The sequence below is a fragment of the Sus scrofa genome, chromosome 8, assembly GCF_054392235.1.
Source record: "Sus scrofa isolate SSC_HxYL_T2T_F1_AM1 chromosome 8, Sscrofa_HxYL_maternal_Yorkshire_Landrace_v2.0, whole genome shotgun sequence".
Classification (NCBI taxonomy): Eukaryota; Metazoa; Chordata; class Mammalia; order Artiodactyla; family Suidae; genus Sus; species Sus scrofa.
The window spans coordinates 96624736-96768914 of NC_139390.1; the positions used below are offsets into that span (position 1 = coordinate 96624736).

Sequence of the window (144179 nt, forward strand, 5' to 3'; positions counted from 1 at the left end):
CTTATGCAAACTTTTTTAAATCTAAATGAATTAAACAAACATTAGCCAAAACTTGACAGTAGGTTATTTATTTGAGAAATTGGTGATTTATTTAAACAAATAGATTAAATGGAAATTGAACTTTCATTGTGCAAAACATGGAAGGGATAGGGAGTTAATGGTTTCACTTGATTCCTAAGCTCTCTAAACACTATGGACAGCCACCTTCCTCTCTCCCCTTGACTCAACAAGGCTTCCAGCTCAGAAAGCCTTGGCTTTTTCCCTGCAACATTCTAATCCATTCATGGAATCTCATAAGGCTGACCTCTGACCATCAGATTATAAATGTCCTTCTGCTATTCCTAATCTCTTTTTTGTGTTCCATGTTAGACACGAGGTTCAGAGCTCTGAGCTACCACCTGGGAAAAAGGCAACTCTCCCTTTGCCTTTATCACCCATCCTTCCAACCCACACCCAAATATTTGTTCTTATATTGACTTTATATGTACAGGTTTGGCCTCCTCTCCTCACACACAGTGGTAGCATCTAAATTTTCATTATGTCACGTCTGTTCTATATTTGCCTTCTTCTTGTAATATTTTCTTTTGTTGTGATATTAAGATTACTCATGGTTTCAGGTGATGTCACTCTGATTCATTTTTATCAAGTCCATCATCAAATTTTTGCCTAATGATTTATTAGTTTGAAGGTATTATCTGGATCCATTATTTCATTATATTTTAAGAGTTTTAATCATGGTAACAAAATATTATATTTCTGTTTTACTGGGGGGTTTGCATTCCTTCTATTTACCTCTTTTTATGTTTGATTTCCCTGTGATACCATATTTGATCACTGAGTCAATAGAAATTGCTTTACTTTTCTATTCTGGGGACATTCTGCCTATTATAAAACTTTGAATTTGTATATTACCATGATTTCCTGGTCCCCTAAACCATATCTGCAGGGATATAGACATTATCATCTTGTATTTAGAAAATTTATTTAATGAGCATGTACTACTTACAGACTAAGGGAAAAGAGTATTTTTAGAAACTGGGTAACAGAACCAGAATACATCTAGTGCAAACTACTAGTGGTAAATAATTAAATATGCCTCCCCTATAAAATCCAAGAAGATCCTTTACTTATAATGATAGTTTGGGGACACACTGATGTATTTTATATGTTAGCCTACTTACTAGTACCCTTATGATGAAGGATTTTTATTCTGTCTTAAAACAAATAAAAGAGATGGCCCTCAAGAGAACACTATAATTCCTATAGCTCAAAATATGGCATCATGAACTATTATTATCCCTGTTTCAATTATGATAAAGGTTTTTAATAAACTTTTGACATTTTTGAAGGCCTGATTCTCAATAACATCATTATAGAGCAATTGGAATTATGAATCCTCTGTGAGAACTTTGTCTCTCATATGTATAGTCTCAATCTCCAAACACAAATTGCCATTTTGCAGATTATTTTTAGAGGGCACATCTTACTTCACAGGAATAACCACACTGCAGACCTCTAAAAGCACTGCTAGGGAAACACACCTAATATTTACCAAGGACCCATGGAAGGGTAACACTTCGTTGTGTGCTACAGAAAGTAAAGGGTGCTTTCTAAAAAAATGCTACTTTGACACGTGGGCATTTTTTTTTCTTTTTAGGGCCACACCTGAAGCACATGGAAGTTCCCAGCCTACACGTCAAATTGGAGCTGCAGCTGCTGGCCTACACCACAATCACAGCAACTTGTGTGCAACCTACACCACAGCCCACAGCAACACTGGATCTCTGACCTACCGAGTGAGGCCAAAGATAGAGCCCTCATCCTCTTGGATACTAGGTGGGTATTTAACCCACTGAGTCACAATGGGAACTCCACAAATGAGCATTCTTGGCAACAGTTTTCAGAAAAGGGGTATCTCCATGCTGGATTATCTTCTGATAAATGCAGAATAATAAACTATCTACTTCAGAGAGTTAATTTTGTAGTTTGCAATTTTTAAGTACAGGTGGTATTTATTCTGCAGTAGGACAAATGTTTTAGGCTCCCTTAGAATTAAATATAAGAATTGCCTCAGCAGTACAAATTGCCTGAAATCAAATGATCCTAAATATTCTCTTGATAGAATATGGACCTATATCATCTTTAAAAATTTCAAAGCTAGATGCCCCAGGATGGAGCAGTATTTGAAATATTGCTGTCATGTTGTTGTGATGAAAGTTCAAAGCAGTTCTGCAAATATCTACTTATAACTTCTATGCGTAAAAAAATGGGAAAGCATGAATGGTACAGATTATGATTTTATTAATAAACAATTTTGTGCTGTGTTACAAGTGAAAAAATTCAAACATACACTAAAGATAAACAAGTGGAGTAAAACCACAAAGCTCTCTGAAGATAAGGGGTAGCATTGTTTAAAAGGGGGATTAACCTAAGAAGACATTGACCATATGCCTCAACACGAGTTGAGGGAAAAGAACAATTGCTTCTCCACACTGATGACTTGCTGTGTACAACCAAGTTGGGCCTGCAGCCCCCGTGTTGCAAGAACTGATTGTTCAATGGTACTTAAATACCTATTTTTAGATAAATTGTTGGCTCTTTTAAAAAACCGTCTATGCTAGCCAAACACAACACTTCTTTAGAACCTCTGCACTAAACTCTTAGACACATGTAGCTACTGCGTATTTGTTAATACACCAGTTTCCCCAATGACATTAGTGGAAAAAGGAAGCCAATGCCTATTATTAATTATCCCTTAATTTAAACAAGTGTATTTAATGTAAATTCCTTGTCTGGAAAAAATAAAATGATTATTATACCTGACTACCCCCTGCGCCCTCGTACAATGGGCACAATGAGATCTCTAGAACACTTTTACATCCATTCTTCCTCAACCCACTTTAGCTTTTCCATAACGTAAAATATGGAATTTAACTTTCTGACTTTTATTTTTATTGCTATGAGTACTCTCTCTTTGTATTTCAAAATGTATTTTAACAATAGCATTAAATATCCGAAAACAACCTCAAAATCTTATTACAATTACATTGTGTCTTATTTGTCACCATTCTTTTCCCAAATAGCACAACTTTCCCTTTCTAAGAAATACAATTTTTTCCTGCCCTTTAAAAAAAAAAATACAATTCTTTCCTTTTCCTAAAGGAGAAAAATATTAATAATTTGAATTATTCAAAATCCTATTAACTCCAGCGATCCTGGACTTTCATTAGAATGACTAGTTGAAAGGGCAATACAAATCCACAGCTCAAATAGCAGCACTGCATTAATAACCTAACTTTTAGTTTCAGTTCTGTGTTTAGATCTGATGTTCTTGAGTCTTTTTCTTACCCTTTGTCTAATTTGAGCCAACAATGGAAGGTACTGAGAAATAGTTCCACTTGCTAGAAGATTCTAACTCACTTTTAAATTTTGAGTTTGAATTTCCTCTCTGCATAGTGAGAGCTTTCCACATGAAAAACAAACCCATCAAAAGACTGGATGATTGAACATCATTTCTTTTTCTGCTTTGCAATGAATATAAACTGACTATGTTTCAGTTTATGCACCTACTCATTTTCTACTTTAGAGCAGCTTTTATGCTAAGAAAATGTCTGAAGAACTTCTATCTCCTGGGAAGAAAAATGTGTTATATGTCAAAGCTGCAATTGTTAAAAGACTGTAATATTTTCAAAGGCTGAGAATCAAGGTCAAATCAAAAGGCTAAGTCCCTTTACTTTCTTGCATATATTGTTTCTATTTCTCTTTTCTCTATTATAATCATGTCTGTTTGCTGAAAGGTTATGCAAAATAAATTAGGCTTTTAGAGCACTGACAGCTCAGCCATAGAGAAATTCTTTCCTCTAATTTTTTTTTTTTTTGCACTTTATACGTGAACACCTGCTACACTTTTAATGAGCTTTAAATTATACTTTACACCCATGTAACAAGAATGGATATTGCTCTTTAGTTATAATCAAAGAAAATATCAGGATGACTTGTTGCTAAGAGCAACAGCTTGTCAAAAAAATGATACTTCCTCCAGTAACAATATAGATAGATAGGTCCAGGTTGATAGATGGAAAATATGATTTATACTACATTGAAAGTTATCAATCTTTTAAATTTTCTTGTCTTCTATAATTTAGGAGGAATTTGTCATTGCTCTGTGGCTATGCCTAGATTATTTTCTTTTGTTCTTATCTTTGTTCTTTCACTCTCCTTGCTTCTTATAGGCCAAAAGGTAACACTGAAAAATCTTCCTTTAAGCTTTATTTTCTCTGACACATTAAAATGGATAAACTTTAAATAAGATTCCAAGAGCCTCTCGAAATACCAAAATATAATGACATATTTATTTTTTGAGTTCTGCTTTCCCCTATAATTTGACTCACTTTTAAATACTTTATTAACCCCATTTAAGTAACCTTTAGTCATTGTCAGATTTTCTTTTAGAGGAGTTTAATATATGACAGAAAAGCAAGCATTAAAAATGAATTTGGGGAGTTCCCGTCGTGGCGTAGTGGTTAACGAATCCGACTAGGAACCATGAGGTTGCGGGTTCGGTCCCTGCCCTTGCTCAGTGGGTTAACGATCCGGCGTTGCCGTGAGCTGTGGTGTAGGTTGCAGACGCGGCTCGGATCCGGTGTTGCTGTGACTCTGGCGTAGGTTGGTGGCTACAACTCCGATTATACCCCTAGCCTGGGAACCTCCATATGCCGCAGGAGCAGCCCAAAGAAATAGCAAAAAGACAAAAAAAAAAAAAAAAAAAAAAAAAAAAAAAAAAAAAAAAACGAATTTGGTTCTATACCATCCTCACATGAGTGATCTCAGACTTTATGTCCGACCAGAATTAATTTCTTTTCCACAATGGTATCAATTTAATGCTACTTCCAGAGAAGTGAGCTAGTTAAGTGTAAGAGAAAACTATTGTGGTTGTAAATAAGGTATAACATAAGGGAGGAGAAAATGGGGCCATGGCAGAGAGATCCTAGCCATGAAGATTTTGTCCAATATCCCAGTCAGGCACTGAAAAAGGTAGGATAATACAGTGTAAGAATTGTAGCCATGGAGGGTCATCACCAGAGTCTGCAAAGGACGAGGTGGTTCTTTCCTGTTGGGGTGAATACCTACCTGTTTCTTGACTTTAGGTTGAGTCATGGGGTGAAGATATGTCCATAACATAGGCTGCTTCCTTGATAGGTAGATTTAGATTCTTTCCAAGTTTTTCCCTCTAAACCAAGCAATAGTGCTGACCTCCATGTGACTCTTCTGTTAAAGTATCTTTTTCATATGGGGTTCAAATGTTAACACAAAAAAGGAAAGATAAGGAGAAAACAATAGAATGGAACAGGAAAGAGACTGAAATTTAGTGAAGAAAAATGAAGAGAAGAAAAGAAATAAGCTAGGGATATTTTAGCATATTTTCCCATGCCATTTTATAATCCTCATAAGATTTGGAAAACAATGCACTGCTCAATTGGAAAAATAGTCAACATAATAAATTCCATAACTTTAACTTTCAGAGTTTTTTTTTTTTTTTTTTTTTTTTTGCTTTTTAGGGCCATGCCTATGGTATATGGAAGTTCCCAGGCTAGGGACTGCATAGGAGCTACAGCTGCCAGCCTACGCCACAGCAATGCCAGATCTGAGCCACGTCTCTGACCTACACCACAGCTCACAGCAATGTCAGATTCTTAACCCACCAAGTGGGGCCAGAAATCAAACCTTCATCTTCATGGATACTAGTCTGGTTCATTTCTGCTGAGCCACAATGGGACCTCCCAGATTTTTCATTTTTATAAACATTCTTTTTATGTTTTTGAATAAAAAATGAATAAAAATGCAAAAAAATAACCTTCTTTTCTTCATGTATATCTTTGCCTGCATGAGCACACATTACTGTATTCTCCTTTTCAAAACAAGAAATTTAAATGTCTCATTAAAAAGTGGAAAAAGAAATGTACTTTTTCCTCTTATCACCAGTAACAAAAAACTTCAAAAAATGTTTGGTTCCAAAGCTCTTCAATATGCAAGCTATCTATTTATACTAATTATTCAAGCCTTGAGAGACTGAAAACTAGAGATAGAATTCTCGTGAGAAAAAACAAACTCTGTATATTACATATGATATTTCCTAAAATTCACTGCTTCCATTCAGAGTGGCTTCAGAACAAATATTATGTCCAGTATTTTCATTTAGCTAATAACAATGATAACTATTTATAATACAACAATAGCAATAATAGTATATTTACAGAGATATTTCTTTATTTAAACAGGCTATAATTATATCATTTAGTATGCAAAAATGTCCTTCAAGCATCCATGGTCATTTTCTCTGAAACTAACAGAATAGAGTACAAAATTCTGGAATTAGTATTTGATTTTTCATGTCTCTTTGAAAAACCACAGAGATAAAATGCACTAAATCCACTGAACATGTTCTGCTATATTCTATAAGATATTTTCCAATTTAGGGACAGTTTTATGATATCTTACCTTGCCTCTTTCCATTTTATCTGTCTCCATGTTTACTAAATGGTACTCAATTTTCCCAAAGTGCCAAAGCAGAAATTCAAATACAACTCTTTATAAAAAGTCTCCAATTATGTTTAATTGCATCTATATAAAACAAAATTCCATATAATTTGACAACCTTAGGTCTTGTCTTAATTAAAATATAATAATATTAGACTTGACTTAGTTATTTAATCAAATCCTTACTATATGCCAACTAAAAAAAACCTTTAAAAATGTAAGCTTTGGTAGTCATCAAACAATTAAATTTAGAAAACAACCATTTTTTAAGTAGAATTATCTCCTTTCAGGTCATGAATGAGGTCTTCATTTGCTTAAAAGTTTTTAAACATTGGGTATGACTATGTGTTTCTCTGTGTTAGGAGAGGGCATTTTAAGTGGAGGTAAAATATATAGCAACTAGAAAGTAAAGGGGCCCTCATTTGATATTATCAGAACTTATTAAATAAATGGCAGAATTACAGGACTAAGGAGACCTAGTGGACGTGAAAGATTGAAAATGAGAGAAGAGAATGCCTGTTTTGATTACCATTGAACCCTCAGTTCCAAAAGACTGTCTAAACATTGGGTATGACTGACATGTTTGTTGAAGGAATAAATGGAGGTAAGTGATTAGAAAGAGCAGTATCCGTTATTCTACCAAATTTCTCTGCTAATTCTAAACTGTACAGGTCTGTTTGAGTTATACTGCATTAAAATGTTCATGTTCTAAGCTATTTTTGCAAGTGATGACAATGTTCTAATCCTAGTCTTTCTTATTCCTTTCAACACAAATTAATCTCAGTCTCAGTATTGGACAAGCCAACTTCTAACAATAGCTTCTCTCTCTCCTTTCCCACCATCCCAGCCAAGTCACTCACCTCCGTAATTGCACCTTGATTGGTAGACCCATGATACTTTTGAAGCTTAGGTCCAGTATCCCTGTAGTTTTCTGAGCAATACTCATTAATTAACAATACATGAAACTCTCCTAGGTATTGAGGCCTAGATGATGTTGCAGAAAAAGAGGGACAAAAACTACCCCAGGCTGATTTATGATAGATCACCTTAAAACCTTCTGCACTTAACAGTATTCTGAACTAACTAATCCAGATTTGTGATGGTTTTTAGTTAACAAATAGGCCTTAGCAGAAATACCTGTATAGGTAGGTTTAGGGACCCCAAAATGCATATAATGATTTTTAAGAAAAAAGTAACAAAGTGAAAAGGCATTGAAAGAGACCCTTCATTGAAGTTCTTAACTTTTTAGATGCTTTGCCTTAATAGGAGAATGTCATATTAGATACACAATTTTATTTACCCTTTAATTTCTTTCAACCTTTTAATACAATAGGGTAAACTTGTATATGTCTGTATGATTTTGAAAATCAGAGAGACAGGGTCAACACATGCAATTGTTATGCCTCATTCATTCCCTCCGTTTGTCCCCACGCTACATGATGATATTTTTGCATGCAGATTCACATTATCATATTTTCTTTTGCCTATGATTGTCATCTTGCTCCCACATTCCCCTCTCATTTCTTAACACATTTCAATCAGTAGACAGAGACTTCCATGCTCTTTGTTTCAAAGGTAGAGCATCCCAGAAAAATGGAGGGGGGAACAAGAAATCTTTTCTTGGCTTTGAGTTTTTAATAGTATAGAGCTTCTGAGAGAAACATAAAGGTTTTATCTCCACAGAAAACAAAGACACAGGAGAATTCAAGAGAGGTGTGAGCAAATCTTCTCATTTCTAACCCCTCCCCATGTGGGGGATTAGAGGTCCAAGAAAAAGAAGGAGAAAGAGCTAAGATGCTGGTGGCACCCCTGGCTGGAGCCCTAAACCCTGACCTCACATGCATCGTTCATAGGAAAGAGAGGATAACAGAAATCTCACTTACATTTGGGAGAATCAGAATTCAGAGAGAACTTAAACTCCTTTTCCCCCTTTCAAGGAAGCCCAGAAGAGATTTCAAACAGAAATTGTTGCAAGAAATGTTTAGCCAACAGGCTATAGGACCCTTGGAGAGTTACCCTGTGCCTGCAAGACAGAGGGCAGCAGACCAATTCTCATGGCAGCCAGAACAGCTTGGAAATGGTGAAGCACCATAGATGTTGCCATGAATTTCTCATAACTCCATCATCATGGAAAAAATGGTGGAATTATCATATGCACTGAAGAGGGCTATGCAATTTGTCTTAATGAGAATCAAACACTAAGGCCAAAATGATGACCAGCGGCTTCTTTAGAAGTCTGCAGATTGCCACTAGAAGCAAAAACATCTCATCAGACACCAAGGTATATTGTTAATGACTTAGATCAGATGGAAACCCCTAATCCCTTCAGGGGAACACTGGTTCTATAGGAATATAGGTAACATTAAACTGTCTCAGATTAATTTTCCTTCACTCTGTGGAATAGATGTACATACTAGAAAGCAGGTTGGGTTATAGAAAATACAAAATTACTTTCCTTGCACTCCTGAGTTTTGTGATTAAATTCAGACTTAAAGTCTGCAGTTCTACAGAATCAGCCACATGTTCCCCAAGATGGCACAGAGAAGAGGTGAGTGCTTGGAGGAGGGGATATAACTGGGGGGAATATGGGATGTTACCAGACTGGCAACTCAGAGAGACCTCAGAATAGATTCCAACTTTCAATCTCTTCAGTAGGAAGGAGAAATTCTGAAGATCTGCTTTTAAACCTTTAAGACGGGTGGGGGATGGGAGGGTAAATTATTTATGTTACAAATAACTGTTTACCTTAAAAAAGGCATATTTATAATGTATTAATAGGTAAAAGCATATATGTAAATTACTTAGATTAGTTCCCTGCTATGATGGCTAATTTTAGGTGTAAACTTGATGGGGCTAAGGGATGCCCAGAGAGGTGGTAAAATATCTCTGGATATGTCTTTCAGAGCGTTTCTGGAAGAAATTAGCATGTTTCAGTAGACTGAGTAAAGAGATCAGCCCTCACCAGTGTGGATGAACCTTATGCAATCCTTCTAGGGCCTGCATACCAAAAGGTGAGGAAGGATGAATTCTCTCTATTCTTGAGCAAGAATGCCTGTCTTTTCTCTCCCTTGGACATCAGAACTCCTGATATACTTGCAGGCCTTTGGACTTAGAATGAATTACACCAGCAGCTTTCCTGGTTCCACAGCTTGCAGAAAGCTGACTATGGGACTTCTTGTCCTCCAGAGTCATGCAAGCCATTTCATATAATAAATGTATATGTTTTATAGGAGAGACAGTAAGAGGATATTGGTTCTGTTTCTCAGGGGAAACCTGACTAATCCTTCCGCATAGAAGCAGGTGTACATGTGCTCTTTGTTTCCCTTGTAATTTCCTTCAGAGATGGTTCTAAAGTCAAGCAAAAAAAAGTTGTATTTTTGTTTTCTTTTGGTAGTGGAAAGGAAAATGAGAAAAGGCAACTGAGGGATCAGTAAGTCAACCTTAGAATTTTAATTTTAAAGTACTAACTTTAAAAAATAGCTAAAAAAGCCAGAATCTATTAAAGAAAATCAACCAAATGTGTATAAAATGCACATACACTTTATTTTACATATTTCTATTTTTATGTAAGAGAATGTGTTTTTCTAATCATTCTCATTTGCCTGCTCATTGAGCTGTTCATTCATTTTAAACTGTTCTGCAGTTCCTTCTCCAAGAAATTCTGAGTGGGTGATTTTGATTAGTAGCTCTTTCTGCATACACATCTTTTTATTCTTATTTTCAACTGTTACACTTTTACTCTTTATTTTAATATGGCTTTTCATTTTACGACTTGTGATTTAGACTAACGTCTTTGATGTGAGTCATTAATGTAGAAATTTGATCATTTTACATTGACAAAGGTATGAAAATACATTCATTTATTCCTTTAATAAGAAATATCATACCATAGGGATTTAGTAAGTAACTGCTCAAGAGAAAATGAAGGTATGTCACTGTCTTTGTTAAATAAAAGCAACAAGTCATGTAATTTTTATCTTTGTGGAGAAATAGGTGTTCTTGGTGATAATGGTATACGAGACATTTAGAAGAGAAGATTTTAAAGGAAATGATGGGTAAAATGAATAGTCTCTTGCACACAGTATGGCTTCAGCACAGCACCTGGCAATCTTTCTTGACTTCACAGCAGCTATGTAGGGAAGACTCAATCATGGTCTGAATCAAGTTTTGGTGGAAGGCACTGTGACCCTCCCTGGAACATGGTGAGCTAGGAGCTGTACCAAGGCCACGTCTTGGCTGCCTCCCATTGCAGGAGTTTGTTAGGAGACAGTATCTCATCTGCCTCCTTAGATCCATCATGACTGAGATGTTCTCTCTTGCCCTCATTTGGGTACCATAGCAGATGGTAAACCTGTTCCACTGTGGTTTAGAGTTGGCTCCCTAAAGATGGAGCCCCCACACTCATGTTATCTGTCATCTGACCCCTTCCAATTTGCTGTGGGCTGCAGAAGTAGGGACATGAAGAGCTAACACCACTGACCATGGTTTTGCTGTCTGTGAAACGAATAAGTCTTGCCAACTCTTTGTGAGCTCTATGTTGACATTTCAGATGAATCTCTGTAAGCCAGCCTGGCAGCCACCAAGTGGCTGCTGCTTAGGAACTGATTGACTCCTTTGACCTGCACAAAGACTGTAACTAATAATCTGCTATCCTGTGTAGGTCATATGACCCCTCTCTGTTGCTTCATTAATAATAATCTTTAGTTACCTTCATATGCTTCCCTCTGTGTATTTCTTTTTCTTTTCTTTTTGTCTTTTTAGGGCTGTGGTGCGGCATATGGAGGTTCCCAGACTAGGGGTTGAATCCAAGCTATATCTGCTGGCCTACGCCACAGCAACACAGGATCCGAGCCACATCTACACCACAGCTCATAGCATTGCCAGATCTTGAACCTACTGAGCAAGGCCAGAGATCGAACCCATGTCCTCATGGATCCTAGTCGGGTTCATTAACCACAGAGCCACGATGGAAACTCTTCACTCTGTGTATTTCTTTCTTTCTTTAAGCACATGAGTTTTGCTATTGTTGTTTTTCTAGACGGACTGAGGTTTCTTCATTTATCTCCTTTCCACATATGAGCATGTACACACTTATGGATGTTTACCTAAATGGTAAACACAGTATCACTGCAAATGTTAAAAATAATTCCATGCAATAAAAAGAGGAACTATAATATATTCTTTTTTCTCAGGGAGATGGTGGTAGTGGATATTCTCTACTTATTTCTCTATATTCTACTAATATAAGTTAAAAGGGAAAACATAATTTATATTAGAAAATGATCAACTATTATTTGCTTTCTCTTTCTAATCAGTAAACCCATTTCCTTCTGAAGCTTATCATAGTACTTTTACTCTTGACCTCATTTTTTTCTCTGCTTCTGAGAACAATTAAGACATTTAAAGTCTTGCATTATCTTTTATTTTTAATACTTCCTCATCTCCTAGGTGTTTTGAACACCATATAATGATATTCTTTATTATTATAAAAATAATAAACAAGAATAAAACATCATTTATCAAACTGGAAAAATCACTTAGCTTAAACTCAATGACTGTCTTTTCTTTCACTACCAAACTTCTTGGAGAATAAAAATTTGCCTAACTCATTGGTCATTTCTCAACCCAGTATAGGGTACTCCATGCACTCTACTGAAGTAGTTAATAGGTTACAAATGACTAATCACAAATTTCTCAGCCTTCCTATTGCACAGACTCACTTATTTTAGATTTTTATCTAATTGTACATATACTGTTTCTAAATATGTTCTTTGAGCTTCTTCTCATTTGACACTCCATATATACAAAGCTTTTTCAATTTATTTACTTTTTTTATCATTTCCCTTTCTTGAAGATTTCTAGTTTCCTAGCTTTAATAATTACATTTATGTGTTTGATTATCAAATTTGTATTTACAGCCCATATATTCTTCTAGGTATAAATAGGAAATGTTTATTTGGTACCTCATCTAACATATATATATATATATATATATATATATATATATATAAAACCTGAACATTGCTCAACAATCTTCATTGCCCATCTGCCTCTCTTATGCTTTCATTACCTCTATAGTAAATATGTCTTTTTTTCAATTCTTCTAGAACCATCATTCAAGCCATTTCTACTCTCAGTTACCAACTATTCCCCCATCCACTTGATAAATTCTCTTTTACTTTCCTAATGTTCCTCGAAGCAATCTCATCTCTTTATTCCTCACTGTTATTCTCCTAATGTAGGCTTTCATGACAACTCTTAGAATAGACACTTTATTGACCAGCTTACTGCCAAAATTCCTTTCTTCTTTAAGTCTTATGCATGTCTCTATGTCAGATATGCTTGTCTGTATACACACAACCATCACCTTCTTCTCTACTGGGAAAGTCCTAATGCTGCTTTGGTGTTTACTACCCCTTGTCCCTGGAAAGAGTAACTTCCTGTCATCCCTTTGGGTTCATCATAATTGGTCAAGGTTCAATTCCTTGACATGATTGTTTTTGTCATTACCTGTGACTCATTCTTAGCAAATTGTACCTGATGGGAAATCTGTAGGCTTCTGGGAAAGGTTTTACTTACTGATTAAAAGAGAGTCAGGATTGAAAATGCCCCTGTTTTTAATGGGACATCAGCTTTATACGAGTAAAACTTAAAACAGATACAGCTATTTTTCAACCATGAAGGGAAACATCATCAGCACATGACAAGGCCAACTGAGAGAAAGCTTCTGATCTTTTCTACAGTGACTGAGCCAGGAGTTTGGTTAGCTATGGAGTTTGCTAACCCTCTCACTACACTGTCTTTAGTAACTCTTTTTTGCCTCATGTGTATCATCTGTTCTTCTCTAACCTGGTAAATTGCACATCAATAGGCTTATTTATTTATTTATTCTAAATGAAGGTAATTTTAATTTATAACATTATGTTAAGTTTTATGTGTAAATTGTATTTTGACATGTCTACCATGCAGCATGCCCACCACCAAATGTCTGGTTGCCATCCTTCACCATACAATTGACTCCCTTTACCCATTTCAACCTCCCCACACCTCTTTCACTTTGGTAACCACAACAACTCTATTCTTCATATCTATATGTTTGTTTGTGTTATGTTTGCTTTGTTCATTAATTTTATTTTCTACCTATGATTGAAATCACATATATAGTAACATACAACAAATCATTTACATGTTTAAAGCCTTTTTAAATTAGTTAAGTTGGTTGAGGTGGGGCTCTTATTTAGAACTAAAAGCATATTTGTTACAACTCAAGTCACTTAATGCTTTGCTTGTTCTCTGTTCCCTCCAGAATAATTATATACCTTTAGCATTGTATCTACAAACCTGTATGAACTGAACATAGCATATCTTTTCAGTTTTATCTTCCAAAACTACGCCTCCTGAGTTTTATGCTCCATCTGAAATAATCTGTTAATTCACTGTTCTTGAACATACTTTAGAATTTTTCTCTCATTTGCTTGAAGCATTTTTTTTTTTTTTTTTTGTCCATAAGTTTCTCCCACCTTCAAAACTTATTTTCCTGGGAGTTCCCATTGTGGCCCAGAGGTTAGCAAACCCAACTAACATCCATGAGGATGTGGGTTCAATCCCTGTCCTTGCTCATTGGGTTAATTATCCAGCATTGCTGTGGCTGTGGTGTAGGCCGGCAGCTATAGCTCCAATTCAGCCCCTAGCCTGGGAACCTCCATATGGTGTGGGTGTGGCCCTAAAAAGACAAAAAGACCAAAAAAAAAAAAAAAAAACCACACTTATTTTTCTATTGAAATCATTATGATCTTCTAAGTTTAAGTTCTAAGACCATAATACTCATAAAGTCACTCTATTCCTCTGGTGTGAATTTAAAAATCTTTCCATCTGTTGGTTATCTATGTCAGGTGGTAATTTTATTCTAGCACCTGTCATAGTCTCTCTTGTAACATGAAACTTTGTGTATTGTGCCCTTTTTCTCATTGTAGTTTCAGTTATGCTTAGCAATGCACTTACCTTTAGGAAGTTGTCAGTCATAGGTATGCTCTGTACCTGAAATGGCAAATTAAAAAAGAAAAAAGAAAACTTCAAAATCTTAGCCCAAGGAAAAAGAAAGGATACTTGCTAAAACTTAATCCCACTTTATGGTATAGAGATTGTGACTTTTGGTTTTATCTCAGGGAAATTTTATTCAGTGTGTACCAGCACACACTTAATTTAGTGTTATTTGTAATATGAAAAAATTAAAATGACCTGTGTCCATCTATAGAAGAATGATACAGTTTTTTTTTTTTTTTTTGGTTTTTTTGTTTGTTTGTTTGTTTATTTGTTGTCTTTTTAGGGCCATGCCCGTGGCATATGGAGGTTCCCAGGCTACGGGTTGAATCGGAGTTGTAGCCGGTGGCCTGCAGCACAGCCCTAGCAATGCCAGATCTGAGCCATGTTTGCAATCTACACCACAGCTCATAGCAGCACTGGATCCTTAACCCACCGAGTGAGTCCAGGGATTGAACCTGCATCTTCATGGATACTAGTCAGATTCATTTCTGCTAAGTCACCACAGGTACTCCAATTCCCCCTATTATTAATATATTAAATTAGTACGGTATATTTGTCACAATTGGTGAAACAGTATTGACATATTATTAATTAAAGGCCATTCTCTACCGGGAACGCATCCAGTGTATGACATCACATTTAGCTGACATAGCTCTTTAGGCATCTTGTGGCTGTGTCAGCTCTCAGATTGTCCTTTTTTTCCAGACCTTAATAGTTCTGACGAGTACTGTTTTGGTATTTTGTAAAATATCCTCAATTAGGATTGATCTATGTTTTTCTTATGACTAGATTAAGGTTATAGATTTTTGAGGAAGTACACAGAGGTAAAGTGCCGTTCTCATCACATCCTATCAAGGTTGCATACTAGCAATATAATTTATCACTGGTGATATTAATGCTGATTAACATCACTGTGAAGTCATCCTACCTACACCCGCTTCCCCCTAGTCTCTGGGAGGAAGCCACTATGCACAGCCTACACTCAGAGTGGGAAGTTATGTTCTGACTCCTGAGGATAGAGTATCTACATAAATTATTTGTAATTCTTCTGCACAGGAAAGTTGTCTACTTTCCCTTATTATCTATTTATCTATTTAACATTTATCTATCTCAGTATGGACTCATGGATATTTATTTTATACTTTGAATTATATTAGAATCCAATTTTCTTTATTTGGTTGCTTAAATTGTTCCAACTTTGGTTCTTCAGAGTTCAGTTGACTCCTGTGCCCCTTCTGCATATCCCCATCATTGTGTAATTTTTTTCTTCCTCTTTTTTGAGCACTTCCTCACTTTACGGCTCTGCAAAAATGCTCCAAATTCATCTTATATCTTTCCTACCCCAAGCCTAGGACTGACCCCAGTTGAAGAGGCTAGGGTTCCTGATATTGGAAATGGCATTATAAACCAAATCTGGGTGCTGGGTGTTGCCTCCTTTACTTTTTTTGTTGATGCTTTTTCTTCCCTTTTTTGTCATTTCCTCCTCTCATTTTATATGCCTCTTTCCCTTTAGCTCCGATCTTCCCCTCAACCCTACTTTTTTTTTTTCCTTTTTTCTAGATATTTGTCCTTATTCCCCTTCTCCTTCATTCATTCCTTCTGCTGAGTGACCTCACCAATAAGGGAAACCAATTATCCTCTTACATTCATGGTTCAGTAAATGTGGAGTATGGTCTACTCTCTCCATCAAGAAGTCTTATCAAGATTTCTCCTATTCTTTCCCTATTCAGGCAATTTCTGAGGAGGGTGCTTAACTCCCCTCTATTCTATTCTAATTCGCTTGCAAACAGAGTGTATTTGGAGATTAGTGGGAGCCTGATATTTATTAGATTATGTTTTCCACTGGGCAAAGCTAAAATATTGAGGTCATACGTGGCTCATTCCTGGCATGTTCTCTATTACTCTTTTGACCCCTTGTGCTGAGGTGGAATGGCTTGTATTGCAATTCTCATCTCCATGCTAAAAGTCATCAGATGCCTCTGGATGTTCCAACAAGCTTTCCTTTTGCTATGTCCTAGATTTTCAGCCTATGATTCAATAAGGTAAGCTCTAATCAGTGGACAAATCCTTTGAAGTTTCTACTGTCCTTCAGGCCCATTTGTATTCTTGGTTCTATCCTTGCTAAGTAATCCTACTTCTGAAGTTCCTGCTGTGGTGCAGAGGGTTAAGAATCCAACTGAAGTGGCTTAGGTTGCTTCAGAGGTGCAGTGGGTGGAAGGATCCAGCATTGATGTAGCTGGTCACAGCTGCAACTTGGATTCAATACCTAACCTGGGAGGGGGAAATTTCATGTGCTGAGGGTATGGCCATAAAAATAACAATGACTAAGTAACCCTAGTTCTTGGATTTTGAATCATTTACAAAGTGAGTAATTAATTTCAAGTTGGGTCCTTCAATTAACTCTTAGTTATAACACTGGTAATAAGAAAGAATAACTCTTAAACGCTTGAATTTTAGCACTCATCTAGTCTAACCCGTGATTTAAATATTCACCTAGACCATGATGGAAAAGAATATATGGAAAAAAAATGTATGTATATGCATAACTGGGTCACTTCATTGGACAGCAGAAATTGGCACATTAAATCAACTATACCTTAATAAAACTAAATAATTACACACATATGTTCACTATTAATAAATATGTATTTCCAATTTAGACCACCTCCACAAAACTTAAAATTTAGATTTTTATATAAGGTATAGAGTTATTAAAATGTTCCATAGGCATTTAAAAATGATAAGATCCTGGGAGTTCCTGTTGTGGCTCAGCACGTTAAGAACCCAACTAGTATCTACGATGATGTGGGTTTGATCCCTGGCCTCACTCAGTGGGTTAAGCATCCTGCATTGCACCAAGCTGTGGCATAGGTTGTGAATAGGGCTTGGATCTGGTATCGCTGTGGCCCAGGCTGGCAGCTGCAGCTTCAGTCTGACCCCTAACTCCAGGAACTTCCTTATGCCCCAGGTGTAGCTCTAAAAAAAAAAAGATCAAGTCCAAGTTTGCTCACACTCTCTCTTTCTCTCTCACTTTTGTCTCTCCTTGTGTCCTGTACCATTGTGATTCACTATTCACCTACCCACTCAAGCAGGAAACATGAGGTTCAGGCTTAACAACTTCTTGTTTTTTTCTGCCTCCTAATCCAGTGACTAAGAAGGTCTGGTGAATTCTGCTTCTCTAATGTCCCTTCCAGTCTGTGCTTTTCTTTCACCACCACTGTTAGGGAAGCTTGCTTAGATTAGCACACATACTCTTATCTCCCTTTCTTGCCTTCAATTATGACTTCTCTAATTTATTTTTCACACTATTACCAGTTTGATCTTTCCCAAATATAAAGCTAACCATAGTACTCTATTGTATTGTTCAGGAGATAGTTGACTTTTCTTTTTTTTCTTCCTTCCCTCCTTCCTTTTGTTTTTTTAAATCATAGTGTTACAGACTCAGGTTCTTAGACTCTCTTTAATCCATAGAAATTGATAAGAGGCCAGAGGAGAAATTCAGGCAAGGCTCTCTCAGACTGGTGCTGCAGCAAAACAAATAACATTTTCCCTCACTCACTCAACAAGGTGGGGGAGGCAAAGCTGGTCCCTGAAATGGGGTGAGGGTAGGGATGTACCCAGGGATTGAACCTGAGAGGTGGGTTAAGAGGTCTGTCCACCCCCTTGGTGGTACTGTGTGCAGGGATCATGCATAGTACCCTGCTTTTGCTCTGGACACCTCAGAAGTGGCATTTGAGTTTTGGTCGTTTTGTCTCTTTTTGCTCAAAATTTACTCCAACTACGGCAGGCACGCAGTTATTTTTAGTCCTTTATAATTTCTTTGTATTTTGTTGCTCTAGGAGATATTTGTCCAGGTGCAATCACTGCAGCAAAAGATCCCAGTTGCAGGTCCAGCCTGTTTCAATGCCAAATAAGACACTCGGCAAGCTCCAATTTCTCTTATACTCTGATATATATATATGCTATGTTTCTGTTATCTGGAAACCTGAACATTTCATTAAAGGAATTATGCTTCTCTTGCTTCAGTGCTTTTTGATGTAGTATTTCCTTGCCTGGAATGCTCTTCCTCCTCAATGTCTTTGTAAATTTTCCCTATACATCTGGTTCACTCTCATATGTTAAGACTCATCTGTTACTCACCTAACTGTAAAATTTGAGGGAATGAACACTTTTTCTAGTCTTCCAGAGTTCCCACCATGTGCCTAACTATACTATAGCTCTATAACTTTTTTATAGATTTAGACAGTTTGCAATTATTATCTATGTATTAATTAAGGGATGGCAATGCACTTAATTCTAGAATTAAGCACAAAGTTGGGCATGTTGGGTATAATTGCTAAATGTTTGCTGAATAAATGAACTAACAGTGTTAGAGAATTTTGAGCTCTCTGTCAAAATAATTATCAAGGAGAAAGCACACCTAGTGTCTGTGCCATGGGGCACTTTTTCCAACAGTTGCTATCAAGCTGTTTTCCATTCTTTAATGCAAACAATTTTTGTTTCATTCTTAAATAACTTCCGTAAAAACAATCCTCCAGCCCCCAACTACATCCTCTCTAAAGCCGACTGCTACCCCAAACTCCTCTGTATCAGTTACGGAAACTCTAATAGTAATTTTTAAAAATCCCAATTCAAACCAGTTTACAGTATAACCAAGCAGGATTATATGGGGCCTTCCCAGGACACCAGGACAGATCCCCCCACTTCTATCATATCCTCTGCCAGCCTCTTGCTTATGTTATATTCAAACTTTCCATATTTTTACAATAATACTCTTTGTTTTTACAATAATACCGTTTTGCTAATCTAGGATAAATGTAACTATGCGTTATAATTAGTTGTCAATTCTCTTCAGACTCTTTAACCTAAAATGTTTTCCTACCTTAAAAATTTTTTTTTAAATTTTTGATTAATAATGTCAGTAAAACTTTTTTTTTTTTTTTTTTTTTTTGTCTTTTCTAGGGCCGCTCCCGCAGCATATGGGAGGTTCCCAGGCTAGGCGTCAAATTGGAGCTGTAACCACCAACCTATGCCAGGGCCACAGTCCAAGCTGCGTCTGCGACCTACACCACAGCTCACGGCAACGCCGGATCATTAACCCACTGAGCAAAGGCAACCTGATGGTTCCTAGTCGGATTCGTTAACCACTGCACCACGACAGGAACTCCCAGCAGTAAAACTTTTTAAAGGTTGAAACCATATTTCTTTTTTTTAAGTTTATTTTAGGATTATTTTAAATTTAGCAGAAGAGTTGCAAATACATACAGAGAATTTGCTTACATTGCCCCATCCCCGTTTTTAAGATCTGACATTATATGACTTTTCTCAAAACTGATAAATCAACACGGATGCATTACTATAATCCAAAATCCAGCCTTATTTGAGTTTCATTGGTTTTCCTGTTAAGGTCCTCTTTTTATTTCTGGGTCTGACCCAGGTCCCACATTGCATTTATTTGTCTTATCTCTCTATTTTCCTCTGGTCTTGGTCGGTTTCTGATTCTTTCCTTGTTTTTTCTTGTGGTGATAGTCATAAGGAGCATTGAGCCAGTATTCTGTAGAATGTCCCCAATTTGAGTTTACCCTGTATTTTTTCGGCTTTTTTTTTTTTTTTCCTTCAATTAGGCTAGGGCAATGGGTTTTTTAAAAGAATACCAGAGGTGTAAAGACCATCATGAGGGTCTTTATATCCACATAATCTCACTGCTGAGGTTAACAGTCTAGTGTTTGCCAGTCCTTCATTATAATGTTACTATTTTCCCTTCCTTATCCTATTTTTAGAAGCAAATCACTAAGTGTAGAATACCCTGGGGCTTGGAGGGGTGGAAGATTGGATTGGTAGAGGGGCTCAGAAGCTGGTGACAGGAATTAAACTCTGCCTCCTGTAAAGTGGAATATTTACATATATTATTTGTAGTCATTTTTTAAATATTCCCCTTGATCTTCATTCTTTTTCCCAAATCTCATATCTGCGGTATCTCATAGGAGAGAAATTCAGCAGGCCAATTCAAACCATCAACTTCCAGTATGACATAGAACCAGAGAATACGTTTCAGTTCTATATTTAAAATTCTGTAAACCTACTTTCCATCATTTGATTTCTCCAACAAATTTTAATTTGACATATGAGGCATTATTAAAATATATTTACTATGGTGAAAATTAGAATTCGTAGAATACAGAAAAAGAAGCTATCAAGCCATCTGTTGGAGAAACCTTAATACTTAAAAGGACTTTCCTTTCCCTGATACTTGTACTTTTCTCCCACCTCTCATATGCTGCTCTAGATATGACAGCTGCCATGGGTGATTAGATTCCTCACCTGCAAAATCTAAATTTCACATGCTTAATGTATCATCTTATCTAAAATAATATATAGTCATAGAAAGGCCATCTATATTTATAACTGGATATATTTGTATATTGGTAACTTATATGCCACCACAGTGCAGAGGAAGCCTCAATATGTCAGTTGCACTTGACAGAGGACTTACTTATTGCTTTCATTTTTCAAAAAGGGCATGAATATTTTTATATACTTTTGTCTAATTTTGAATTGCCGGCTCAGTGTCAAGTGGCATTTTTTAAAAGAGAGTTGATTTTCAAGAAAAAACATTTAATGTAATGGCTATTGGTTAGAATTTAGGAGGAAACCTATTAATAAAAACAAGGCTGAACTTATCACCAAAGCTTATCTGCTTTTTTAATGGTTTTGTATATAGCTTTTGTCTATTACATATGAAGAATAAAGATGTAAAGTGGTGTAATGGTGTGGTATAAAACTTAGAATTCTAACTCCACTACTTAATATTTCTCAAGTGTTTAAAATAGAGAAAATAATAGTTTTTTTAAAGGTCATTTTATCAATCAAATAAATTTAAATGAATACTTAGTATTTTTATTTAGCAGTCTGAGGCAGTGGTAAGTCATATTTAACTTTTTAATATAGTAAAACACATGGATTTATTTTCTCTAAAAATTAAACAAATTGAGGTCATTTTAGTGAGTACTTTGTAATTCTTCCAGATGACAAGTAAAACCATACATGATCATTCATTTAACAAAATCCTCCAGGGCAAAAGTACCCTTTGCCTGGTAATAAAGGATTGTCCTAGTCTTGAACCCACTTGTATGTTGCCACTTCCCTGGCTCTTTCTAGAGGATTTAGTTCCTGTCCTCTGGATGTTGTTATTTAGGAAGAGAGTCAGGGGAGGTGAGGAAATCCAAGATACAACAGGGACATTTACAACCATATTCATTTCCTAATCCGTCTCCAATAAAATCAAAAACGTATTTTTAGCAGGGGAGACTGAAGCCCCTTTGGAACACATAGGCTTAGGGTTATGCTGTAACTTTACTAATTCTTTTCCCAATTAAAGCTTATCTTAAAATTCATTTTCATTTGCTATTTCTTCCAGAAAGTGATAGGGAGACTACAGAGCACATAGTGAACTCACATTCTGTGATCTTTAATCCCTAGGTGTGACCATTTTGTTTTCCCTAGTGCTCCATGCTTGTAATTGCATCTTTAGAAGCAATACGAATTTATCAGAGTTAATGAAATATAAACAGGTAAAAAGTTACCTCTAAAGGAATTTGATCATATCAGTGTCTTAGAAAGATAAGTATTGTTTCCTTGGGTGTATAAAATTACTAAGGGCTATTTTAAACACTGTGAAAATGCAAAATCATCATATTAACACCCAGTATTGCCCACACACATTTGCTATATTATTTCTCAAGTCTTATGAATATATATACATTTTTTCATATCATATGTTCATTCTACTTAAAATACTTTTTAACTTATTGAAGAATATGGGAGTCCCCATTGTGGCTTAGCAGGTTAAGGACCCAGCCTTGTCTCTGTGAGGATGCGGGTTCAATCCCTGGCCTAGCTCAGGCGTAGGTGGTAGATGCTGCTCAGATCTGGTGTTGCCATGACTGTGGCGTAGGCCAGCAGCTGCAGCTCCGATTTGACCTTTAGCCCGAGAACTTCTATATGCAGCAGGTTCAAGAAAAAGAAAACTATTGAAGATTGTCAAATATTGTATAAAATGTCAGTGGCTACATAGTTTACTGCCGGGGATATGATTGTGGCAAATATGCACTTATCTAGCCCAAGATTAAAAGGAAATATTCTTAGCTTATTAGAATGGTAATAACTACGTATAGTTATTATATTTAGTTGCTCTTAAAAAATTAATCCTGAATATGAGAATGGTAATATGCACAAGCTAAATTATAGACTAGCAACATATTTCCCTTTGTTTTATGATATATAACATATTTTATTGAAGAAAGTTGAACTACAATGTTGTCTTAATCTCTGCTCTACAGCAAAGTGATTCAGTCATATTCTTTTTCATATTCCTTTCCATTATGGATTATTACAGGATATTGACTAGAGTTCCTTATGCCATACAGTAGGACCTTGTTGTTTATCCATTCCATACATAATAGTTTACATCTGCTAATCCCAAACTCTTTCTTCACCCCTTTCCTACCCCCTTCCCATTTGGCAAGCCCAAGTATGTCCCCTATATCTGTTTCTGTTTTGTAGATAAATTCATTTGTGTCATATTTTAGATTCCACATATAAGTGATATCATATGGTATTTGTCTTTCTCTTTATTGCACTTTAGACTGAGTTTGGTTTTTTTTTTTTACAAATGAAGGCTTGTGCAACCTTGCATCAAGCAATTCTATTGATGCCATTTTTTTCTCATAATGTTTCAAACTTTTTCATTATTTTATTTGTTAAGGTGATCTGAGATCAGTGATCTCTGATGTTTCTACTATGACTTACCGAAGGTTCAGGTGATGGTTAGCATTTTTTAGCAATACATAAATTTTTAATTAAGGTATATACATTGATTTTTTTAGACATAATACTGTTGCACTTAACAGACTACAGTATAGTACAAAGATAGTTATATATAGATTGGGAAAAACAAAGAATTCCTGTGACTTGCTTTATTTCAATATTCTCTTTATTCCAGTGGTCTGGAACCCAATCTGCTGTATCTCTGAGATATGCCTGTACTTATCCCTGAAAAAGGAAGAATGTTGAACACCATATATTTTTTCCCAATTATCTATATGGGCGGAAAGGGTGGAAATGGAGAAGATGGTAGCTAAGGCAAGGTTCTAATTCGCAACTTTTTAATAGTCTTACATAATCAAAAAAACAAACCAAAACCAAAAAACCTCGATGAGAAAGTAAAAAAATTCCTAAAAATCAAAACTAGTGAAGCTGATTTAAAATGTATTTTCTGTTTAGGTTAATTCATAACATATTAGATTTTTTTTTCCATTAAAACAGAGCAGTATGTTTGTAGGAAAAGTTGAACTGCGAAGAATTATTGGAACTCAATTCAGCTTCCTTATCTTAATAGCAATGCTGATGTTTTTACATTGAAACTAATTTATTCACAGTTGGATAAAAAAGAAGTAATAATGTTAACTTTATATTGGAACTAAAATTTTCAGTAAAAAAGAAAATACAGGTTTAAAAGAAAACAGATTAGACAAGTATCTTGTGTTAGAAATTTAAATCGCAGATACATTATGAACACATACATTAGTTTTATTTCTAAACTTTTACTGGCTCTGTCTCTTAAAAAGGCCAAGAAATGGTGACCATCACGTGGCATCCAAATTATGATTTCTCTAAATACATTTCACTGATAAAAAGAGCAGCAAGGATTTCCCCTTGTGACTCAGTGGTAATGAACTGGACTAATATCCATGAGGACAAGGGTTCAATCCCTGGCCCTGCTCAGTGGGTTAAGATCTGGTGTTTCTGTGAGCTGTGGTGTAGGTTGGCAGCTGCAGCCCCAGTTCGACCCCTAGCCTGGGAACCTCGATATGCCACGGATGTAGCCCTAAAAAAAAAAATAAAAGCAGCAAAAGCTGTAGGAGGAAATATAGAAATATAGATTAGCTGAAACATCTCATTGCCAAAAAAGAAGGATGCTATCAGAACAAAAAACAAAAAGGCTACATCAAAAGAAAACAAAGGCAATAGATCTACTTGGGGCACTGTGCAAAAAGTATTTTCAAGGAGGTTCCCAGTGTGGTGCAGCTAGTTAAGGATCCAATGTTGTCTCTCTAGCTGCTCTCGTCACTGCTGAGGCACAGGTTCAATGCCTGGCCCAGTGCAGTGTGTTATGGATCTGGCATTGCTGAGCTGTGGTGTATGTTGCAGCTGTGGCTCAAGTTCTGTCCCTGGCCTGGGAACTTCCGTACGTTGAATAAATGTTGAATCATTGTGGGCTGATGTGTTATTTTAAACAAACTGCCAGTGGCAAAAAAAAAAAAAGGTTTTGAGAAATTTTATATCATTTTATATATATTTTTAGCTCCAGAGGGAGAATGTACTTTTAAGTAATTTCTGTTTAAAGGGTCTATTTGTGATTATTTAAATAAAAATACATGGAGTAATCAATTTTAGAACATCTTTTTAGGCGACATATTTCCTTACAAAGATATTTCACAAGAGATATTCTTTGATTTTATAGAAGGCAGGAGATGGTATATTAATTCTCTTTATATTTCTAAATCTGTGTAATATAATGAAATACAACTTGGGTTTATATTGTATTTTTATTGAACTTTGACAAATATAATTTACGTTAACAAATTGTAACATAAATAGGAAAACAATATTATCTTAAAATGCTTATTTTCTGTATTCATGTGCGTACACACACTCAGATAAAATGGGGCCACTTGAACACATGAATTTAATCATCTTTCATTATTATTAAAATAATCTATCTAACACTAAATTCCCATATGCCATGCATACTTACCCCAGGAGGAAAGTGTTGCTATTTCTAATTTGTGACATTTTTAATTTGTCTGATTAACATTTGCCTCCTTTGAATTATAAACAAATTTTAATAATAACCTTATGATTAGTGAATGACTTTTCCTAATTCTAAATGGGAATGAAAAATAATGTAGATGTCAAGTATATTAGAATATGACCTCTAGCTCACTAAATTAAGTTAGTTAACATTTTTAGACAAATTTACAAAAAGAACTTTCATGTAATTTATCTCTTATGATAGTTGCAGAAACCCTGTAAGGTTGCTATTCTCCCCTCCATTTTACAGATGGAAAAAGTGAATTTTAGAGAGTATGTGAGTCATCCAAGGTCATATAGTAATAACTTGGATTCAGACTAAGTTCAGATTCTGTCTAGTTTTTTTCTATTGTCCTACAGCAGCTCTTCTTTGTAAGTAAATATTATAGTATTGGAAAAATAAAAGCTTAATCACTTGTGGATATCACCCTCAGCCTGACACCTTTCCTTCGAAAATAGACATGGTATTTTTTGAATTTTGAAGCAGACCATCCAATCAGTTTTCTCATATCATGCACATCATTTGGACTGTTTCCTCCAATGAAATTCTGAATCTCTATAATGCCTTATATGTACATTATACATTTAGATAGATAGAATATATATAAATTAGTGGAAGTATAAATTAAATATCAATAAGTATCTATACTTTACTTATATACATTTATTATATATATTTATTTATGAACCATTTAAATTTGGATTTATTTTATACAAACAAGATGCTGTAGAGGACAAGTGATATTTAAGATAGAGCACTCCGATAATCCTTTTATCAATTCTAACACATACTAGAAGACTTTGTCATTACTTCAAATGAATCAAGCGAAAGAACAAGGAATTAACTAGTGCAGCTAAACTGAGGAACAACTGATATGTGAGCACTGGGAGATACTTTAACTAGTAGTATTTCTCCCCCATTCAAATCCCATATATGCAACATGAAAAACACAGTGCTGGAATACAATCCAAACTGTCATGTACTATGTCCAGGAGAAGCTCAGTGAAGATTGAAATGACTGGGAACTTTAAGAACTATATGCAGACATCCTCAGGTAGGTCACTACTTCTGTCCTTTATACTTGTAACATGATATGGAAGAGCAAGGTTATGTTGAAAAAAACGTGTTTTATACAGAAAATCAAATCGTAAAATAAATGATTACTTTAAATCCCTGTATATATTTCAAGTCCAGTATGAAAAAAAAGTTATCAAAACAGGATTTTTGATATTTGGATGATTTCCTAATAATATATTATGTATTTATAGAGCTATAAGGAACATTTTTGATTAAAATGCTAGTGGAAGGCAGTAATGATGGGCCGTACTCTGTGGAAGGCTGCACCTAACTTGTGAATTATTTCTCTTCATATGAATTCTGGAGAAGAGATATCTTTGAAGCATATATCGTCACCTACCAGTGAAATTCAAAACAAATCATAGCATGAGAGTCACTTTATATATTTCATGAAAATTAATAGAAAAATAAAAGCAGAGTATTTAATTCGTGACTGTCAACATTATTTTTATTTGCTCAATTCAATTTTACTTATCACTGATGTAAAAATTACAGATGGTGAAAGTCAAATGATATAGAAAATGTTCCAAAAAAGCAACACCATTCCATATATCCCTTTCTGAATCACAGTTTGGTTTCTACCCCTCTGTAGAAGCAGTAATTTTTTTTTTTTTGAAATGTCTATATTTGGGGTTCTCTTGTTTTTCTCCAAAATGCTAAGTAATTTTTTTATACCAGCATTTCTTGAAATATTAGGATTAACTTTTTTTTGTTACTACTTTTTATGACAGATGAAATTGATAACATATAGAATTCACTTCGAGTCCCTCTTTCTCTTTAATTGCAGGTTATGTATGATAATTTTAGTCATTTTTATAATTAAATAATATTCTGTACATTAATATCTCACGAATTCATGTTTTTATTTATTGTTATTAGAAAAACAGTCAAATATACAAAAAAAACAAAAACCGAAATGGCTATGCATAGTCATAGTCATCATACAGGTTTAGCTAATACAATATTTTTCTGCATATACTACATTTATTTACATATTTGGGGCTGAATTATTTTAAATTGTTGACCTTATAGTTCACCTTTGTACACTTATGTGTCTTTCTTAAAACTATTTTCTTACATACCATAATACCCATTTTAAAAAACGATTTTTTATATAATATCTAATCCGTATTGAAATGTGTTCAATTGCCATCAATTTTAGCCCTATTTTATTTTATTTGGCCACAGCCCCCAGCATGCAGACTTTCCTGAGCAAGCATGGAACCTTGGAGCAACTGTGTAACCAGAGACACAACAGTGACAACACCAGATCCTGGCCCCAGGCGCCAGAGGGGCCTTTTTTTGTTGTTTCGTTGTTGTTGTTGTTGTTTTAAGGTCAGGCCTGGAGGCCCTCCCAGCCAGGGGCCTGGCTGAGGACCAGCACCAGTTCGGCCCCGACTCAGAGAGCAGCGCGCCAGCAGACCGCCCCGCACGCCCCACGCTGCGCGGGAACGCCCTGCGCAGGCCAAGTGCCGCCCACCCTGCTCGCAGCGGACAAGCCGGACAAGCCGGCTCTTGGAGCGCGGGGCTCACGACTCAGTGCTCTGCCTTCCATCGGGTTCTGCCGTGCCTTTGCTATCTCTTCATGTCATTATATAAGGTAATATTAACACACCTTTTTTCTTCCCCCTCTCCCCAACTTCCTCTCTCCTGCCATCTACTCTTTATACTAAATTCACCATGATTAGATTTTTCTGCCTTGCGTATAGTTGCCTATAAAAGTGGAATTAACTGTATAGAAACAGTGAACTGGGGCAAATGAAGGCCTGTAGCCTACTCTTGTCTTTGGTCCGGTGGGAAACGGACTAGAGGTTCACTTTGAGTTCGTGCTATCCTGGGGGTAGTGGCCTGGGATCCCTAACAGAGGTGTGAAGGTAGTGGGACTGGGCTGAGTGGGTGCTTGAACTGCCAAGCACATACAACAAAATTAGAGGCCTCAGCTGGTCTTGCAAGGAGTTCAGGTGCTGAGTTGACTCTTCCCAGGTGCTCCTCAGTGTGGTGTTGGGGGCGGACCTTTGCATCTGCACTTGTACCGATTGCTGCACACTTGCTGCGTTGTGGATGTGGGTAAACTCGGACCTTGGCAGCTTCCTGAGGCTGTGGGAAATTTCTCAGAAGCCGTTCAACTGAAAGGTGTTAGAAGCCAAGGCTGTTGGAGGCTCCTGAAGGGGTGTCTGTGCGGCAAGTCACAGCATGTACTGTGTCACAAGCTGCAGGTGCTGCCAGGCATCAGAGTGGTCAAGCCAAAATGGAATCTGAGTGGAGGAAAGTGTCTTCAAAGCCCCTGCCCCCATAAGGCCCCTGCCCCTATAAGGTGATCTTGGCAGAGATGCCTGGGTGAAGTCTCAGCTGAGCTCAGCTCCCCTAAGGAGGCCTCCACTCAGAGGAGGCTAGGAATGCAGATATTAGTAAGACATGGGCAGCCAGGGAGATGGCTCAGTCCTTGATTGTTACTCCCCTCAAAGACTGCAGAGCCTTGGCTGTTCTCCAAGTCTGGGGTGGGAGGGCAGCTTTCCACCAGGTCTACCAGGGAGGCCTTTGTTATCACCCATGGTTGGGCCTGGAAAACTCCCACACAGAAGTTTCCATCCAGGAGCCAGACACACTACAGCTCATTTCTCCATGGTTACTAACCTTAAACTATCTTTGTCTTCAGATTGGAAACCTGTTAGGAAATACAGGTGGCTGAGTCTGAATTAATCCTTTGGCCTTTGTGAGGGTTGGCCCAAGAAAACTGATGTGGAGTTTCTCTCCTATGGTTGAGGCAAATTGAGTGCATTGTCAGAGAATCTTTTGAAGATCACAAGGATGTAACTCCTGAGAAAAATGTGACCCTCGGAGTTCTGGCACTGTTGTGGAAAGGTTTAAAGTCAGTCCCATAGATGTGCTCGATCTTCTAAATATCTTCACTGGGGGCTGGGACTGTGGTCTGCATGATTCTGTATTACTGGTTGGTTGATGGAGAGACAGCAGTTCCTTTTCCCTTGAGGGGTTGTGCCTAGTGTTCTCTGAGACTAACATGACAGACCAACACATACGAGGCAGCCAGAGTAAGACTCAGCACTCATAGAAGCAGAACATCACAGTAAAGATGCTGCCTGAGACTGATAATTGGAACAGGAAAAATTAATCACAGCAATTAAGGAAATGCCAAAGCTTCAGCACGCATCCATACCCTCACACATACATATAGTTAAGCAAGGGGAAAAAAAATCTGAATTCTGAATAATACTGAAACATTTCCCTTCTACAGTTGGAGGATAGGGTTGTCTTTTGAGGCCTAAATTAGTGGCCTGGCAAACAAGTTGAAAGAAATTTCTTTAAGTGTCTTTTAGCAATATAAAAAGAGGGAAAAACATCTGGCTTGATAAATTTAGATTAATTTTAAGGAATAAAATGAACATAAGAATACAAGCAATGAATAAATAAAATAGACCTGAGTATTCAGACAAAAAGAGCTCACCAAAATCCAGAGAGTAATGGAGACACGAAACAACATCTGGTTGCAGGAATTTATTTGTATTTGTGTATTGAAACGTGTCCTGATGAAATGGCATATGATTATAAGAACATGCGGGAATATGTATGATTATTCACCAGGTTATGACCAGGTTATTAAGTTATTAATATAGCAAGAGGTAGGGGTGGATGAGGGGGAGAGACAAAAGAGAGAGCCAGCCCAATAAGAGAAAAAATGGGGCCTCCCCCAAATAATCATGATTAACTGGCTTCATAGATTAAAATTAGCATTAATCTTAATCCATTTATCTCAGTTGTTTTCAGTTAACATTGGTTAATTTAAAAACAAGAATGCCTGTGGAATATTTTTGCAGAAGACATAAAAACAGAGTAATTAAAAGCTCAAGTTTTAGATCCAACCTATCTACATTAAAATCTTAGATCCAGCACTAAGGAATATAACTTTGAAAAAATTACATAAACTCTGTTCATTAGTTTCTTTGTTATTTATTCATGTTATTACATTTATGTTGTTCATATAATGTGAAATAGGACCTGCTTCATAGGACTATGTAGAGAATCAAATAATTCATGCCATGAGAAGATTTTAGAATAATAGTACCTGGTAAATAGTTGGTTTTCGATAAATGAGGGTGGCAATTGTTACTATTGTTGTTTTTACATATTCAACATCAGGGCTTTTGTACCACTCAGAAGAGAATGTTCATAGTATGACTGTTTTTGTTTTGCTCTATTTCAATTTGCTTCAAAATAGTGTCTTAGCTTTATTATAGAGTAAGTTATGTTTTGGAGTTTATAATTTCCTTTTATATTTTTGGATAAACAAGAAAATGCTCTCTTTATGATGACAAATGCTACTTTCCTTACTCTAGTTATATATGGGATGAAAACTTTAGGTTTTTGAACATGTTCTCTGGTAGAGATTCCACTGGTAGAGAACTTTAATCTGGAGTCTTTTATTACGAGGACACATCTCTCAGACTGACACCATTCTACCCTCCCCCTTCCCTCCCTCTCTGTTCTCTTTTTCTTTCTTCTTTCAATCTTGAGAGAAACGTTCTTTTTAGGGCCACACCCATGGCATACGGAGGATCCCAGGCTAGGGATCTAATTGGAGCTGTAGCTGCTGGCCTGCTCCACAGCCACAGCAATGTGGGATCTGAGCCGCATCTGAGACCTACACCACGGCTCATGGAAACACTAGATCCTTAACCCACTGAGCGAGGCCAAGGATCGAAGTCACAACCTAATGGTTACTAGTAGCGTTCATTAACAACTGAGCCATGATGGGAACTCCCAAGAGAAATGTTCTTGAATTTCATTTATCTCCTTCCCATTTTCCACCATAATTTTTGTGAAATAGATATTTTCAAGTTTGAACTAACTGATGGAATTTGATGACGTCATGTCTGTATGCTACATAATGGTTTCATTGTCACATTTGCCAGATGCTGGCCTGAATATTAAATTTAGATTGAGTATCATTTTTTTCTGAAAACTTTAAAGTCATTACTTCTATTAACATCAAGAGTCATCAGTGAGAAGTCCTGGGGAGGTCTGATTCTTTGCTTTGTAGATGGCCTGTTTTCAGAAGGTTCCAAAGAATGGTAGTAGGTCTTTTTTTTTTTTAATATCCTGCTTGGTGCTTCATCAGTGTTCTCGGTGTGATAGCTGCTTAGCTCTGATCTACTTATGATCTACACCTGAGCTGGGAGAGTTACTCTATTTGTTCTCTCTTTCCCTCATACTGTTTGTCACATATTAGACCAGCACAACTAATCTTTTTATCACATTTTCTCACTATTTGTCTCCTTTTATTTTTATTATCATTTTAAAGAAATGTGTACAGACACAAGTGTACAGCACAGTAATTATCACAAAATAAACACACCTATCAGTATGACACAGAGAAAGAAATAGAACAAGATCCCCTCACATTTCTTCCCCAAAACTACAATTCCTACTCTGCATAGATAACTACTGTTGTAACTTTATATTATATAACTTCAAATAATATAATTTATCTGTACCTGTGTTTGAAATATATGTAAATTAAAAGAAAGCAGTATATATTCTTTGTGTGCCTGATTTCCTTTCCTAAACATCATACTTGTGACATCATTACAGATTAAGTGTAAATGTAGTTTTTAAAAAATTTTAGTATTATGTCAGTTAAATGAATGTACCACAATCTGTTTATCCATTGTGTGTGTTCGTGTCTGTGTGGCTACTTGGAATGATAATGTTACATTTTTCCTGGTGCCAATGTGCATACATTTTATTTGGGTACATACCATGGAGTTGAATTGCTGTGTGATTGGTTTTGTATATATTCAAATTTATATAATGCCAAATAGTATATAATGCCACACATTATTTCCAGAGTGTTTGTATCAATGTACAGCTCTTTCTTGACTTATGATAGGGTTATGTTATGATATATCCATTATAAGTTGAAAATATGAGTCAGAAATGCACTTGACTTAGCCAACATCAGTGCTTAGCCTCACCTACCTTAAATGTTCTCAGAACACTTATATTAGCCTACAGCTGGGCAAAACCATCTAATGCAAAGCCTGTTTTAGAGCAAAGTGTGGTTCCTGAATACTGTACTAAAAGTTTAAAAAGGAATGGTTGTATGGATACAGAATGGTTATAAGTGTTTTGGTTGTGTTACCAAACACAAGGTCATGTGCCTGATACACAATGAGGCCAGACAAACTGAAACGTTGGAGTTTGGAGCAGTGATAGGTTTATTACAGGGCCATGCAAGGAGTGGCCCTGCTCAAAAATCCCGAATTCCCTGAAGGGTTTCAGCAAAGCTGTTTTAAAGGCAGGGTGAGGGAGAGGTATGGTTGGCTGCTGTAGACCTCAGGGTGTCAGGATCCTCCATTCCTGCAGCTGTCCCCATAGGTCAGGTCATGATGTTCCTGTACACCTCCAAGAAGACAAAGTTTATTCTCTGTTCTACTTTTTATCTCTATATAAATGGAAAAGTGTCACACCCTTAAAGGTAAGAGCCTTGCTATGTGTTAGGTGGTAAATGTAAAATGGAAAGGAACTGAAATACAGAAACACCAGATGAGCTGATGCAGAAGGGATTTATAATTAGACGTTCTCCAGGTTGATGGCCTTGGAACAAAGACAGCCTCATGAACCTCAAAGCCTCAAGATAAACATAGCTGGAGAAACTGTTGAATTTTAACAATACCTTCCTTTTCCTATTTTCCCTATTCCTTACCCTACTTCCTTATCAGTACATGACTGAGACCCCTGCTCCTTACATATATAAGAAGTTCTCCTTGCCTTTGCAGTGGGAAGCCTGAGTCTCCTCTGCACTCTGTGCTTCTGGCCCCTCTGCTAGTCAGTTAACTTGCTTGAAATCTCATGTTTCTCGGTCTTCGGCCTCTTGTATTCTAATACTATATATTTCAGGCTATAGGCAACATTCTTAACTTGAACCAAAAGTAATAGAATACAAAGATTAAAGTAAAAGAAACAGGTCCTGTATGGAGTCAGATTTGTTCTTCCCTGTTATAGTTGTGTACCTTCATAAATGCGTGGCTGACTGGGAGCTGTTGCTACCCAGCATCAAGAGAGAGTATGGTACTGCATGTGGCCATCCCAGGAAAAGATCAAAATTAAAATTTATTGTATGGTTTCTAAGGAGTTCCCGTTGTGGCACAGTGGAAATGAACCCGACTAGTATCCATGTGGATGCAAGTTCCATCCCTGGCCTCACTCAGTGGTTCAGGGATCTGGTGTTGCTGTGGCTGTGGGGTAGGCCAGCAGCTGTATCTCTGATTTGACTCTAGCCTGGGAACTTCCAAATACCACGGGTATAGCCCTAAAAAAAAAAAAAAAAAAAAAAAATTAATGCATGGTTTCTACTTAATGCATATTGTTTTGGCAGTATTGTAAAGTAGAAAAACCTTAATTGAACCATCATAAATCAGGGACTGCCATTATGTTCCCTCCAGTAGTGCATTAGAATATCTATGGTTCCATATATTTTCAAAACTTGAAATTGGGGTTTGTGCTATATCAGTTTTAATTTTCATTTCCCTGTTTCTGAGTGAATTTCAGTAGTTTTCTCTGCATTTATTGGTCATTTGATGACTAACTCATTTGCTTTTCAAAAAAAATTACTTTGCATACTTTTATTTTTTCAAGGATTTTTATGTATTATGGATTCATCTTTTTTTAGTTGTGTAAGTTGACAATATCTCCCATGCTGAAGCTTCCTTTTTCACACTCTTAATGGTCTATTTTGATGAAAAGGAATTATTCACTATAATGTCAAATTTATCAAGTTTTTCCTTCCATGATTAATACTTTTTTGTCCTGAAAATTTTTTTTCTTTCATACCATGAAAACATCCTATATTAGTTTTAGAAGCATTACTTACCATTTCACTTTTTTTTTTTTTTTTGGTCTTTTTTTTGCAATGTCTTGGGCTGCTCCCGTGGCATATGGAGGTTCCTAGGCTAGGGGTCAAATCGGAGCTGTAGCCACTGGGCTATGCCAGAGCCACAGGAGCGTGGGATCTGAGCCAGTCTGCAACCTATACCACAGCTCATGGCAACACCAGGTCCTTAACCCACTGGGCAAGGCCAGGGATCGAACCCGCAACCTCATGGTTCCTAGTCCGATTCATTAACCACTGAGCCACAATGGGAACTCCTTACCATTTCACTTTTAAATCTACAGTCCATCAACGTTATTATGTTTGATGTAAAGTATATCTTAATTTTTATTTTATTCCTGTATAGATATCCAATTGACTCAGCACATTGGGGAAAGAGCTTCCTTTCCACACTGCTCTGTGGTGCCAGTCCTATGATAAATCCAGTGTTTCTATAAGTATGGGTCTATTATTGGATTATCTGTTTACTACCAGTGATTATTTTTTTATCCTTGCATCAATAGCATATTCTTTTAATCACTGTAGCTTTATAATGTGTCCTCATAATGTTATTCTAAGTCCTTCTTATAAGAGCGCACTATGAGAGTGCTCTTGTTTTTTGACCTGTTGCATTGCATACATATTTTTAACAAAAAATAAATAAATAAAGGATTTTACCCTTGGAGCTGTACTGAATCTATAGAACACATTGAGGAGAACTAGAAATGACAATGCTGAGTCTCATCACCCAAGCATATGAATATCCCCAGATTTACTTAGTCCCTTTTTAAATTTCACAATTATGTTTTATGGTTTTCTACACAGAGCTAATACAAATTTTTGTGTATTTATTTCTAGTAGTTTGATTCATTCCTAGATTTTTTTGAAGTATAGTTAATTTACAATGCTGTGGGTTCCTAGATTTTTTTAGGGCCACACCCTTGGCATATGGAAGTTCCCAGGCTAGGGGTCAAATCAGAGCTGTAAGCTCTGGCCTGCACCACAGCCACAGCAACGCCAGATCTGAGCCGTGTCTGCGACCTATAGCACAGCTCCCTGCCATGCTGGATCCTTAACCCACTGAGCAAGGTCAGGCATCAAACCTGTGTCTTATGGATGCTAATCAGATTCATTTTTGCTGAGCCATGGTGGGAACTCCCAAGTTCCTAAGTGTTTTGATTCTATGTACAGTTTTATTTTTTCTTTTTATAAATCTAGGTGCTACTTAACTATTAATATAGAGAAATTAATTTTAATTGCAGATCCAATTATCTTTCTTGGCACAGGGCATTTCACTTTTTCTGTCTGTACTTGTGTCTACTTCAAGTTTTTTCTTGTTTTTCTAGGAATCTGTCCGTTTAATCTAGGTTTTCTCTTTTTTTTTTGGCATCAAGTTTGATTTATTTGTGTTTCCAGCTTATGAAATTTTTAACATTGATAGAGTCCATAAAATACCCCCTCTTCTCTTTTATTCTATCCATAAATATTTCTGTACCAGTCTTTCCATGAATTAATACATTTTACTGGTCTTTGGTTATAATAATACTAGATAAGAATCTACTCTGACTGTTGATGGTTTCTATTGTACTCTATTTTTCTCTTTCATTGTTTTATGCTTTTAATTTTTTGTTTGTTTGTTTTGTTTTGTTTTGTTTTTAGGGCTGTATCTGTGACATATGGATGTTCCCAGGCTAGGGGTTGATTTGGGGCTGCAGCTGCCAGCCCACACCACAGCCACAGCAACACTGGATCCTTAACCCACTAAGCGAGGCCAGGGATTGAACCTGCATCCCCATGGATCCTAGTCAGGTTTTTTAACCACTGAGCCACGAAGGGAACTCCTTAATTTTTAAAATTTACCTTCTTCTACTTTTTTAGGGTAACTGATTGCTCCTTTTCAGATTTCTTGAGATGGATGTTTAGAGCCCTGATTTTCAGCTTTTTTTCTTCTTATATTCAAATCTGTAAATTTCCTATAAACATGGTTTAGCTGTATCATACATGTTTTGACATATTGCACTTTCATAATCATTCACATCAAAATGTTTTCTATTTTTAATTGTAATGTTTTCTTTGACCTACTGGTTTTTTAAAAAATATATGTTGCTGTATTTCCAAACACATAGGTATTTCTTTATCTTTTTTCTATGTTTACATTACGTTCTAAGAATATACTCTGTATAACTTTAACCCTTTATCAACTCTAGGATATGTCCAGGCATATCCTCAAGTTTAGTAAATATCCTGTAAAGATTTGAAGAGTGTATTCTGTGATCTTCTGTTGAGATGTTTGCATATGTCAATAAATTATTCAGTTTTGTTTATTTATTGATCAAATCTTTTTGTCCATTTTGTCAGCTTGTCCAGTCAGTTACCTGAGGAAAGAGAGTTTAAAAAAAATCCTCCCATAAAGATGATTTTTCTTAATTCTCTTTTTGTTGCAATTAATTTTTGCTTTATGCATTTTGATACTACTATGTGCATATTATAGCAGGTTATATTGCCAGGTACATAGAAGTTTAGAATTATATGTTCCCAGTAATTTTAACCTTGATCAATATAGAAGATACTTTTCATCTTAGAATCTACTTTGTATGTTATTAACAGTGCTAGCAGTTTTCTTTTGGAAAGTTTGTCATTTATTTTTTTCACCCTTTGACTTTCAACTTTCCTACATTCTTATATTTTAAAAATACATTCATTCAGTTTTTTTTAAGCCTGTTTGATAATCATCTTCTAAATGAAACATTAGCTCCTTCATATTGTAAGTAATTATATAATTATTGGGGTTTAAATCTGTCGTTTTATTTGCTGCTTTTTTTATTCTCCCATTCTGCTTTTCCTTTTAATGCATCTTATTTTGAAACAGTATAACATTTTTACTCATTTTTCCGTATTAACTAGCTTGTTAAATATTCACTATTTTACTATTCAGTTAGTAGTTTACAAATCATATTGGATCTGTTAGCCTTAATATAAATTCTCAGTAAAAGCATGGACATTTAAAACACTTTACATCTCTTTAAAATTTTTATTTTTCATGTGTTAACTATGTATATTTTAAACCACATAATACATTTCAAATATGGAGTTATATGGCATATATTTATTTAGATTAATCCATATATTTATTCTTTTTGTTGTTTCTAACTCTATGTTGAATCTGGATGATTACTTTTGGCTTGAAGATAGTCTTTTGTATGTCTTTTAATGTGAGTTTATTGGTGACATATTTTTCTTAGTTTTTGCAGTCTGAAAATGATTTTATTTTACTTCTACTTTGGAAAGTTACTTTTCTCTGGTTATTGAATTCAACAGTGAAGCTTTTTTTTCTTCCTTCCAACATTTTGAGAATATAATTCCATTATCTTCTGCTTTTTTTTCAATTTTGTTAAGAATCAACTCTCAACCTTAGTATTACTTCTCCTTTGAAGATAATACAACTTTTTTTTTTTTTTGCAGTTTTTATTATCTACTCTTTTATTTTTATTTTCAGTAGTTTAACTCTGATGTGCCAAGGCATAGTTTTTTGGGTTTTGGGAATTTGGGGTGGACAGGGGTATTTAACTTGCTTGGAATTTATTGTGCTTCTTTAGCCACTTAAAGGCATAGCAAAATATCACTTTATATATGATTCTCAGCTCTCTCTTTTCTTCCCGGTGGTAATACTAAGTGCATTTATGATCGCACTTTTATATCTTTTTTCTCTTTCTTTCTTATTTTATATTTCCATGATTTTCGTTTTGGGTATTTTCTTCGTCATCTCCCAATTTATGCTTCCAATTTATTGATATATAATCAGTCACTAAACCCATCGATTGAGTGTTTTGATTTTTAGTTTTAAAAGAAGTATTATTTTATTCATTTAGATATTATGTAGTTTTTTGTTTTTTTTTTTTGTTTTTTTTTTTTTGTTTTGTTTTGTTTTTTTTTATTGTTCGCTGCAGCATATGGAGTTCCTGGGCCAGGGATCAGATCCAAGCCACAGTTGTGACCTATGGTAACATTGTATCCTTTAATTCACCATGCTGGGTGGGGGATTGAACCTGTGTCCTGCTGCTGCATTTAGACCACCGATCCAGTTGCACCACAATAGGAACTCCTTAGTTTTAGTTTTCATGTTTAACATTCCATTTGGTGCATTTTTTTGGCCATGCCCACAGCATGTGAAAGTTTCTGGGCCAGAGATCAAACTCATAGCACAGCAATGACCTAGGGCACATCAGTGACAATGCCAGAATCTTAACCCTTTGTGCCACAAGGGAACTTCTCCATTGGATTTTTAAAAAATTATTTCGATTTCTATCAAAGTTTTTACTCCTCCTTTTTTTTTTTTTTCTTTTTTGGTCTTCTTAAAGCCATACCCAAAACATATGGAAGTTCCCAGGCTAGGGGTCAAATCAGAGCTGCAGCTCCTGGCATACGCCACAGCCATGGCAACACCAGATCTGAGCCACATCTGTGGTCTATACCACAGTTCATGGCAACCCTGGATCCTTAACCCACTGAGTAAGGCCAGGAATTGAACCCACATTCATCTGCATGGATACTACTTGAGTTCTTTACTGCTGAGCCATGATGGGAACTCCCTACCTCTGTCAAAGTTATGAATGTAGTCTTTTGAACCATTAAAAAGCCTATGGCTAATCAGTATATTATATGGATTTTCTGTTAGTTATGTATTTTCCATTGTTTCTTTTCTTTTCAGACATACAATTTTGTTTGGTTATTTTTGACTGAATGCTGGACACTGTACAAAAAAGGTGTAGATTTGAGGTCTGTAATCTTATTACCTTAACTCAGAGAATATCTGGTAAGCAATGAAGACACTAGGAATCCTAAACTATTCTAATCTGTTTTCAGGATTCAGATAATCTGAAATTAGTCCTGTAAGAATTGATGTATTTCACATCTACTTTTCCTTAGGGTGCTCTTGAAAGTCATAACGGAAAGCATGGTATGTCAAAAAGGGTTTGTTTTGATTCAAGGCTATGCATATCACATCCTAATTTCTAGAGACCAGTGAGAGTCTCAGAAGCTTTCACTTTTCTGCTTTTTATCTGACTCTTTAGGAATTGCTAGTTTTCATCTACGGTAGAATTGACTAAAATATATGGTTAGCGTTTCTTCTTTTTTCCCCTGTATATCAGTCCCATACTTCTTCCCTGACATTTGAACTCACTTGCTTTTTGTTTAGTTGAATTTTCAATTGATTTTCTATTTTGTTTAACTTTTTCTTGTTTTTTGACCTTATCACTTTTTGCTCTATATTTTGTAGTTTCCTTCAGTTACATTTAGGCTGTCAATTATCTTTTAAGTGTTTCTTTCTTTCTTTTTTTTTTTTTTCTTAAATTATTTGTGGTAGCTAAGAACACTTTTTGTGGGTTATTTCCTTTTTATAGCACCTAATTATATTTTCATGTAGATGCAAAAAACTTTTAAAATTATCTGAGTATACTTATATGAGTACTTACAAATTTCTCTTTTCTCCCCCCTTCAGTTACTTCAGTGTTTTAGGAGGATGCACATTCTATTTTAATACTGGTCTTTTTCTTTCTTCTTTTCCTTAGCAGAAATTAAATGCTCCTGGCAACATTCCCACATCTCACTCTCCACAGCATTCACAGCTTGCCACCAATATCTGCCATGGGACCATGAGGACCAGTTGCATCATGGCTTTTATTTATGTTTATCTGATAGCAGAAGACACTCAGACTTCTCTTATCATCTAGCACACCCTGATTGTGATCCACCTAAAACTCTAGGGATCACTCCTGTGATCACTTCTTCGGTGATTACATCTTTTATCTATTTCCATTTCCTTAAAACAAAGGAACCTTTCAGATTGACTTTAAAAACCTCATTGTCATCAACAAATCTCTTATATCATCAGGTGCTTTTAAGAACCCACCCTTCCCCTTCACCTCTTGCTCAACCTGAAATCTGAATCCTTTTTTTTTTTTTTTTTTTCTCTTTGCTTTTTAGCGCTACAGCTGTGGTACATGGAAGTTCCCAGGCTAGGGATCAAATCAGAGTTACAGCTGCAGGCCAATAGCATAGCCACAGAAATGCAGGATCTGAGCCGCATCTGTGACCTAGCACAACTCGCAGCAACGCCAGATCCTTAATCCACTGAGTGAGGCCAGGGATTGAAGCTGCAACATCATCGTGGTTCCCAGTCAGATTCATTTCCACTGTGCTACGTCAAGAATTCTGGAAATCTGAGTCTTAATGCCAGTCCTTCCCATGCTGCCCTCGCAGGTGCAGACCACATTGCAGTTGTGCTCTCTTACTTCTTATTTTAACTTCTAAATTATTTCCCCATTCTTGCACAAAAACAACTAACTTTGACTTTCATGTCATAAGACTACCAACCCATTCTTTTGTAGCTGGTTACTTCCAAGTTTTAGTAACTTGGAATTTTTATTACCCAGCTCATTGTCACTCTCTCCACCACCAAACCTATCATTTTTCCTTGGTTACTTCAGTTTTCTAGTTATTAGAATCTAGTAGATTATTTCCCCAGAAACTTGATTTATTAGCTTCTTGACCTCCATCCAATTTATTACCCTGATTGCATTGTAAATCGTCTTTACCAATAACTACAATTCCAGAAAAATCTCTCTCACATATTCTACTTTCTAGTCCACCAACTCATTTTTCTCGTCTCTCCTTTGAGTCCTCTAACATGATCAATTCCTCTCAGTGTAACCTACAATGTTTAGTTTCTTCTAATTTTCCAGTTTATACTATCAAGTTATTTCCAGTTTAATTTCATACATAGTCTAACATCACTTTTTTATAATTTTTGCCAATGCCCTCCCTTCTGTGGTTTATCTCATTTGCTTGTCTAAATCATAACCTTGACGAAAGATTTTTTTAATCTCTCCTATTCTCTGCCAGTCCCTGCAGTGTTAAATGTGGTGGTGGAATACTACAACCAGCTGATTATCTCACTTAAGATTAATATTTTTCAAAATTAAACCGGTTTATTTTACACCCAGTTTATTTCTCTTCAAATCTCCAATATCTCCTGTTTCTTCCACTTAGTTGATAACTTCCTATTTAAAAAAAAAAGAAAATCTCGAAATAATGTTATCAAGCTCCCATAACCACATTATGCCACCTGTATAGCACTTGTGCCCAGATACTATACTTTTTCTTCTGTTACCACAAAGGCAGTGTCTCTGTGCTTGATTTTGGCATCCACCTGCACACTGGATGGCATACACTTATACCCATACACACATTACTCATACACATTACTCAGGCCATTTTCCCTTTTGCATTATATAGTTTTCCTTTTCTGTTGTATTATTTCCATGACCTTGCAAGTATGCTGTTATTTTCTTATTTTCCCTATTAAACAAAAAGTAAAACCAAACCAAACCACACTTTTCTTGCTCTCTACTAATTGTCTAGCTAGCTTTACATTTCTTTATCTTTATAACTCTTTAAATGAGCGTTCTACATTTACTAACTCCAATTCTTTTTTTTTCTTTGCTAGCTCTAGTTCTTAACAGTTTCATGAAAATTGATGCCTATCAAGCTTTTACATAACTACTCCCATTGAACTCCTTTAGCCAAAGCCTTCTCATCCTGCATGCATCCCTGTGCAGTGTGACATCATTGTTTCCAGTACCATTATATTTTCCATCCCCTTGAACCTTGAGTGCTTCCATAACAAGAACCTAAAGCATTTGCTACTGGTTTTGGGACTATGCAGTTGGGGAAAGGCTGGAAAGACAACAAATAGACAATTAGTGGAGATTGAAAGAACTGTGAAGAAACGTATGAACAAAATACAAACTCCATATTTTGAAATACGTAATTATTAGCTTTTCCTGATCTTACTGCATCTTGAAATTCAGTTCATCCTAAACTGTGACCCTATAGAAGCCAGACTATAGCTGTTCCTGCAGTGTTTACCTCCCTTAAGTGGAGCATCTTACTACTGGGCAGCTTCTCATCTCTGCCCAATTGTGCTTTCTTTTGAAGAAAGACTAGGTGGGATGATTTTTCTAATATTCATGTCTATTCAGTTCACTTTCAAGAAGAGAAGCTGAGTTTCAGAAGAGTACATACAACTCATATTTGCTCAGCATTTTCTTTGGAAGAAAGATTATAGTTGTATAATGGGTTGTACACCAAAATGAAAAAAGGGGAATTGGGTGAAGGTATTGATGAGGGGAATAGAACATTTGAGCCACCTGAGACAGAATTAGAGAAAAGCAAATGAAGCTACGGAGTGATATCTGACATAATCATATCACATCAACATTACCAGTTTTACACCTTTAAATTACAAGGAAATTTAATATATTAGAACATTTAAAATCAATGACTAACTTTGAAAGATGGCCAGAGATTTTTGAATAGATATGAAAAAGACAAGAATGTTAGATACTGTGACAGTAAACTCCATGGGGACAGACCCTGTTTTTTTTTCTTTTTTTTTTTTTTCATCTCTGTCTCCCCAACAGCCAAACTATTTGCACATAATAGGGACTCAATATATATTTGTTGAATATGGACAAATACATGTTAAAGTTGTCAATCTTTATGTAAAAATAGGCTGGGAAGCAGACAGTTTTGTATATGTTTAAGAAATATAGCTTGGCTGGAGTTAGGGTGGCGATAAAGGAAGTCAAGGGCTCAAGCTTCAAAGAGAGGAAGGCACTTGCTATCATATTAATATCTTCCCATTAAATAATCGATAGAGGATAAGCATAGCCTAAGAGCCTTAAAGAGATGATAGTTTTTTCAAAAAATGAGAGTGTCAGCTTTTAATAGAGAATGTGTATATTTAGGGAATTGACATACTTTTAAGCATATCTCAGATTACACCACGTCACATAGACAATTTTATTTTGAGACTAAGAATAAGGTTATATTGTCCTTATATAGATAACATGAAGGTTATTTTCTTTGAGGAACAATTTGCTTTAATTATTGTGTAGTCTTAACTACATTCATGTAAATGGGAAATTTATTTTCTGCGATCTTTGCTAATCAGAATTCCAAACTATTTAGGGTGTATCTGAACAGGTGATTGGATTTCACTAACGTGTTTAACAACATGTAATAATATAGTGTCTTACTCTGGTTAGGAACAAATTATTTAGTAAACTTGGATGTTAACTTCAGAAATAGTCATTGTGTATTGATCAAAAGAAAGCTTCCTTTCTCATCATAGGATGCCGACACACTGAAGAGGAAGGGAATTTTGGAAACTACGTGACACAGCTGCACAAGGCATTAACAGCAGCAGCAAGAGACTGGGGTGGCAGGTGCAACTGGCTAGAAATTGTGAAAGGCATGCTGTGCTATTTGCAGAAAAAGGTTCAATCCATAACCTTACCCATTGTGGAGACAAACTAGATTTGTTGCAAATTAATAGGCAAAGCCTAGAAATTGGATATAGTTCAGAAAAGGTTGGAGAAACAGTGAGTTCAGAAAATCAAAGCAAGGGACAGGAAGTTACCAGGAAGCCAAGCTGAGTTTCTGTAGGCATTGAGCAGAGAATTAAGTGTGTGTCTCTTGCTGTATTAAATCTCCTGTAAGAAAGTTTCAGCTGTCCAAAGACATTAAATCGATATCAAGAAAGATATGTTGTTTTTCTTAATATTTAACATCTAACTATAAACCTGGGTTGAGCATATAGTTAAAAAGAGGTGCATTTAATCTCTGAAATATGCTAAATAGAATATTATAGCTCTTGAGAAAGAAAGGAAGGAGGGAGGGAGGAAGAGGAGGAAAAGTGTTTATTTCTTTAGGATCTTAAGCCAGCATCTTCGTTTCTGCTGATGGCAAGTAATAATGCTATTGCTTTGACTCTTAAATTCCCCAATTTTTATTCCCAAGTACAGCAATTATTTTTATGTAAATATGCATTTGTTTATTAGCGTGAAAGGGGAAAAATGACTGCTATTTTTGAAACAACATCTAATGTTGAGAATGAAAATGAGAACTGAAGGGAACTTTAACTTGTTAATATTTTATTTAAGTATTTAAAATTAATACTCTTGTACAGGAATGATTTACAGATTTTTATTTTGAGATATGTCATTGTTTTATTTCCATGGTGATAACTTTTAAAATTTATTAGAAACTCTTTTGTGTACGGAATAGTTTAAGAAGCATATTGATTACCTTGCAGTTAAATATCTATAAAAGGACTTGAGTATTGAATCATCTGAAGTTAGCACTTAATAGGTGATGTATTATTGGATAGCTTTTAAGATATTCTGAATATTTATTTGTAGTATTTATCGGTCTTTTTTTCCCCTACTAGTTACTCTCTCCCTGTCCCCATGACTTCTTAGAGAATATAATGTATCTCGCCTTTTCAGAACCCATGCTCTGTTGGTCAAGCCGTATATGTGGAATTCTTGAGAATAAGCAAATGAGTTTCATTTACTTTGAAGACTATTTTGAAGGCACGTTAAACCAAGACTGTATCAGTAAAAGTTTAGAATCTATTCTTAAACTAGTATAACCTTAAGGGAAACCGGAGTCACTGGATTTGCATCCCTTTAAAATAGAAATGTAAAAATATCTTCATGTGTAAGCCATGGCAGTTCTCTTTCCTTATAACGTAAAGGGAGGCGTGACTAGTAAAAGCTTGAACTGGCCTCCCCATTTATTACTTTCTGTGGTTCTTATTGGTTTGTTGATCAGTTGCTATTTTAACATTCATTTTTAAGTGATAGTGCAGTTGTTTCCTCTTTCTTCAGTAGAGCAAGCCTAAGTTTAACTTCTGAGCTAAGAAAAAACTGAAAGAAACCCATATTATTCTTCAAAATGGAAAGCTTTGTTACTTCACCCACAAGCCCTCTGTTAGAGGAAGCACGTGGGGACTGTCCCTTCCCAAAGCCTTGACACACCAACCTGGATTGTAACTGATAGGCATCTCAAAGGAAATAAGGCAGCAGTAGGGGGCGGAGTGTGCTCAGGGTCTGGTCTAGTGGCAGCACTTCCATCTCAGCCTCTCGAAGGCTCTGTCCTTGGTGCTCTCCGCAGTTTCTGTGAAGGTACCCAAGGAACTGGAGCATTTCACCCAGCAGACTAAGGAGGATGACTCCAGGTAACTAGACTAGTAGCATGCTGGAGGATTCTTAAAGCGGAGTTCCCTGGCAGCTGCACAGGTCAAGGATCCCTCACTGTCACTGCTGTGGTGCAGGTTTGATCCTTGTCTGGGGAACTTCAGCATGTTAAGGGCATGGCCAAAAAAAAAAAAAAAAAAAAAAAAGGATTCTGTAAAGCACAGCTCATACAGTGCTGCAGTGGCTTTTTATTACCAGCAGAGGAACAAAACAGACAGTGCAGCAAACATATTGAGTATAACTTAGACTTTGGGCAGAGAATTCTAGTTGACTATTCATTTCATGTCATTCAAAACCGTTTGAATTTGTTTGAATTTGTATCTGATATCCTCCTCTATCACTACCGCATGATCTAAGCTATATTTTACATGGTGAACACTACAGAATATTTTGTTTGAAATGAGCATGTTGAGTGAATTTCCCAGGGAATGTATCTGTGTTGATGATTGCTTAAAATTAGTCCTTTTTACTTACAGTTACCTGAGAATAACAGAGTACCAACAATAATCTTTTTAAAATTTGTCATCTGGGTTTATCATAGCAAACAACATTGACATAATGCTTAATACATGCTCTAATCACTGTTTACCTTAAACTGTCAAACGAGATTAGCTCCATTTCAACCTCACTTTCGAGTATATATCGTATTGTTTTGTGTTCAACATTTGTATTTAAATGTTGTATTTATTTTCTATACCCAGTCTCTAAGCTCTTCCACTTTCAGTCCTGAAATTCAAACTTGAGTTTGTCCTTGATTCTTCTTCTTTCACCTTCAGTTCACAGTTGCTATCCCTAAATTTGTCTGTCCCACTCTGCCTTTTTAGTAAGAGATAGCTCTAGAATAAATTCTTATCAAGGCCAATTTAAATTAATGCCGATTCTTCTAATTCCTTTTGTTGTGCTTTTGCTCCCAAAAGGATGGTTCTTGTCTCCTCACAAAAGGAATTCAGAAATGAGATGAAAAAGTAAAGTGAGAATTTATTTAGGTAAGAAATACACCTCTTAAAGAGAGGCAGGCAGAGAAGCAAGCAGCTGCCCTCTCTTTCTTTTGGTACTCTGGTTATTAAGGGCATCCAGTTGCATAGGTGGAATATTCAGTGGGAAGGAGGGGCTTGGGGGCCCATATTCCTTAATTTTCCTTCCAGCTTCACCTTCTTGAAGGGAGGAGGGAGTCTCATTCTTAAAAATGCTTTGATCGAAAGTGTCATGGCAGGTGCATGATGGGTACTTCTTGTCTGCAAGGCTAATTTTATTGCAATGAGGACATAATGAGCAATAGGTTAAATTCAGAACCAGGAGATTCTCCCTCTTCCAGCTTGCTTTGTCTGCCTCCAGGGCACTTATCATCCCCACACAATGTGTGGTTTCCTGTTAGTCTAGAGGTTCCTGCTTTTCTTTGTCTGCCCATGGATCCTGCTGTTTACAAGATGTGTGCTTTCCTGCCACTTGGCCCCACGCTTCACTTTCCTGCTCAGAGCTAGCTATCTGCCTGCTGTAACACTTTTAGTTGTATAATCTTCAAATGCAGCTCTAACGCTTGCACTAGAGCAGTGGATTTAAAAAAAAAAAATCAAGCACCATTTATTTAGTCAGTCTGTAATTCATGACATAATTATTGACCTTTTATTTTGTAGTTTTTGGAAATACAGTTCATTTCCAAAATTTCCCAGGGGGGTAGTGGTTGGTAATTCAACAAGCAAGTCACATACGATTAAGCTTGTTTACAACATAAAATTCTGTTGCTTCAAATTTGTTCAGCTCTTTCTCTCTTTGATTTCATGATGTCATGTTTGAAATCTCTCTGGCTACTTTCCACCACTGATTTCAACACACACATAACTACTACCCCATGCCAAAAAAAATACATGCACCAGAAGTGGTGATCTGCTCTATTTCTCTGAGCATGCTTCTTGTTATCTGCCTTACTCTGGTTGTTGCTGTGCCTTACTGACCTCCCTTGCTTGACCAAACCGTCTTCACTTTTTAGATTCAGGTAGATACTCTCTTCTGGAAAGCTTTCCTTAACCATTTGAAAGCATTTATCCCATTAAGAATAAGACTAAAAATAGAATTTTTTTCCCCATATTGAAATTATCATTAGGGCATGCTCTATCTGCCACAAGGTATGATAACTACAGTCCACTTTCCTGATTCATTCTGTATAATAGCTTTTTTAAGGTAAAGACTATTGTTATTATATATTATCCTTTTTTTCTGGCATGGCCCTGTATTTGGCATATGATAGGGATTGAATACATTTCTTCAATAATGTATGGAGAGAGAAAAAAAGTTGATAGCATATTCCTGCATTTTCAAAGTTGCTTTTTTTTTTGCCTTTTTTTAGGGTCACACCTGTGGCATATGGAAGCTCCCTGGCTAGGGATCAAATCAGAGCTACAGCTGCTGGCCTATGCCACAGCCACAGCAACGCCAAATCTGAGCTTCTTCTGTGACCTACACCATAACTCATGTCAAAGCTGGATCCTTAATCCACTGAGCGAGGCCAGGGATCAAACCCATATCCTCATGGTTACTGGTTGGGTTCATTATGGCTGAGCTATAACAGGAACTCCTCAAAGTTGCTTTTAATTGATGATTTGGGGATAATGTTACCTGGTAAAAGGATAAAGCCACATATGTATATAAGTGTTTGTGTGTATACGTATATGTGTGTTAGGGCTGCATTGTTTTTATTTTTTCGGTTCTTGCTCACATGCGCCAAAGAATTGAAACAGCAAGTGCCTTGAAAATGCAAGCAAGCTCTTTAGGTGGGAGTGTTATAGCTAGAAAGTGTCACAGCTCGAAAGCATTATAGTTCTATAAGGTGCTTTAAGGGGCATCTCCAGGTTCACCAAAACGAAAGAAGTGCAGCTGTGTCAGTGTTGCCTTGGAAACCACAATAGAGTCCAATCGTGTCCAGTTGAGTCCACCAAAAGGGAAGTGTTGCAGCAGGTTTATTAAAGTGAAAGTGCACTCTCGGAGGAAGAGCCACCCTGAGAGTAGGTGATGCCAGAAAGATGTCACTAGAATCCGGGTACTTGTTTATGGAGCCGAAGAATGAACTTCACAAACACACAGGCAGCAAGCAAGCAAGGTCTTTATTACAGGAAAGTAAACAGCTCCCAGGACAGCTGGGAGCAAGAGGAAGAGTCCCCTTTCTATTGTCCTATAGGGGTTTTCATCCCTTAAATATGGGGGTTACCAACGTGGGGTCTAGAAAGATGTTTTTTTTTTTTTCCCATTTTGTTTGCCGTCAGAAATTAATGTGTCTTGCACTCATCGTAGCATAGACTAGACTACCACTCTTTATATTTCTGTAGATAATCATGAGTTTTATATTATCATGACTTTTTTTCTTGGTATTCCATGAAAGTAAAGCTTATTTAAATCTCACATCCTCAATGTCAAATTTGAGTTTACTTATACTTAGAGATATGATTTGTGTTTGTTTTTCAGTTCTGCCACATTAGTTTGTATTTTATTTTTGATTTGCCCTGTCCTTTTAAAGCTGTGAACATTTTGTTAAACCTTTAGTTTACTTTGAAAAATTAGTTTATGATGTGTTATTTTCTTCTCAAAACATTATTCTATTTCATTTCTTTTTGTCTCTTAATTGGTGTGGGATTAAACAAAACCCCTTTGGAGTCCCCCTGTGGTGCAGTAACAATCTGATTCCAGCAGCTCAGGTTGCTGCAGAGGCATGGGTTTGATCCCCAGCCTGGCACAGTGGGTTAAAGGATACAGTGTTGCCATAGCTATGGTGCAGGTTGCAGCCATGGCTCAGATTCAGTCCTTGGCCCAGGAACTTCCATGTGCTATGGGTGCGGCTATAAAAAAAAAAAAAAAAGCAAAAAAAACTTTGTTTCCCATATTTAAATGAAGTGCATATCTTTAGGAGAAGTAGGTGGTAATATCCTCATCTTTAGGCTTCAAGGAGTCCGTCCTCTGATTTTTCATTTTTTTTTTTTGTCTTTTGTCTTTTTAGAGCTGCACCTATGGCATGTGGAGGTTCCCAGGCTAGGAGGTCCAATAAGAGCTACAGCCGCAGGCCTATGCCACAACCACAGCAACGCCAGATCCAAGCTGCGTTTGCGACCTACACCACAGCTCACAGCAACGCCAGATCCTTAACCCACTGAGCGAAGCCAGGGATCGAACCCACAACCTCATGGTTCCCAGTTGAATTTTTTTCCACTGCACCAAGATGGGACCTCCCCCCCTCCAATTTTTAGGGTTTCTTTTTTAGCATATATTGTAATGATTTCATATTTGTATATATTGCAAAATGATCACAATAAGTCCAGTTAATATGTCGCCATACATAGGTACACATTTTTTTCTTATAGTGAGTACTTTGAAAATTCATTCTCCTAGTTACTTTCAAATATGCAATATAGTATTACTAGGTATAATCACTATGGTATACATTACATTCCCATGATACATTCATTTTATAATTGAAAGTTGGTACCTTTTGACACCCTTCACCCATTCCTCCCCATTCCTCCAGGCAACCACCAGCTGTTCCTATATTCATGAGCTCATTTTTTTTTGTTTGTTGTTCATTTATTAGATTTCACATATAAATGAAATCACATACTGTTTATTGCCCTCCTCTGTTTCAGATGTACAAAGTACGTCCTTGCTGTGGAGCTTCTTTCTTCTCTCTGACTTCGGAGAATTCTCTGCCTCCCACCCTACCCTCCAGATTTATGGCTCCACAGGATTTGCCTTTCAAGGTAGCATCCTCAACCTTACTTAGGTTTGCGGTAAAATACTTTCTGAAATCCTTTTCCTGCGGGCTCAACTTCTATCCAATATCAGAATCCTTTTATTTTTCCAATTCTCACTGTTCCTGTCTTGTTTATCTTATTTCTCTGTTTATGTGAATATCCTTCAGTGGTAGGCATTACATTCTGTAAGGATTTACATGCTGTGTATTTCAGAACTTTTTAGAAGCTTAGATTGTCACTATTGTGCTTTATTTTCCCACAAAACATACCGTTTTTCCCTTATTATTCCTGCTTAGGCACCACTTGCGGCTTGTCAGGAATCTACTAGGTCTTTACTCAGAATTTGATTTTTGTTTTTTTTTATGTTTTATTCTGTTTTGTTTTTGGTTTCTCAGACTATAGAGTACATCAGTGATTTCCTTTTACTGCTGGCATTGGATTGGTTAAGACTGTGTATTTTATAATGCCAAGTGTTATGCTTACCACCACCTGTGGTTATCAAAGGAACTCAGGGATGATATATCTGATTAGGACCAAAAACTTAATTTTATGCTTTAAAATTGCCACATAGATAGCATGTGGCACATAGATCCTGAGCTTAAGACCAAAACGGATGTAATATGCACTTGATAAAAATCTGTTTGTTCCCTAAATAAAAAGTAATGCTACACACACATGACTAATATCATCAGTAGATACAAACTATTTTACCTCTAGTAATACAACAAACAAACAAACAAAAACCTGCCTTGTATTTGTTAAAATGTGTAAGTTGCAAAGAAATAAGTAGTGCTGCATTTTAGGGTAAAGGATTGTTTTTCAAAATGTGTTTTGTGAAATATCAGTTCAGTGGATACCAGTAGAAATTTAGAGTTTCCCTCAAATTCTGGGGCAAGACAAGGTATCTTTTATCACTGATTTTATTCAGTGTTTCATACTGGAGTTACAAAGCAGTGCTGGAAGAAGAATTCAGAACTGTAAAGAATGGAAAGAAACTTGTTATTTTCAGAGGACATTAATACATATACAGAAAATTCAAGAAAATTTATAGATGCTGTGAAATAATAAATGAATTTAGCAAGTTTGTTGGCCCCAAAACTAATATGCATATATTGATAGTTTTCCTTTATATGGGTTATAAAAATTAGGCATGTAGTAATAGTAATGTGAATATTACATTTTTAAGAGTAACGGAAAACTTTAATGTAACTAAGACTCTATTTAAGAAAAAATGGTAGTAGATCCATAGGGAAATCCATTACTTTTCATGAAGGAAAAAAAATAATCTAACTTTGTGAAGGTATATACCATATATAAGGAGAAAATTAAATATGAAAATGCCATTTTTATGTCAATATATTAAGTATAATGCAATTCTAGCTTTATAAAAATGAGTTTTTATGTTAATTGTCAAGTTACTCTTAAATTGGCAAAAGATCAATAATACCTAAGATACCTTGAAAACAAATTAAGAAAGATAAGCCTGTTTTACCAGATATTAAGTTTTAAAGAGCTGTAGAGCATACTTGTGATACTTACTCAAGTTGATCACAGTGTTGAAATTTGCAGCAGCCCTGTAATCCTGGTTAACAGTCTTGGTTAGAGAAATTCCCCCATCATTTTGTGTTTTAGGAAACGGCTTAATGCAAGGAGGCAGACTCTCCCATATGACTTAGATCAAACTCATGGATGTCCCCCTTGTCTACCCATGACTGGCAAAATACAGAACCTCCAGATTCCTGTTCTTAGCTATATAAATATTAGCTGAACAGCTGGAACAAAATATTTGGTAACCAGACTTTGGTTAAGTTGCTCTAATTCCCCCAAGCTTCAGAACTTTTAATCCACACTCAGCCTGAAGCAGTAGAAAACCTCTCTTAACCTTCTGATAATAGGCTGACTCAGGGTAAAATATTCTCTGATCCACTGATTACACTATTTCATCATCTCCTGGTTCTTTCTTTCTATCTTTTTTTTCCAGGACTGTACCCATGGCATAGGGAAGTTTCCAGATTAGGGGTTAAATCAGAGCTTTAGCTGCCTGCCTACACCACAGCCACACCAACTCCAGATCCTTAATCTACTGAGCAAGGCCAGGGATCGAAGCCACATCCTTATGGATACTAGTTGTGTTCATTACCACTGAGCCACCATGGGAATGCCTCCTTGTTTTTTCTAGTCTTGTTCATTTCTCTATATAAAAGAAAAATCGCCTCCTGCCTTGTTTGAGATGCTCACAAATCTCACAATTGTAATAGTTTCTTCCCTCCCTTTGCAATAATTCTTTCTAATAGAATCTCTCCCTACCTAGCTCTGGAACTATTCATTATTTTATGTTGGCCAGTGGAACAAAATGGCTAACTCATAGACCCAAGCATTTATGGATGTTTTTTATTTTAAGGAAGAAGAAATTGTAAGTCAATGAAGAAAATGTTAGCTAGTTAATAAATTAACTAGCCTTATGGAAAATGTAAAATAGAAACCAAGCTAATTTCATACATAGATATATTTTCAAATGTGTTAGAAGATCTGAACATGAAATAAAAAATTGTTAAGTCCTAAGAAGAAAATACTGTATATATTTATGAACCCAGTTAAAAATAACTTTCTTTAGACAGGTTCTAAAAAGTGTAAAATCATATGAGTAAAGGTATAAATTTGACTTCATTCAATATATATGTTTGGGGATATTAAAAAATAAAGGTCCATCTGGGATAAAACTTCTACAGTGTATAGAGAAGAGATTGTATACTTGGAATATATAAAGAAATTCTACCTTTTTCATTCTTTTCCAGAATTTCCTAAACATTTCAGTCCAAAAGGCATTCAGTGGAGCCCTGCTCGCACAGGACATTGTTGGAACTGAGCAGTACATGCAGTTTCTGTGGGGGGTGGGGGAGAGTGGCAGAGGGGAGGGGCTGACCTAAAGTGGGAAAGGTCTAGCAGAAGTCAGTTTGAGGAAGTTGAGGTAAGACTCCCAGGAAGGAAAAATCCAAAATATGTGAAGATGACCATTAGAAAGAAAAGCAATTTCCAATGGAATAGGAGGAAAGATATATAGAACCATGTAATAATTGAATAATCTTACATAAATACAACTTCAAGCAGTTTACAATAGTCTCCATTTATAACCCACTCTCAGGTCTGTGAGGAGGTTGTGTCTACACTGGGCACTGCTGGGATTGGCTGAGCTTTAGGCTGTTGGTTGTGTTCACGTCTGCTGTAGTTGACTCTTGGCTATTTAGGACAATTTGTATCAATCTGAATGGAATGGCTGAAGTTCAAAGCAGAACAATGTAAAATACTTAAAACCCCTGTCTACACAGGTTTGCTAAATCACATTGCCAAAAGCAAGAGACATACCTGAGCCCAAAATAATGCCTTAGGGAATATTACTGTTTGTAGACCACAAGGAGACACTACAAAGTTGCACATACATCCAAAGGTATAGATTTATTCAGCAGAGTCACAGGAAATAATAGGATCAAAATATAATTTATCACAATTCATTACAAACTAGTTTGACTCCTTAGGTAAGGACAGGAAGTTCAGAGTATGTCCCCTTTATTAGGAGATATAAGGCAGAGCTTCCATGCCTGCCCGATTGCGTCTCTCACAAGCATCTGTTTCTTGTCTATCACTTTGTCTCTCACTGAATTCCTTCTGCATGGAGACATGCAGAACCTGAACCTCAGTGAGTCCAGAAACAGGAATTGGATGAGGTACAGACAGGATTAAGACAGTGGAATAGAAGGACTGGAGGTCAGCTTCTCTCCTAAAAACAACAAAATTACAGCCAAATGCTGAGCAATCACTAACCAAATGGGCCAGAAACTTTCAAAAAAGATATCCTACTCCAGAGGACAAAGAGGAGGCCACATCAAGAGGTAGGAGGGGTGATTATGCGGTATAAGCAACCCCACACCTCCTGGGTGGGAAGCCCCACAGACTGGAAAGTAACTGTATCACTAGAGATTAAGCTACAGGAGTGAGAGTTCTGAGCCCCATGTCAAGTCCCCACGCCTGGGGATCTGGCATTGGGAGAAAGAGCCCCCAGGGGATCTGGCATTGACGGCTGATAAGGCTTGTGCACAGGAACTCCATGGTACTGGGGGAAACTGAGGCCCCATTTTTGGAACCACACGCAGACTTTCACGTGCACTGGGTCCCAGAGCAAAAGCAGGGTCTCCATGGGAATCTGGGTCTGACCTGGCTGCAGTTCTTGGAGGACCTCCTGGGAAAGCAGGGATGAATGTGGCTTGTTGTGGGGGGGAGGGCGTTGAGTGAGTGGTTCCTTTCCCATGTGAGGGAAGTTTTCGGCTATTATGTCTATTTTTTCTGTTGCTTTCTCTCTCTCTTCTCATTCTGGCATCCCTACAATACAGATGTTGGTATGTTTAACGTTGTCCCAGAACATTGGAAGCAAAGCTCTAGGGAATATTTAGCAGCTGCCTTTCTCTGGAGGTGGCCATTTTGGGAAAATCTGGCCCCACCCATCATCACTGAGAAGCTCCGGGCCAAACAACAATCCAGGTGGGATCACAGCCCTACCCATCAGTAAACAGGCTGCCTAAAGACCCCCCAGGCACACAGTCAACTCTAATCTCACCCAGAGACAAAGCCCCACCCACCAGAGGGATAGGAATCAGCTCCACCTACCAGTGGGCAGGCATCATTCCTCCCATCAGGAAGCCTACAGCAAGCCCCCATGCCAACTTCAGCCACAAGGGGGGAATACACCAGAAGTAAGAGAGGCTACAATTTTATTTCCTGTAAAAAGGTCACCACACCAAAAACCTATAAAAATGAAAAGACAGAGAACTATAACTCAAATAAGGGAGAAAGAAAAAAACCCAGAAAAATAGCCAAGTGATCAGGAGATTCTCAGCCTCCAGGAAAAAGACTTTAGACTTGATGCTGAAGATGATGCAAGACATTGGAAATAAACTGGAGACAAAGAGGGATAATTTACAGGAAACGCTGAGCAAAGAAACACAAGATATAAAACTTAAGCAAGAAGAGATTCAAAATACAATAACTGAAATGAAAAAAAAAATTAGAAGCAGCCAACAGCAGTATAAAGGAAGCAGAAGAATGAATAAGCGAGGTGGAGGACAGATTAGTGGAAATCACGGATGTGGAAACAGAAAATAGAAAAAAGATTGAAAACAAATGAAGAGGGTCTCAGAGAACTCTGGGACAATGTTAAACGTACCAACATATGTATTGTAGGGGTGCCAGAATGAGAAGAGAGAGAGAAAGCAACAGAAAAAATAGACATAATAGCCGAAAACTTCCCTAACATGAGAAAGGAACCACTTACTCAAGTCCAGGAAGCACAACGAGTACCATATAAAATAAACCCAAGGAGGAATACACCAAGACACATATTAATCAAACTAACCAAAATTAAAGACAGAGAAAATCTTGAAAGCAGCTAGGGAAAAGAAACAAGTAACATACAAGGGAACCCCAACAAGGTTATCAGCAGATTTTTCAGCAGAAACTCTGCATGCCAGAAGGGAGTGCCATGATATACTTAATGTGATGAATGGAAAAAACCTCCAACCAAGATTACTTTACCCAGCAAGGCTCTCATTCAGATTTGAAGGAGAAATCAAAAGCTTCACAGATAAGCAAAAGCTGAGAGAATTCAGCAACACTAAACTAGCTTTACAACAAATACTAAAGGAACTTCTCTAGGCAGAAAGGAAAAGGCTGCAACTAGAAACACAAATACCACAAATGACAAGGCTCGCCAGTAAAGGTATATATACAGTAAAGATACGAAATCATCCACCCACAATTATGCCACCAAAATCAGAAATCGTGAGAAGAGGAGGGTACAAATGCAGGACCCTGGAGATGCACTTGCAATTAAGAGACCCACAACTTAAAACAATGTCATATATATATGTATATGTAGACTCTTATATAAAACTTCAGAGTAACTGCAAACCAAAAATCTACAACTGATACAGAAACAAATAAGAAAAATCAACTAAAATACAACACTAAAGATAGTCATCAAACCACGAGGAGAGAACAAGAGAAGAAGGGAAGAAAAAAGAGCAAGAAAAACAAACCCAAAGCAACTAATAATATGGCAGTAAGAACATACACATCAATAATTACCTTACATGTTAATGGATTAAACGCCCCCACCAAAAGACAGACTGGCTGAATGGATAAAAAAACAAGACCCATATATATGCTATCTTCAAAAGACCCATCTCACTTCTAGGGACACATACAAATTGAAAGTGAGAGGATGGAAGAAAATATTCCATGCAAACGGGAATCAAAGCTGGAGCAGCAAAACTCATATCAGACAAAATAGACTTTAAAATGAAGCATATTTTAAGGGACAAGGAAGGTCACTACCTGTCGTGAGACATGTTTCTACAATATTTTCTTAGCCTCTTTGCTGAAAGCTCCATTTTGTCCTGCTTTACTTTACCCCATCTTCATGCCTGGAAAACAGTCGCAATGCTGGTAAATGACTTAAGCTTAAGAACAAAGACCTAAAGGCATAAGTTATCCATAGGGTCAGCTGAATGAGGACCTAATGCATTGGTCTAGGCATGCCAGACCTGTGCAGATTGGCACACCATTTGCACAGCATGATACATCCTCTTAAGAATAAAAGAAAGAGGAGCCTCATGACCCCAAGGGGTTTATGAGGGGTTGTTAGCAGGATATGCATTAGCAAGGAGAACCTAGGTGCAAACCTAGGCACACCATCTACAGAGGCACAGTGGTGATTCTCTAGATGCTATGCATAGATAGCTGACGCCAAGCTTCCTCAAATGCTAATGATTGCTAAATGCCTAAAGGTCAGAATAAAAGCTTAATCAGCAACCTGCTATGTGACTTTTAAAATAACTTTAAAAATCCTATATCCTGCACCTACAACCACCTTCTGACTTGACGTAATCCTAGAGAACACAATAAAAGCAGTGTGGTTTCTTGAGGCAGTGCTCTTGGTCCCTGAGACCTTGACTCCCCCGGTTCCCACCTTTACTGAAGATAAATGTCTCTGTGTTTTGTTTCATGTTAACTTTTTTGCTTAAGTTTCACAGCACCCGTTCTTCAGCCCCATCCTGCTGAGCTGGTCTTGGCAACTAACTAATGATCAAAGAATCAATCCAAGAAGATATAATAATTTAAAATATCTACACACCGAACATAGCCTCATCACAATGTGTAAGGAAACTGCTAACAACATTAAGAGGAAAATTGACAATAACATAATAATAGCAGTGGACTTTAACACCCCACTTACAGCAATGGAAAGATCATCCAGACAGAAAATCAATAAGGAAACACAGGCCCTGAATGAAGCATTAGACCAGATGGATTTAATAGATATTTATAGCACATTCAATCCAAAAGCAACACAATATGCATTCTTCTCAAGTGCACATGGAACATTCTCTAAGATTGATCACATCCTGGGCTACAAATCAAGCCTCGGTAACTTTAAGAAATTTGAAATCACATCAAGCATCATTTCTGACCACAACACTATATGACTGGAAATCAACAACAAGGAAAAAAAACTGCGAAAAACACAAAAACGTGGAGACTAAACAACATGTTACTAAACGACCAATGGATCGCTGAAGAAATCAAAGAGGAATCTAAAAAATACCTAGAAGCAAATGACAACAAAGATACAACACTCCAAAACCTATGGGATGCAGCAAACACCATTCTAAGAGGGAAATTTATAGTAATAGAAGCCCACCTCAGGAAACAAGAAAAAGCTCAAATAAACAATCTAACATTACTTCTAAAGCAGCTCGAGACAGAAGAACAGACAAGACCTAAAGTTAGTAGAAGGAAAGAAATCATAAAGATCAGAGCAGCCATCAATGAACTAGAAACAAAGAAAACCATAGAAAAGATCAATGAAATGAAAAGCTGGTTCTTTGAAAAGATCAACAAAATTGATAAACCCTTAGCCAGACTTATCAAGCAAAAAACAGAGAGGACTCAAACAATAAAATTAGAAATGAAAAAGGAGAGGTAGCAATGGCACCATAGAAATACTGAGGATCATGACAGACTGCTATATGCAGCTATACACCAATAAAATGGAAAACCTAGAAGAAATGGACAAATTCTTAGAAAAGTACAATCTTCCAAGACTAAACCAAGATGAAATAGAAAAGATGAATGATCGAATCACAAGAACTAAAATTGAAATTGTGATTAAAAAACTTCCAACAAACAAAAATCCAGGACCAGATGGCTTCACAGGCAAATTCTAGCAAACATTTAGAGAAGAGCTAACATCCTTCTGAAACTATTCCAAAAAATTGCAGATACCCCCAAACTCATTCTATGAGGCCACCATCACCCTGATACCAAAACCAAAGATACCACAAAAAAAGAAAACTACAGGCCAATTTCACTGATGAACATCGATGCAAACATCCTCAACAAAATACTAGCAAACCACATCCAACAATACATGAAAAGGATTGTACATCATGATCAAGTGGGAATTATCCCAGGGTTGCAAGGATTCTTCAATATCCACAAGTCCATCAGTGTGATACACCACATTAACAAACTGAAGAATAAAAACCATACGATCCTCTCAATAGATGCAGAAAAAGCCTTTGACAAAATCCAACACCCATTTCTGATAAAAACCCTTCAGAAAGTGGGCACAGAGGGAACCTACCTCAACATGATAAAGGCCATAGATGACAAACCCACAGATAACATCATTCTCAATGGTGAAAAGCTGAAAGAATTCCTGCTGAGATCAGGAACAAGACAAGGATGTCCTCTCTTGCCACTACTCTTCAACATAGTTCTGAAAGACCTAGCCACAGCGATCAGAGAAGAAAAAGAAATAAAAGGAATCCAAATTGGAAAACAAGAAGTTAAACTATCCCTGTTTGCAGATGACATGATACTATACCTAGAGAATCCTAAAGACTCTACCAGAAAACCGTTAGAGCTCATCAATGAATTTGGCAAAGTTGCAGGATACAAAATCAATACACAGAAATCAACTGCATTTCTATATACTAACAATGAAAGATCAGAAAGAGAAATTAGGGAAGCAATCCCATTTGCCATCGCATCCAAAAGAATAAAATACCTAGGAGTAAACCTACCTAAAGAGACAAAAGACCTGTACTCTGAAAACTATAGGACACTGATGAAAGAAATCAAAGATGACACAAATATATGGAAAGACATATCATGCTCTTGGATTAGAAGAGTTAATATTATCAAAATGACTATACTACCCAAGGCAATCTACAGATTCAGTGCAATCCCTATCAAAGTACCAAGGACATTTTTTCACGGAACTCAAACAAAATAGTTTGAAGTCTGTTTGGAAGCACAAAAGATCCAGAATAGCCAAAGACATCCTGAGGAAGAAAAATGGAGCTGGAGGCATCAGGCTCCCTGACTTCAGACTATACTACAAAGCCAACAGTCATCAAAACCATATGCTACTGGCACAAAGATAGAAATATAGAATCAGTGGAGCAGGATAGAAAGCCGAGAATTAAAACCATGCCCCTAGAGGCAACTAATCTATGACAAAGGAAGCAAGAATATACAATGGAGAAAAGACAGCCTGTTCAATAAGTGGTGCTGGGAAAACTGGACAGCCACATGTAAAAGAATGAAATTGGAACACTCCCTAATACCACACACAAAAATAAACTCAAAATGGATTGAAGACCTAGATGTAAGACCAGATACTATAAAACTCTTAGAGGAAAACATAGGCCAAACACTCTCTGACATCTGACATAAACGACAGCAACATCTCCTCAGATCCACCTCTTAGACTAATGATGGTAAAAACAAAAATAAACGGGACTTAAAAGTTTCTGCACAGCAAAGGAAACCCTAAACAAAACGAAAAGAAAACCCACAGAATGGGAGAAAATCTTAGCAAATGCATCGACTGACAAGGGATTAATCTCCAAAATACATAAACACCTTCTGCCGCTCAATATCAAAAAAACAAATAGCCCCATCAAAAAATAGACAGATCTAAACAGGCAGTTCTCCAAAGAAGACATACATATGGCCAAAATACACATGAAAAGATGTTCAGCATCACTCATCATTAGAGAAATGCAAATCAAAACCACTGTAATGGCCATTCTCAAAACATCTATAAACAATAATTGCTGGAGAGGGTGTGGAGAAAAAGAAACCCTATTACACTGTCAATGGGATTGTAAATTGGTGCATCCACTGTGGAAAACAGTATGGAGATGCCTCAGAAAACTAAAAATGGAATTACCATTTGATCCAGCAATCCCACTCCTGGGCATCTATCCAGAGTAAACCATGACTCGCAAAGACACATGTACTCCAATGTTCATAGCAGCACTATTTTCAATAGCCAAGATATGGAAACAACCAAAATGCCCATCAACATAGGAGTGGATCAAGAAGATGAGGTACATATATATGCACAATGGAATATTACTCAGCCATCAAAAGGAAAGAAATACTGGCATTTTTAGCAACATGGATGGACCTAGAAATTATCATGCTAAGTGAAGTCAGCCATACAATGAGACACCAACATCAAATGCTGTCACTCACATGTGGAATCTGAAAAAAGGACACAATGAACTACTTTGACTCACAGATTTTGAAAAAACTAATGTTTTCCAAAGGAGACAGTTTGGGGGTGGGGGGTGACTGGGGGTGTGGGATGGAAATGCTATAAAATTGGATTGTGATGATCATTGTACAACTATAAATGTAATAAATTCATCAAGTAATATAAAAAAAGATATAAAATTGTATGTATTCAGTAGAAGTAGTGAGGTGGTATTGAGGAAATAGTGATGGTTTTAAATACATGCTAATAGGAATGAAGTTGTTGGCACAAAAATGATTCCCAAGCCATTTTGAGGACCTAGCATAGATTTTAGACCATGTACTTTGTAGTGCCATAATTTAACAAGTTTAAGGCCATGGCTATAAGAATGGTTGCTAAAAGAACAGTAGAGGTTTTGGTGAGTGGACCTGAGAACAAAAGACTAAAATTAGAGTGTTGGTAGCAGTATATACATGGTAAAATTATTGTCTGATGATAGTATTTTAATGGGTAAATAGATTATGAGCCAAATATCAACATTGTTAATAATGTCAAATGATAATATTAGTGAATAGAGATCTTCAAAATAATTGATGATTCTTACGAATTTTCTTTTTGAATAGGAGGAGAATGGTTGAATGATTCAGTCTACTAGTTAGTTTTGAGCAGACCATGGGAAATAATGGTTTCGAGCTCAGAGGACACTTTCCACCTCCACCTATACCTGTGTGTTCCTGATTATGTGACATTTGTGGTGAGTGAAACTACAGAGGACTCAAAAAAATTGATTCTTGGGAGAATTACAGACCTCAAATAAGGAAGCTGCCATATTCAGCCTTTACCAAAAGCAGTTCCATAAGTGGTTTGCAATCTCCCATCTAGTAAAATCTAAGATTCTTGGTCTGAGATTTAACTGTATTCAAAAGGTGATATATCCCTAATTCGCATGTCAAGTCTTGTATTGCTTGAAGTAACATGAAAACTGTGCTGTAGGAAGTGGAAATCTTACTTTGATTATCTCTGTGTGTGCTCCAAGATTTCCCAGTACTTTTCATGTTATGTACTTATTGAATTAATCAATTAATGCATGACTGTTTAATAACATAATTTAGCAAAATCTTAAGGGAATTATTCCAGAAAAGATACGTTTTACTGAACTTCTTAAAGAGATATATTTGAAAATTGTTTGAAACACATGCATCTTAAAGTGGGAGAATAGGCTTTGAGAAGAAACCCTTGGTTTCTGTTGTTTTATTTTCTACTTGAAATTGTATAAGATACAGGTTCTAGGCAGTGCAACTCTGACAATTATATCTCAAATTAATTACTATTTAAAATGTACATTCTTAATATTTCTTACTAAATATTTATAGAGGAAGAAAAATAATTTATTTTACCATTCTAAATTCTCTCTGGGGCCCCTGTAACAAAAGATAGGTTATTAGCAAGAGAAACACAGAAGGTCATGAACATCTATACATCCTGTATAAATGGAGGCACCCAGAGAAAAATGAGTAATTCAAATTGATGGCTTAGAAGTCTGGTTTATCTATCATCTTAAACAGAAAACAGTGTATCTCTAGTAAATGACATTACAGAGGAAAACAGTTTTAGGCTTCCAAGGGCAGCAAACTGTGGGAAAACAAACATTGAGGGGTTGGAGCTAGAGCAAACTAATGGTAGACATAAGCTGGTTAGTAAAGTTGTGAAGATTCCTCTGTTGCCTTCTCCAGCCTGATAAGATCCCAGGTTTTTTCCAGTGATTAACTTTTGTTTTTGACTGGTAGAGGAGGAGAGATACTTTTGTAAATTTATGCCCTGCTTTAAGGCAAATAGCGGGAGAGCAGAAAGTTTTTACCTGCTTCCCAGTTCCTTCAATTCAAAATAATCTTTATGCCAATGATCTTTATGGCATATTTTCATGTGGCATATTTCTGCTACCTTTCATGATGAAAAATATTTCAAGGAAAAGGTAGAAAATAAAACACTTAAAATATTATGTTGTTTTAAATATTCAGGGTGCCTTACCTAAGATTTAAAAACACTCCACTGTAATGTATTATTATTTTTCTTATTTAAAAACTAACTATAATTTTAATGTACTAATTAGAAAAGTATTAAAAAAGTATAAACATATATGATTATGTTTGTTAATGTAAAAAGAAATATTAATGAGTTCAAACATTATGAGCTAAAAGCAATATCTAATTGATTTTTTTTAAATTCATGATTATTAATACCTACAAATTCATCCAAAATATTATACATTTACTTTTATGCATCATTTTTAATAAAACAAAGGCTATTTAATTTTTTAAATTGAACATTTATAAAGTAGAATTTGATGTTTCATGTGATATAATCTCAGTACAAAGCAATTGCATGGTTTATACATATATTTGAATCCTAATTTTTTATTTCTAATGTTGTTGGCTGGTTGACAGTTTTGTGGTATCTTTTCTCTTGTTACTATGTTTGATATCTTTAAAACTTCAAAGATGATATTTTGTCGATATTTGTAGAGCATCTCAAATTGGAGTGTGATATTTAATGATGGATTTAGACTGATTCTTGACATATTTATAACTCCAATCAGCTTAAATTTTATCTGCTTTTCTGGAATAAAGCCATTTAGCTACAAAAGATTCAAACAGCTTGAAGATTATCAAACAGTATGTGTTCTTTTAATATTACAGCTTAAAGTGTTCCTATTTTGGGGCAAAAATCCTTGAGATGCACCAAGCCATCACAAAAATACATAAAGTGCCACAAAAGACTTTATGATATATTTATTTCATTTGTATTCTTTATATTTTATTATACCCCTTAGCTTAATAAGGTTAATTTAGGAGGAAAGAGATAAAAAATTGTTTTGAATCATAGTATTAAGTTTTATGATTAATGAACATTCTTTAAAATTGATGTGTTACTTCCAAACTTTTCATATTGAATAAGGTATTCAAAGAATAGAAGAGATCCATGTATTTGAGGGAACTTTTTCCATGCAAATCATTTGTGAAAAGAACCTGTATTAACATAGTCTTAAAAAGAAGTTGTAATAAAAATTAAGAAAATAATGTTCTTTTTTAAACATATTGAAAGTCTTAGCATCTTCTGCAAATATGTATGAAGGAGAGGGAGAATGAAGATCAAAAGGGAGATTGTGCCTTCATTGGTTTTGTCTATGGAACTTGAGTCACATTATTTAAAGTCTTCATTTGAGAGAGTGGATATCAGAAAAAGAATAGCATGAAGATAAAGTCATTCTGGAAATTCAAAATTGGAAAAATAAGATATTTGTAAAATTGAAATGTAAAAAATTAAGCATCTTTCATTCCATACATTTTTTATGGCTCCTTTTAAAAAGAATTTTCAAGTTCATCAGTAATGCTCTGGTGACATACAAGGCTTATCAGTTCTGCCACATGTCCATTGAAGGCAGGTTAGGGGGCGCTGTTCCACTCCACCCTCAGTGTGGAAAAGAGAGTGTGGTAGAACACATGCTATTTTCTTCAGATGTCAACCTAGAAATGAGTCAAGACTCTATAGCCCTCAGTTCATTGTCCAAAATGAGTTACATGGACAGATTTAATTTCAAACTCAATGAAAGTACAATGGCGTGGCAGGACCAGTGTGAAAAAACATACAAAAAATGTTGAAATCTGTGAAAAAATAAATATCATTGTAAAGGATCCATGAAGAATATTAAAAAAAAAAAAGGTAAACATGGCAGAATATCAACCAGGTATTTCACATATCATGTTGATTGCTTCAAACTATGGAAAACCTTAAAAGAATAAAATTCTGTCTTGAGTACATGGTTTGGATTGAGCATCTAATTTTTGGTTATTGGGTTACACTCTACTAATACAGTTGTCAGTGTGAAAACAACTTCAACATGATTAATCTATGTGAATTGATATGCAACTAAGGTATCACTCTGATATATGCATTCATTGCTCAGAACCAGAAGGGGGGATTTTGGTTTCCAGGCTTAATACTAAAGAATATGGGTAATGGAATCAGTTATCCTTTAAATGAGACTTGGAGTCATCAAAATAGTATTCCGTTTTTAAACAATAAAAGATGCCTGCTATCTTTTGCATTTTCAACATACTCTAATTCCAGTACTTTAAAACACATATACTGCCTGTGGCCTCAGAGGGATGTGTAATCAGGACAAAATAAAACCAGATGTATTTTGATTTCTACATAGACTATGCAATGGGGTATGGCATGAACTATTGCAAAAATGATCTCTCACATCCATAAAGAAAGCAGTTCCAATATTATAGTGAAACTTAGTTTTCTAATTTTTTAGCATTAATAGAAAAATGCATTTGGTTAGTTTCAAAAATTCATTTATTACCTTTTCTTAATAAAGTATAGTTGATTTACATTGTTGTTAGGCTCAGGCGTACAATACAGTGATTCACATATATATATATATATATATATATATATATATAAATATATGCAAATATGTATTTTCAGAAATTTTTCCCTTATAGGTTATTATAAAATATTGAGTATAGTTCCCTGTGCTATACAATAGCTCTTTGTTTATCTGTTTTATATATAGTACTGTGTATTTGTTAATCCCAAACTCCTAATGTATCACTTCCTTCTCCTTCCTCTAGGTAATCATAAGTTTGTTTTCTGTGTCTGTGGAACTTTCTCTGTTTTGTAAATAAGTTAATTTTTATCTTTTTTTTAGATTCCAAATATGACAAATATCATATGATATTTGTATTTATTTGTTTGGTTTATTTCACTTAGCATGATCATCTCTAGGTCCATCCATGTTGCTACAAATGTCATTATTTCATGCTTTTTTATGTCTGAGTAATACTCCATTATAAATATATACCACATCTTTTTTAGGAGAGAAGCTGACCTCCAGTCCTTCTATTCTGCCATCTTAATCCCCGCATCCTATACCACATCTTCTTTATTCATCTGTCGAGGGACATTTTGGTTGCTTCCCTGTCTTGGCTATTATAAATAGTACTGCAGTGAACATTGAGGTGCATGCATCTTTTGAAGTTATAGTTTTCTCTGGATATATTCCCAGAAGTGGGATTCGTGAATCATTCAGTGAATTGAATTCCCCTGAGTATTCAATATTATATTCTACTGAGAACCTCCATGTTATTTTCCATAGTGGGTGCACCAACTGTCATTCCTACCAACTGTGTAGGAGCATTCACTTTTCTCTATACCCTCTCTAGCATTTGTTATCTGTAGATTTGTTAATGACGGTCATTCTGAGTTGTGTGAGCTGGTACCTCACTGTAGTTTTGGTTTGCATTTCTCTAACAATTAGTGATATTGAACATATTTTCATGTGCCTGTTGGCTATCCACATGTCTTTTTTGGAGGAATGTATATTTATGTCTTCTGCGCATTTTTTTTAAGTGTGGTTATATATTTACTAACATGGAAATATGTGCAGTATATAGCTAAGAACAAATGGGTGTAAATATTCCCTATAAAATAAAAATATTTAGAATATTTGTATATATTCACCTATGAATATTCTCTATGAATGGATAATTTTCTTTTTTTTATAATCACTTTAATTTTTTTCCATTATAGCTGGTTTATAATTTTCTACTGTACAGCAAGGTGACCCAGTCATACATATATATATGCATTCTCTTTTCTCACATTATCATACTCCATCATAAGTAACAAGATATAGTTCTCAGTGCTATACAGCAGGATCTTATTGCTTATCTATTCCAAAGGTTATATTTTGCATCTATTAACCCAAATTCCCATTTTTTGATTAAGTTGTTTGTTTTGTTGTTGAGTTGTATGAGTTGTTTTATATAATTTGGATGTCAGGCCCTTGTTGGTTGCCTTATTTGCAAAGATTTTCTCCCATTCTGTGGGTTGACATTTTGTATGGTTTCCTTTGCTTTGTGAAAGCTTTTGAGTTTAATTATGTCCTTTTGTTTTATTTTTGTTTTTATTGTCATTATTCTAGGAGGTGGATCAAAGAAGATGTTGCTTCAATTTATGTCAAAGTGTGTTCTGCCTATGTTTTTTTGTAGGAATTTTATAGTGTCTGGCCTTATGTTTATGTCTTTAATACATTTTGAGTTTACTTTTGTGTATGATGTTAGAGAATGTTCTGATTTCATTGATTTACATTCAGCTGCCCAGTTTTCTCAGCACCACTTATTGAAGATACTGTTTTTTTTTTTTTCCATTGTGTATTCTTTTTTGTAGATTCATCGACTATAGATGCATGGGTTTATTTCTAGGCTTTATATCCTCTTCCATTGATCTATATGTCTGTTTTTGTGCCAGTACAATATTGTTTTGGTGACTGTAGCTTTGTAGTATATCCTCTGAAGTCTGAGAGCCTGCTTCTTCCAGCTTCATTTTTTCTTTCTCAAGATTGTTTGTATATTTGGGATCTTTTTGTTCTACTTCTCTGAAAAATGCCATTGGTAATTTTATAGGCATTGCACTGAATCTGTAGATTTCCTTGGATAATATGGTCATTTTAACAATTGTGATTCTTCCAATCTAAGAACATGGTATATCTTTCTATCTGTATGTGTCATAATTAGTTTCCTTCATCAGCATTATATAGTTTTTGGGGTACAGGTCTTTTGCCTCTATAGATAGGTTTATTCTTAAGTATTTTATTCTGTTTAATGCAATGGTAGATGAGATTGCTTCCTTAGTTTCTTTTTTTGATCTTTCATTGTTAGGATATAGGAATTAAGAGATTTCTGTATATTAATTTTGTATCCTGCAACTGTACTGAATTCATTGATGAGCTAGAGTAGTTTTCTGATAGTGTCTTTAGGATTTTCTATGTATAGTATGATGTCATCTGCAAACAGGGACAGTTTACTTCTTTTCCGGTTTGAATTCCTTTTAATTTTTTCTTCTCTGATTGCTGAGGTTAGGACCTCCAAAATTATGTTGAATAAAAATGGTTAGAGAGGGCATCCTTGCCTTGTTTCTGATTTTAGAGGAAATATTTTCAATTTTTCACTGTTGAGTATGGTATTAGCTGTTGGTTTGTTATAGATGGCCTTATTGTGTTGAAATAGGCTCCCTCTATATCCACTTTCTGGATAGTTTTTAATCAAAAATAGATGTTGAATATTATTAATAGCTTTTTCTGCATCTATTGAGACCACATGGTTTTTATTCTATTTTTAATGTGGTGAATGACATTGATTTATTTGTGGATATTGAAAAAATCCTTGCATTTCTGGGATAATGCCACTTGATCATGGTGTATTGTTGGGTACAATTTTCTAGTATTTTTTGAGGATTTTTGAATCTATTTTCATCAGTGATACTGGCCTGTAATTATCTTGCCTTTGTGGTTTGTTTGTCTGGTTTTGGTATTAGGGTGATAGTAACTTCATAGAATGACTTCAGAAGTAGTCCTTCCTCTAAAGTATTTTGGAATAGTTTCAGAAGGATAGGTGTTAACTCTTCTCTAAATGTTTAATAGAATTTACCTGTGTAGTCATCTGGTCCTGGACTCTTTTTGGGAGAAAGTTTTAATCACAGTTTCAATTTCAGTACTTGTGATTGGTCTGATCATATTTTCATTTCTTCCTTGTTTAGTCTTAGGAATTGTACCTCTGTAAGAATTTGTCTGTTTCTTCTAGGTTGCCTATTTTATTTGCATATGGTTGCTTGTAGTAGTCACTTATGATCCTTTGTATTTCTGTGGTGTTGGTTGTAACTTCTTTTTTATTTCTAATTTTATTGATTTAGGCCATCTCTTTTTTTTTTCTTTTTAATGAGTCTTGTTAAGGGATTATCTGTTTTGTTTATATTTTTAAAGAACCAGCATTTAGTTTCATTTATCTTTTTTTTTCTTTGTCTCTCTTTCACTTATTTCTGCTCTGATATTTATGATTTCTCTCCTTCTAACTTTGGATTTTGCTAGTTTTCCTTTCTCTAGTTGCTTTAGGTGTTAGGTTAGGCTGTTTATTTGAGATTTTTTTCCTCCTGTTTCTTGAAGTAAACTTGAATTGCTGTAAACTTCCCTCTTAGAACTGCTTTTGCTGTGTCCCATGTGTTTTGGATCATTGTGTTTTCATTTTCATTTGTTTCTATTTATTATTTTATTTTCTCTTTCCTTTCTTCAGTGTTCCATAAGTTGTTTAGTAATGTATTGTTTGACCTCCACATGTTTGTGTTTTTCATTTTTTTTTCCTCATAGTTGATTTATAATCTCATAGCTTTCTGGTCAGAAAAGATACTTGATCGCTTGATGTGATTTCAATTTTCTTAAATTTATTGAGGCTTGAATTGTAGCTCAGCATGTAATCCGTCCTGGAGAATGTTTCATGTGCACTTGAAAAAAATGTGTATTCTGCTGCTTTCTATTGGGATGTCAATAAATATAAATTATGTCTGTCTGGTCTTATGTGTCTGTTAATGCCAGTATTTTCTTATTGACCTTTTTTCTGGATAATCTGTCTGTTGATGTAAGTGGGGTGTTAAAGTCCCCCAGTGTTATTCTGTTAATGTCAGTTTTTCCCTTTATGTCTGTTAACATTTGCCTTTTATATAGAGCTTTTCCTATGTTGGGTACATATATATTTATAATTGTTATATCTTTTTGGATCGATCCTTGTTCATAATGTAGTGTCCTCCTTTGTGTCCTGTAACCATCTATAAAGCTTTTGTCTAATGTTAAGTATTGCTACCCCAGTTATCTTTTGATTTCCATTTACATGGAATACCTTTTTCCATCCCCTCACTTTCATTCTGTATATATCTCTAGATTTGAAGTGGTCTCTTGTAGACAGCATATATGTAGGTCTTGTTTTTGTATCCCTTCAGCTAGTGTATGTCTTTTGGTTGGAGAATTAATCCATTTACATTTAAGGTAATTATCGATGTGTATGTTCTTTTTGTCATTTTGTTCATTGTTTTGTATTTGTTTTTGTCTTTTTTCTTTCCTCTTTTGTTCTCTTTTGATTCGATAACTATCTTTTGTGTTGTGTTTGGATTCCTTTTTCTTTTCTGTGTGTATATCTACTATAGATTTTTGATTTGCATGATGTTTTGGTAAGGCTATCTACATCTATATATTTGCTTGTTTTCAATTGCTGATCTCTCAATTTCAAATGTATTTCAACTATCTTGCATTTTATTCTATTATTGCAATTACTGGTTTTGATACCATATTTGTGTGTTGTAGACAATTTCTTACTCTTACCGTATGTTTGTCTTCCCCAGTAAGTTTCCCATTTCCCAATTGTATTGTTTCTAGTTGTGACCTGTTCTTTTCTACCTAGAGTAGTTACTTTTCTCTAGCAATTGTTCTTAAGCTGGTTTGGTGGTGCTGAATTCTTTTAACTTTTGCTTGTCTATAAAGCTTTTCATTTCACCATCAAATCTGAACAGGAGCCTGGCTGGTTAGAATATTCTTGGTTGTAGGTTTTTCATTTTCATCACTTTAAATATATCATGCCACTCTTTTCTGGTTTGCAGAGTTTCAGCTGAAAAATCAGCTCATAGCCTTATTGGAGTTCTCTTGTGTGTTGTTTGTTGCTTTTCTCTTGTTGCATTTATATTTTCTCTTAACCTTTAATTTTTGTCAGTTTTATTACTGTGTGTCTCCATGTGTTACTCCTTGGGTTAATCCTGTATGGTACTCTGCATTTCCTGGATTTGGGTGACTGTTTCCTTTCCTGTGTTAGAGAATACAGGATATACAAAATAGTGTTCAGCTATTATCACTTCAAATATTTTCTCAGTCTCTTTTTCTCCTCCCCTTCTGGGACCCCTGTAATGTGAATATTGGTACATTTGAAATTGTCCTAGAGATCTCCTAAACTGCCTTCATTTCATTCTTTTTCTTATTCTATTCCACAACAGTGATTTCCACCACTCTGTCTTCCAGCTCACTTGTCCATTCTGCCACTGATTCCTTCTAATGTGTTTTTCCTTTCAGTTATTGTATTCATCAGTTATGTTTGGTTGTTCTTTATATTTTCTAACTCTGTTAAAAACATCTTGTAACTTCTCACTCTGTGCATCTATTCTTTCCCTGGGTTCTTGGATCATCTTTACAATCATTACTCAGAACTCTTTTTCAAGTAGATTACCTATGTCCACTTAGTTATTCTTCTGGGTTTTATCCTTTTCCGTTGTCTAGAACATATTCCTTTGCAGTCTCCTATTGCTTAACTTTCTATTTGTATTTTTATGTATGGAGTAGGTTAGTTAACACTTCTGTAAGGCACATCCTGTGTGTCCCAGCAGTATACCCCCTTCCCATCACCCAAGGACCAAGGGCCAGATTTTCCAGGGTAGATTCTGACCCCTGTTTGTGGACTCAGTTCTGTAGGCCATGTGATCATTTTTTTGCTTCTTATGTCTGCCTCCAGTGGGTGAGGCTCTTCTAGAGGCTTTTGCAGGCTTCCTGGCAGGAGGGGCCAGTCCCTGCCCTCTGGCAGGTGGAGCTAGGTCTAGAACATCTAGTGGGCAGAGCTATGTCAAGGGGGTGTGTTTAGAGGTGGTTGTAGGCTCTGGAAGTCTTTAGTCATCTGGTGTGCCAATGGGTATGGTTGTGCTCTTGCCCTGTTGATTGTTTGGCCTGAGTCATCCCAGCATTGGAGCCTACAGGCTGTTGGGTGGGCCAGGTCTTTGTGCTAAAGACCCATGCCAGATGTCTACCTCCAGCAAGAGTTCACATAGATGAACACTCCCCAAATGTCTGCTACCAGCTTTTATGACTCCAGGGAGAGCCACAGCCAAATCCCACTTCCCCAGAAGACCCTCTAAGACCAACACGTAGTTCTGGCCCAGGCATTTATAGATCACTGCTTTCGCCCTTGGTCCTGGTGTGCACAAGATATTGTGTACACTCTCCAAAAGTGGAGTGTCTGTTTCTGACAGTCCTGTGAAACTCCTGCTTCAAGCCCCACTGGCCTTCAAAGCCAAATTCTCTGGGGACTCCTCCTCCTAATGCCAGACCACTAGGCAGAGAAGCCTGACTTAGCCCTCAGAGCTCTCACTTCTATGGGAGATCATTTGCAATATAATCTCCAGTTTGTGGGTCAACCACTCAGGTGGCATGGAATTTGATTATATTGCAAAATGAGCCCATCCTACTGTCTCCTGGTTTTGTCTTTTTATCTTTGGGTGTACAATACCTTTTTATGGTAGGGTCTAATCTTTTTAATCAATGGTTATTCAGCAGTTTTTTGTGATTTTGATGCGCCAGTGAATAGAGGTGAGCTCAGGGTCCTTCTACTCTGCCATCTTGTCTCCAATCTGCCTTTCATCTCCATTTATTATCTTTTTAATACTTAATTTAAGAAAAATTAATTTTAAATAATGCTTATCTTTTATGTAGGTACAAGGAAATTTCTCTAATTGAGTGTGTAAAAATAATTTTGAATACTTTTAAATTAGAATTTGATAAAAATTTTATCCCTATTTTAGTCTTCTTTATAAAAACACAAATGTGTAAACAGTTCACCTTAAAGCTATTTTCTTGGAGTGCTGAATGAAAATTATAAAAGAATGCAGAGCTGAAATTTATTTTTAAATATTTAGAGATCACAAATTATTTCATTATGGATATTATTTTTGTCTAAAAATATCAAATAAATTGTTTTCTCTCTTTGAGAAATGTATATAGTTTGGAAAGAGCCTCAAAGGCTTGGCAGGGGTATATTGTGTTACTTTCTGCAAAAGTAAACTTTTCTTGGATGTCACTGTGTAGAATTTTGAGCACAGTTGTTCATGCTGTGTTTTCTAAGCTGAAAGATGTCACTGCCAGGTCTTAAACACATAGGGAAGAGTGCCAGTGAGAACAACTTGCCCAGTATCTTGTCAAGCCAGGCTGAGCATGGGGTAGTGCCCAGAATCCATGAAGAATACTCTGAAGGTCAGGAGGACATCAGCTAAGTGCAATAGATCAAAATGAATTGTTAAAGAGTATAACGTGCCTTTATCACTTTTAACATGCAGAAAAGCAATCAGAATTTTTTGCTAATAGAAATTAAAATGAGGAGTTCCTACTGTGGTGCAGTAGGTTAAAAACCTTACTGTAGCAGCTCAGATCCCTGCGGAGTCACGGGTTCAATTCCCAGCCCAGCATAGTGGCTTTAAGGATCCAGTGTTGCCACATCTGCGGCATAGATAGCAGCTGTGGCTAAGATTCAGTCGCTGGCCAGGAAACTTCCATATGCTGCATGTGTGGCCAATAAAAAAAAAAGAAAAAAGAAATTAAAATGAATATTGATGGCTTCCTTAGAAGTTACACACTCAGGTGGTAGTATGGCTCAAATATGCTACTGTGATCAAAGAGGTGATATGAAGTTGAGGATGAAGTGCAGTGGCCTGAGTGAGCCTGGGCTGCAGGAACCTAAAGAGGGGATTAATTCTGCCTGGGTAGTGTAGAATGGCAGGGAGGTATGGTGACCTGGGTGTGACCGGGTACATAGAAACTGCTGGGTTGAGAGATGGGAAGGGTGTTCCAATCATGAGCAGAAATGGTAAAAAGGGCTTGCCATGGTTGGGAGTGAGTCGTAAGGGGTAGTTAGTTCCTTGGTCAGGAACTGAACTTTGACTTAAGCAAGAGAGACAGCCAGACATTACATTGGCTCATAAAACCAAGCTTTATCTAGCTTCAGGTAGATCAAATGAGGCCACCAAGACTTTGTGACCTGTTTCTTAGCACTCCTCTCTTCTCTGTCAGCTTCATAGTGGACTAGGCCTTTTTCCATCATGGTGCCAAAAAACTCCCAAAATTTCCATAGGAGAGAACCATGCCCGGATAATAATATTTGCTACAAGAGGCTGTTTCTGTAAAGCGACTTAAATGACTTTAAAATCACATTTTTTTTCAGGTCTCATGGGTATTTATTTTAAATTTTAAAAGTTTCTGTATTTAGAATTTTAGTGGAACAAGATTCATAAGCTAGTACCATGTAGCTTTCCAGTAAATGTTTAAACAAATTTTCAGAGCAGTGCATTGCATAGTTATTCTAATAGTGAGGATCAAACTAGACTAACCAAAAATATTCAGAGGACAACACCACTTTCATAAGACTCAATGTAATCAAGCAGAAATAGTGTCATTGTACGAATTTCTAGATTAATTAACTAACCTAATTCATTTGACCACGTTCTCTTTTGGTAAATTTGTAAGATTTTAAAACTCCAAATAACTCTAAAGAAAATTTTAAAAAATATATATATTGTTTTCTTTTTATGGCCGCACCTGCGACATATATAAGTTCCCAGGGTAGGGGTCAAATCAGAGCTGCATCTGTGCCCTATGCCACAGCTTGTGGCAATGCCAGATCCCTAACCCACTGAGCAAGGCCAGGGATCAAACCCACATCTTCACAGAGACTACACTGGGTTCCTAACCCACTGAGTCACAATGGGAATTCTAAGAAAAGTCCATTTTACTATAACTCTTAGTTCTTCACAATTATATTTCTAATTATGTTAATAAATAATGCTGAACATCATAAATATGGCTAAGAAAACTTCAGAAGTGTATTGATAAATTCTCAGTAAGTAGTTAATTTTAAATAAAAAGAAATGTATTAGTTAAAAAGGATAGATTGATCTTTGAAGATGTAATGCATATATATGTATAAAAGAACCATGTAGAATTTTTATTTTTTGTTTTTCTGTTTATATAGCAGTATAAAACTGTTAGTCTGCGCTTTTCTAATAATTTTGATCAGAAGTATCAGAATGTTTTCCAAAGGACGTTGTAATTCAGTTTCAGCCAGTTAAATAACAAATCTAAATGCTTCAAAGATTCAGTAAAAAATGTTAAACTTGGAAAAAATTGAAAATAGAAACATAGCAAACATCAAACACTCATTTCAAGTTTTACCTATCACACCACTTATTGTGTGTGTATTTTTCTTGATTTTTCAAATTATTTAAAATATTTTTGAAACATTTTTAAACAAACTTTACATTTATGAACACCTTCAGAATAGACCAAATTGATGAACTTTCCCTTCCTGTGAGTAATTGAGTGATACCTGTATGTTCTTCTGGCTATGTGGGAGGCTGTCTGAAATACATCACTGCTACAAGTTCTCCCTTTAGAACAGTACCCTCTCTGTGGTGAAGAATATCTGATTTTACACCACTGGAGAGTAATAGATCCCAGACCTATAGACAGAGAATTTCAAGTCCAGTTTTCCTCTTACTGACATGTGACCATCCTCAATTAACTTGCTTTCTCTAATCTCAGATTTCTCTGTAGTAAAATAAGGAAGTTTGACTAAATTATCATCAAGTTTTCTTCAGGAATTAATGTTATGTTATATCCATTTTATGAAATAAAATCATTTCAGTTTCCATGCTTCTAGTGTCTCACCATCCTTCTTTATTTAGTTTTGCTTCAGTTATTGTCAATGTCTAGGTCCCTAGTGAAAGAGGATGCTGTTATATTGTACATGTAGAGGCACATTTTTTTGCTTTTCATTAACCCATATACAACTGTAGTCAAAATATTCTTGTATCTCTATCTTTGACTTGTCTAAAATATCTTTGGTTTTAATCTAACATTTTTGTATTAAAATAGTGCAAATAATGTGGTTTGAAAAATCAATTAGTACTATATTTTACATGAACTACTAGGAACCTCTTGCCCTATCTTCTCTATATGTATTAACTGAATAATCATCATGTATTTATCTTTCCATTTTAGATAGTATATACCAAATTCTTATTTTCAAACATAAGAGTTTTACTATCTTACTATTGGGTCTTTTCCCCTATTGTAACATGTAGTACATGCTAAACTTTGAGAGGACGTTATAATTAATGGAAATCTGTTAATTAAACCAAACTACAAGACAACATAAGGCTCAATATATCAGGTTTCAGAATACTCTAGTACTGTAATATGGTGGTGTGTTAACCACTTGATTCTACTATATTAAAAAAAAAAAGGCTTAAGGACAAAAGTATTAAAAATAGCTATAGCTTCAACATGAATATAAAACTGATGATATTCTGATGTTGTAACAGCTGTCATTTGGCAAGACAATGTGATCACTGAATAAAAACCAGTAAAAGCTTACTTTAAGGGTATAAAAAGCATGTGAAGTGTTCAGTGCAGTGTAATGCAAATAAAAAAACATGGATTTAAAGTTTGGAGCACCAAAACCATTATCATAAGCCTTTTCTGCAAAATGGATATGTATTACAGGGGTTTGTAGGGGATATCTGTGTATTTAAGAAATAAGTTCACTGTTAAATAGAAGAAGCTGGGTGATGACCTCAAGCTATTGATCATTTATGTTAAAAAAATTGTTACTTATAAATATTATAAGTTCTAAAATCTGTTTTCTATGCTGTTTTTTACTATATAAATTATGACTTTTCTTTTTTTAAACATTTATATTTTTTAAAAAAACTTTATTGTAATTGACTTAAAATGTTTTAGTTTCAGGTGTACAGCAGAGTGAATCTGTCATACATATAAATATATTGATTCTTTTTTCCCATATAGGTTATTACAAACTGTTGAGTAGATATCCTGTGCTATAAATTAGGTTCATGTTAGTTGTCTATTGTATACAGTAGTGTATATATGTTATTCCCATCCTCCTAATTCCTCCCTCCCCACCATGGTTTCCTCTGTGGTAGCCATAAGATTGATTTTGAAATCTATGAGTTTGTTTCTGTTTTTTATTAAAGAAAGTTCTTTTATATCTTTTTTTAATTTTGGCCACCCCATAACACATGGAGTTCCTGGGTCAGCGTTAAGATCTGAGCCATAGATAAGCCACACTGCTGCAATGCTGATTCTAAAAACATTGTGCTAGGCCAGGGATCAAACCTGCATTCCAGTGCTCCCAAGATGCCACCAATTCTGTTATGTCTTGGTGGAAACTCAGTATTGTATCATTTTTATTAGATTCCTTATATAAGTGATATCATATGATACTTGTCTTTCTCTGACTTTATTCAGTATGATAATCTTTAGGTCAATCCATGTTGTTGCAAATGGCATTATTTCATTCTTTTTTGTGGCTAATATTCCATTGTATGTATATACCACAACTTCCTTATCCATTCCACTGTTGATGAACATTTAGGTTGCTTCCATGTCTTGGCTATTGTGAATAGTGCTGCAGTAAACATTGGGGTGCCTTATCTTTTCAGATTATGGTTGAGAATTCTCTGGATATATAAGTAGGAGTGGGATTGCTGGATCATGTAGTAGTTGTACATTTAACTTTTTACAGAGCTTCCATACTTTCCTCCATAGTGACTGCACCAATTTACATTCCCACCAAGAGTGTAGGAGGATTCCTTTTTCTCAACACTATCTCCAGCATTTATTGTTTGTAGATTTTTTGAGGATGGCCATTCTGATTGGTGTGAAGTGATACCTCAGTTGGAGTTTCGAATTGCATTTCTCTAACAATTAACAGTTGTTTTCCTTTTTAATAATAACCTATTAGTAACATCTCTAGTTTCTCATGAAGTATTTATATGAAAACAATCACTGTATGCTCGGGGACAAAGGCTCTTGATAAAGTAAAATGTTTGGATGAATGACTTAGTATTTTTATGTTTACTTTCATTAAATCTCAATTGAGATTTCAAAAATATCCCTATTATGTGTGTGTGTGTGTGTGTGTGTGTATGTGTATATATACACACACCTGCAAGTGCATAAAGAAATGGTACTATTGAGTGAAATTTTTGGGTAAACAGGTGTGTCTCAGACCATCTATGGATGACTAACAGTCTTTCCCCAGTGAGTCCATGTGCACACAGTATTTAATGTGCAGCTATTACAGACATTGTCACTGAGAATTCATCCCTTAAACTCCTGGCTAGCCCCAGAAATCAAAGATTTATTCTGGTTTTTCCAGGCTTGATGCTCTATTGTGTTCTTTGTGCTTCCCTTTTTCTTCCTGGACATTGCCTTCAGTACAGACCTATGGAACACATCAGCTCCTTCCTTGAGCTTCTGCTTAGCTTACCTGGCTTGGTTGAGCTAGGCAGCGATGTGACTTTTCATGTGTTGATACTTCATTAGTTATGCTGTATTTACAGTCTCAAAGTACTGGTAAGAAAACTGTCCTAGGAGCAAAATGTCAATTCCATTTCTCTGTGTATGATGTAGGATTAGTGGTACACTATCGCCATGATCTGACCAAATTCCTAAATATTTTTGGACCAATTATTGTTTAAAATGATTCAAATTAATTATGGACACCCTTTCTCTATTAAGTTAAATGTTGTATAGAAAACTTCTAATGGACTTAAAAATATTTTATTACTTAATCAATATATTGAAACCATGATTAAATTTTCCAAATATAGGACTTCACGATGATGTATGCTGGGAAAGGGAGATAATTTTTTTTGTCTTTTTGTCTTTTTAGGGCTGCACCCATGGCATGTGGAGGTTTCCCAAGCTAGGGGTCTAATTGAAGTTGTAGCTACTGGCCTACATCACAACCAGAGCAGCATCAGATCCAAGCTGCATCTGTGACCTACACCACAGCTCACAGCAGCGCCAGATCCTTAACCCACTGAGCGAGGCCAGGGATTGAACCGACAACCTCATTGTTCCTAGTCAGATTTGTTTCCATTGTGCCATGACAGGGACTACAGGAGATAAAATGTTAAACAGCAGTTTTCATTGACCCCAAAAGAAAAGTTGAGGTTATATACCAAGATATAGGGGAGAATTGATGTCTTTCATGATGTAAGTGAATATGCTCTATGCACAAAGTCTTTGTATTTTCTAAGGAGTTGACCTGGGAAGTCAACTCAAAAATTTCAAAATTTGAGTAGCTGTGAAAAAAATATACTAGATGTGGGTTTTAATTCTGTTTTAACCTAATACTGCCTTTGTTGGTTGCTAAGTTTAATCAGCCATCATCTTAGGAAAACATGTACCTGGCTTATGTTCTATGAACTAGCCATCACTATAGAGTAGAATCTGTACTTCAGAAGGACATTGAGAAGAATGAGACATTCATTTATATGTATTTTAGTTACTTATAGTCTAAAGGAAATCTAATTTGATTGTATCCTCTTTTATTTGTTCAACAGACTAAAAGCAAAGCAACAATTTTATTACTGTTGCATAAAGATCATGTCACAGAGGCAGGCTGTTGTGGGTATCTTCTGTTTGCCCCTTCAGATCCTCTCTCCCTTGTTCTCTACCTAGCTATGTCCTGGGCTACCAGCAGGATATCTTCTCCCAGAAGACAGGAAGAAAGTGAAGTCCAAGTCTTTATTCCCCAGTTACCCTCTCCTGCAGTCCAGCAACCTCCCCAGGCCCCAGGCTTTAGCATGGTGACAGATACCACCCACCCATCCACAGCCACTAGACTTGAGATGTGTAAAATTCTTTGATTTCCTATAGCCCTTTCCTAAAGTTTCCTTAAACTGCCAACTCACCCCACTTGAGTGAGCCATAGCTATCTTGCATGAATATGGAGCTAAACTGAATATCTACAGGACAAAATCACATGTTAAATTGAAAATAGAATTTCAAACTAGATAAAACTTTGGAAATGAGTTCATAAGTAAAACTATAAAATATGCACAAATTTTATTTCCTTTTAAAATAATGTATATATATGAATAGCTGTCAATTTTAGCATGTCTATATGAAAAAATCAAATATATACTGAAACATAACATGTTCTTTAGTAATTGTTGCATAAAAAATCTTATCTGGAGTACATTTGTTTCATAGTGTCTGTTTTCATAGTACTGTGCTCTTAATAAGACTTAGGGTTTGCATGTGTGTCTGAAAAAATGCAGTCATTCGGAGCATGCACATGATTAATGCCCTTTATTTTCAAACTTAATATATGTGTTAATTATAACACTCCATTAAAAACAGTAAGAGCTCCCATGTGCCTTAGTGAGTTAGGAACCTGACATGGTATCCATGAGGATGCAGGTTTGATCCGTGGCCTTGATCATTGGGTTAAGGATCTGGTGTGGTCACAAGCTGCAGCGTAGGTTATAGATGCAGCTCATTTCTGGTATTGCTGTGGCTGTGGAATAGGCCAATTTGACCCCTAGCCTAGGAACTTACATATGCCACAGTTATGACCATTAAACAAACAAAAAACACTAGACACAAGGTTTTAGGGGTTTTTTTTGTTAAGGCATTTTATATTTCTGTTGAATACAGAGATGAGGTAATCTCCATTGAAAACCTCAGTTGCAAGTGTACTAATGAGGGAAACACTAATTAATACTTAGAACCAGGGACAGAGGTGCTGATTAGAAATGAATGTACATGTGTTGTGACATCACAGCCAAGGAGCAGCAGCTCTCGCAGCTCCCTATGTAACTGCTTCTGTCTCTGGTTCTCAGATCCGTGGAAAAGTTGGTGATCTCTTCACTCCTAGTCACTCTTCAACTGATCTACTTCTTTGTGTTACTTAATAGCAGTTCATATTTATACCATCTTAATGAAATACCAGTTTGGAATCAAAGGCAAAGAATTATATGTACAGGAAATACCAAATATTCCAATTTTGCCTGATAATTTCATCAAAACGGGCACGAGTATGTAGTAAAATTTTTAAAGAGAATAAAGAGAAAAAGCAAATTACCAAAGAGAACAGCCATCAGAATTCTTGATGGACCAGTTATCAAAATACAAGAAATTTTTCCAAAAGCTCTTCTTTTTTAAAACATTTTTAAATTATAGTTGATTTACAGTGTGACAGGAAAGTGACTGTACAGGAAAGTGACTCGTCATATATACATATACATTCTATTTTTGTATTTTCCATCATGGTCTATCCCAGGAGATTGGCTATAGTTCGCTGTGTTGTACAGTAGGACCTTATAATTTATCTATTCTAAATGTAATAGTTTGTATCCTATGCTTAAATCTTTAAGCCATTTTGAGTTTATTTCTATACATGGTGTGAAGGTGTGTTCTAATTTCATTGATTTACATGCAACTGTTCCTAATTTCCCAGTACTGCTTGCTGAAGAGACTCTCTTCTTCCCATTTTCTTGCCTCCTTTTCCAAAAGCTGTTTTTTGTCTTTTTAGGGCTGCACCCACAGCATATGAAGGTTCCCAGGCTAGGGGTTGAATTAGAACTGTGGCCGCCAGGCAACGGAGGATCTGAGCTGCAACTGCAACCTACATGCCAGATCCTTAACCCACTCATAGAGGCCAGGGATCAAACCTCCATTCCCATGGATACTAGTCAGATTCATTTTTGCTGAACCATGATGGGAACTCATCCAAAAGCTACTCTTGATAGTGGTTTATATTCAGTAATTATTACTTTTGTTGTCAGATGTAAGATTATTTTCTATAATTATCATTAATTGTAAATGTAAACCTTTCTGGTGTAAAAATTTTATATGTAGAGGTTATATTAATGTCTTAAATTAACATTTGGAATATAGATCTATGCTTTGAATAAAATGTTGAAATTTTTTAGTAAAATTGAAAAAGTACTTTAATTTTGCATGATTTCAGAATCAGCTCATATTTATGAGTTTGTTGTAAAAATACCAGAAGTCACTAGGTTACTTAATCTAATTAGAGTTTCAGAAAATTCATTAAAGTATTATAAACATGTTGAATAAAGGGGAATAGAAGAGGATTAATAACAGGGCTTTTAATAATTGTCATTTTCCTCTGGTATTTCATAAAGTGACAAGAGAGATAACTTTGTCTCCTGCTTGTGTAACCAGATGGGCAATGCTGCCTTTATTTCAATGATCGGCAGTAACTGGAGAGGGGCAGGTTTGGAAGTGTGGAATGATGAGTTCATTTTGGTCATGCAAAACATGAAGTACTTGGAGGCTTTCAGGAAGGAGCTCAAGTAGGCAGTTGAAGGCAGTGTTTTGCATTTGTGAGGAGACATTTCCTGACCACTGTTGTGATCATGAATTTTATTGTCAATGTGAAACCTATATTACATCTTCTTAAACTGTACTTAATCCAAAAATAAAGAGAAGAAAGTCATACTTCAGCCTAACATAATGTATCCATCCTGAGTATAACAAAATCCCCACCATCCTTTCCCCAGAAGAGGATGTAAAGTTTCCCTGAATGTTTACTCCCCTTGACAAACAGAACATTGTGATAGAAAGTCAACATATGTATTATTCATGGTAGACAAAATTATGACCTTGTTATCTACTTTTTTTTTTTTGGCTGCACCCACAGCATGCAGAGCTTCCCAGGCCAGGGATCAAACCCACACCACAGCAGTGACTCCAGATCCTTGAAATGCTAGGCCACCAGAGAACTCTGACCTTGTTATTATTACCTTTATTTAGGGATTATATATCATTTAAGGAGATGTTTATGGGTGCCAAGTTGATGTAGACTTGCAGTGGTGAATTTTGTGTGTCAAGATGGTCAGCCATGGTATCCATATATTTGTTCTGCATGTTCTATGAAGGCATTATTTTTAGATGAGATTTAAATCCATAGCTTTAAGTAGATTACCTTCAGTAAGGTGGTTATTAGCCTTATCCAATTCATTGAATCCCTCAAGAGAAAAAGCAGACTCAATTTCTCCCTTCTATTTTCTCTCTCCACACATACTCTCTGTACCCTTTTCATTCTTTGTTTCTGGAGAATCCTAATACAATACTTTTCCTGTTGATATGCAATGTCACTTCCATCCTCTATCATTTATGTGCCCTGTGTGTTTGGAGGAGCATGAATTCTGAGTTCCATTCCATCTAGCCAGTTTTAACTACTATGGCTAGATCATAAACCTCTTTTTGCAGAACTGCCATGACTGTTTTCACTTTTACAACTCCATTAGGATTAATAGCATTAGCTTGTCAAATTATGCTAAAATTCCTGGTGAGATTTTGATTAGAATGCCAGTGGATTTCTTCACTTGGAGAGGAAAGTCTCCCATTTCTTCCATCTGTTAACTTTCCGTCGTTGCAGGTCTCCTCAGATGGTTTGTAAACATTGACTGTGAGCTCCTCCTCAGGGTGGTTTTCCTGTTTGCCCCATGTATTCTTGGCTTGGGAAACATCTCTCGAGGTTTTAATGTTTTTTTCCCTAAAGGGGACCCATAGTGCTCTCAGTTTGCAAAATTTTAGGCTTTCACACTCATTTTTCAAGTTATTACAGTTTTAGAGAGGTATGAATTTGATACATCTGCTTAAGGATCCTTACCTTCCCATATAGATGTTTCTCATTTTAGCTCAGACTTTAAAGGAGGGCAAGTTTCCTTGGTAGTTCCATGAACCAGACTTATCTCAGAGTCTTTGATGCACATACTCTCTGACTTCTGATTTCCTGAAGGTAGCTCAGCCTCAGATTCCATTTTGTCTCCCGATTCCTAGAATCCTGGTTCTGTGCGTGTGTCAAAACGATAGCTTCCTGCCTTTATTTACCCTCTTCATAAAGCCCCAGATAGTTTCCATCATGGCTCAGCAGTTAGTGAACCTGGCTAGCATCCATGAGGACACAGGTTTGATCACTGGACTTGCCCAGTGGGTTGGGGCTCCAGCATTGCTGGTGAGCTATAGTGTAGGTCTCAGATGCAAATTGGATCTGGCATTGCTGAGCTGTGGCATAGGCTAGCGGCTACATCTCCGATTGGACCCCTAGCCTGGGAACCTCCATTTACCACGGGTGTGGTCCTAAAAAGACAAAAAGACCAAAGGAAAAAAAAAAAAAGGCCCAGATACATTTATATATCATTTCCTGCATACTAGACTTCTTTATTTTTCCTTTGATTTAATTGCTGAAGATATACTTACCTTTTTTATACTTTTGATTTTCAGAAACATCATCAGTTCTTGGATTAATTATCAATTTCAAGGTTTTTTGAAGTGGTAACTTGGCATGGGAATTTAGAAGATGGCTGTGAAATGACCATGAAGACTACATAAACTCTCGGTATTCTAGTAAAAGAATAATATGTTGTCTGACTTACATTTTTCTCACCTATGAAATAAAAGTAATGATATATTAAAAGTTATGAGGATTTTTTGAGATATCATTTATGGCATCTAACAAGTATTTTAGATTATATACTTAATAGTCAGGAAGCATTATTCTCTTAGCTGTTCATGAAGGTGAGGAGAGAATAAGAATATTTAGAAATATGAAGAGAACGGGTAATTTTGCTGATGTTTCAATCACAGAGCTCATTCTTAAGAGTGTACTTGAGGTGGGAGATGTGAATCAATTAAGCTCCTGTAAACGCAGAAAAAAAAAATAGTTTCTAAAGGCAGTTAATATATTTTTTCCTTATCCTCAACTGAGAAAACTGATTTGTTACAATAACGAAAAAACAAAACTGCTGTGTCAGCAAATCTCTCTCGGAAGTTCAGATGTAATTTTGAACATGTGTAATATATTCTCTTCACATTTTTATAACCATGGAAAATGTTATTTCATTTATCAAAAAGCCAAGACTGAGCTTCTACAGTTTTACCTTTAAGCATCAGTTACTTCTGAAAAGTAGAATGTTGACAGACCTCATTACAAATAATTACTGAGATGATTAAATTAGGTATGTTCAGAATTTGGTTGGGTGTACTATGCTTTATTTCCTTCAGTTTTTCTCATCTTCATCAATTACTATTTTATGAAAGCAAGAATTTCTTTCCTCCTCCCTCTTTTCCTTTCCCTCTCTGTTGGTGCTCTTGTTCTGTGTACATGTATAGATACACTTTATTCAGTTTTTTACTTTTGATGCTCTAATGTGCTGAGTTTAAATCTTGCATCATTTTTTTTCCTTTAAAAAGAAAAGCTTGTAGGAATTCCCTTGTGGCTCAGTGAGCTAAGTATCTGTTGTCACTGCAGTGGCTCAGATTGCTGCTGTGGTGCGGGGTTCAGTCCCTGGCCTAGGAACTTCTGCATGCTATACATGTGACCAAAAAATACATACATAAGCATGCAAAACTACTGAATGCAACTTTAGCTATATAGTATAGTTGGGATATTCATAATAAAATTAATTTCTGACATAAATCACAAATTAAATTTTTAAAAATTTTCCTTGTGCTTTTGTTATTTCTGATTTATTTTATTTTTATCAAAGAATCTTTTCAGTTTCACCTTGAGAAATAACTGTTTTGTATCTGTTTGCCACCTTCTTAAAAACCAGATTTTGAACTATCCCATAAATTTGTAAAATAATAAGATATATTTGCTCTTTGCAGTGTTCAATTTTCAGTATGTATGAATAAAATCAATCTTGTGATACTGTGTTACCAACCTTTCTATGTTCTCTACAATGTGCTTCATAGATCTAAAGTGGTAGAAATACAGGTTACTGGTACGTCTTCTGTTCCTAATGAAACAGAAGCCATGATTGTAATATCGTAAATCAGCATCATCATCCACATCTTAAGTAATTTTCATAGAAACTAAAGTCTGAGAATTGTGGTTCTATATATCTTTTTTTAAAAATTTTTGACAGTCTGTTATATAAACCCTAACACTTAAAAAAAAGAACAAGCAGCAGTAGTAGGGTCATTAGGTTTATTTTATTTAATCCACGATAATTTTATTGTGGTGGTGTTATTATGAATGGGACTGCTGAAGCAATTTATACATGATACTACTTTCAGTAAGTTGAAGGTTCGGTTCAATTGCAGGTCATTTGGCTTTAGTGCCCTTGCTCTTAATCACCGTATGCATGGCTTTCATTTGAATAGAGGCGTAAGACTATGAGTAAAATCATAGTGACCTCTACACTGTCAAAGTGTTCTTGACTTTAAAACAGGTAAGTAAGCTTGTGGTTACATATCTTCATTGTTAAGTGTGTACTTAAAATAATATAGCTGTCTTTGCTTTATTTTATACATTTCACTCTATGGCAGGTATTTATATCACAATGTCTGCTATTTTGCCATTTGCTTTTGACTGGTTTATATTTGTTCGAGCTATATTTGGCCATTCTGATTTCACCCCCTCTTATGCCAGACGGGCTCTAACTCTGGTTTTCAGATTAAAAAAAAAAAAAAAAGTGTGTACTTGTGGGCATTTACATCTAGATCTAGAGATTGGATTGGTGGAGAAAATGGAAATATCTTTGTTTTCTGTGGAATTTTCCACAGTTTTTCCTTAGATATTTAGGTACAATTTGAATGTGTCCTCTTGCATCCAGTGATTGCCTAGTGACTTTTGTTAACAGTATTCTTGAAGCATTGCCTTTTTTTTTTTTTTTTTTTTTTTTACACCTTTTTTGGCCACCCATGGCTATGGAGTTCCTGGCCAGCGATCAAATCCAAGCCATAGTGGTGACTCAGGCCACACCCATGGCAATCAATGCTGGATCTTCTAGCCCACTGCTTTGGGCTAGGGTTCGAACCCATGCCCTGGTGCTATAGAGATGCTGTCAACCTGGTTGTGCCACAGCAGGAACTCCTCTTGAGTACTTTAATAGGAAAATGAGAGAGAATATATCAGAAATCACAAACAGTATTTCAAAATGTCATTAAACTAGTATAAAGTTAATTCAGTTTTATCTTTGAAAATAGAAAATACAACAGATTTAGAATTTGGGAGGATATATTTTACTAGGTAATGAACTTCTATCCTAATTTTGAATGTAAGGAAGGGAATACTACTTCTGATTCTTAGTTAACATGGGCAATATATGAAAGGGGAAGTAAAGCAATCATAAGTGTAACCTTAGAGTAAAAGGAAAGCAGATTTCACTTCTAGGATGCAGCAGTATTTTCATCATCCAAGAAAAGTTAACCAAATTGACTGCTAAGGCTCCCTGTTTATATGCAGAACTCCTTAGCTGATGAACAAAGATAAAATATCTTGTTACAAAGCCTTTTGAAGTATAGATGTTTGCACAGTGGGGGTGTGTTCTTTTTCCATAAAGACTTAGATAATGAAAAGAATAAGTGCTTCATGGATTAATTTTCATCTGTACCACAGAAGGTCATGTATACATTTTCTCTTGCCTACCAGATAGAAATGACCTGGTTTTATTTTAGATGTACAACTGTCATGTTAGGCAGTGCATCGACACACAGATTTGAAATGTGAAATCAGAGTTTTAAACAGTTGACTCAAGTCAACTTGCAAACTAAGAGCCAGTTGTTCTACCTGTGTATCTGGCTCTTTTTGGAAAAATGCTTCCTTTTCAGTATTTAAAGGCTTATCCCTGGGCCCCACCCATCCAATATCAGGAAGACCATCCTATAACTTAGCTTTTAGAAAAGCTATGAAATAATACACGTTATTTCATAGCTTTTAATAATACACGTGTTATTTCATTAGGAAGCCATTTCTGTCAATCATATTCATTTTATTCAAGAATCCAGTTCTCTTATTGATGGGACACATGAAAAATGATTTTATTCCATAACACCACCTCAGCACTTCTCTAATTTTAACTATCTTCTGCACTTCTGTGAATTCTCGGACCACTAAATGAGTTGAAGAAATTGTCCCATATTTATAGTTGGTGTTATTTATACATAAAAGAACATGTTTTCTTTAGTACAGCTGCAAACTAATATTAATCTGCCATTGGGAAGCATGGTGAGCTCTCTGGGTAACAACAACATAACAAGTTAGATTGGGTCCTGGTCTTTTTACTCTGATGAAGTGAAGCTCTATTAAAAATAATGATACTGTGATAACACTAATTTGCCTGGTACTGCTGTCCCAAATCAGAGCTATAGCTAGCGGCAGCTGTAGGTATTTTATTGAAAGCCAGAGTAAATTGGGGCAGTTCCCCTACCAGCGTAAATTAGTCAGAACCTCGGAGACATAGGTATATTTTCGGAACGAAGTACTGAACTCTTTTTCTAAGAATTATGTCACCTTAATTCAGTAATTTGGTATGCCTCAGGGTTCGCATGTATTTTAGAGATACTGTAATGAAGCGTGTGAGTATTCATTTAAACACAGAAGTCCCCCAAGAATAAAAGGCATGCCTAATTCACTGGAAATGCTATCATTCTCACAATGTTTCCAGGAGTAATGCAGGCTTGTACTAGCTACGTTAGATAAGTTATTCGGAACATATGGGGACGAAATGGGTAAAATGTGCTAGAGAGATCATTGAAAATTAGGTCATCCTCAAATGAATTAATAAAAACTCATTGAGTTTACAAACTGAAAGACTACGCAGTGATTTAGTCCCCTGTGCTTTTTCCTTTTGGCCTCTGGCTTTGGTGGAACTGTTACAGGCTTCATGTTCCCTGTATAGAGATTGAACCCCAAAGCCTCTGGCCAAGACAAGAATTACCAGACCCTTTTGATTGCCCCACCTGTCTCATTGTAACATCCCTTCCCTGACACCTTGCACAACCTAGCCTGCTCCTTCCTGCTCCCCACTGGGAAGGTATGTGGCCCACTCCTCACCCTGCCTCTGTATCGCCTATTCCCCATGCAGATGAAGCATCCTGACCAAAATCAATCAGAGGATCAAAATGCATGCCTATGCAGAGATCAGTCAATGCCCAGCCCTTATCCACAGTGCAGGGGCCTCGGGCAGGATAAATTAGTGGGCCTGGGGCAGGAGAAATCAGATCCCCAATCAAGTCCGCAGCATGGGAAACCCAATTGTAAAGGGGGTGGGGGCAGTCCCTGTTCTCAGGGTGGCCTGCTCTGAGGCCGTGAATGAATTTTGATGTACATTTTATTCCCCTGAACTTGATTTGACTGGATTATAGTTTCCAAGACAAACCACAAAGGCTGCCCTTTCATTTTGGCAGACACCCAAAGCTTCAATTCTTTGCTGCATGTGGGCAAGTACCGAAAGGAGTAACACAGAGACCTGTAACAGAACCACCTCACTATTTCAGTGTCTTTAAACCCTATGTTTTTAGTGACCCAATTTCAATATTATGCATAAAACTGGGATTTTGCATGTTGGGATAATTTTCTTTTTGTCTCATATACTGGTCTGAGATGTCATTAAATTATTGTATAATGTTAAAAATCAGAAAAAAAAAGATTCTATTGATAAAGAATACCAGCTTGTTCTTTTTTTAAACTAGTTTAATAAAAAATAATGCCAGACAGGCTTTTAAAGACTCTCCAACGTTTTGCTTAAGCCACCTTTGTTCCTTATTAACTGCTTCAATCTAGGAAATTCTTCCTTTTATCCTCCACATGACCCACACACAACTCCACGTTTTACTATAAATTGTGTGTAATTTTGTATTTTTCTTTTTATTGAATTTTAAGCAAAATTGTGATGTAATCAAAGAGCACAAGTTTTGGTGTTAAGTGACTCTATACTGAAACTTTAGTCTTTTTTTGTGGTGTAAAACATTATCTTAAACTTTGTGAAGCTTATTTTCTCCTTTCAGATATGGACATTATATACATGTGCTGAGGGAACTAGGTTAAAATGCTTTTATTAGTATACACTTTAAAGCTAAGCCCAAAAAATAAGGTTCTTCGAATTGTGGGAAAGAGCATTTTTAATGAGAAAACAATTTTGTCCGATTTTCATTATTTCTATTTATATTAAGAAATCCATGTTCCTACTTTAATAAACCATGCATATGTTCCTCTCATCAACATACTAAAAATACTTTGATTAGAATTTTATTAAATTTTGTCTTCACCTGCGGCATGCAGAAGTTTCCAGGCCAGGTATTAAACCTGCGCCACAGCTGTAACCAGAGGCACAAGCAGTGACAATGCCAGATCCTTAACTTGCTGCTCCACACAGAAACTCTGGACTAGAATTTTAAATTTAATATTATCAAATAGATGTTAAATTGTGCTTTTGAAACTCTGTTTGAGATGATTTAACTTTTATGATCTTAGAAAATAAATACGAAAAAGCATCATTTTGTGGACAAAATCAGTCATGTTTACAACATCAAGGACCTGCATCAATAGCAAAGTGATCCCTGATAGTCTGACATTTATGTTATAAAGAAATGTATAATTTTGCTGGCAGTAATCTCAAGATTATGCCCATATGATATAAATATTTAAGTAGTTAAAAAGGTAGGATAAAAGCTTGATATTTTGTTTTCTACTTACGGAACTAGATGGTTGATTAATTTTCACTAATATCACTGCAGTTTGTGACACAGAGACACAGCCCATGTTAGGCCAGGAAAGAAACCATCAGAAGAGTTATACTTGAAATTTTCTCATCATTTTCATATGTTAGTAGAGTTCCTAATAGCCCAACCTGGAAAAAAAAAAATGAAAAACAAATTAAATGAAGTAGTATTGGATTTTAACCCCAAATATAAAGATCCATGAGTTCATACTGATACGAATAATTATTTGAAAAATAAATGAGGGAGAATAGACAAATCTCCTATGAAGAGTAATTCTCAATCATTTACGAAGATACTCTGACATGAAGGAGATAGAGCATGAATTCCCTCTCCTTAAGCACAGGTTGCATGTATGAATTTTCTTCCAAAGAGTACAGTATGGAAGAGGCAGACCAGAGAAACTTTATAGTGGCATAGCAATACAAACACGGCTTTAGCAACACCATCGTGGGCAATGTCAACAGTGCAATTCATGTGGTAGTATTTCATGTGGTAGTGTGAAATAAAAACACTGCAAAATACAGTTTTACCCTCTGGGGTCTCCCTCCAAAACACTCATGTTTAGTCAGGCAGAAGAGAAAAAATCAGACAAATCCAAGTTGAGGGTCTTTACACAAAATACCTGACCAGTATCCCTCTAAAGTGGCAAAATCACCTATAACAAGGAAAATTTGAGAAACTGCCATAGCCAAGAGGAGCCCAAAGAGATATGATGACCAAGTGTCATGTGGTAACTTGAACAGAGTCGTAAGACAGTAAAAGGACATAGATAAAATCTAAAAAAGCCTCAATAACAATGGACCTTAATGATAATATATTGATATTCGTTCATTAATTTTAGCAAATGTGTCATGTGGTATGAAATGATAATAGAGGAAATTGGGTTTGGGGTATATGAGAACTATAAAATCCTTGGATTTTTCTGTTTAATGAAAAAATGTTCTGCAGTAAAAAGTGAATTTTAAAAAACTTAGCCTAACCTTTTTCCTCAGTGTACATTAACAGTTTAACAGTCTGAGCAGGTAAATACTTGGGTGCTTTTCTTAGTAATACACTATAATTAAAATTTGAAGTAATATGCAACCTTGTCTTCAGTTTATTTTTTTTATACATACCTAAAATGTGGTCAGTTGACTTAATTACTATTAGAAGTTGAACCAGGAGTTCCCATCGTGATGCAGTGCTTAACAAATCCGACTAGGAACCATGCGGTTTCAGGTTCGATCCCTGGCCTTACTCAGTGGGTAAGGATCTGGCGTTGCCGTGAGCTGTGGTGTAGGTCGCAGACACAGGCTCAGATCCCGCGTTGCTGTGGCTCTGGCGTAGGCTGGCAGCTACAGCTCTGATTGGACCCCTAGCCTGGGAACCTCCATATGCCGTGGGAGCGGGCCTAGAAAAGGCAAAAAGACAAAAAAAAAAAAAAAAGAAGTTGATCCAGCTCTTCCACAGTGCTAAATTCATTTCCCTTCAAGGAAAGGTTTTAAGAGGAGCTCCTTAACAGTATCATTTCACCAAGTTTGTAGTTCATATGTAAGTTTCTCTTTCTTGCATGTGTCAAAGCATTAGGTGAAAAGAAAATACTGGGACATGTGTTGCATAGCACCTGTGATGAGACAATATCCTGTCCACCTGAGGAAAGGCAGTGATTAAAAGACAGATGATTCTGAGGAAATTAAATTGGGTCATTCCTGTAATAAATGTTAGCCAGCACCTAAAAGATTTCTTCTGGGTATTCTGCTTTTTCAGAAGAGCAACCTAACTATAAATATCTATTTCAGATATTTCCCATAAGAAATATGTATATATCAATTAAGTCAGCACATTAATTGGATGCCTTCTGTATGCCAGGCAGTTCTAGCACTAGGGATGCATCAGTGAGATGAACACATGAAAAGCATTGCCTTTGTGACTCATATCACTGTTTTTTATTTGGGTTTTTTAAATTTTTTATTTATTTTTTCTTTTTAGGGCCACAACTATGGCATATGGAAGTTTCTGAGCTAGGGGTCAAATCAAGGCTTCAACTGCAGGCCTACACCACAGAAACACTAGATCTGAGCTGCATCTGTGACCTATGCCACGAGCTTGCAGCAACACTGGATCTTTAATCCACTGAGGGAGGCCAGGCTTTGAACTCACATCCTCATGGAGACAATGTTGGGTCTTGTTGAGCCACAATAGGAACTCCTATTTTGGAGATTTTTATATCTGGCTTTTACAATTAGGAAGTTAGGGGAAACAGTAGCACATTTAGGTTTCTTTGAGTTCTACCACAAAGGGAAATAAGTAATCAAAACATTTTCCTCTAGAATGTAATGTGTAGAGGAATATAATATTAAGGTTTTAGAAACAAAAAGTAGCAACAAGTTTGTTACATGATTTGTAGAGTAGCAAAACAAAAAAAAATTGTTTTTCTTTTTTGGCTGCCTGCTGGCATATGGAGGTCCCGAGTCAGGGATCAGATCTGAGCCACAGTTGTGACCTAAGCCACAGCTGTGGCACTGCTGGATCCTTAACCCACTGTGCCAGATGAGAGATTGAACCTGCATTCCGGCACTCCCAAGACACTGCTGATCCCATTGTGACACAGAAGGAACTCCGAAAAAAATTTTTTTAAAGAGAAAACATTTTTGCCTTATCCTTTTTTTTTTCCCTTCAAATTTAGTAACATTCTTCATTTTTTAAAAAAGTTCTTTTGACAAATATTTATTGAATATCAATATCACATAAGTTTGTGCACTGGACACTAGGAATAAAAAACTAATGTAATTATTCTACATCAGAAATTTATGAACTAAATATATTCTATTTTAGATTAAAATGCAATAAATGTTAGTAACTATAAAGTGCATCTTAAATATTTTGGGGGCCAAGGAAAAGAGGAAAGATGAAGTTCAATATATCACATGTCTAAAATCTGTGAGTTACAATTAAATTAACAAACGTAAATTGTAAACTTCCATGCCTTTACCTCAACGAGTATAACTTCAAAACAAGAAGTTGAAAAATATGTTGCTATATAACTAACTCCCACTAACTCCCTAACTCCCACTGCATATGAACTTTATTTGGAAATAGGGTCTTTGTAGGTTTAGTTAAGGTACATTGAGGTCATTAGTGTGGTTTTGATCCAAATTATTGGTATACAAGAAGAGGGAAATTTGGACACAGATACACAAAGGAAACACCATGCAAAGAAATAGTGACACACAGACATAGAAGATGGCCATGCGAGAATGGGAACCAAGTAATGACTGGAGTTATGCTGTTTGCAAGTCAAGGAACACCTGAAGCTACCTGAATTAGAGGAGACCAGGAAAGATCTATCCCCCAGGGACTTTGGAGGGAGCATACCCTGCTGACAACTTGATTTCATACTTCTAGACTCCAGAACTGTGAGAATAAATTTCTGTTGTTTTAAGCCATCTAGTTTGTAGTTATTTGTAAGAGCAGCTCTTGGAGCTTATTGAATATGTGTATTACTGTCATTTTTGTTAAATGATAAAAATTTAGCAACATATCAAATACAATTGAATATAGTCATTATTGTACAAACTCAGCTGTTGATAGGTAGGCAGTATTTGGGTGAGAAGGAATAAAAATTTAATAATTCAAAAGTTAATATATATTTTTCCAGTTACATATTATTATAGATTGTTCTTGTCATGAAATTTATTTTTCCTGTCTTTACTTTCACAAAAATCACTTTATATATTTATAATCAATATTTTACTTGATTTGTATTTTTTTTTTTTTTTTCCTTTTTCTAGAGCCGCTCCTGCGGCATATGGAGTTTCCCAGGCTAGGGGTCTAATCAGAGCTGTAGCCATCTGCCTACACCAGAGCCACAACAACGCGGGATCTGAGCCATGTCTGCGACCTACACCACAGCTCATGGCAACACCAGATCCTTACCCCACTGAGCAAGGCCAGGGATCGAAGCCGTAACCTCATGGTTCCTAGTCAGGTTCATTAACCACTGCGCCACGACGGGAACTCCTTGATTTGTACTCTTTTGGCAATAATTATTGCCATATAATTTAAAAATGATAAAAGTATATAAACATAAATATTAGAGATAAAATTATTGTTTTCTAAAAACATAATATTTGAAAGAACAATGGTATTAAAATTTAAGCAAAATGGATATAATTAATGACTTTCAAAATTTAAATCAGAATTATCTAGATAAGTCTAATTTCTGGAAGAAATAAATTTAATGAAACATTTTTATAAAAATATTTTTCATTCTAGTAATTCTAACATTCATGGTGGTCCTAGTACATTCATGTAAAGAATCACTTTTGAGATAGTAGTGTCATTATGCATGAATGTGAAAATGAGAGGTTCAGCATATTTGAAGAAAAATTTAATTTTGCTTTCAGATTGGTATTTGACTTGTTTTTGAACCATCCAGATGATACCATCCAACAGAAACTCAGTGTATGTACATCAAAGGAATGCTTGGACTGTGTGTCAGATGACCTGGCAAATGGATTCACAGAAGGAGTCAAGGACTATGCATTAGTTTCCTTTTTACACTGTCTTAAAATAATGATTACCTGGAGTTTCCATCGTGGTGCAGTGGAAACGAATCTGACTAGGAACCATGAGGTTGCGGGTTCAATCCCTGGCCTCACTCAGCAGGTCAAGGATCTGGTGTTGCCGTGAACTGTGGTGTAGGTCGCAGACGTGGCTCGGATCTGGCATTGCTGTGGATGTGGCATAAAGCTGGCAGCTACAGCTCTGACTCGACCTCCGTCCGGGGAACCTCCACATACTGCAGGTGAGGCCCTAAAAGGACAAAAAGTCAAAAATAAACATAAAATAAAATAAATGATTTTCTGTTTCTTTCTTGTAATTTTCAGAATATGCTAGAAATTGTTAACAATTCACCAACTTTGATCCTCTGCACATTTTAATGGCATTTCTTAGCATTTTAAAATTTGGTTTTCTTCACTTTTATCTTGGGAAGAACCAATAAATTTTGAAAGAGCTTACCTTAAATTAGAAAAAAATCTCATCATGTCTCAGAAGAAATGAATCCAGTTACTATCCATGAGGATGCAGCTTCGATCCCTCGTCTCCCCCAGTGGGTCAAGGATCCAGGGTTGCCATGAGTTGTGGTGTAGGTCACAGTCGCGACTCAGATTTGGCGTTGCTGTGGCTGTGGAGTAGGCTGGCAGCTGTACCTCCAAATTGACCCCTGGCCTGGGAACTTCCATATGCCATGGTTGTGGCCCTGAAAACAGTCAGAAAATTGTAAACCAGCTATAATGGAAAAAGAAAAAAAATCATTAAATAAAAAAAATAGAAAAAATATCATTGTGGTATAGAAAAATTATAGAAATATACCATATAGGAAACTTCAAATATTTCTGTCCTTTAAACAAGGATTTCTAAATAATATCTATGATAATTCAGATAAGAGGATTGCTTTTTAGAAGTCCACTATACTATCCATTGTGCAACTGAGCCACCCAAGGATTACTTTTTAAAGCAAATGTTTAATCTATCATAAGAAACTAATTGAAAGTAAGGTAAATTTTATATGGGTATTTTACAATGTACACAGTTTTGCAGTGCAGCATTGTAATAAATCTGCATCATATACAAAAGAAAAAACTCTATTGGTTGATTAAAAGCTTTTGCACAGCAAAGGAAACCAAAAAGAAAAAAAAAAGACAACATATGAATAGGGAGAAAATAATTGCAAATAATTCAACTGACAAGGGCTTAATCTCTAAAATATACAACTTATACAACTCAAAACAACAAAAAACAACCCAAATGAAAAATTGGCAGAAGACCTAAATAGACATTCCTCCAAAGAAGACATATAGGTAGCCAATAGGCACATGAAAGAAAAAAAAAGCTCAACATCACTAATTATTAGGGAAATGCAAATCAAATCTAATGAAGTAACATCTAACACTGGTCATTACCAGTTAACAAATGCTGGAGAAGGTATGGAGAAAAGGAAACACTCCTACACTGTTTCTGAGAGAGTAAATTGGTATAACCACTGTGGAAAATAGTATGGAGGTTCCTCAGAAAATTTAAATATAGAACTGCTATATGATCCAGCTATCCTACTCCTGGGCCCATATCTGGACAAAACTGTAATTCAAAAATATTCATGTATACCTATGTTCATAGCTGCACTAGTCACAATAGCCAATGGAATCAACCTAAATGTCCATCCACAAAGGAATGGATAAAGAAGATGCGATGTGTGTACACACATACACAATGGAATATTACTCAGCCATAAAAAGAATAAAATAATGCCATTTGCAGCAACACGGATGGACCTAGAGATTATCATACTAAGGGAAGTAAGTCAGAGAAAGATATCATATGATACCACTTTTATGTAGAATCTAATAAAAATGAAATGAACTTAAACTGACACATTTGAAATCAAACTTATGGTCACCAAAAGGGAATCCGTGGGGAGGAGAGATAAATTAGAAGGCTAGGATTATGATATATGCACTACTGTATGTAAATTAGATGACTAACAAGGACCTACTACATAGCACAGAGAAATCAATGTTCTGAAATAACCTAAATGGGAAAAAAAGACTGGATATATGTATATGTGCATATACCTGAAGCTAATACAACATTATAAGTCAACTATGCTCCAGTACAATTAAAATAAAGATGGTTGGAGGAAAAGGGCAATGACTAAGAAAAAAACAAAACTGTCATTCAACTTTTTTCTCTTTCAGATTAGCAAATAGTGGGCAGTGATGCCAAATCTTTAATTTTTAGGTCTCCACTGGCCCTGTTTACACATTTCAAGTTGTATACCAAGCTTCTATAATGCAGAAGGAATTTCCATTGTTATTCCTAGTGCACTTGTGATAAGTCTCTTGAAATTATTTTCCCAGTTGCAGTTTTTATTTTGCTCTCAAATGAGTTCTGAGGGTTTCAGATATAAAAAAACAGCATCAGTAACTGCTCTATAGCCTGAAATATATTCTAAATCTAGATAGATTTAGATAGATTAAAATAGATGTATCTATGTAGATAAACATATTATGGCATGGCCATGAATAGTTTTCTGAAATATTGTGGCACCTTGTTGATTTAATTTAATAAAGCAATTGATGCTATTAACTTTAACTGACACTATTATAGATTTTCCTGTGTATATAATGGCAATGCATTCTTCTCTTAGGAGAATGTGTTTGGCTAATGGTAGAGGAGAATGGATAAGTCAGTCTGACATGGTGTGTGTCTAAAATTGTGAACAGGCACCTGGAGAAATAATATTGTTTATGATGAAATGCAAAAAATCTTTCCATTATGTTTACTGCAGCTACATATAACACCTGCCACATAGTTCTTTAATTCCTATTCTTAAAGTTATAATGATTCCAAGAATTGATTTTGTTGAGCAGTTTGTTTATGGAAGTGGTGGTGTCTGCCAAATTAAACCATTTCTAAGAAGAGTGCTCATTTATCTTCCTTGGATTTCAACCAAACACATTTCAGAGATAATGACATAATGTATCTACAAAAGTTTAACTTGACTGGCATAAGGTTTAAGTAGAAATATTCCATTTATATCTATATTCATACCAAATCCATATCTACTAGGCATGATGCCCATTTAAAGACTCTTATGCCTTAGGATAGTGGATCTCAACTTTGTCTGCATACTGGAATCATTTAGAGAGCTTAGAAAGATACTAATATCTGGGTTCCAACATCAGAAATTCAAACTTAATTGGGCATGGGCATTGGCTCATGGGTATTGAAATTTTTAAAAGCTTTCTTAGTGATTCTAATGCTTAGTGAAATAGTAGAATTACTGTCTTAGGGGCTTAATAAGCTTTGGGTGAGAAAGGTAATATCTATTTTATGAAATTTCAAAGAATTTCAGTTATCTGAAATGACTGCATCTAAACATAAATTGCTACCTTCTTTGAACATGTCTTAAAACAGCTAATTTGATTATATAATTTAGTTATTTCAAATATAAATGTAATACTTACAATTATTACAAATTATATTGCATTATAAATATATTACATTACAAATATAATTGTATATTTGTAATAACTATATTGTATGATTTAGTTATTACAAATCCAAAGTTAAATATGATTTAAAACAAATATTTTATTTTAGCTCCTAATCCATAAAGCTGTTATGTTAATGTTATACTTCTTTATAATATATTCTTTGTAGTACTGCTCTTAATGAATCGTATTTATCAATGTACATTGGAATTCAGTGATGTACTGGTAAATATCTAATAAGATCTTTGAGGAAAAAGTGGCCCCAATTTGTAGTATTTTCTTTTTTTTTTTCTTTTTCTTTTTTTTTTTTTTTTTGTCTTTTTGCCTTTTCTAGAGCCACTCCCGCAGCATATGGAGATTCCCAGGCTAGGGGTCTAATTGGAGCTGTAGCCGCCAGACTACGCCACAGCAACACTGGGTCCTTAACCCACTGAGCAAGGCCAGGGATCAAACCTGCAACCTCAGGGATCCTTGTCGGATTCGTTAACCACTGAGCCACAATGGGAACTCCTATGTGGTTCTTTTTGATATTTTCCAGTTCTTTGAAGTTCTTACTGTGTATTTTCTGATTTCCATGGTGTATTTACAGTGTAGCCACTTTCAAGCAGTAATGTGATGTCAGCCAGCTCCCAACATTTCTGAAAATTTAATAGCTTTTGCACCTTGGGGCTGGCTCCAGCGTACCACCCACAACAATCACTTGTGTTATGTTTAGACTTTTGTAAAACACTAAATACTTTTACATAAATGTCAATTAATCCTCAAATGCACACAATGATAGATTAGCAATGCAATTAGTTCCAGTTCAAAGGATAGGAATAAGAGGCTTAAAGATTTAAGCTTTGCAAGTCAAGTCAGATAGCAACCATAAACATATAATTTTGAATACCTACTATGAATCAGGTTCTGTCCTTCCAGTTGTAGATTCATGACAGTATCTTGACCCTCAAAGAGCCCATATTCTACATGAGAAGACAGAAAATGGTAAAATCAATATATAGGATAAGTTTACTGGTTAATATAAACTACAAGGAAAATAAGGTCAATGATATAGCAGAGATTGGTGCAGGATTTTATTTCAGTTGGACTATGAAAGAGCTTTCTAAGGAGGTGTCACTTGAATTAAGTAGTACATGAGGTATACAAGGTAATGAGGCTCTGAGGGAGTGTTCAAAGGAAAAGGAACAATTGAAAATGTGCAATGAGTATTAACCAAGAGGTTTCTGAGGTACAACTAAGAAGGATTGTAGCAGGTGTCTAGTAACACAGTGTAGGTGAGAAGGTGGTGGGGGGTTGTTGGGAGACAGGCTTTATAATGGGTCCTGTAGTTTCGATTTTATTCTACCTGTAACGGAAAGCCACTGGAAGTCTTAGGTCTGTAATGAGGTGATATGAAGCTTGGTTCAAATGGTAACTCCATCTGTTCTGACAAAGGAATGAGTTGGGGCTGGGAGAGCAGGCAGAAGGCTCTTGCCATAATTCAGGGATTGATGTGGCTTTGACTAGTGCAGAGTACCCCTGGGTGATGAAAAGAACTGTCAGTCCTCTTAGCCTTCAGGTGCAGTTGGAAGATCTTGGTATCTCTTGTCTCCAATGTCCTAAAGCTTCAGCTGTGGATAGCCTTGTCCTTTTACTTCAGAGGTGATAAAAGTAGAGTCAGCCTCACTGTGCCAGGGCATAAAAGGGGAAGCACTAGGAGGTGGTTGGCAGTGCATATGGTAAGATAAGATTATGGATAGGATTTGAAAGTAGAAATATTTGTATTTGCTGATCATTTCACTATAGAATGTAAAAGGGAAGGAATTGAGGACTCTGAATCAAATAGAAACAGATGACACACTAAAAAGTGACAGGCTATTTACAAAACTATAAAAAATACAAAATGATACCAAAAATAGTGAATTACCCTGCAACTCTCAATAGCAAGAAGCTAACCCACCTTACCTCTAAAAGTGAAACACAGTAATGGTTTTCACTTAAAATACTATTTAGGGAAGTTGGACAAAGTTCCAAATGGAAATATGTCAAACCAAAAATGCTTTGGATCTGATAGCTGAGGGGGGAAAAAAGCCATTTTTTCTTTTTCCTCTTCTCTTTAGTAGGGATAGATCCTTTGGCACAATAAGACATCCAGGTGTATATAGGAAAAGTAATCCATATTAGCAAGAGAAGATGTCCTTGTAGATGTTCCACCCTCAAGTGTCTCAAAGGCACATGTGCACTGCTAGAAAGTACCTTAAATATCTGTTCTTCCCATTGCAAGAATGGCTTGAAGTTTCCGCATTGTGAAAACCTTTAATTTCTTCTTAAAGCAGCATTTGGACTTTGTTTGCTAATAACCCAATCCAAGGCCTTGCCAAATCATGATATTTTAATCTCTTTTCTGGCCTTGATATTCTTTTCATTTCTCAGACCACTAATGTAACTGTTTCCTTCACCATAGCTTTCTCTCTTAAAAAGAGGTTTAGGTTAAGAGGCTAAGCTAATCTTAAGTTACAGCCTGTTTGGAGATCAGTGGATTCCTCACTGTAATGAATATTTATCATGTTTTTTCAGTCCAGGGGTTACAGTAGAAAGACTGTATTCTGATTCTCTCATTAACTTTATATGTATTTCTCATCTTTCAATTTGTGATTGAACTAACTTTCACTGAACTAAATTTAGCTGTCTGTATATAGTGTAACAGCTCAAATATTTCAAAGTATTTGAGATTTCTGTATGTATGTTGCTGGTTTATTGATGCTCAAGAAGATAGATCAGTATAGTCAGGTCAATATTACAACATATCTACATGCATACACATATTACTAACTAAAGGGATGTTATGTCAGACATTAAGAAAAATCCAAATGTTGGAATTGCAGGTTTGCAAGTGTTAGCATCAAATGAGACTGATTTCACAGATGAGTGGAAGAGAGAGAGAGCAAGATAGAAGAAAGAGAAAGAAAAAGAGAGGGAGAAAGTTTTTGAATTAGTGTTATTACCTTCAGAATGGAAATGGCAATAATAATCCAAATTTGAATGAGTGTATCTGAAGCTCCTAGGTTCATTATATGGTCAAAAATGCCTAAAACTTTACTTTTTCTTGTGTACTAAGTATCACTGACTGTGGAGTCAAGGTTTATGGTAGTTTGATTGTTATGGGTGCTATATGGATGGTTCTGAGTTTAGGATATTAACATTGTCATACCAGAGATTGACGTATGTATATAATAGCCTTAGGCCTTTGCTATAAACATATATTCAAAGTCAAGTGGATAGGCTAGTTACAAAATAAATTTGTAGTACCCAGTTTTGCTTTTTAAATGTTAATTTTGAGATGGCTGCTTAATCAATTTAATTAATTTTTCTTAGGCCCTTTTATGTTAATTCTGATTATATTCATCTGTTATATCAGCTTTCTTTAGACTGACAAAAATAAGAAAGCAGACATAAAAGTTGGACAGTTAAATTGCTAAGAAATTAAAATATTGCTTGTAATGTTGATTATTATTTGTTAAGATAAACCTATTGCAAAAAGCCTCAGGGTACATGCCAATTAAATATTTTTAAGCTGTAAAAATAAAAATAGCTGTAGCATGAGAATTTTAATTATCAATTGCTGTCTCTTGGCCTCAAAATAAAATGCCCCAAGGTCATAAAACTAATGTCTCTGTAGAGTAAGTAGACAGGTAGTCAACAGCACTTACTGATTTTTCCTTCTGGGTAGAAGCTGAAGCCATGAACCTGGTGGCTTTTGATTCCCAAAAATATGATTTTTAGTTCCTAGACCTTATGTGGAAGGGATGTTTGAGAATCGAACATGAGCAATAACACACATCACTGAGAAATGTGGCATGTTCCTGTACAGACAGGCTACGTTTTCCTTCCCACTGAATCTTACAATTTTATTTATTTATTTATTTACCTGCTTGAATGACATCTGGTACCACTAAGAACACGTATCTGCACAATTCTATTTAGTAATTATTTACCAAAAAAGACTGGTCAAACACAGTTGCTAAAATTGTACCCCTTTTAACTGTACACACGGGACTAATGCATTGTGTTTTCTCTGCATGGCCTAGCACCTTACATAGTGTTTGAGTTAGTTCCTAAGAAGGGAGCAAAAAGATCCTGATTCCAACTAATTTAAGCAAAAATCAATTTTAAAAAATGTGAAGTGTATATTGGAGAGATACCTCTCACTGTATCAATGGAAGTCTAAAAACTAGGCTTTGGGTAGGAAAAACACCAAGTGAACTCATTAGTCTGAGCAGCTGAACTGAGTGACTCTTATTCAGGGCACTGACATCATAATTAACTAGAATTATTTATTCACAACATTATGGCCTTGTATTAGGCCATATAAGTCTTTCATGCCCAGGGCTATAGTTTGATTAGCATAGTTCTACACACAGCAGACATTTAATTGGGGGCAGGGCTTTGGAGCAGATCTGCTGCCATTCCCACAAGAACCATGTGCAGTGGCAGACTGGTAGTGCAAACTTCACCAGACAAAATGAAAGAGAAGTGCTTGCTACTACAAAATAATAGAATAAAAAAATTTAGGTATTTCCAACATATATCATTTTTTTCATTTTTAAAAGTTTTATTTAAGTATAGTTGATTTACTATGCTGTGATAATTTCAGCTGTACAACAAAGTGATTCAGTTATACATATACACACACATCCATTTTCTTTCAGATTGTTTTTTCTACATAAATTATCACAGAATATTGGGTAGAGTGCCCTGTGCTGTGTATCATTTTTCCTCAATATTTGCTTTCCACCAAAAGCTGGAGTGAACTATGACATTTCTCTCAAAAGAAAAAATGTGCATTTCCTACAAGCTGCCTTCCCATATAGAACGTTTTAGAAGTGTGGTTTATAGGAGTGGAAAAAATAAAAATACTGAACCAGTTTCATCCTTGCTTCTAGATAAGTATGGATCATCCTTAATGTTAAACTATGTTTACATTATGTTAAACTGATATTTGTGTATTTATCAAAATTTTAGTTTAAGCCTGGGAAACAGCGACCGAACTTCCTCTTCTTTGTAGGCCTAGAGCTGGACTATATTTCCTGGCCTCCCTTGCAGTTGGGTGGGCCATGTGACTACATCTTAGTCAATGGAACTTGAGTAGAATTGGTGGGAACCACTTCCAGACTGGCTTGTTTAAACCCTCATAGATATCCAGTCATCTGTGCTCTTCCCTCTCCTGACAACAATGAAGACAAGTCACAAAGCAATTTTGGAAACTACATATTGAAGGTGGTAGACCTGCCCACCACCAGGATCCTTTAGTGACTGGATTGAGCAACAGACAGTTCTACTGCCACCTACTTGGGTTAATATGTGAACAAGAAGCTCTGAGTATTCTTGTCCCTTTATCTGTTTTTAAATATATTCGTTTCACCAGCAACAGTTAACCTACTTAATAGTCTTCACAGAATTTACAGAATTTATTGTGTGGAAAAAAAAAAAGTAAACTTTTTTGTCTAAACATGTATTTTACTGTCATTATACTTCTGAAAGTAAGAACCTTGTGAGTTATGGACTAACCTCAATGAAACTGACCAATCGCCATGCTATAGTGCCCAGCCAGTGCTTCATATAGGAGGCTTCCTAAATGAGGCTCATACTTGTGAGAATGATGTATTACATATAAGAGGAGGGGTCAATTTTTTATGAGCTCCTTTTATTTGACAAGTTTCCAGAACCTATTCTGTAGTCAGCAGCATCTCTCCACCAAAGTTAGATTTAATTGTTTCCTAAGTATCATTCCTTCATGAGGTTGAATGAGAGAATAAAGGGGAGGGACCTTAGAATTACTGCTTTGCTAAAAGCAGTATCATAAAGGGTAAATATACCACTTCTTACATTCCTTCTTCTTCCTGCCTCCACCCCTACCCCAATAGGTGCTGATAACAAAAGATCAGGCCACACATTAAACCTGGGCGAATGATACAGGAGTTTGCACATGAATTTTTGAAAACCAGACTGAAATATTATTTATGTTAATATTTAAATCTATATAATGTTCCTAAATAGTCATATTTCATTATTTTATTTGAAGAGTTAATTTTATTGAGTGAGGTATTTTGAGGGAAAAAAATATATCCACCTTTTTCTATCTCTTGTCTTCTCTGGGATAAAACAAGAATTTTTTTCTTTTTTTTTTTTTTGGCCATGCCCAAGGCATGTGGAAGTTCCTAGGCCAGGCATCAAATCCACACCCTTGAGCCGCTGCAGTGACAATGCCGAATCCTTAACCAGCTATGCCACTTGGGAACTTCTAAGACAAGAGTTTGTTTGTTTGTTTCTTTTTTGGCTGCACCCATGGTATGTGGAAGTTCCTGGGGCAGAGATCAAATCACAACTGGAGCTGTGACCGACACCATAGCTGCAGCAATGCCAGATCCTTAGCCCCTGCCCTGAGCTGGGGATCGAACTGATGCCTCTACAGAGATAGGACAGATCATTAACCCACTGACCACAGCAGGAACTCCTAGGTTATTTTTAACATCAAAAGTGGAGAAGGTATTTGAGGCAGAATGCTTCATCTGCATCCCCTGAAGCACAGGAATTTGTTCCAAGTTGGGGACTGGAACAGGATTTCCTAATAACCAGCAATGGTTCAGTACAGAGATGCTCACACATAGTAGGAAGTTAAAAGATTGTCTCCTGCCTGGTCAGAGGTATATAAAAAGGTGTGCCTTCTCACCCCTTGTCAAATTCATCTCATAATTTGTGAAAAGGGAAAAAACTCATACTATAGAGTATAAGGCACCACAGGAAGGAATTACAAATAGGACTCAGGAATTAGGTTTCTCATACTGAAACAGAATTATTGGAGTTGGCAGACAGCAACCTTAACAACACAATAATGTGAGCCCTCGAGGAACACCAATTAAGTTATTAAAATCATGATATTAACATTGTGAAAACTGATTTAAGCATTTGGAAGACTGGGTCATCAGTATTCAGCATCAAGTTAGTGGCTTGGCAGATCATGTGAAATTAATAGCTCAGAACCCACAGAACAAAATGAGAAGGCATGTAATAGAAACAAGAAGGTTTTAGGATAGTTGCCAGGGATATAATAGGAATATAATACATGTTTTAGAGAAAGAAAAATAATAGATAATATAGAAGAAATGATTAATAAATCAAGGGGGACAATTTATCTGATCCAAAGAAAGATTTAAAAATCTCATGTCCCAGGCAGGACTATTTTAAAAAATGTCTTTTTCAGTTAGTGAATATCTTGAATTCCAATCATAAAGACAAGAATCCAAAGCTTTCAGTAAATACAAGTTACTTATATAAGAATAAATATCAGATTAGCAACAGTCTCTCATGTAGAAGTCAGTAGGACAAAGAGAAAAACACTTGATCCAAAAAATAGTATACTCACAGCGATGTAATGTTTCTTTTAGGACAAAATAAAAATATTTTAGGATAAGAAATTACTTTGTAGGATATATAAATGCCATATTCATCAGAGGAAAAATAGTTGAAGAATGATGGATTGGCCACTAAACAAAACCAGAAAAGAGGGAGAAATAAATTTTGACACACATTTATCTTAGTAGATGTTTTTGAAAGCATACTTGGGTATTTAAATACACATGCAGTGACATGAGTGGGTATTTTAAGGGAAAACGTTATAATGACCTGGGCTAAGATTATTAAGCAAGATGACATTTAGCAGCCAGGTAGTGGGGTTTGGGTGGAGAAATAAAGACTCTAAAGTTTCACTGTGAAATTGGACTTTAATCAAAGAAATCAAAGAAGATGTAAAGAAATGGAAAGATATTCCATGTTCCTGGATTGGGAAAATCAATATTGTAACAATGGCCATACTACCCAAAGCAATCTACAGATTCAATGCAATCCCTATCAAATTACCCATGACATTTTTCACAGAACTAGAACAAACAATCCAAACATTTATATGGAACCACAAAAGACCCAGAATCGCCAAAGCAATCCTGAGAAACAAAAACCAAGCAGGAGGCATAACTCTCCCAGACTTCAAGAAATACTACAAAGCCACAGTCATCAAAACAGTGTGGTACTGGTAGCAAAACAGACAGACAGACCAATGGAACAGAACAGAGAATCCGGAAATAAACCCTGACACCTATGGTCAATTAATCTTTGACAAGGGAGGCAAGAACATAAAATGGGAAAAAGAAAGTCTATTCAGCAAGCATTGCTGGGAAACCTGGACAGCTGCATGCAAAGCAATGAAACTAGAACACACCCTCACACCATGCACAAAAATAAACTCCAAATGGCTGAAAGACTTAAATATACGACAGGACACCATCAAACTCCTAGAAGAAAACATAGGCAAAACACTCTCTGACATCCACATCATGAATATTTTCTCAGGTCAGTCTCCCAAAGCAATAGAAATTAGAGCAAAAATAAACCCATGGGACCTCATCAAACTGAAAAGCTTTTGCATAGCAAAGGAAACCCAAAAGAAAACAAAAAGACAACTTACAGAATGGGAGAAAATAGTTTCAAATGATACAACCGGCAAGGGCTTAATCTCTAGAATATATAAGCAACTTATACAACTCAACAGCAAAAAAGCCAATCAATCAATGGAAAAATGGGCAAAAGACCTGAATAGACATTTCTCCAAAGAAGATATACAGATGGCCAACAAACACATGAAAAAATGCTCAACATCGCTGATTATAAGAGAAATGCAAATCAAAACTACCATGAGATACCACCTCACACCAGTCAGAATGGCCATCATTAATGAGTTCACAAATAACAAGTGCTGGAGCAGGTGTGGAGAAAAGGGAACCCTCCTGCACTGCTGGTGGGAATGTAAACTGGTACAGCCACTATGGAGAACAGTTTGGAGATACCTTAGAAATCTATACATAGAACTTCCATATGACCCCGCAATCCCACTCTTGGGCATCTATCCAGACAAAACTCTCCTTAAAAGAGACACATGCACCCGCATGTTCATTGCAGCACTATTCACAATAGCCAGGACGTGGAAACAACCCAAATGTCCATCGACAGATGATTGGATTCGGAAGAGGTGGTATATATACACAATGGAATACTACTCAGCCATAAAAAAGGATGACATAATGCCATTTGCAGCAACATGGATGGAACTAGAGAATCTCATCCTGAGTGAAATGAGCCAGAAAGACAAAGACAAATACCATATGATATCACTTATAACTGGAATCTAATATCCAGCACAAATGAACATCTCCTCAGAAAAGAAAATCATGGACTTGGAGAAGAGACTTGTGGTTGCCTGATGGGAGGGGGAGGGATTGGGAGGGATTGGGGGCTTGGGCTTATCCGACACAACCTAGAATAGATTTACAAGGAGATCCTGCTGAATAGCATTGAGAACTATGTCTAGATACTCATGTTGCAACAGAAGAAAGGGTGGGGGAAAAATTGTAATTGCAATGTATACATGTCAGGATAACCTGACCCCCTTGCTGTACAGTGGGAAAAGAAAAAAAAATAAAATAAAAAAAAATTGGACTAAAGAGTAGGTCAAAGACCATAATAAGTGGAGTCATTAATGAAGATAAATATAAATAACAGAAAGTTGCTACTTTTTATATTAAATGGAAAATAACGTTTAATGTTAAAGAGATTCTGGGGAAGGTGACTTTTATTATTCAAAACAGGAATTATCCCATAATACAGGCAAGCAGGCAAGCCATAGCAATTACATTTAAAAATGTCCATGATTTTAGGGTCAGGGCTCTTTTTTTTTAGGGGGGTAGGGAGGCTACCTACTCTGTAAGAGTCCAAAAAGAATTAGAAGTCCAAGAAGGAAAGCACAAAAGTGAGGTTGTTTGTTTCAACTCTATTAGTATGAACAAATAAAATCTGGAAATAATCTGAATATCCATGAAGAGAAGAGTGGCTAAAATTATTGTGAAATTGCCATACTTTAGATTTATATGAAGCTTTTAAAATAATTTAATTTTATGTTTTTTATTTTTTTGAAGGTATGTACCAGATATACCTTTTAATGTAGGTAAGTGAAGTGTCAGAGAAAGGCATATGTATAAACTCCTATTATAAATATAAAACACGACCTAAAATGTATAAAACAAGTTGTCCGCTATGTGTTTTGCTATAAAGATAACTAACTCCCAGAAAAATGGTTTCTGGCTTGAATGTTTCTGGAATTTTCTAAAACATCGTTCTGCTGAATTCCTATACAAATTTGGCATTGCTAATGTGAAATAATAGAGGGTTTTAGATAGTTGTATGTTATGTGATTTTCAACTTGATTCTTACATATTTGTCATTGGTTAAGTATGTGTATTTGTATACAAACGTGTACATATAAAATAACAAAAGCATACGTGTATACACTCTTTTTTCTCACATGTATGCTTTTGTTATTTTATATATATATATGTTTGTATGCAAATACACATACCATGCTGTACAGTTGAAAAAAAATTGTACTGGGGATATAATAATTAAAAAAAACAAAATAAACAAATAACAAAAGCAAATAAATTACTGTACTAGTAGTGCTACTAAACTGGATTAGACTCAGATGAGCAGGAATCCATGAGATTAGCAGGAAATTAACTGGTTGTGATTTTTTTTCCTTCACATTTTACATTTTCTTAAAGTGAAAATGTCCTATGGGTAAAATGGCAATAATATTATTTAAACTTAACCAAGTTAATCTGAACTCTTCATAGGTTTCCAGGTAAATGATTAACTAAAAGTCTGTGCTTCAGTTAATAAACTATAACCTATATAATTCTACTTTCCATGAATAAGTCTAGTTCAAAGTATTATTTCTAAATTTTGGATATCAATGAAACAGGGTTTAACATATTCAGTCAAATTGATTGGGCAGACAGTTCCATTTTATGAAATAATACCCATTGAATTCAGTAGAATTGACTGTTATATAAAGTTTTCTAAAACAAAGTATCAGCTTCCTTAAACTTTATTATCTCAAATTAATTCAGATTTTCCCACAAATCTCTTAGAGCTTCTGTGTCTCCCTTTCATTCCAGAGGCATTTCATTAGATTTCACAAATGAGTTGAGCCTGTGAACAAGTGAACTGAAATAAATGTGGTTTGATTCACTATTTCTCTTTCATTAAACTAACATGCATTAGATTACTTTTGTTAATCCAAGTGTATAGAATTAAAGAATGAAAAGACTTCTCTTTAAAAAAACTGGGAAACTAAAAGTAGATTTGCACGTAACAGCTATTATTATTCAAAACATTGATGCAAGTATGAAAGTGTTATTTTCTCAAAGTTTTATAACATATAATGAGATCCAGTATTTAAACTTCATTTGTTGGTTTGATGTTTGGATGTATATTAGTAAAAGACATCTAAATCAAATCTCTCTCATTAGCGATACAATTTTTGCCTGTTAACTTCATTTCTGGTGATTTTAAGGCAAATGTGAACATATTTAGATATAATTAGGAGCATATAATCTTTAAAAGGGCAAAAAAGATAATACCTTTTCCAAATTTAAAGATTGGTTTAGCTATCATATTCAGAAATAGGAAAAAAACACTGATCTCGACATTAATGAAGTAATTTGATTTTAATGAATTTAGGAAAATTTTTCTGCTTATCTGGTATTTCCCTCAATACTTGAATGTTGGGAATCCTATCAGAAGGGTAGCTAATGGGTTTCTAGCACTTCTTAGTTTTGAAATGAATTGATATATTCATTGGTTGTTCATTTTACTTCAAAAGTTATGTCAATACATAATTTTATATGTTTATAATGACATATATTTTTAATTTCAGTATCTTTCTTTGTACATCATTTTATATCCCAAAGTAGCCCAAATTGTAATTTAATATTTAAAATAATGTAATTTTATTTAAGCTAACATAATTATATAGAAACATTCATACTGTCATTTATATATATGGTATATATAATATGTTCACTTATCTGAATATAAGGCTTAATTGTTCCTTCTTGCTTTACAAAGGTACTACCTGGACGTATATATGTATAGCTCAACTGTCTCTTACAAAACAGTAATTTAAGTAAACTAGTATATCAATAATTGCTTAAAATGATTGCTTCACGGTATTCCACAACATGGATATACTTTGATTTATTTTAATATTGTCCCATGGTCATATATTTATCTTTGCTCTCTATAATGAGCAAACATTCTTGTAATATGTCCCTACATACAAGATTTTTCATGTCAAAAGCTTTTAAATTCTTAATTAAAAGTATTATTTCTAGTATTCTTAAATTTCATGTTACCAAATTATATCCAGAAGGGTTGTAACATTTTGCATTACCAATAGCATTAAGTGAGAGTGTACCCTTCTTTAATCCCTGCCAGCAATAGATGTTATAACTTATTTTAATTTTTGCCTTTATGATAGATGCAAGGGACAAGTCATTATCCTGTAAATAATATGTCATTATCAAATAGTAATTCTCTGGCTACTTGTGGGTTTGAATATTTTACAAATATATTGACTATTGACACTTCTCTGTGAATGTTCAGTTAATAGATTTTTATTGTTTTTGTATTATTTTCGCATTTATCAGTTTGTATTAATTCTGGGAATATTACACATATTATCTCTTTTTTTCTACCATACACATGGCAATTATGTAATTGATTTTTGACTGCTTACTTTAGTAATGGTACACATTTCATTTTATGTAGTTTAATATGTCTGTGGTTTTTTTTTTGTTTTGTTTTGTTTGTTTTTTTAGTTTGTTTTTCTGTGCTTGTGGCATGCAGAATTGCTTGGCCAGGGATCAAACCCATGCCACAGCAGTGACCACACTGGATCCTTAACCTGTTGAGCTACGAGGCAACTCCAAATATGTGTTTTCTTGTATGAATTCCACTCTTGGTTAAAACAACTTCTATCTCTACATTTTGGATGATAAAGTCTCATAGCTTCTGATTCAAGATATTTCAAAAAATTAAAGTATAATTTTAATGCATTTTTTAAATGCTATAAAAGGAAGTTTTTCAGATTTTTTTTTCCCAGTTGGCTAGCCAGTTACATAAAATTAGTCTAGCCATAGCTACATCAAGTGTTGATAAGAATGTGAAGGAACTGCATCACTTATATGCTGATGGTGAAAATATAAATAATTCATCCTTTCCCTCTAAGTGAGGTTATCTTTGGTCATTAAATTCCACACATGCTGTATTTTTATTCTGCTGTATATTGATTTAAGTAAGTGTTTTGTCATTTTCTCTGATATGTGGTATAGAAAATCTCCCCTTATTCTTCCACTTTAATATAACTCTAGCTATTCTTGGGCATGTATTATTACACATACTAATATAAAGACTGTTACATTTATCTTTCAAATCTAAATTGGCTTAAAAATTCTAACAGAAACTGTAGTACATTAGCATAAAAATAATGGGGAATTGATTATTATCACACACACAAAAAATGGTTTCTATTTCCATTTTCTTATAGTTCATTTAATTTGCTTGTATTTTTAAAATAAAGAGTACATTTTTATGATGCAAAAACTAAGAAGAATGACGATGTACAGTTAAAAGTTCTACCCTCTACCTGTTGGCATTTTTCTTCAAAAAAAACCATTTTTGTTAGTTTTTTATACATGCTCATAGAGATTTTTATACACTTCTTTTTTTTGGAGGAGGGTGCTATACCCATGACATGTGGAAGTTTCCAGGCCTGGGATGAAACCCACAACACAGCAGGGACCTGAGCCACTGCGTAACAATGCCAGATTTTTAACCTGCTGTGCCACAAGAGAGCTCCATCATTTTTTTCTACACATTTTAAAAATACAAAATTGCATTTATTTTTCATCCTTACCCCCCAAATAGTATACTTTCAAAACTGTTGAGCACCAGGTATAGTTTTCTGGTGATGAAAATTAGGCAAGCTTCCATTATATGAATGTAACACCTAGAGGAAGTATCCTAGACCCAGTGACTTTCACAGTCTTAAAGACAGGAGTCACAGAACCTGTTTAGCATCTCCTAGACTTCGGGAATTCAGGGATACATGACAGTATTAACACAATGTCAGAGTCAGTCACTTTCTCAGGGATGCTTGAATCTTTGTGGGCCAAAAGATTTCAGTTACACAGATGATAAATAAGCACATGAAAAAATGATCACTATCACTGCTCATAAAGAAGTGAAAAACAGGAGTCCCTGTTGTAGCTAAGTGGTTAGCAAATCTGACTAGGAACCATGAGGTTGCAGGTTCAATCCCTGGCCTTGCTCAGTGGGTTAAGGATCTGGCATTGCTGTGAGCTGTGGTGTAGGTCGCAGATGCAGCTCGGATCCTGTGTTGCTGTGGCCCTGGTTTAGGCCAGTGGCTACAGCTCTGATTAGACCCCTGGCCTGGAAACCTCCATATGCCAAGGGAGTGGCCCTAGAAAAAAAGGCAAAAAGACAAAAAAAAAAAGTGAAAAACAAAATCACAATGACATACTACTGGAGAAGTGGGATCAATATGGTGGACAAGTAAGATATAGCCCTCACCATCTCCCACAAACATCAAAAAACCCCATCTGCATATATATTCACACAGAACATTTACTGAATGCTAGAAGAAGACCTTAAACATCCAAAAAGGGCAAGAAACCCTCCATATAACTAAGTAGAATGAAAGGGGAAAAAAAAGGTAATCAGGATGGCACCAGCTATCCTGAAAGGTAACTATGAAAGAGGAAAGGAATCCACACCCTGTGAAGCTACGTAATCAAAGGAAATGAGCTGAGCTGGAGGGATTTAAATGCTTGGAGAAAGGTGGGATGGAAATCCTGTGAAATCAGATTGTTATGATCATTATGCAACTACAGATGCGATAAATTCATTTGAGTAATAAAAAATTTTAAAAAAGCTTGGAGAAAGGTGCATCAGCTGGGCTGAGGCAGAGAGAGAGCTGCACAAAAAACAGTACCATTGCCCTTGACACCACAACCTGAGATGCTAGGATGGAGGCTGGGCACTGAGACTCAGAGTCTGGAGAATAAGAAAAAGATAAGCCAAAATTAAGAAGCTCAGGAACCATTCCCAGTTAAAAGAACAGGAGAATTTCCTGAAGGAGCAAACAATGAAACAGACCTCTGTGTTCAAAAAGGAGATAGTGAAAATACTGAAGGAAGTAAGAACTAATATGTAGGAATTAAGAGTGGACATGAAGAGTAATGTTATTTTAGAAAGAAACTAATATAAGGAGGAGTCAAGAAAAATTAGAAACTTAATGTGCAGAGATGCAAGCTGAGTTTAAGGCACCAGAGAGCAGAATGAATAATGCAGAGGAACAAATAAGTGACTTGGAAGATAGAATAATGGAAATCACACAATCATGGCAGCAGAGAGAAACCAAATGAAAAAACATGAAAGCAATATAAGAGATCCATAGGGTAATATAAAGTGGGCCAACCTATGCATAATAGGCATTTCCAGAGGAGAGAAAAGCAAAGGGTAATGAAAATATATTTGAGGAAATTATGACTGAAAACTGTGCAAATCTGAAGGAAACAGATAACAAGTTGAACTCAAAACAACCCACACCAAGACATACCGTAATAAAAATGGCAAATGTTAAAGACAAGGAGAAGATTCTAAAGGCAGCAAGAGAAAAACAAAGTATTAATTATAAGGGAACCCCCCATTAAGCTATTAGCTGATTTCTCTACAGAAATACTACAGGCCAGAAGAGAGTGGAAGATATATTCGGTGCTAAAAGGGAAAAATTTGCAGCCTACAATACTCTAGCCAGAAAAGATTTCATTTAAACTAGAAGGAGAAATAAAGAATTTCTCAAACAAAAACTAAGAGTACAGCAATACTAATCCTGTTCTAAAAGAAATACTGAAAAGTCTCCTCTAAATAGGAAAGTAAGAAGATATAGGATGGAGGAAATCACAGTTGGAAAGTAATCACTTACATAAGCCAGTATACAGATCTAAAAGGAAAAAAAAATTTTTAATTAAAAACTATTATAAAAGCAATAATAAACACAAGGAGCAGCAAAAGGATAACCATGACCTTAAAAAAGGACATCAAAATCATAAAATGTGGAGATAAAGTGAGAATATCTAGGTTGGTTTTTTTTAAGAATCTATTTGAAACTACATGACTATCAGGCTAAAGTAAGCATATATAGGAAGTGGTTAACATACTTAAAAAAAATATGGCAACCACAAATCAAAACCAAACAATACATTTACAAAAACTAATAAGAAGAGGACACAAACATAAGAGAAAATCATCCAATCAAAAAAAGGAAGAAAAAAGAAATGTAGAAACAACTAGAAAACAAGATTTAAAATGCAATAAATACATATTTATCAATAATTACCTTAGTCAATGGACTGAATGCCCCAATCAAGAGACACTGAGTGGTAGACTGGATTGGAAACAAAAACCAAAAATACAAGAGCCTACAATATGCTGCCTTTAAGAGACTTCCCTTAGCATAGGACACATGTAAATTAAAAGTGAGGGGAAGGAAAAAATATTAGATGAAAATGGAAAAGACAGGAAATTAGGAGTTTCAATACTCATATCAGACAAAATACACTTTAAAACTAAGGCCATGACGAAAGACAAAGGAAACTAATGTTAAAAGGATCAATTCAAGAAGAGGAAATTACACTCGTCAATATATATGAACCTTGTAAAGGAATGCCCAAATACATACATCTAATACTAACAGACAAAAAAGGAGAAATTGATGGGTATACAGTAAGAATAGGAGACTTTAACACCCCATTCATACCAATGGATGAAATCCTTTAGATAGAAAATCATTAAGGCCAGAGAACCTAAATGATACAATAGAAAACTTACACTTAATTGACATTTTCAGGACATTATATCAAAAAAAATTAGAATGTACATTCTTTTCAAGTGCACATGGAATATTCTCAAGGACTGACCACATAATTGGACACAAAACTAACCTCAACAAATTTAAGAGTATAAAAATTATTTCAGCATCTTCTCTGACCACAAGGACATGAAACTAAAATCAACCACAGGAATAGAAATGAGAAAAGCTGACTACCTTAAGACTAAACAACATGCTACTAAAAAACCTATGGGTCAATGAGGAAATTAAAAGAGAAATTAAAAAAATACCTCAAGACAAATGATAATGAAGACACAACTATTCAAAGTGGTACCACTGAATGACATTCCACAGAACTTAAAGACAATCCAAATATTCTTATGGAACCATAAAAGACCCAGAATTGCCAAAGTGATCCAAAGGAACAAAAACCAAACAGGAGGCATAACTCTCCCAGATTTCAGACAATATTACAAAGCTATAGTAATCAAGATTACTGTGGTAGGACATTACATAATGATCAAAGGATCAATCCAAGAAGAAGGCATAATGATTTTAAATATCTATGCACCCAACATAGGTCCACCACAATATATAAGGCAACTGTTAACAACCTTAAAAGGAAAAATCGACAATAACATAATAATAGTGGGGGACTTTAATACCCCACTTACAGCAATGGACAGATCAACTAGACAGAAAATCAATAAGGAAACACAGACCCCGAATGATGCATTAAACCAGATGGACTTAATAGATATTTATAGCACATTCCATCCAAAAGCAACACAATATGCATTCTTCTCAAGTGCACATGGAACATTTTCTAAGATTGATCACATCCTGGGCTACAAATCAAGCCTCGGTAACTTTAAGAAATTTGAAATCATCTTTTCTGACCACAACACTATACGAATAGAAATCAACAACAAGGAAAAAAAACAAAAAAACGTGGAGACTAAACAACATGCTACTAAACGACCAATGGATCGCTGAAGAAATCAAAGAGGAATCTAAAAAATACCTAGAAGCAAATGACAACAAAGATACGACACTCCAAAACCTATGGGATGCAGCAAAAGCCGTTCTAAGAGGGAAATTTATAGTAATAGAAGCCCACCTCAGGAAACAAGAAAAAGCTCAAATAAACAATGTAACCTTACATCTAAAGCAGCTCGAGACAGAAGAACAGACAAGACCTGAAGTTAGTAGAAGGAAAGAAATCATAAAGATCAGAGCAGCCATCAATGAACTAGAAACAAAGAAAACCATAGAAAAGATCAATGAAATGAAAAGCTGGTTCTTTGAAAAGATCAACAAAATTGATAAACCCTTAGCCAGACTTATCAAGCAAAAAAGAGAGAGGACTCAAATAAATAAAATTAGAGAGAGAGGACAAGATGGCGGAGGAGTAGGGGGACACACTCGCCCTCTCCCACAAACACAACAAAAAAAACACATCTACAGAATAAATGACTCGCACAGAACAGCAACCAATCGCTGGCAGAGGAACCTAAACTCCAATAATGGCAAGAAGTTCGTGACATTACTGGGCAGAACGGGAGAAAAGAGAAGATTGAGAGAAGGTGAATCCGAGCGGGACAGGTGCTCCCAAAAGGGAACTGCGGAGGAGAAAGGGATCCCGCACCCTGCAAAGTCACCTACTCGGGGGAAAGATCAAACGAACCGGAGGAATCTCCAGATGCAGAGAAGAGTGTAGCAGTAAGTTGGAGTACAGAAAAGCTGATCAAGAACCGAACGGACCATCTGAACTACGGGCACAGTCACCAAAAATTGAGACGCCTGGGTGGGGGCTGGGCACCGAGTCCTTGGCTCCAGAGGTTAGTCCCCGAGAACAGGCTGGGAGGGCGGGGCGGAGCGGAGACTGCTTGGGAGGTCTAGAAACTGGTCTGTCAAGTTTGACGGGGCAGAGACTGCCTGGGAGACTAGAAAACAAAGCTGTCGCAGAGGAAGGGAACAATACTCTAGGGGCGGGGAAGTGGAAAGCCGCCTCAGAGGGAACCTGGGAGAAGAGCCTGGTCTGCGCCCCTGCTGGGGAGGGGACAGAAGAAGGGGTGGGTCCCCATAGCATACTCCCTACGCCACAGCAAGCTTGCAGGCCCGCTAGCCAGCAGAAAGTTATCCCAGTGCATCCCCTTCCCCCACCCCCACCACCCCCTACGCTCTCGCCGAACCTGGGGCTGCCTGCCATCCAGGAGGGCTGGCCTCAACAATTGCCTGAAGCCTACCACTGCAGGGGCTGTCCCTGCACAGGCCTGCTTGCCCTTTGGAGGGGCTACACTTCTGCAGAGCAGCACCAAACACCACCAGCCCCAGAGAAAAGGCCTGCAGCCCAGAAAAGCTAGAACAAGACTAGCCAGGCCGTGAATAGATCTGCCTAATTCTCTGATGGTTTTTCTGAGTCGGGCTGCCCTGGGGAGGAGCCTCCTGAGTTTCCAGCAGCCCTGCTACCCGCCCAAGCCCCCAGGGGGTGCCAAGACCTAGTGGAGCAGCTGCATAAGACTGCCAGCTCCAGGCAGGACCGCCTGCAGCCCAGAAAAGCTGCAACAAGCTTGGCCGAGCCGGGAAAAGATCTCAGACGGTCTTTCTGAGTTGGGCTGCCCTGGGGAGGAGCCTCTTGAGTTTCCAGCGGCCCTGCTACCCGCCCAAGCCCCCAGGGGGTGCCAAGACCTAGTGGACCAGCTGCATAGGACTGCCAGCTCCAGGCAGGACCACTGCAGCCCAGAAAAGCTGCAACAAGCTTGGCCGAGGCGGGAAAAGATCTCAGACGGTCTTTCTGAGTCGGGCTGCCCTGGGGAGGAGCCCTCTTGGGTTTTCAGCGGCACTGCTAGCCACTCAAGATTTCAGGGGGTGCCCCACTCCCATGGAATAGCTGCTCAGCACCACCAGCCCCCTGGAGGACCCCCTGCAGCCCAGAAAAGCTGCAACAAGCTTGGCCAGACTGTGAAAAGACCCGCCTACATTCTCAGGCCATCCTTCTGAGTTGGGCTGCCCTAGGGAAGAGCCTCTTAGATTCTCAGTGACCCAGATAGCTGCTCCAGCCCCCAGGGGGTGCTGAACTCCTGAGGAACAGCTGCCCAACACTGCCAACCCCCTACAAGAACCCCACAGCCTAAAAACACCAGAGCAAGCTCTGCATGACCAAGTGAAATCTGCTACCATCGTGGTGTGGACCTCCCAGTCCTGTCTGCCCTCAGGAAGCCCTTCTTTGCTTCAAAGAAACACTGTTAGCCCCATCAACATTCCAGAAAAGCCACACTGCCTCAAAAAAGATTGACCAACAATGCCAGCCCTCAGGAAATATTCCACGGCAGTGACAAGGCAAACACTGCCCGATAACGGAGAGTACAACTCCCTCAACAACAAGCAAGATGAAGAAGCTGAGAAACCACCCCCAGTCAAATCAACAGGAGAACTCACCTAAAACAGTCAACAATGAAACAGATCTCTGCAGTCTGACAGACCTGGAGTTCAAAAGAGAAATAGTGAAAATACTGAAGGAATTAAGAGAAGATATGAACAGTAATGCAGATACCCTCAGAAAGGAACTAGAAAATATAAGGAGGAGCCAAGAAAAACTAGAACATTCATTTGCAGAGATGCAAACTGAACTAAGAGCAGTAAAAACCAGAATGAATCATGCAGAAGAACGAATCAGTGATATGGAAGATAGAATAATGGAAATCATTCAATCTGGTCAGCAGACAGAAAACCGAATCAAAAAACTGGAAAGCAATATAAGAGACCTATGGGATAATATAAAGCGGGCCAATCTACGCATAATAGGAATTCCAGAAGGAGTAGAAAAAAGATAAGGGGATGGAAAATATATTTGAAGAAATTATCGCTGGAAACTTCCCAAATCTAAAGGATACTGGGTTCAAGATACAAGAAGCACAGAGGGCCCCAAACAAACTGAACCCAAACAGACCCACACCAAGACACATCATAATAAAAATGGCAAAAGTTAGTGATGAAGAGAGGATCCTAAAGGCAGCAAGAGAAAAACAGAATGTTACCTACAAGGGAACCCCCATAAGAATATCAGCTGATTTCTCTACAGAAACACTACAGGCCAGGAGGGAATGGCAAGAGATATTTAAAGTGCTCAAAGGAAAAAATATGCAACCTAGAATACTCTATCCAGCAAGAATATCATTTAAAATAGAAGGGGAAATAAAAATTTTTCCCAACAAACAAAAACTTAAAGAATACAGCAACAAAAAACCCAGATTAAAGGAAATATTGAAAGGGCTTCTCTAAACCAAAAAGAAAGGAAGGAAAGGGAAGAAAAAAGAAAAGAAAAAAATAAGAAGAGGAGGAAGAACTGGGACTGAGGAAACCACAATCAGAGAGCAGTCACTCAAATAAGCCAGCATACAGATTTAATCATGAACATGCTTCAAACAAAATAAAATTAAAAAGAAAAAAATAAAAAAGAGTCATCAAAACCATAAAATGTGGGCAAGGGATGTTAGGAAGTAAATAACTCTTTTTGTTTGTTTGTATGTTTCTCTTCTTAATTTTAATATAGTAATTAAATATTTGAACTCACAGGACCATCAGGCTAAAACACACAATTATGGGAAGGGGTTAGCATACTTAAAAAACAGGGCAACCACAAGCCAAAACCAAATATTGCATTTGCAAAAAATGGAAAAAAAAATACACTCAAGCAGATAATAACAGGAGACCATCCAACCAAAAAAAAAAAAAAAAAAAAGGAAGAATGGAGAACCATAGAATCAACTGGAACACGAGGTTCAAATGGCAATAAATAATCATCTATCAATTAACACCTTAAATGTCAATGGGCTGAATGCCCCAATCAAAAGACACAGAGTGGCTGAGTGGATAAAAAGGCAAAAACCTTCAATATGCTGCCTACAAGAAACTCACCTTAGGACAAAAGATACATATAGATTGAAAGTGAAAGGGTGGGGAAAAATATTTCATGCCAATAGACAAGACAGAAAAGCAGGAGTCACAACGCTCATATCAGACAAAATAGACTTTAACACAAAAGACATAAAGAAAGACAAAGAAGGACACTACTTAATGATTAAGGGTTCCATCCAAGGAGAGGATGTTACTATCGTCAGCATATATGCCCCAAATACAGGAGCACCCAGATACATACATCAAATACTAACAGACATAAAGGGAAATATTGATGGGAATACAATCATAGTAGGAGACCTTAATACCCCCCTCACATCAATGGACAGATCCTCTAGACAGAAAACCAATAAAGCAACAGAGATCCTAAAGGAAACAATAGAAAAGTTAGACTTAATGGATATCTTCAGGACACTACATCCAAAAAAATCAGAATACACATTCTTCTCAAATGCTCATGGAACATTCTCAAGAGTCAACCACATATTGGGACACAAAGCTAATCTCAATCAATTTAGGAGCATAGAAATTATCTCAAGTATCTTCTCTGGCCACAATGCCATGAAACTAGAAATCAACCACAGGAAAAGAAATGAGAAAAAACCTACTACATGGAGACTAAACAACATGCTACTAAAAAACCAATGGGTCGGAGTTCCCGGCGTGGCGCAGTGGTTAACAAATCCGACTAGGAACCATGAGGTTGCGGGTTCGGTCCCTGCCCTTGCTCAGTGGGTTAACGAGCCGGCATTGCCGTGAGCTGTGGTGTAGGTTGCAGATGCGGCTCAGATCCCGCGTTGCTGTGGCTCTGGCATAGGCCGGTGGCTACAGCTCCGATTCAACCCCTAGCCTGGGATCCTCCATATGCCGTGGGAGTGGCCCAAGAAATAGCAACAACAACAACAACAAACACAACAACAAAAAGACAAAAGACAAAAAAAAAATACAATAAAATAAAAAAACACCAATGGGTCAATTAGGAAATCAAGAAGGAAATTAAAAACTACCTTGAAACAAATGATAATGAAGACACAACCTCTCCAAATCTATGGGATGCTGCGAAAGCAGTGCTCAGAGGGAAATTTATAGCAATACAGGCCTTTCTCAAAAAAGAGGAAAGATCCCAAATTGACAACTTAACCCTCCACCTAAATGAATTAGAAAAAGAAGAACAAAAAAGACCTAAAGTCAGCAGAAGGAAGGAAATTAATAAAAGAAGATCAAAGAAGAAATCAATAAAATAGAGACTCAAAAAACAATAGAGAAAATTAATAAAACCAAGAGCTGGTTCTTTGAAAAGGTGAACAAAATTGACAAACCTCTGGCCAGACTCACTAAAAAGAGGAGAGAAAGAACCCAAATAACCTAAATTAGAAATGAAAAAGGAGAAATCAAAACGGATACAGCAGAAATACAAAAAACCATAAGAGAATACTATGAACAACTACACGGCAACAAGTTTGACAATCTGGAAGAAATGGACAATTTTCTAGAATCTTACAGCCTGCCAAAACTGAATCAAGTAGAAACAGACCAACTGAACAGACCGATCACTAGAAATGAAATTGAAGAGGTCATAAAATCACTCCCTACAAATAAAAGTCCAGGACCAGATGGCTTCACAGGTGAATTTTATCAAACATATAAAGAGGAATTGGTGCCCATCCTCCTTAAACTCTTTCAAAAGGTTGAAGAAGGAATACTCCCAAAGACATTCTATGATGCCACCATCACCCTCACTCCAAAACCAGACAGAGATACCACCAACAAAGAAAACTATCGCCCAATATCATTGATGAATATAGATGCAAAAATTCTCAACAAAATCTTAGCCAACCGAATCCAACAACATATCAAAAAAATTATACACCATGACCAGGTTGGGTTCATCCCAGGTTCACAAGGATGGTTCAACATACGCAAATCAATCAGCATCATACACCACATTAACCAAAAAAAAGTCAAAAATCATCTGATCAACTCAATAGACGCAGAAAAAGCATTTGACAAAGTTCAACATCCATTCATGATCAAGACCCTCGCCAAAGTGGGTATAGAGGGAACATTCCTGAATATAATCAAAGCCATTTATGATAAACCCACAGCAAATATAATCCTCAATGGGGAAAAACTGAAAGCCTTCTCACTCAAATTTGGAACAAGACAGGGATGCCCACTCTCACCACTGCTCTTCAACATAGTTTTGGAAGTCCTGGCCACAGCAATTAGACAAACAAAAGAAATAAAAGGCATCCATATAGGAAGAGAAGAGATCAAACTGTCACTGTATGCAGATGACATGATACTATACATAGAAAACGCTAAGGACTCAACCCCAAAACTTCGTGAACTGATTCATAAATTCAGCAAAGTAGCAGGATATTAGATTAACATTCAGAAGTCAGTTGCATTTCTGTATACCAGCAATGAAACATTAGAAAAGGAATACAAAAATACGATACCTTTTAAAATTGCACCTCACAAAATCAAATACCTCGGAATACACCTGACCAAGGAGGTAAAGGACCTATATGCTGAGAAGTATAAAACTTTAATCAAAGAAATCAAAGAAGATGTAAAGAAATGGAAAGATATTCCATGTTCCTGGATTGGGAAAATCAATATTGTAACAATGGTCATACTACCCAAAGCAATCTACAGATTCAATGCAATCCCTATCAAATTACCCATGACATTTTTCACAGAACTAGAACAAACAATCCAAACATTTATATGGAACCACAAAAGACCCAGAATCGCCAAAGCAATCCTGAGAAACAAAAACCAAGCAGGAGGCATAACTCTCCCAGACTTCAAGAAATACTACAAAGCCACAGTCATCAAAACAGTGTGGTACTGGTAGCAAAACAGACAGACAGACCAATGGAACAGAATAGAGAATCCGGAAATAAACCCTGACACCTATGGTCAATTAATCTTTGCCAAGGGAGGCAAGAACATAAAATGGGGAAAAGAAAGTCTATTCAGCAAGCATTGCTGGGAAACCTGGACAGCTGCATGCAAAGCAATGAAACTAGAACACACCCTCACACCATGCACAAAAATAAACTCCAAATGGCTGAAAGACTTAAATATACGACAGGACACCATCAAACCCCTAGAAGAAAACATAGGCAAAACACTCTCTGACATCCACATCATGAATATTTTCTCAGGTCAGTCTCCCAAAGCAATAGAAATTAGAGCAAAAATAAACCCATGGGACCTCATCAAACTGAAAAGCTTTTGCACAGCAAAGGAAACCCAAAAGAAAACAAAAAGACAACTTACAGAATGGGAGAAAATAGTTTCAAATGATGCAACGGACAAGGGCTTAATCTCTAGAATATATAAGCAACTTATACAACTCAACAGCAAAAAAGCCAATCAATCAATGGAAAAATGGGCAAAAGACCTGAATAGACATTTCTCCAAAGAAGATATACAGATGGCCAGCAAACACATGAAAAAATGCTCAACATCGCTGATTATAAGAGAAATGCAAATCAAAACTACCATGAGATACCACCTCACACCAGTCAGAATGGCCATCATTAATGAGTTCACAAATAACAAGTGCTGGAGCAGGTGTGGAGAAAAGGGAACCCTCCTGCACTGCTGGTGGGAATGTAAACTGGTACAGCCACTATGGAGAACAGTTTGGAGATACCTTAGAAATCTATACATAGAACTTCCATATGACCCCGCAATCCCACTCTTGGGCATCTATCCGGATAAAACTCTCCTTAAAAGAGACACATGCACCCGCATGTTCATTGCAGCACTATTCACAATAGCCAGGACGTGGAAACAACCCAAATGTCCATCGACAGATGATTGGATTCGGAAGAGGTGGTATATATACACAATGGAATACTACTCAGCCATAAAAAAGGATGACATAATGCCATTTGCAGCAACATGGATGGAACTAGAGAATCTCATCCTGAGTGAAATGAGCCAGAAAGACAAAGACAAATACCATATGATATCACTTATAACTGGAATCTAATATCCAGCACAAATGAACATCTCCTCAGAAAAGAAAATCATGGACTTGGAGAAGAGACTTGTGGCTGCCTGATGGGAGGGGGAGGGAGTGGGAGGGATTGGGAGCTTAGGCTTATCCGACACAACTTAGAATAGATTTGCAAGGAGATCCTGCCGAATAGCATTGAGAACTTTTTCTAGATACTCATGTTGCAACAGAAGAAAGGGTGGGGGAAAAAATGTAATTGTAATGTATACATGTCAGGATAACCTGACCCCCTTGCTGTACAGTGGGAAAATAAAAAAATTATTAAAAAAATAAAATAAATAAAATTAGAAATGAAAAAGGAGAAGTAACAACGGTCACCACAGAAATACAAAGGATCATAAGAGACTACTATATGCAACTATATGCCAATAAAATGGAAAACCTAGAAGAATTGTACAAATTCTTACAAAAGTACAATCTTCTAAGACTAAACCAAGATGAAATAGAAATGATGTATGGACCAATCATAAGAACTGAAATTCAAACTGTGTTTAAAAATCTTCCAACAAACAAAAGTCTAGGACCAGATGGCTTCACAGGCAAATTCTAGCAAACATTTAGAGAAGAGCTAACACCTCTCTTTCTGAAACTATTCCAAAAAATTGCAGATACTCCCAAACTCATTCTATGAGGCCACCATCACCCTGATACCAAAACCAAAGATACCACAAAAAAAGAAAACTACAGGCCAATTTCACTGAAGAACATCAGTGCAAACATCCTCAACAAAATACTAGCAAACCACATCCAACAATACATGAAAAGGATTGTACATCATGATCATGTGGGATCTATCCCAGGGATGCAAGGATTCTTCAATATCCACAAGTCCATCAGTGTGATACACCACATTAACAAACTGAAGAATAAAAACCATATGATCCTCTCAATAGACACAGAAAAAGCCTTTGAAAAATCCAACACCCACTTCTGATAAAAACCCTTCACAAAGTGAGCATAACAGGAACCTACCTCAACATAATAAAGGCCATATATGACAACCCACAGCTAACATCATTCTCAATGGTGAAAAGCTGAAAGAATTCCCGCTGAGATCAGGAAGAAGACAAGGATGTCCTCTCTTGCCACTACTCTTCAACATAGTTCTGGAAGTCCTAGCCACAGCAGAGAAGTAAAGAAATTAAAAAAAAAAAAAAAAAAAAAAAAAAAAAAAGGATTACTGTGGTACCACAGAAATAAAGGAGAGAATTATTATACCCACTATGGATGACTCCCCAAATCATCATACTGAGTGAAAGAATCCAGACAATGAAAGAGTGCATGACAAAAAATTCTAGGAAATGCAAACAAATTTATAATTGAGTGAGTTTCTGTTGTGGTTCTACAGTTAACAAACCTGACTAGTATTCATGAGGGCACAGGTTTGATCCCTGGCCTTGCTCAGTGGTTTAAGGATCCAGCGTTGTCATGAGCTGTGGTGTAGGTCACAGATGTGGCTAGGATCTCGTGTTGCTGTGGCTGTAGCTAGGCCAGCAGCTACAGCTCCGATTCAACCCCTAGCCTAGGAACTTACATATGCTATGGGTGCAGCCCTAAAAATAAATTATAATTGATAGAAAGTACATTAGTGGTTGCCTGAAAACTGTGGGATAGGGCAGTTAGGATCAGCATAGGAGGAACAAAATGGGGCAGGAGTATTTTGGTAGTGATGAGTATTTTCATTATCTTGATTGTGGTGATGTGTGAAAATTTATCAAATTCTATAATTTAACTATGTAGGATTGGTTGAATGCTTGTTATACTTCAGTAAATCTGTTTTTTAAAAAATTTATATGGATTTAAGACCTAAATATAAGACCAGATACTATAAAACTCCTAGAAGACAACATATAATAATCTGACCTGAAGAGTGGCAATAATTTTTTTTATATGTTATTTATTTTTTTATTATTCAAGTGAATTTATCATATCATTTGGAAATACCTTCTCCAGTAGGTTGTCTTTGCCTTTTGTTGATGGTTTTCTTTGCTGTGCAAAATCTTTTAGGTAGGTTTCATTTGTTTGTTTTTTGCATTTATTTACTGTAGGAGATGAATGGCAATAATTTTTCTAGATGCTGAAGATGATGAAAGACATTGGAAATAAACTGTAGGCAAAGATGGATAATTTTAGAACCAATAAGGGGTTAATATCCAACACATATAAGTATCTCAGACAACTCAACATCAAAAAAACAAAAAACCCAATTTAAAATGGTCACAAGTACTGAACAGACATTTTTCCAAAGAGGTCATGCAGATGGCTAATTGGCACATGAAAATATGCTCAAACTCACTAAGTTTTGGGGAACTACATATCAAAGCCACAACGAGATTTCACCTCATGCCTGTCAGAATGGCTGTTATCACAAAGAAGTAGTAACAAATGTAGGAGAGAATGTGGACAAATGGAACACTCCCATGCTATTGGTGGGAATGTAAATTGATATAGCCACTATGGAAAACAGTATGGAGGTTTCCTTAAAAGCTGAATGTAAAACTACCATATGACCCAACAATTCCACTCCTGGGTATATACCTGAAAGAAACAAAAACAATAATTTGAAAAGATACATGTATCCCAGTGTTCCTAGCAGCATTATTTACAATTGTCAAGGAAGATATTGCATGGAAGAAACCTAACTCTCCATCAACAGATGAATGGGTAAAAATGTATGTATACACACACACACACACACACACACACACACACACACACAGTGGAATAGTTAGCATATTGACGTGAATGTAATGGATTTACTAGCAATGGAAGTTTTTTATATATGCAAAGCTACGTTCTTATATAGACTCATTATTCCCTCCTATGATCTGTCCCTCAAATAAAAAAAAAAAAGCCATTCCATCCCATTAGTTATAAAGACTAAAGAGGGAACAAGAATGTAGATAGGCCAAGATAACTAGGTAACAGGTACCCTTTTCTTTAAAAACGAATTAATCTATAAGAACAGAGTAAAATTGGAAGGCAGAGTATAAACTAGAATTAAAAAATATCTGTTAAAGATTTAACAAAAACAACAACAAAAAATAACTCCTAAGTAAAAAGGCTGTGATGAATCTGTGTTGGGTGAGATGGCCATGAACAAGGAGGTTGCTAGTGATTGATAAGAATATAAAAGGGGGAGTTACTATCATGGCTCAGTGGTAATGAACTCAACTAGTATTCATGAGGATACAGGTTTGATCCCTGGCCTTGCTTATTGGGTTCAGGATCTAGCGTTGCTGTGAGCTGTGGTGTAGGTCGCAGACACAGCTAGGATCCGTTTTGCTGTGGTTGTGGTGAAGGCCAGCTAGATTGAACACCTAGCCTGGGAACTTCCATGTGCCATGGATGCAGCCCTAAAAAGACAAAATTAATTAATTAAAAATAAAAAATATAAAAGGGATAGTATAACTTACAAATTGGTAGGCAAAAGGGAAAGAGACAGTGTATTAAGGTAATACTTTATGTGCTATAGAATTTTGAATTTCAGCAGTCATATGTTGTCAAGGAAAGATGGGTGATTATTTCCCAAAAGAATTATGGAGTAGTATTATTACAGTGTGCTTACTAAGACTCAAGTGTGCTTTGTATGCTTGAGAACTTTGTGTGCAGGGAGAAGAATGAACTCCTTGGGGGAGGGGGATTTAAACTATATCCTTTAAAAATACAATCAGAATTCCGAAATACTCTTGTACTTGGATATATAAAACTGTGTATGAATGAATCAATGAACACTGGTCATGTGATTATTAGTTCTGGCCAAAACTAATAGTCATGTGGTCAGTATACATTCTTTCTCCCTCTCTCTCTCTCTCTGAATAGATCTACATGAGAATTATTTTTAAATGATAAGATTCCTTGCTAAACATTGAATCACATAACAGAAACTAGATAGGTCAATAATGACATCAGGTTAGATATAGCTATTTCTAAAGAGAACTTGAGACACTCAAATACTATTGATTTATGTTCCATTTATCCTGGGTAGTATTTATTTGTGTAGGTGGTAATAACTTTTATTTCAGCAGCTCTACATTTATGTCCTCAAGTTTGACTAAACTTTGTGCATGATACATTGCTTTCTGATATATTAATATACTTTATAAGTTAAATTAGGTATTTTCTATAACTTTATCCTATTTCAACTTTTGTTTACAGTAGTTATTTATAGCTCTAATAGCATTTTTCTAGAGTCAAGTCCCATTGAAATCCCAAAGTCCTAAGAACAGATAAAAACTCATTCCAAGATGAAAGCAAGGTGACACTTGATTTTACAGAGACTTAATACATACATCTCTGCTTGCTTAGGATGGCTGGATAAGTAAGGAAGATGAGAAATAGCAGAGGGATCTTAATTTTTCTTGTTCATGATTTATATTAATTTGGAATTTAAACAATGGTTGGCCACAACTTTATTAGAAAGTAATATATATGGTATATCCAGTTATTAAAATGTGAATGCTTCTTTTAGTGATTATTTGTTCCTTAATATTATGGTCTATGATAGGTGTGTTAATGATATTTCATTAAACTGAGTAATATGGACTACTCTGCAGATTCATTCATTCACCTGGAAACTAAGGCATTGGGGAAATAAAGGGTCATTGTGCTCAACATGACCTATGGATTTTAGTGGCTCATAATATAAACAGAATTTGCAGGAAATATGAATGTCACAACAAGATTAAATGATATACACAGACAGTGGAATTATGGGTTGCACAGAAAAGGTCTAAATTTTCCATTAGACTGGAGGTGACCACAAAGGCTCACTATGATCTATACTTAGCTGCCGCTGCCATTTCATCCATAAGCTTTAGCTATTCTAAACAATTTTCTATTCTTCAACACAATGATCGAACTCCAAATCTTTGACTCAAATTGTCTGCACTTACAATGTTCCACAAAACCTCCTACAACCTCTTCTTTACTCTGAAGTTATCTTTTCTCTGAACTCTACTGATTCCAGGTTAGAAACATTTGCCATGAAGGATGCTCCCTCCGTCTCTACCCTATACAAACATGCACTGCATTGTAATTAGCTCCAGTTTATTAACAACTATTTAGGGGCAGAGATGATCTTCCCCTTTATTGCTTCTCAGAAAGCATCACAGTGCCTAACACATAATTTTCACTCATTATACTTGACAATCAAATCAAGTAGGTTGAATGAATAAATGAACATTATTACTGCTTCCCATCTTTACAATCTTCAAGACTTCAGTTGCATTTGACCTACATGGCTATTAGTGTGGAATCCCTTTCCTGTTTTTTTATACATGTGTGTATACTACCTCCTTTTTGTCCAGATCAAAAAATGAGTTCAGGAAGATCAAAGAACAGCAACTTCTGCAGTATCATAGCTTGATGTCAGAATTGTGTGCTTTATTTTACTATATTTTAAGTAGTCTGCTATACACTTCTGTCTTCATTTGTAGTTAGTGAGAATTTTTAAGCTATACAGAATTTGAATAAAACTTTTCTTCTACTAATATGCATCATGTCCAATATAGGTTCTGGTAGCTTTTATACTGTAATTGAGTGAGTTACCCCAAATCATAATTTAATATAAAATATATTGCATGATTTAATTTTCACTGTAAAATTTGCAGGGCATATTATACAACTTCAGATGAAGTTCCCAGAAAAAATGCAACAATTTCTAAGAATTTTATATTATTGCCATGTGAGTTAGAAAGCTGGTAACTTTTGAAATTAATAAACCACCATGTTTCAGTGGCTTAATATATATTTATATATTTTGTGTGTGTTTGTGTTAAGTCTAATGTAGATTTTCCTTATGTGTTATAACCTTCTTCCATGTGATGTTTCAGGAACTAAATTCATTTCTTCTGGGGGTCCGATAAACATATAATATTCTTAATGTTACAAATGAGACAAACATAATTAATAATCAACAACAAATACTCTTCATTGCCTTTGTTTACTAACTATTCCTTATGAAATACTGGCCATTTTTTTAATCTCATTTAGTGTATTTTTCACCTCAGCATTATAGTTTTCATGTCAAGATTTTCAATTTAGATTTTTTTTGACATCTTATGTTGCTCAAGTTTTAAAGCACATGGAATACAGTCTAGCACTTTTTTTAATGCCCATGCAAGCTAATTCTAATATTTCTATAAATTTTAACTTCTTGACTTTTCTCTTCATCACAGATTATATTTTCCTGTGCATTTAAGTGCCTGGTAATTTTTTTAATGGGTCCTAGTCATTATATACTTTGCCTTGTTTGTGCTGGATATTTTTGTATTTCTATATTCTGAAGCCTTGTTCTGATACACAATTAAACTAACTTAGAAACGGTCTGATCATTGCTTTTGTAGATTTTTTTTAGGCAAGAATACAACAGCATTTAATCTAGCATTGATTTTTCCCAGTGCCTGAAGAAAGACTCTGTTGTCTACTCTTCCCAAACTCCCTTGAATATGTTTTCCAAGCTGGTGAGTGAGAACAGGCACTCACTGTTGAGTGCTGCATACTTTTCCTCTAATGCTTTTGGATAATTCTTTCTTCAGTCAAGGATAGTTTCCTCACAAAATACCTGATCACTACTGGGATGAAAACTTGAGTGGAGACCCTGTACAGATCTTTAATACCACTATTTATATATTTATCTCTTTGTTTCAAGTGTAGGATAGTTGTTTATTCAGGACAGTATATCCCGTCCCTAATATACCACCTTTGCTGGCAGTATAAATAATGTTAAAGAGCTAAAGTATCTTTAGTTTCTAATAAGCATCCACATTAGAAATCTTACAGAATAATAGATATGTAGCTTGGTGTCACCTATTTGTAAAGAGGCTGACTAAGCAGTGGAGACAAAATGGTCTTAGTGGAAGGAAGGCCATCACATTGTGATCAGCCTTCTGACTGTATTCAACTCATCTGTTGGAAATGTTTTAAAAACTGCCATCCATATTAGATTTGGTGCATAGTCTTTGCTCTCCAGTCTTTTTATTTTTAATCATAACCAATTGTTGTTTTCCCAACACATTTTTTTCTACTATACAGCATGTGTAAATGGTGACCCAATTACACATACATGTATATATTCCTTTTTTTTTTCACATTATCATGCTCTATCACAAGTGACTAGACATAGCTCCCAGTGCTACACAGCAGGATCTCATTGCTAATCCATCCCAAAGGAAATAATCTGCATCTATTAACTCCAGTCTTTCTATCTACTTATCATCTATCTACCAATCATCTATGTTTTATCCACACACAGATGAGCAATTTTGCTTCTTTAGCCTTTAGCTTTCTCATATCTTAATATAAGTTTCAATTTTATGATCAGAAAACTGATATTCAATATTAGTTTTACATATTTTGATAATTCTGACAATTTTCCAAAGCATGTGGTTGTGTATCTTAAATAATTCTGTTTAAAAATTATTCAATTTCACAACTGCTTCTAAATATTTTGACACTCCTGCTATTGAAAGGTAGTGTCTGCATCTCCTATCTTTGTATGTGAGTGGACTTACAACTACCTTAAGTAATAGGATATTGTAGAAGTTAAACTGTGTGACTTCCAAGGCTAGGTCATATACAATGATGCAGCTCCCACCTATTTGTGGTAACATCTATGCCCTAGCCTTTTGTCTCTATGTGAGCCATTTATTTTGAGGGAGAAATCCTATAAGGGGTCCAAGCCACATTGCAAAATCTTGTGTAGTCTTACTGAGAAATATGACTTAAACTTTTCATTATTCTAACTTGGGCAGTAAACATGTGAATGAAGCCAACTCCAGATGATTTCAGATTTCGTATACTCCCAACCAAGTATCCAGACATAGTGGTAGGGGAAATAGGTATTTCACTGTTTTTTTGTCCAAATTCCAGACCCACAGAATTTGAGTATAAAAGTTATTTCATACCAGAAATTTTTGGATATTTTGCTATACAGTGGTAGTCAGAAGAACAGTTACAAGAGAAATTAGTATTATCTCTTTACTGCATTGATACAACATATATAAATTTTAAATAGTTTCTCCTTTCAGCTGAAATCTAGAGTTTTTTTAATGCAATTAAGATAAATTCACTGATGGCCCTTAATTGCAAAATCTAAATGTTTATTTTTAAAGTTAGACTGAAAAGAACAATAGCATCATGAAATAAAAATAGCTAACAGCTTATTTAAGCATTTTTTATATCACAAAGTTTGCAAGACGTGATATAACTATTAAATATAATACTGTGTTGAGCTAGAAAGTACAAAGTGTACTGTAGCTATCAGGAAAGTTTAGATGGATTTCAGTTGCAAACTCATTAGGAAACACAAAGTGAAACAGTACATTATTACATGTATTATAGTACCTGATTAAACAGTCGGTGCTTCACTTTAAAAAAATAAGATAGTGTATAAAGTAAAAGGAACCACATCAAGGCAATAGAAAAACATGGAGCATAGTTACTATAACAGAACCAATTGAAGATAGATTGATTTTTTTATCAAAATTTTTATTCAACTCATATTTTGTATTTGAAATCTGAAAAATGTTCCACAATAATTTTCTTCAGTGACTCTACATGGAAATTTAAATTGAGTTGTTTAACTCAATGAATTTCTTTTGTGCATACAACTCATAAAATTTACAAGTAGATTTAGAATCTCCTAAAAACTCAGTATGATAGTATATGAAGAGCTGAAAAATAAATAGGAACATTTCACCAAATTTTGTTTTTTACCAGGTAACATTGACTTTTATTAAATTATGTATGTTAGGCCTTCAATTTATCAATACCAGGGACTATTTTTTGAGGCCCTGTGGAGGCCCCTTATTTGTACATATTTTCTCTTCTGGCAAACTTTGTCTTTTTTATTGGATTGAATATTTTACAGGTATGAGATATTAACCAGCTTATTTTGTTTCTAGTGCTTCACCTTACTGCAGTATATTAAGTGTAGGCCTATAGTTTCTATCAATCTCTCATATACATAATGAATTTAGGTCTAAGGTACTCAATTAGATTTTGAGCCATTCAGAGTCCAGAGTGCTAACCATTACACCATGGATCCCCATAGATTTTGAGCCATTCAAAGGCACAGCTCATATCATGCATCTTTTGAATCCCAGAGAATTAAAAAAAAAAAAAAAAGTGTCTTCCACATTTAGGCACTCAAAAATATGCATTTGAATAAAGGGAGGAATATGTAAATTCAAGATATATTCTTTTTATTTATTTCCATGCCTGGTTTTGTATTTGATTATTTCTTTGACACATGTAAATGTTTTCTAATATTAAATGTGAATCTAGGAAACCCAGCTTTATAATATGCAGATTAGAGACTAGGGAAATGGGTTCGATCTGGAAGGCAGTATGCAGATCAAGAGAAAACATAAATCAAAGCAGAAATCTGAGAAGAAGCCAGGAGACTTTTTTTTTTCCTTCTTAAGAATACTTGCAGCTCAGCATTTTTCTCGAAAGAGAGATTAAGTTTATGTTAAATCACATGTACCCTTTTTTTTTTTCTCTTTTTAGGGTCGCTCTTGCAGCATATGCAAGTTTCTAGGCTAGGGGTTGAATCAGAGCTGCACCCACATGCCTATACCACAGCCACAGCAACAGAGAATCCGAGCAGCGTCTGTGACCTACACCATTGCTCATGGCAACCCCAGATCTTTAACCCTCTGAGTGAGGCCAGGAATTGAACTCACATCATCATGGATACTAGTCATGTTCATAACCCACTGAGCCACAATGAGAGCTTGTAAAATGGGTACCCATTGTTTTGATATTTATAATTAAGAAAGAAGGTGTCTAACAGTTGTGGACCTGCAAAATAAAATGCTTTACAAATTTAGAGTTCCTCTGTTTTCCTGTTGCCAGCCGATGACTCATGTTCAATTGTATGAAATTTGTTTAGCAAACTGGGAGGATGATCTAATGAGGGTCAAGTAAGGCTATGCTTCACAGAGAAAACAGAAAAAACAGATACTGCATCAGAAAATTAACATTTAGAGGGATAGTTTAAAATGGCAAAACAAATGTATTATTCTTCTTATAATTTTATTTATAATAATTCCACTGTTGAGAAATGATAAAATGCAACCAGGTTGAAAGAGAAGTAATTAGTCATAAAACTACTGTATAGGACGGCCAGAAAGGCTTCTTCCTCTGTGAGCAATCTCAGGCAATAGGATACTGCCTGCAAAAGGTCTGGGGCAGACACCAGCCTTGGCCACTATTGTGGGATCCAAAGGCCAGTGGCTGCTAGGAGACCAGTGAGCAGGCTCCAATCCCAGCCTCCAGGATCCCAGAAGGTACCTGAGCCCCAGGTATGCCTGAAAAGCCTGTATGCTGGCACTGGGCCTTACTCCCATTGTTCTGGGACTGCTCTAGTTCCAGTTGCCACTGCAAAACCTATGAGCAGGGGCTGGGCCCTGACCCCACTATCCCAGAAATGCAATGAGCCCCAAACACACCCGCTAAACCTGCCAGAGAGTGCCAAACTCTAAACCCTCTATCCCAGGGGCACTCTAGCCCTATTTGCCCCCATAAAATCTACTGGACCTAGGATATCACTCCTCTGGGAGAGCAGTGAGCCCCAGATATGCCTGCAAAACTTGTGAGTGGGCCCTGGATTCTATCCTCACTCTCCCAGGAGCATGCTAGCCCCAGAGCCCCCTTTGAAACCTGTAAGAGGGCCCTTGGCTCTATTCCTGCTGTCTTGGGAACACTCTAGCCCTAGCAGTCCTGGCAAAACCTGCTAATGGGCACCAGACCCTAACCCTGCTGTCCTGGGAGTGCAGTGAGCCCCAGATATGCCCATAAAGCCTGCAAGTGGGCTCTGAGTCTAGCCCCTGCTGTCCTGGGGAAACAAGTGAGCCCCAGATACACCTACAGAATCTGTGAACAAGTGCTGGGCCTTACCCCCACTCTCCCAGGAGAACAGGAGAAGTTGATGCCTGTGTGGAACCACAAGTAGATGCTGAGCTCTGCCCCCATTGTCCTAGGAGGGTGAAAGAACCACCACAAATTCATGCCCCATTTCAAGGAACTAACCAGCACACACTGAGAAAAGAGGCATCAAGCATCAAACTTAAAGCAACCCCTCAATTCAGGAGAAGATGACAGGATAGAAAAATTTAAGCATACCTCCTCTTACAAAGATACCAGAATCACAACTATTGAAAAACTATCCCAAAAAAAAAAAAAAAAAAAAAACACTGGAACACACTGAAAAGACATTTATCATTCAAGAACAAGGAAGAGCTATGTCAGGTTGGTAGGGAGGTGCTTGGCGACATAACTAAATCCCATACCCACCAGACAGGGGGCCCATGAACTGGAAAATAATTTTTACCACAAATGTTCTCCTTCAGAAATGAGAGTTCTGAGCCCCGTATCAGGCTCTCCAGCCAGAAGGATTGGCATCAGGAAAGAAAACCAGAGCATTTGGCTTCAAAGTCTAGTGGGGCTTGAGTGGAGTGAAGGAATTTCATGGAACTTCTTGCAAAGTGAACATAGGCTTTCATGTACACTGTGACACAGCACAAAGTAGCAACTCCACAGGAGCCTAGGCTAGACCTACCTGCAGGAAGATCTTCTGGGGAATTGGAGGTCAATTGAGGGTCACTGGAGGGACACAGACACTGATGACAGAGGACTCAGAGAATACTGATTGGTATGAACTCTACTAGAGGTTGCCACTTTGATGCCAAGACCTGGCCCTATTCAATAGCCTTCAGGCTCCAGTGTAGAATACCTCAGGCCAAACAACTAGCAGGATAGGAATACAGTTTCATCCAATGGTAGACAGACTGCCTAGGGATGTACCGAGCTCTAAGCAAACTCTTGGACTTAACCTCTCCCATCACAAGGAAAAGACACAGGTTTATCCACCAGTGGGAAGGCAGCAGTCCATTGCAACAGGAAGCCTGCACAAGCTCTAAGACCAACCTCACTTACCAGGGAGCAGACATAAGGAGCAAGAGAAACTATGATCCTTCAGTCTGTGGAAAGAAGATCACAAACACAGAAGGTTAGACAGGATGACACAGCAAAGAAGTATGTTTCAGACAAAGGAACAAAATAAAAATCCGTAAGAAAAAGTAAGTGAAGTGGAGGTGACCATTTACCTGAAAAAGAACTCAGGGTAAGGATAGTAAAGATGAACCCAAGATCTCAGAAAAAAAATGGAGGCGTAGACCAAGAAATGATAAGAAATGCTTAACACAGAGCTAGAAGACTTAAAGAAAAAACAAAAACAAAAACAAAAATACAATATCTGAAATGAAAAATGCACTAGAAGGAGTCAACAGCAGAATAACTGATGCAGAAAAAAGAATGAGTTGGAAGACAGAGTGCTGGAAATCATTGCAGCAAATAAAGAAAAAATGAAAAGAAACAATGATATCCTCAGTGATCTTTGGGACGACATTAAATGTACCAACATTTGCATTATAGGAGTCCTAGAAAGAAAAGAGAGAAAGAGTCTGAAAAAGTATTTAAAGAGATTATAGCTGTAAAACTTCCCTAAGTAGAGAAAGGAGACACTCACTCAAGTACAGGAAGCACAGGAAGTACTTCCAAGGAGGGACACACTGAGACACATAAGAATCAAACTGACAAAAAACAAAAAAAAAAACCAACCCCAAAACAAGCCCCCCCCCAAAAAAATAAAGACAAAGAAAAAAAATATTAAAAGCAGCTGCTGAAGAGAAATAACATACAAAAGAATCATTTTCATTTGATTTTTCAGCAGAAACTCTGGAAGCCAGAAGAGAGTGACACAATCTATTTCAAGTGATGAAAGGGGAAAATCTATAAGCAAGAATACTCTACCCAGAAAGGCTTCCATTCAGATTTGACAGAAAAAACAAAAACTTCACAGACAAGCAAAAGCTAGAGGAATTCATCACCACCAAGCCAGCTTCACAACAAATGCTAAAGGAACTTCTTTTGGCAGAAAATGAAACACCACAATTAGAAACAAGAAAATTATGAATGGGAAAGCTCATTGGTAAAGGGAAACATACAGTAAAGCTACATCATCCACACAAATATATCAAAACCATCAATTGCAGCCACAGCAATCAGAGAAGAAATAAATGGAATTCAATTTGGAAAAGAAGTAAAACTATCACTGTTTGCAGATGACATGATACTATACATAGAAAATTTTCTACCAGAAAACTGTTAGAGCACATCAACAAATTTGGTAAAGTTGCATGACACAAAATTAATACATAGAAATCTATTGCATTCCTCTACACTAACAATGAAAAATCAGAGAGAGAAATTAAGGAAACAATTCCATTTGCCATTGTAGAATAAAATACCTAAGAATAAACCTACCTAAAGAGGTAAAAAACCTGTACTCTGAAACCTGCAAGATGCTGATGAAAGAAATCAAAAAATAACACAAACAAATGGAAAGATATACCATGCTCTTGGATTGGAAGAATCAACATTGTCAAAGTGACTATACTACCCAAGGCAATCTACAGATTCAATGCAATCAGTAGAAGAGAATACAAAGCCCAGAGATAAACCCAGGCACCTATGGTCAACTAACATATGACAAAAGAGGCATGAATATATAATGGAAAAAATACAATCTCTTCAATAAGTGGTGCTGGAAAAATTGGATATCAACATATAAAAAAATGAAACTAGAACATTCTCTAACACCATACACAAAAATAAACTCAAAATGGATCAAGGACCTAAATGCAATCCCAGATATTATAAAACTCCTAGAGGAAAACATAGGCATAACATGCTTTGACATAAATTGCAACAATATCTTTTTTTACCCACCTCCTAGAGTAATGAAAATAAAAACAAAAATAAATAAATGGGAACTAATTATGCTTAAAAACTTCTTCACAACAAAGGAAACTGTTATCAAAATAAGATAACCTACAGAGTGGGAGAAAACCTTTGCAAATAAAGCAAGCACCAAGGATTAATCTCCGAAATACACAAATATTTAATTATATAGCCTAATCAAAAAATGGGACCTAAGTAGACATTTCTCCAAAGAAGACAGATGACCTAAAAGTACATGAAAAGATCCTCAACATCACTAATTATTAGAGAAATGCAAATAAAAACTGTAATTTATCACCTCATGTCAGTCAGAATGGCCATTATTAAGTCTGCAAACAATAAAAGCTGGATAGCACGTGGGTAAAAAAGGAACCATTGTATATTGTTGGTGGGAATGTAAATTGGTGCAACCTCACTATAGAGAACAGTATGGATGTTCCTTCAGAATCCATCTAGAACTACCATATGATCGAGCAGTCCTACTCCTGGGCATCTACCCAGAGAAAACCATAATTTGAAAAGATAAAATGTGCCTCCATGTTCATTGCCTCACTAGTTGCAGTAGTCAAGACATGGAAGCAACCTAAATGTCTGACAGAGAAATGGATATAGCAGATGTGGTACATATAGATAGTAGAATATTACTCAGCCAAAAAAAATGAAATAATGCCATTTGCAACAACATGTATGGACTTAAGAGATTATCATACTAAGTGAAGTAAGTCAGACAGTGAAATACAAATACCATATGGTATCACTTATATCTGGAATCCAAAATATGTCACAAATGAACCTATCTGCAAAACTGAAATATACTTGAAGGCTATGCAAACAAATATATGGTTACCAAAGGGAAATGGGGGGAGGGAGGGATTGCTGGTTCGGAAATGGCGATGGCACACTTTTCTATATTGAATGGATGATCAACGAGGATCTGCTGTGTAGCACAGGGAAATCTACTCAATGTTGTGTGATAACCTGTATAAGAATGGATATGTATATGTGTATGGATGAATCACTTAGCTGTATAGCAGAAATTAACACAACCTTGTAAATCAACTATATTTTGATAGAATTGAATTTTTTTTAAAAAGTCCCAAGTAACTTTACATGTTTCAAATAAGACTTTTATTTATTCCTTCTTCAATGGAGAGATGAAAGAGCTCCTTATGGATTTTCAATTAAAACTCAGTGTAAACTGTGTCTGTTACCATAGGGATTAGGTAAAAGGAACAACAGAAAAAGCAGTCTTGGTCTTTGGATTCTATCTTCCATCCTCTTTGTCTACCTTTGTTTTTTGATTATTGGCAATCTGATTAGGTAAATAGGTAGGACCTGATAATTCATCTCCTTCACCAGGTAAAAGGAAATCAACACAAGGTTTCCCCTTGATAGTGGTAGCAGGCCAGCTTGTTTTTCCTTCGAAGTTTCAATCTCTTTGCTATACTCCTTTATGTTTTTTATATAAAATACAGGCTTTCAGTATCTCTACACTTGTTATATGAAATATGTTGTCTATTTTGTGAAAGGCTGAATTTCAATAATTTTACCACTCCATACATTTACAAGTATGTGTGTATGGTATAGTATATTTATTTTTGCAATAATGCATTAAGAATAGAAACGAAGTATCTTACAGTCTAAAAGAAGAGAGCTATTATTTTGCAGTGGTTAAGGGGAGAGACTCTGAAGTCAGACTGCCTGGGTTGATTTAGAAAATTTCCCTATTTGATTTGGCAAATGATTATTTCCAAGGCCAGTTTTGTAACTGCAATATTAGTCATAAATTAGTTCTTATCATGTAATCATTGGAGGATTTAGTTAGATAACGCCCATAAAGCATTTTATTTTATTTATTTATTTTTTTTGTCTTTTGTCTTTTTTGTTGTTGTTGTTGTTGTTGCTATTTCTTGGGCCGCTCCCGCGGCATATGGAGGTTCCCAGGCTAGGGGTTGAATCGGAGCTGTAGCCACCGGCCTACGCCAGAGCCACAGCAGCGCGGGATCCGAGCCGCATCCGCAACCTACACCACAGCTCACGGCAATGCCAGATCGTTAACCCACTGAGCAAGGGCAGGGACCGAACCCGCAACCTCATGGTTCCTAGTTGGATTCGTTAACCACTGCGCCACGATGGGAACTCCCCATAAAGCATTTTAAAAGTGCTTGGTACTCTTAACACTATCATAAATAAGAGATTTTAAATATACTAGCTACTTATGCACTAATGTAAACTTATTTGACATTTGAATTATGACTAGTTGTGTAAGAACATGTGCAAGAAAATTTGGAGATGTTGAATAGGGGTATTTTACCTATCTGAAGTGGCCAGGAAAGTTTCCTATAGTAAAACTGAGGTAGATCAGAAGGATGCCAAAATGCTTACATGGGTAGATGATGAAGGAACACTGTCCCAGGAAGAATATGTGCATTATTGCTGTGGTGCAAAAGAAGGCCAAGAGGTCTGACAAGGAGATGGACCTGGTTGGAGGTCCTCCAACTGAGGTTGGAGTTGATAAGTCAGAAAGACTGTATTGGCCACTGTGGTCAGATCAGGATGTTTGATTTTATACTGAGAGAAATGAAAGGACATTAACGGTTCAGCAGAGAGGCGATTTACATTTCAAAATAACATCTGAATGAAAAGTGGAGAATGAACTGCAGAGGTTTAGGATGGATTCAGGTGGGTCAGTTTGTGGGAATTGGCAAAATTCTAGTTTAACAACCAAATTTACCTGGTTTTAAAAGTAAAGTTCTATTGTTACACATACATGGCTTTATTTATTCACTTGTCTGTAACTGCTTTTGTGCTATAGTAGTTGTTACAATTAAAATGTGGTAAATGTAGTCAAAAACATTTATTGTCTCACTCTTTACAGAAAAAAGAATTTCACTGTTTCAGTTAAAGTACAATTTTAAAGGTGCAGGTAAGATAGAATGTTTGTTAAGTTTGTGGGGTGAAATAATGCAGTTCATGTTATATTTAAAGGGTAAAGAGGACATGATGAATGGTTTAACATAGAGAATAAAAATAACTATGGTGTCATAGTTTATTCTTACATTTCAGACTGGCATAATTAGATGGATCATGCAATTAATCTTTGAGACAGGTAGACACTAAAATAGAATCTGTACTATTATTTATCAATGTTTAAATATTTAAGCCTTAGAAATGGAAAAATAGAAAGCTTATTCCCAGCTGCCCCATGTTGTGTCTAATGAGAAAAATGAGAAAGGCATCACTTAGGTCATTGGCCAGGATGGGTCTTCGCAATCTTATTAAATGGCTTCATTTTCAACATTTATTGTGAAAACCAAAAGTTAGATTGGGGAATCACTGCTATTTTAAGTCTATCACTGGTATTATATTTAAGGTGTTTCTCTTATGATCAGCATATAATTTTGTGGTGTATTTCTCTGTCTTTTGATTGGAATCTTTAGTTGATTCGTAATTAATGAAATTATTCATATATTTGGGTTAAAGTGTCCTCACTTTGCTGTTATTTTTCTTTTTGTCCCATCTGATTTTTTTTTTACTCTCACTCATTTACTTCATTTTAGGTAAATTGAATATTTTTATGTACCCTTTTAATTGTTCTGATTGGTTTTTAGCTATATCTCTGTGCTGTTTTATTGAAGTAGTTGCTCTAGAGGTAACAATATACACTATTAATATATCAGGATCTATTTAGACTTATAATTGCTCTACTTCTTATGAAAATTTAAGAACCACTATAGCTTCACATACTGTTCCTGTCACTTATCATATGCTTGTCAAAAATTCTGTTTATATTCATTACAAATTATAGAATAAAACATAATTATTTTTGCTTCAGTCATTTAACTGGTATTTTACATTTGTTTCTGCAAATTCACATTTTTATTTCATTCTAAAATCCTTTTAGCATGTCTTATGTTGTAGATCTACTATTGTCAAATTCTCTTAGCTTTCATTCATCAATAAAAGTTTAAATATTAATGAAAGAAATCAAAGGAGACATAAATAAATGGAAAGATAATTCTGTGCTTGAAAGAATTAATAGTGTTAAAATGTCCCAACTATCCAAAATCTACAAATTCAATGCCATTTCTATCTAAATTCCAATGACATTTTCCACAGAAGTAGAACAAACAATACCCTAACTCGTATGGCAGCGCAAAAGACCTGGAATAGCCAAAGCAATCTTGAGAAGGAAGTACAAGTCTAGAAATACCACACATCCTGATTTCAAACTAAATGGTACAACCACTTTGGAAAACAGTATGGAGGTACCTCAGAAAACTAAATATAGTACTACTATATGATCCAGCAGTCCCACTTCTGGGCATCTATCTGGAAAAGAACATAATCCAAAAAGATCTATGCACCCCAATGTTCACTGCAGTGCTATTTACAGTAGCCAAGATGTGGAAGCAGCATAAATGTCCATTAACAGAGGAAGGAATGGATAAAGAAGATGTGGTCTGTATATACAATGGGATATCACTCAACAATAAAAAGAATGAAATAATGGCATTTGCAGCAACATGGATGGACCTAGAGATTACTGTACTAATGAAGTTAGTGAAAGACAAACAACATATGACATCACTTATATGTGGAATCTGAAAAAAGGGGGGATACAAATAAACTTATTTGCACAACGGAAACATACTCACAGACTTTAAAAACAAACTTATGGTTACCAAAGGGGATAGGAGTGAGGGAGGGTTTGGGATTGGCATATGCACACTGAGGTGTATGGATTGACTGAGGGACCTGCTGTATAGCACAGTGACCTCTACCCAATATTCTGTGATAATATAGGAAAAGAATCTGAAAACGAATGGATGTTGTATATATTTAAATGAATCACTGTGCTGTACAACAGAAATTGTAACAACTTTGTAAATCAACTATACTTCAACAAAACTTTAAAAAAATGTCAAAACAACTATATTATAGAGCTATAGCAATAAAAATAAATTGGCATAAAAACAGACACATAGGTCAATGGAACAGAATACGGAGCCTAAAAATAAACCCATACATATATGTTCAATTAACTTATTAAAAAATTATTCAAGATTATACAATGAGGAAAGGATAGTCTCTTCAATAACTGGTATGAAAACTAGACAACTTCATGTAAATGAAAGAAATGGGACCAATACCATTACACCATATACAAAAATAATCTCAAGATGGATTAAAAGCTTGAACATAACATCTGGAACCATAAAATATTTAAAAGAAAAAGAAGGGGAAATTCTTAATATTAATCTTAGCAATAAATTTTAGGATTTGAAGCCAAAAGCAAAGGTAAAAAAGAAAAAATCAACAAGTGGTACTACAGCAAATTTAATAGCTCTGCATGGCAGAAGAAAAAATAAAAATGAAAGTAAACTATAGAATGGAGAAAATATTTGCAAACCATATATCTGATAAAGGGCTAATATCTGAAGTATTAAAGAACTCATACAACTCAATTTTAAAAATTAAAAATAGAAGTTCCCATTGTGGCTCAGTGGTTAATGAACCAAACTAGTATCTAGGAGGATACAGGTTCAATCCCTGGACTTGCTCAGTGGGTTAAGGATCTGGCATTGCTCTGAGCTGTGGTATAGATTACAGATGTGGCTTGGATCCTGCGTTGCTGTGGCTGTGGCGTAGGCTGGCAACTGCAGCTCTGCTCTGACCCCTAGCCTGGGAACCTCCATATGCCATGAGTGCAGCCCTAAAAAGACAAATAAATAAATAAATAAATAAAAATAGGCAGCAGATATGAACAGACATTTTTCCAAAGAAAACATACAGATGGCCAACAAGTATAAGAAAGGGTGCTCAATATCACTAATCTTCAGGGAAATGCAAAGCAAAACCACAGTGAAATATCACCTCGCACCTGTTTATCTTCAAACAGACATGAAATAATAAGTGTTGGTGAGGATGTGGCAAAAAGGGAACCCTCATTAACTGTTAGTGGGAATGTAAATTGGTGCAGCCACTGTGGACAACAGTATGGAGTTTCCCCAAAAAATGAAAAATAGAACTACCGTACAATATAGCAATTCCCATTATGAGTATTTATGTGAAGAAAATGATATCAGTATCTCAAAAACATATCTGCATTCACACTTACTGCAGCATTATTTACAGTAGCCAAGACATAGAAACAGGTTAAGTGTCCATGGACAGATGAATGGATAAAGAAAATAATATATATATACACATATACATACATAGACACACACATATATTTATATATACATACACACAAATATTATTCAGCTATAAGAAAAATAATGAAACCCTTAAATTTTCCACAATATAAAGGCCCTGTGAGGGTGTTATTCTAAGTCAAATAAGTCAAAGAAAGAGAAACACTGTATGATCTCCTTTATACTTGGAATCTGAAAAAAGAGAAAAAAACCTCGTAGATACAGAGAACAGACTGGTGATCGCCAGAGGCAGGGGTTAGAGGGATGGGCAAAGTGCATAAAGATAGTCAAAAGGTACAAAATTCTTCTTCTAAGAGAAATAAATCCTGGGAACGTAATGTACACCGTGGGGACTATAGTTAACAGCACTGTATTAGATATTTGAAAATTGCTAGGAGAGTAAATCTTAAAAAAATATGACAATAAAAAATATGTGTAACCATATGGTAATGGATTTTAACTAAACTTACTGTGGTAATCACTTCACTA

At 36.1% G+C, this 144179-nt stretch overlaps 1 long non-coding RNA gene across 2 annotated transcripts; it reads left to right on the forward strand.

Moving 5' to 3' along the window:
* The first annotated feature begins 26445 nt into the window (after nt 1-26445).
* On the forward strand, nt 26446-85045 carry LOC106504725 (uncharacterized). Of its 2 annotated transcripts, none has more exons than XR_014812969.1 (4): nt 26446-26507; nt 27719-28130; nt 50146-50259; nt 61477-64671. It is a non-coding gene; the product is annotated as an uncharacterized LOC106504725 (long non-coding RNA). The 2 variants fall into 2 exon arrangements; XR_002346784.2 differs by lacking the exon at nt 26446-26507 and adding an exon at nt 83622-85045 and having other exon boundaries at nt 28002-28130; nt 61477-61607.
* The last annotated feature ends 59134 nt before the right edge of the window (nt 85046-144179 follow it).